Consider the following 114,209-nt stretch of genomic DNA (forward strand, 5'->3'; position numbering starts at 1 on the left):
TAAATCGAAATTTGAATGCCTCTACGGGGAGGGATTCCACATAACCTTGAGATCCTTCAACAAACTCCGGGATAAGAAGGCTCAACTAATCGAGTCTCTCTTAAAATACGCTGCCAAGCTTAGCAGTGTTCATTGGAGTGCTGTCTTTCCGACAGTTCTGTTTCTTCACCTGAGGACGGCTGCTTGTGTTGCGGCCGAAACGTCGAGAGAATTTTATTTTATTATGTTTTATTTTTATTATTTTATTATTTTCCTTCTACGTGACTTTACCGAAACAACCAAGAAGATGAATCCCTGCAGTCACGAAAGCTTTAAATCGTTTCGGCATGCGGTGGCTGGGCATGCGGGCTACATGACCCAGCCAACGCAGCCTTGCCTGCCAGAGGAGCTCACCGATGAGTTCATATCCAGATCTTTCAAGGATTTGTGAGCTCCTCACACAATCCAGCCTGGTTAAACCCAGGATGGATCGTAGGCAGGCCAGCCTAAATGTTTTCAATCGGCGAAGATGCTCCATTAGGGGGGGGGGTCCACGTTTCGCAAGTATAGAGAAGGGAGGCAATGACTGTGGCCGAGAAGACTTGAAGCTTCGTGCGGAGCGACAGACCAGGTCGCTTCCACACAGCGTTACGCAACCGATGAAAAGATAATGCCGCTCGACTGATTCTGAGTGAGACCTCTGCTGTTAAACCGGAGCCGGTCATGAGCACACTGCCAAGGTATGGGAAACTCTACACTCTCTCCACAACTGCCCCATCACCGATTGGGAGTTATGGAGGTGGGGCTGATGGTAAGGCCCCACCTCTTAGTGGCACGCTCCAGTTTCAGCAGCAGCCCCTCTAACTCCTCCTCTGAGTGAGCGGAAATTACCAGATCATTGGCATACATAACGTGGTTGACCAATAGGGAGCCATCCCTTGATCGCACCCGGGCATCGATCAGCCTCCCATTGTATCTGTACCAGATGGAAATTCCTCTGGTACAGCCATCAAAGGCTTCACTAACTACGTGGTCGGAAAATATGTTAAATAATGTAGGAGCCAGACGACATCCCTGTCGCACCCCAAGGTGAACAGGGAATGGCTTCGACTCCCGGCCACGTAGTTTTACCCAGGCCCACTCACCATCATGATGGTCCTTAATGATCGTGAGCAGAGGGTCATGGACCCCTAAAGCATGAAGAACAACCGAGATCCCAGGCCTACTGATGGTATCATAGGCCTTGACCAGGTCAATAAAGCAGAGATGTAGGTCTTGTTGGAATTCCCTCCACCTCTGCTGTAGCAAACGGACAGAAAATATGGCATCTGTGCAGAACCGCCCTTTCCGGAAACCACATAGCCTCTCCTCAGCGTGCCTGGCAAGGCGATGGTGAATAATCCTTGCTAGGACCTTTCCCGGCACACTGAGGAGTGAGATGCCCCTGTAGTTGTTACAGTCTGTGTGGTCCCCCGTCCAGTGGTCCAAACTGTTGTTATGATGTCATATAGGGCAGTCTGTGCGCAAACGCCACCCTCCGTCAGCATTTCACTTGGGAGATCATCTCTGCCGGTGCCTTTCCTGGTCTCAGACTCTGGATCGCCTTCAGTACTTCCTCAACAGATGGCACTTCAGCCAGCCACTCACAGGGGTGACGTTTTCCAAAATTTGAGGCACCGCAGTCATGGCAGGGTCATCCCCACTTTGTCCCACGTTATTATGCAGGCTGAGGGATGTCCCCTCCCCCAGGACCTCACAGAAATGCTCAGCAAATCTGCAAACCTGTTCCTGGGGGTCGGAGATTGGATCACCGTTCTTTCCCCGAATGATGGTAATAGGTGTGGCGTTGCAGGTTACTTTTTTGATGGAATTAAAGAGCGATTTGTGATCGCGGGCCATTGAGGCAGACTCCATCTCCTCAGCAACCCGCGACCACCACCCATCCTTGCAGCGCCTCACGGCTCTCCGAACCTCCGAGCGAAGGCTGCGGTAAGCCTCCTCATTCTCCGACATGGGATGCTGTAGCCGATGAGAGTGGGCCTGTCGCTTTTTCTCAGCCAGCTTGAACACCTCCTCTGTCAGTCAGGGTCTCTGGGGAGGTCTGGACCGTGTACCCAAAGCAGCCATTGCAGCTGCATGAGCCACAGTCCTAAACCTCGCCCATTTCCCCTCAACATCAGGATGAGTGGGGGACGATGCCAACCCCAGCCGCAAGCGATGATTAAATTCTCGCTTGCAACTTTAATCAGCTAGCTGAGACCATGCCACTAAGGGTTTGAATGGGGTCCTGGGTGTACACCCACCACTGGAGTGGAAGAATGGCAAGCACATCTTACAGATGACAAGTCGATGGTCAGTGGGCAGATCAGCGCCACGGTAGGTCCTGGTGTCAAGGACATGGGCCCGCATCCGCTGTTCTGTCACTATGTAGTCCAGCAGATGTTCTTGCTTTGACTCGGCATGCATCTATGATGTTGTGTGGATGCGCCAATGCCGGAACAGCGTGTTTGTAATTACAAGCCCATGGGCTTAACAAAAATCTAGCAGCCTCCTGCCGTTGTTATTGAGCTGATCTGGCCCATGCCTTCCAATCACTCCAGACCAGGTGCCAGCATCATGACCAACTCGGGCATTGAAGTCACCCAACAAGATGACTCTATCCCGAGGGGCCACTTTAGCTAGCACCTATGACAGGAGGTCATAGAAGGCATCTGACTCATCGGCCTTGCCTGCATCCCTCCACGGATGTTCGTCTTCAGTGGGGGCATAAGTAACCACGACCACCACTCCTCACCTCCGGTTGGATAGGAAGGCGAGCCCAAAGTAGCCTGGGGCTTACAGCTTCCCACACCTCACCGCCACGCTCCCATGCCCCCTTCAATCTTTTGTTCAGAAAAGAGCCACTCCCTGTTGTTTGGCAGTCTCCTACCCCGAGAAGAGGACTGTCCACCCCTCATGGTGGCAGGAGCTAGAGCCGGTCCACCGGACCTCCTGAATACCACAGAAATCCAGGCAGTACCAGTCCAGCTCCCGACAGAGGAGTGGCAGCCTCTCCTCCGCAGTGAGCATTCGAACATTCCACATGGCCACATGTAGTGGTTTTTGTTGTTTCTGGAGGAGCCCCGAGGGTAAGGATTCAGTCTCCTGGCTCTGTCAAATGGGGTTTGGCCAGGAGACGTCATAGACGCCTGTCCTCCCGGGGCCTTCGGCACAAGCTTAGTGGTAATTAATTGAAGGTGGAGGGGTTACCAGCCCCTCGCATCCATCCAGAGCCCCCTTTTGGCTGCTGTGGTGGTCACAAACGCCATGGGGGGAAAGCCCAATCGGAATTGGCCTTCCCCCCACAGCACTGCCTGCGACAGCGTTGCCCGTCCGGCACCACGAGGAGGTAGGGCGTTGTTTTGCTGGACTGCTACACTACCGCTTGGACACACACACGCGCGCACACACATGCTGGAGGAATCGGATTCCTCCAGTACAAATACATATTCTGATTCTGAACTAGAGAACCTGAAGATACCCCATGCTTACGAGGGGGGTGGTGACACTCAGCACTGCCGTCCCCTCACAGCGCCGCGCTTGCAACACCTGGAAAGACCTGGTGGTCGCCGCAGCGTGCGCTAACCGGGCTGCTCCCTGATTGGCTGCCACGATCTGCCGATTTAGCCACAGATCCATTGGATGCCATTTACTACGAATGGTTTACATCACCAGGGATCAATGCCAGGTCGCTATGGGGCCGTCCATAAATGACGTCACGCGATTCTGGACGATTTCCCCTCCCCCCCCCCGCCCTCGTCACACGGCGTCACAAAAAGTCAGACCCCCCCTCAAATATGACGTCACAAAGCTCTGCCCCCCCTAAAAAAAACATGCTTCAAATCGCTTTAAACTATTGTCATTGTAGTGCGTATTTAATGTGGCGCTGCACTCTGATGTTGTAGGAGAATACATTTATTTTAAAAAAGTGTAGTTAATTAGGTAGAACGTGTTGTCTATATTTATTTAAAGTTGCGCATTTTGATTTGACGTCACATTTCTCAAACCTCCCCCCCCCTCGTCACACATCGTCACAAATGTCTGACCCCTCCTCCCCAGGTGCGTGACGTCATTTATGGACGGCCCCCATGGTCTTAGTGCAGTGCACGAACCACGATGCACCCACACACCACAAATACGAAGATCCCCCGTGTAGCCTTAGCAAACTGTTGGGGCAAGTGCTGTTAGTGAGCACCTCTGAAGGCCGGCACGACGCACGAGGGGGTGGGTGGTCAGCACCACGGCCGGTCGCCTTTGTCTCCCCCATTGGCGATGTTTACACACCGCAACTAGGTACTCATTTGAGGCCGAGTCGTACTAGGGGATGAGGCCCAGGCCCGGTTCAGATAATCGTCACCGGTGTTGGCCCGTGAGCGGGAATCGAGCGCGGGCGCCGGGTTCAGAGTGCACCGCGCTATCTGCTACACCACCGCTCCACACTAACATACACTCGTACACACACAGATTGTTGCACATTGTATTCACGTAAACGCACACTCACACACACAAGAACACGTTAATGCAAACCGAGGCCGTAGCCACGGAGTCAACATTGGGGGGGACCAAATCTTCCAGGGTGTCTGGGGGTCCCAACCCAGAAAAATATCTAAATTTGAAAACTAATTTCCTGCCTAAAATATAAAAAAAAATCACTAACACATGGGATGGACTTTATATTTATTTTTTACAATAATGTCTAATAGTGTATTGTATTTACATTGCTCTGTTTTTACTGTTTTACCATTTCTTGTTTCATTGTATGTAATGGCAGAGATTAGGGATTAATAAAGTACAACCATAACCACAATCATATAAACAGAAATCTATGCATTGATTTATATGAAGACAAGTCCAGATATTGTGGCCAAGGCTTATCAAATAGTTGTTTTTACTTACATAGCATAGCAATCTTTTTATAGCAATATATTGGGGGTGGACATTTTGAGCATATTTGAATATTGAGGAGGAATATGTGCCCCCAATATACATTAAAATTACGGCCTTGATGCAAACATATGGACGAGCGTGGACGGACACGCGGCGGGAGCCCGGAATGTCCATTTGACTGTCTGGGTGGCAATACGCAACGTGTTCTCAGTGTTGCTTCATCCAGTCTCCAAGGGTCTTTGCAGAGCCCCAGCACATGTTGACTGTGGAACTTTTTGTTTGTATGGACATTGGCAGCAAATGCTACAATAGTTCACCGCATCTGTCAATTGCGCTGCCTTACTGCAGAAAAAAATGTAGGAGGCTGGCGTTTTGAGGAATGACCTATTTCACCTATTCTTCAGAGCAGAGAGAGAAAGAGAGAGGTTAAGCAGGTTGCCGCTGTCTCCCCGGTGTTGGCTCTTGTTGACACGCAACACAAGAAGCTCATTTACCCGGTGGTCGCGTAACCCTGGGCAAAATTTACATTAACAGAGCACTGAACCAGCATCGCTGAGATCGAACACTTGAATCTGAGCAGTATAAACAAAAAACTAAACTTATTTATTTTTATTTTAGCAGGTAAGGCCAACTGAGCTGTATAGCTCTTTTTTCAGAAGCAACCTGGCCACAAATGACAGCTATAACGCTATAGGAAACAGCGCTATAAGAGGTCACTATAACATGGTTCCAATGCAGATGCGTTACCGACAGCGCTATTTCTTACCAATGATCGATATGAGGGCTTCATTGGGGAATCGGTAATTTCCTTAATAATGATACCGTGCATATGCTAAATGTATGAAATCATTAAGAATACAAATTCTAAGTTTCAATGACGACATAAAAAAAGAGAATAAGTTACGTACTCAACAGTGCATTCGGTTGGAGCTTGCGTAAGATTAACCACGCACATTTTCATATATCCACACCGATGCCTTTCCTTGACTACTTAGCCACATTACCAGCACTGTCACTCGCAGGCCTTCTATCCGCACATTGCAGGTCAAGAATTGTAACGCAATGAAGCAAAAAAAACAGTCGAGAGTCAAAGGCCACGTTCCACGGGAAGCAATTCAAGACTGGCGGGCGGAGGCAGTGGGCACCGATTGGCTCGGTGCCACTCAGCGTGCACCTCTCTCGCCGGGTGGCTCGGAGAGGAGAGGGAGCGTCGCGTGTTCTGGTGTCCAGGAATAAAAAAAAAGCGAACGCGCAGGAACCCTCGCGTTCAGGAATTTTTCTCCGGCACGAAGAGCGTTGTGGGAAAACAGCGCCGTAAAGAGGCAGTGCTAGACAAGAGGTGTGTGTGTGTGTGCCTACAGTCACCATCTTGAAAGTGGTGGTTGCGGGTGCGGCTGCTGTAGTGGGAGGGCGTAGCTCAGGCAGCCACCAGCGACGGAGCTCCGCGGCTGATATCGATCGGCTCCTCCGTCCCTCTGTTGACGGTCGCGGCACGCTGAGCACTGTCGATTTCCTGCCGTCCAACGATGGAAGCGACGCGCACCCTCTACCACGTCACGGCTGATTAGGGTCTGCCGAGTGCTCGCGATTACTTTGCGACTGATGACTAACACTGTGGCGGCGGCCGTAGTTGGCTGGAGAGTTCTTGAGCGAAAGTGCTCCAAGATTATGACGAGCTCCTGGGCCGTACGAAATACCCTCCCCTTTGACGGCCAAATCCTGTTTAACAAGGATTTGTCAGAACGTCTTAAGGTGGATGATGCAACAACAAAAAAAACAAGACCCCAAGGAACCCTTTTCGGTCCATTCGTTCCTCAGGCCATTCTGCCCAATAGTGTACGGCCACAGGAGCAGTGTCATCCGCCTCAAGAACAAGCCCAAGTCCAAAGGCTCCATCGACAAGCCAAGCAGTGCTAAAGGTGCTTGGGAGAGTGTGTACGTTGAAATTCTTTCGCACCGTATGTAGCCAACCGTGCTAAGCGGAGATGCGGGGAAGGGTCCCACGCTCCATCTCTTTTTGAACATCGCTAGGTCACACCTCCTCCTTCCTGGACTCCTGGAGGCTCACCACAACAGACGTATGGGTGCTGATGGAGCCGATAACTAAATCACTATTCATAGGGTTCTGTATGTCTCAAACCACCTCCTGTGGAACTGCTCAGGACGCTCAGTCTGTCTGTCACAGGCGGTAACTCGCCTCCTCAACATTCAGGAAATTCAGCCGGTACCCGTTCACCATCAAGTGACAGGATTTTATTTTTTTCCCCTCCCTCCACAGGCAAGGTTCATTCCAACCAAGGGGGGAGCCGGTGCGTCAGACGAGGTCACAACCCATTTGTCGTGCAACCTTTCCGACAATCATGGGCGTGACGAAATCATCTACAACAACGTGGGCGTGACAAAATCATCTACGACAACGTGGGCGTGACAGAATCATCTACGTCAACGTGGGCGTGACGAAATCATCTACAACAATGTGGGCGTGACGAAATCATCTACGTCAACGTGGGCGTGACAGAATCATCTACAACAACGTGGGCTGGACGAAATCATCTACAACAACGTGGGCGTGCCGAAATCATCTGCAACAACGTGGGCGTGCCGAAATCATCTGCAACAACGTGGGCGTGCCGGAATCATCTACAACGTGGGCGTGATGAAATCATCCACGACAACGTGGGCATGCCGAAATCATCTACGACAACGTGGGCATGCCGAAATAATCTACGACAACGTGGGCGTGATGAAATCATCTACAACAACGTGGGCGTGACAGAATCATCTACGTCAACGTGGGCGTGACGAAATCATCTACAACAATGTGGGCGTGACGAAATCATCTACGTCAACGTGGGCGTGACAGAATCATCTACAACAACGTGGGCTGGACGAAATCATCTACAACAACGTGGGCGTGCCGAAATCATCTGCAACAACGTGGGCGTGCCGAAATCATCTGCAACAACGTGGGCGTGCCGGAATCATCTACAACGTGGGCGTGATGAAATCATCCACGACAACGTGGGCATGCCGAAATCATCTACGACAACGTGGGCATGCCGAAATAATCTACGACAACGTGGGCGTGATGAAATCATCTACAACAACGTGGGCGTGCCGAAATAATCTACAACAACGTGGCCACTGAGGCGAGCCTCCATACCCCTCGGGGTTGCCGAGGGGCGGTCTCTTGGAGAGGCCACGTCGCCCTGCTGCTGCCTCCATCGCCCCTCGAGGGCTTGCGGCTGGCACTGCGTACACTCGCGCGTCCCTCCGATTCAGCCGAAGGCCACTTCAATGGACCATTTCTTTAGCCGTAATATGCTTCGTGTGGTCGGTCCGCACTGACCCCCCCTCCCCCCCACCTCTCCTCTCCTCCCGTCTTGAATCCTTACGAGGTGGGGGACAGGTCGGCTAAATAGACAGCAACAAGAAGAATAAAAAAAATATCTAAAGTTCGGAGACGATGAGTCGTGACTCTGCATTGTGTTCTGTCTGGGCGACTTCGCGACGGCTGAGCTGCACCAGGGGGTTTCTGAAATGGGAAAAGTTCATTTCAAAAGTCCTCTTCAGAAGGGCAATTGTGTATCTGCAATAGCGATCAGAAACAACCCTCCACATCACAACACCGCAGCTGAATTCCTCGGTCCAGAAGTTAGCCCCCAACATCTCAATTTGGGGCGTTCCTCGTACTCGACTGTGCACGTGGGGGCTTGAGGTGAAATCCCTGATCACAATTCTTTGTTTCTCTTCGTTCGTTTCTCAATCTGCTTGTCCTGTTGAGGGTCGCGGCGACAGCGTGTTGAGTGGGGCGGTCCAAACCTCCCTTTCCCTCGCGACAGACTCCTCGCTCTACACTAATATACACTACTACACTACACTATAGACTACACTACACTATACACTACAATATACACTACACTATACACTATTACACTATACACTACTACACTATACACTACTACACTATAGACTACACTACACTATACACTAAGCTATACACTTCAATATACACTACTACACTATACACCACGCTACTATACACTACTACACTACACTATAGACTACAATATACACTACACTATACACTACTACACTATACACTACTACACTATACACTACACTACTATACACTACTACACTACACTATAGACTACACTACACTATACACTAAGCTATACACTACAATATACACTACACTATACACTGCTACACTATACACTACGCTACTATACACTACTACACTACACTATAGACTACACCACACTATACACTAAGCTATGCACTACTACACTATACACTACACTAATATACACTACTACACTACACTATAGACTACACTACACTATACACTAAGCTATACACTACAATATACACTACACTATACACTACTACACTATACACTACGCTACTATACACTACTAGACCAGGCATGGGCAAAGTGCGGCCTCCGGGCCGTATACGGCCCGTTGGGCTTTTTAATCCGGCCCGCCGAACTTGTACAAATAATATTATTATTAAATTAAATTTTACCTTTCTCCTGTAATGCCCCCATTTCCCCATTAGATGGCGCACTTTGACCGCGAGTTACGATATGTTTTTGTATGGTTCATGTTCGTGCAATTTGTTAAATTGCCTTGCAAATAAATGCTTTGCCACCTGTTAAAGGCCAAATCCTTTCATGTAATGATTTTTAACACATCATTTATATTAGTTCACACAAACACTCCAGCCATCTGTTCCTGGCCCGGCCCCTCTGTCAAATTTTATAACCCCTTGTGGCCTGCGAGTCAAAACATTTGCCCACCCCTGCACTACACTATACACTACACTAGTATACACCACACTACACACTACTATACACCACACTATACACTACACTATAGACTACACTACACTATACACTACACTATACACTACTACACTATACACTACGTTACTATACACTACACTATACACTACACTATACACTACACTAGTATACACCACACTATACACTACTACACTACACTATACACGACACTACTATACACTACACTATACACGACTATACACTACACTATACACGACTATACACTACACTATACACGACACTACTATACACTACACTATACACTACACTACTATACACTACACTATACACTACTATACACAGACTCTAGCTCATCCTGGGGACTTCGCAGTAGCCGTCATGAAATGTGCCAAAAAAAAAGATGTACACGCTTCAGCTTGCTAATGTTGTTTTTGCCAGACGTCCCGTAGAGTCGCGAGTTGCAAGAATCGAGCCTTGGCGATACTACGCTACGCGCCACTATGCTGGCTATGCCACGACTCAATAGTGGTCGAATGTGTCGTATAGCCCTGAAGTGAAAACTGTAGGACCTGTGTCCCTTTAAAAAGCTTCATAACCATCCAAGTTGAATTGAGAGCAGTGGTACACGATCATCAGTGTGGCCAATTATAGTGATAGGTGAGAGACTGTTCCCTTGTATTGGCATAGCGTTTGTTTTTGTTATGCATGTTGAGTAATGGGGGGGGGGGGGGGTGGTATACGTTGGCTGATTTGAGTGGACAGAACCAAAACACATCGGCATATGCCAAGTGGTAATTGCCCGAGCTCAAAATATGTTTTTTTGTGCTACCGTGGGCGGTTCTCACATTTGCACATTGTTAATCTTTAATATGAGAAAGGCTTGTTGATGCTTGTATTAAAATATGTCAAAACAAGGCCATTTCAGGATAGCACGTGGGACCCTGGGGGGTCTGAAACCTGCGGCTCCGGAGCCGCTCGCGGTGACTCTTCAAGGGCCACTTCGTGACGGTTACGCCACACCGTAGTCACCACCACGTGGCACTGCGCCTCTTGAAATATTGACTTGTTTTTACCGACTTCGAAAATAAAATAGCTCTTCTTGTTATGTTTAACTGTCGACCCCTGCACGAGGCTAATGAGACCACCCCCGCGCCGTTTCAGTTGTACTCGTGTCTCTTCAAAGTCAAGCTTTTGAAGGGCGTTAGTGCTCAACGCACGTTCTTGTCGATGGAAATTTAACATCGCGATGGCAGGGTTGGCAATAGTCCAAATAATGCAAAGTATAGACATGGAATTCAATATAGTCCGTGTCGATCGTGGGGGTTGTCTGACCGTACATCGCCACGCTGGTCAGTGTGACGAAGGTGGGAGGGGGGGGCAGTTGAGTCCAGAACCGCTTCAATTATCGTTCACCACTCGTCTTTTGGCTGAAAATCAAAACTCAGGGCACTGGATTTAAAGCGCAATGCTCTCACGGCCACAACACCGCTCCACTGTTAATTGATTGTGAAGGTCAGGCTAAGGCTGCAGGAGCGGAGAGTACTCTAGAAAGAGAGGAATCGGAGAGGATACCCAGAGGCAGGCGACTAACGGGGAAGACCCGAAGCCAAATGTGGCGCATTGCAGGAGTAGAGGTCTGAGGTTGGCCGTCAACTCTGCAGCAATGGCAAGATCTGGGTGAAGGAAGCGATGGTCTTGGTGCGACACATACTGTTGGCAACGTTGTTATTCTTCAGAAGTGGTTTTGGCCTGCTCGTTGACCACATGTCCCGAAGCTGGTGAAAATGGTCCCAAATTCTCAGCCAGTCAATTAAGTGCACACCGATTAACAGGCTGATGCCTCGTCAGGCCACGGAACACAGGCTGCGAAGAGGGCCCATTCCTTGGGCTCTCCCTCCGACATCTGCACCAGCCTGCTGCGCCACGATGACTTGACAGTTTCATGATCCCCTGACACCTCACGTGGTGAACGGACTGGCTTCATGTTCACTGGCACTCATCACCATGTCACTGTTAACGAAGTTAGTGCGTCTCACAATTGAATTCCCTCGGCTGAGATTTTTTGTAACCAAATACCGTGCCTGGCACAAGACTTTCACGGTAACAATATAAAAGCGCAGCGAGGCTGTATAAACAGCCTCGCCGCATGAGAACTGGGTACAAAATGCCATTTTAAAGGTAATATTAAAATCAGGTGGTCGGGTGGATTAAGGGTCAGAGCCGGCACTACCTGAGAGCCTGGGTTCAGATCCGGGCAACGGTTCGCGGTTTAAACCGGTTTCTGAAATGTAGCGAGCTCATGGGTCTCGGGCTGGTCATTAATAAATACACACACACACAAAAAATCGTATAAAAATTTGTTTCGTACTTTAACTTGGCTTAACTCCAGCTCTTGAGAACGTTAAGTAAAATAAATATGATTGGCATGCCCGTCGCGCGAAAACCTCTTGAAATTTCGGTGAATATTTCACCGGCCGTCCGCCGCCAGATGGGGGAACACTCTCTGGTCTTGTGCGACGTTCAGAGGACATTGGGAGCATTCCGGGAGAAATAAGACCGAAACTTGTTTGACACAAATGGATGCGGATTTATGCTGTGATGTTTTCCATGAGAGGGATCACAATTGGCGCACGTTTCTCGTGCAGCACTGGGGTTTTAGTTGGCAGCTGCAGTTAAGTGTTCGGTCGAGTTATGGTCAGATGTAGGTATAGCGCCAGGGTTAGTGTTATTTACGGTTAAATTGCTCGGATAATAATAATTTACATTTATAAGGCGCAATTCATCTCGGGATCTCAGTGCGCCATGCATGAAGGACATCTACATCCTACTGAATTAAGGTTGGTCTAGCACTTTTAGTGTGCCCATCGCTGCAATATTTTTTCCGAGCGAAACTCGAGCACAGTACAGGGCTGTAATTTCTTTTTTTTTGTTTACACGGAGTGGCATCGTATTCTTGTGGTGACGCGAATGACGTGGGCGCGTGAACTAAGCTGAACTCGCACGTGACACACACGTCCAGTGTCTCAACCGCAAGCTTCACAAGTGCAAGTGTTGTATGGCAGCGTGGTAGGTATGAGACTCGATGGGCTTGGACGTCTGTTGCCAGTTAAGACATCGGCACAAAGAACATCAAAATCACATGTGCCGAATGTGTCTGCAGTGCCAGTGCAATGGTTTTAGTCCAGCGATGAGTGGCAGCCAAGCCTCATTAAATCTGTCTCGAATTTCCGAATGTCCCGCTCCTCTTAGCCTGCTCGCAAATACCAGCGACTGCTGTTTGAATTTGTACACTTTCTTACAATACCGTGTCGAATTACGAAGTCATCTATGGCCAAATCACCCTAAATATGCCCAGTCTTCAATCCCATCCACACACGCCGACTTCAAAACAACTCGCAACAGCTGTGGAAAGTCAATGGTTGTTCTATTTGACCACAGTTGCTATCAAAGGTAAAGGCGCGGGCCCTGCAACTGCTAGCTCACGGCACTGCTGGCAGAAGGGTTCCCCACAAGAGACCTCTGGAGGGCAACTCGACAGGATATTTTGTCCTTCTCTTCCACAATGGCCACACGTCTTGGGAGAAGTGGGAGTACACTCACTTTACCACACGTCTTGGGAGACGTGGGAGTACACTCACTTTACCACACGTCTTGGGAGACGTGGGAGTACATTCACTTTACCACACGTCTTGGGAGACGTGAAAGTACATTCACTTTACCACGCGTCTTGGGAGACGTGAAAGTACACTCACTTTACCACGTCTTGGGAGACGTGGGAGTACACTCACTTTACCACACGTCTTGGGAGACGTGGGAGTACACTCACTTTACCACACGTCTTGGGAGACGTGGGAGTACACTCACTTTACCACACGTCTTGGGAGACGTGGGAGTACACTCACTTTACCACACGTCTTGGGAGACGTGGGAGTACACTCACTTTACCACACCAGACGCAACCTGCCGATGTACTGCTTGAGTGGACAGAGGCGGAATTTTGATCACCTGTGTCGCCAACGAATCGGAGCACTGCCCAACACGGGTTTAAGCATATGGACACGGACATGCGATATATAAAACTTACCAGCGCTTCTACGTTCAAAGCAAATGTGGTAGAGCAGACCAAGGTTCAGTCCCATTTTAGCCGTGTTACAGCCACACACAAATCCAACGGAGGAGCATGAAGGAGCACGCCGCAGTGGCGATATGTTAACCACCTCGCCTGGTTGACCTGTGCTTGTGGGCTCAATGCGACCCTGACGATGCCTGCTGCTGCTCTATATTTGGAGTGCGCGGTGTCTTTCTCCCTGTGGTCGCGTTCACTTTTCTCCGGGTCCTCCGGGGTTTTCCCTCCACATTTAGAAACGCGTTTTGGAGTAGTTGGTTGCTACGAATTTCCACGCAGTAAGCCACTTTACTGAGCTATCACTTGTGGCCAGGCAATTTCGGAAAAATAACTATATAGCTCAGTGGGCCTTAGTAAAATAACAAGTTTAGTTGAGAGTAGGCTAGCTTCACCAAATCGGCAAGGTCACCACTCATCCCGTTTGCACGCAGTTCAATGCTGTAACATATAACCAAAGTCCTCACTGGATGTCGAGACGTCCTTATCGGTTCAAATGTCGAGTTATATCTTTAGTGGAAATGGGCAAGTCTCTTCAATTTCCAACCTCCCGTCCAGTGAGCAGTCCAAATGTGAACACCAGTCGATGCGTAGGTCACGTGTGGTGGGGTCAAATGCTGGTCCTTCGCACCACTTCCGAGACGTCTGGCCAGTGTGGAAGAGTAGGCCAAATACCCTCCTCCAGAGGGGGGGGGGGTGCTCTCGAGCTTCCACTCGTGGAGGCTAGTGGCGCACGCCAGACATTGCAGGGCTGCACCTTTAATGATTACTTCGCTCTGGTTTTCCCCCGTCTTTTTGCAAGTCAATTTCAAGTAAACTAAAAGTAAACGAAAAAAAACCCAAATGAAACGCATTTAACTTGCGATATTTTATTACAACTTCTCATACGCTTTTCACAGGCTACATGCACACTGGAGCCTTGCAGTTTTCCAAAATTTACAAAACGGCTACATTCAAATGTTGGCATAGGACCCGTTTCCGAATCCTTGCGGAGCAAACTGCGCAGGGTTTTTGCGGCGGATGCGCTGCTGCTGCTGCGCGACTCTTCCGGCGCGTTTTCAGGCGGTACCCGCGACGCTGATGCAGCACCTCCGATTCGCACGGCTGGCTACGCACGGCTCGGAAGAAGTTCAGCACACACATACAGGCCAGCTCCCAGGACGTGGAGCGAAAACGTCAGACATTGTGCCGAACAGCAAGCGGCAACACCCTGGAAAAAAACAAAACACGTTGGAGACAAGGTTTTGTTTGGACGACTAATCTGTGACTGGCCATGCCGACTGCAATTATTGTATTTCGAATTTCACAAATGATTGTGATTTCTGCACAATAGTGGAATAATCATCAGTTAGACAGTCAAAGAAAGCAGAGGCTCACGTCATTGGGGAATGTAGAAGAGACGGCGTGAAACTAATCCTGGTCATCTCCGACCCATCTCTCATCACGTACGCTCGAAAAATGCTCCTTCGATATTGTGAACGGAGCAGTCATTTCCTGTCCATCTGCCAAAGTACATTACGCCATCAGAGCTGGCACAAGATTACTGTGTCGAAATATAGTGACCACTATCAAACCCTGCCACACGCAAAAACCCGGTTTAATTTGCATTCCAAACTCGGGGTCAAACTCATGACCTCAGCGTCCTGATCATGGTGCCTTTCAAACACCCAAAGTGACTCGGGCATCTTTGAAGATTCACTTCCAAAAATGTGCCGATGTGAATTCCGCAATGCCCACCACTTGCAAAATGGCCCTTTTATAAGCAGCGTCAATTGTAACCACCGCTCTGGTGTGCACGTAGTATCATTACAAAATAAAATAAACATGACCAGACGTTGTTTTCCAGCGAACAGATTAACGTAATTGATGTTGTGGTTTAGAATCAATCATTCAAATAATCGTAGTAATGAACACAGCTTATTTTATGCATACTTGCTTTGCGAGTCACTGTACAGAAATAACCCATTCACCTACACAACGGCCACGGTGCTTGCAGCGCACATCTCTCGCTGGAGACGGTGCTTCAAGGAGTATCATTTACGCTTTAGGCTGCGGGGCGCTCAAGAGCCTAAACCCACGACGTCGCAAAGCCGCGTCAAAAAAAATCAATCTTGCAGTGAAAAGCACACGGGGGAGAACACCATTTCTTTGTCATGAAAACACTCAGGGATGCCCGCAGGCTCCGGGGGGCCTGCAGGTGAAAGGGTTACCCACGGCAAGCAGACAGCTCATCGGCGGACAAATTATTACATCACAATCTTGCGTATGATGCGAATTTGGCAGTCGATAAAACACAATTTCTTAGGTTCACATTCGTAAAATAATTTCTTTACTGCAACTGCCTTTCCTCCCACAATTATGCTCCCAACCACCCACTTCATCCTCTTCCCTTTCATCACCATCCATACCCCCCCACCCACCACCAAGCCTCTCAATAAGCGATGGTATTAGCAATCACTCAGCTCATCTCGGATGGCTTTTATTTACTCGGCCACATCTCTTTATGCTTGACCTCAAACGTTTCGCTTGTTTTTCAGTTGTTAATGAGCAACGCATACGACCGCCACCTAGATACAAAACGTGATTCTCATTTCTGGATTGCGTTACAGACAGCCGGGCCAGGGCCGGCCTCTTTGTGTTAAGACGAGGCGCCACAGGCCGCCAAGCGAAATCGTTCCGACGGACCTACGTCACCAGGATGTCGAGACTGTGGCTCTTTTCAGATGAACGAGTAGTTCACTGTGCGCGTCCTCGATTTTGACCGAAGCCCCCTCAGGAGTTGAGCTCGACCGAATTGCGAGCAAATCCAAAAACGTATGCGACGGTATTCTCTTGTATGTAATCTCACAGGTGACCAGGCAAATATGACACAACGTGAGAACGTGTTTTTTAATCTCGGCTGGGAAGCTTTGTACTTCATCAACCCAGTGGTGTTGGTTCAGTGCTCCTGAACACGGCCGTTGGCATTTAGCTCTCCTCTCACTCCACAAAACCACCCGGTTGACCCCCCGCCCCCCACCCCCCCCACGTGATTTTAAAGGGCAAAGATTTTAAAGGGCAAAGAGCGAATCTTCCATCTTGTCCATCTTCTTTTTGCCTTGGACGGACGAGCGAGCTGGCCCTTCGCTCAGCGGGGGCATCGGGAGGTCAGGCAGCTTCTCTGCAACGTTAGCTCTCGAAGCCAGAAACGAGTCGAACGCTGATGGGAGGGAAACAAGGAGACGGAGGGGAGAATTATTCAAGAACGCAGATTCCTCCATGGGGTGGTTACAAATCCATATTAGAAGGCTACATCCAAAGTAACCTCGCCCGAGACTTACATTTTATTCAAAGTGCCGTGGGGTAAGTTTTATATCCTGTGGGAAAGTCTGGCCTGGTGCGACGGAGAAATTGTGGATAACAATACGGCGCTATCGAGCAGGCATCAGCAGGATATGGGGAATAAGAAAAAAAAAGCACGATTGAAATTTAAAACCGTTAACAATAAATTCCAGCGCGCGTTTGACACATCTTGCCCACATTGGACATCTGACCGACACCGCGTATAATGGGGGAACAACAGCAGAATCCAAAATCAACCAGCACGTGCAAATAACAGATCTGTGGGATGCGTTGGGGAGGGGTTGAAGGTTAAAGCACATGCAAATATCATTGGGCATTTAACTCGATTGCTCCCAAATGTTCCAGCTGTGACGGGCTGTGACGAGCAGAGAGGCTTGGTTTTATTAAGTGCCCTCTCACATGCATGCCCCTCCATGTGGAACGTGGGTGTGCCATCCAGGGAAACTAGCCGTATTAACTATTTTTATTTTACCAGCTTAAGGCCCACTGAGCTGCATGGCTCTTTTTCAGAAGCGACTTGACCACAAATGATAACTCAGTGAAGTGGCTTATCGCGTGGATAGTTAAGCAGCCAAATACTCTAAACGCACGTTGATTCTAAATGTGGAGGACCCGGAGAAAAATCCACGCAACTACGAAGAGAACGCGCAAACTCCAAATACACAGGCATCAGGGTCAGGATGGAACCCACGACCTCCTGCATACCCAGCGAGGGAATTAACACCGCGGCGGCAAGGCAACACTGAGAGCATGTGTCACACGAGGTAATTTGATGAAATGCAGGACGCTGAATAATAAGCAATCTCAAGGCGGCCTCTTCTCGGTTAAAACAAAACGGCAAGTGATGGATGAAACCCAATGGGCACTCAAGTTGCGAGAAGCAACCATTTGACTGAATAAAATGTAACTCTCAAAAAATGGGCTCTCACTTGGCTTGATCATAAATTCACTGCAACTGATGACCAATAACACAACGGGCTTGAAGAATAAAAAGTCAGCAAAATAATTAGAGAGACGAGGTTCTGAATTGTATCAGGTACAAAATCTTCGCAGCGCCTTTTTGGCTAACCATCCAACAAAGACGGTCTTCACTGCATCGCACGCTTCCAGAAGAGCTTCTGCGGCCGTCTGGAACGCTCTTCCTTGCGATATTAGGAAGCCACTGGAGCTATGCACTTTCAAATAATCTAAATTGAAAAATAATGTATTTAGAACTGCGTTTAGTGTTTAGATTGTTGTCCTTCCCCCGCACCTCATATTAAGTACGGTTGGCTATGTATGGTGCAAAAAAAGTTCAACATAGATACAACCCAACGCTGTGAGATGCCACACGAGATGAGCGATGATGTGAACTACCTTCAGTCGTCCCAGAAGTGGCCACTTCTGCCGTCTCATCTCCTTTCCCCTGAAAAATACAATCAATAAATTTCAATAAAAACTAACAAGACAAATATCACCTGTATAGCTGTTAGCGAGCACCGATTAAGGCCGGCACGGCACACAAGGGGGTGGATGGCCAGCACCACGCCCAACCACCTTCGTCTGCCCACTGGCGATGTTTAAACACTGCACCAGGTACTTCTGAGGGTCAGTCGATCTAGGGCAGGCTCAGGACCGGTTCAGATAATTGTCACTGGTGTTGGCCTCGAGTGGGAATTGAACTTGCGTCACCGGATTTGCAGCGCAGTGCCCTAACTGCTGCACCACCGCACCCCACTCACAGGCACTCGCACAGCATGTGTAGATTCATACAGGGTTACATAGAACAATCTATTCATTATATCAACACAGTTACAGCATCTCACATTTCAATTATTATTATTTGCAATAGCCAGAGAACTGTGATCCGTTCCATGTCTATTAGCGGAAGGACACATGTTGGAGAATGTGCGATTCTGGATAGTCTCCAGAAGTTAATCAGTGTGTTCATTCATTCATATGAAAATGTAGACTAGCAGTGGTGCGAATCTGTAGAAACTGCATGAATGTGAATGCAGCAACCCGCAACTAATGTTAGAGGGCTTTAAATGAGTTTAGACGCTCTGCTCACGTGACAAAAAGAAACACATTATTCCCGTTAAATGTGAACGGTGAGAAAAGATAAATAATTCCAACACACGGTTTACTTTTTGAGTTTCCCCAACAGCATGCGTTTCGAATTAAGTGAAGATGTTCAACTCGTTGCAAAGGCTATTTCCTTATCGCACGTCAACGCATGCATTTTCTGACACATTCGATGGGCCGGTAAGCGGAACTACTTTCGGCGTGATTTTACAGGCGAAATCAAACTACAATCCCAGTTGTTGTTGTTGTTGTAATATCAGCAAATAATAAGCCAAAAATAAGCTCTGCCATGAAAAAAAAAGCGACACGAGTAATCTTTATGGTGCACAGTTAGTTACAAATTGAGCACACATGGGATTTTCCATCAGTCGGGAACATCACTGCAAGATGTACAATGCGCGGGTCATGTGCCCACAGAACTGTCCGTGGCGTGGAAACGAATTAAGGACAGAAAGCAGTGAACGCTGCGGATCCACTGACAAGAGGAAAGTTTGGGAAGCTCTCATTGAAACAAAAACACAACGTGTGCATTAAAACTTGTAAAGCATGATTCTGGTGTTGACAGTTAAACGTTGAACTGTTATTAGAATTTGAAACCGGCTATGGTAACAACACTGCTCTCCTCTCACAATGTGGGATGAGAGAAGTTGGATCTTACAAGGTTGGCAATTAAGGCAACTGATAAAATAGGAGGGCTGACCAATTAATCCACAGTCTAATATGAAAGTGGTACTGCTGCAACATCAAGTGAGAAAGTTCAGTGACATGATGCACGCGTTACTTTCACAGATGACAAAACGTCACCGGCGATGGTCTAATTCCGTCATTATTTACAGGTGTTTGAAATCATCTTGTTTTGTGTGTTAACTGAAAAACAGAGAAATCCGAGCTATGAGCGGCCGTAAATTATCTTCTAAGGACATGACCCCATAAGAAACACAAACACTCAATTAATAAGAAGCCGTGTGTGTGTGTGCAGAATTTAAACGTGGAATATGTTGCACGGCAAACCTATCTCAATGCAGTTTATTATCTTATGAGGAAGCCACCGGGAAAGCTACGCGGTTTTTAATCTAGACTGAAAACTCATTGATCTGTAACTGCTTTTTTTGATTAGTTTGTTGTCCTTCCCCGCACGCCCGATTAGCGCGGTTGGCTACGTACGGTGTGAAAGAAGTTCAACGTACATACACGGAATACCCATCGTCTGACCAGATTTCTGAGACTGCTTGGTATTTTTGTTGTTGTTGTTGTAAATATGATTGCACACAGGCTGAAATGACCGGCAATGTGAGAGTTGAACAAAAGGCGTCTGCGGGATGGGGCGAATCAAGATGCTGACCATCGACCAGAGACGGCCAACAGACTCCTCTCGATTGGTACACACAAAATCTAGGACAGTTTGACACCACGTGAGGCTTTCGCTTACCAATATTATCCATAAGAGGTTTTTTTTTTTTGGGTTAGATCGCTTAAATATAAATGTGATGTTAAAGCCGCCACCACCCGACACAGCACATGGCAATTCGTTACTAGTACAGCACAACGGTTGTGTGTTGGAGAGTAAATCCACAACGATCTGAGTACGACGTTTCGCCAGTAATTACAACCAGCATCATCAGGCGACAGCCAGATTGGTGGAGAAATCCTCCTCCTGTTTCGTTCTTAAATAGGGGGATAGATGTGATGTCGTCACTTGCGAGCCCCTCACGTGTGAAGGCCAGAAAAGGGGGGGGGCCGGGGTGGAATCTAACTGGATGTATGAGTGGTTAAAAACGTGGGTCCAATCTTTTTCCGTGGACCACTCGTGCAAGCACAGCGCGAGAGCGTCCAGTGTAATCCCCGCAGATCACTCCCATCAACAATTGTTTCCTTAGCTAGAGAGAGCCCACTTCAGTTGAGACTTGAAACTGTTCACCGAATGATGGCTCACATTTTTAAAAAATATGCAAATACACACCAATCGTGCTGTTCACAAGTTCTGAGTCTCAGTGGGCTGCCAGTCATGATTCCAGATTTCATCTGGGCAATCAACACCCCACAGACACCAAACCTGGCTCTCAAGTGACCTCCGTGCGTCAACACTGACGACCATCGCTTGCGGGGAAAGAACATTTCTCGTGAAAATGAGGGGGTGTGTGCCATTGAACGAGTAATGCGAGGAGCAAAGTCCTTTCTAGATTTTAAGCTTTCGTGACTGCAAGGATCCATACTCTTTGGTTCTATTGGGTAAAGTCACGTAGGTAAAAAATAAAATAACAAAAATCACGACGTTTCGGCCACAACACAAGCGGCCTTCATCAGGTGAAGGGACCTGATGAAGGGACCTGATGAAGGCCGCTTGTGTTGTGGTCGAAACGTCGTGATTTTTGTTATTTTATTTTTTACCTACGTGACTTTACCCAATAGAACCAAAGAGTATGAGCAAAGTCCTCCTTGTAGACGGGGATTAAAACTTTAAAGCATATTGACAGCACACTTCAGAGAGGCCTTCTTTAAATACAACACTTTTTTCTTGGTTGCTCGTAATTTATTTCTGTCGTATTTTAAGGAATGTTTTATGTTCCCGAGGAAGCTACATGTGGGGGGGGGGGGGGGGGGTAACCGTGACGTTCCAGGAGATAATGAATACATTAAAAGCATGAGGCACAATTAGATACATTGCAATTGTTCGGGGTAGCGGTTACAAAAGGTTAGAGTTCACGTTGAGAGAATTGTTGATAACCAGCATGCGACTCAAAGCAAGAGAAAGGATCGTACAGATTAGGCGATTAGTCGTATTCAAGGAAATTTAAAAAAGACAAACAAAAACGAATAAATAAACTAAAACTATAAAAACTATTTCTATTTTACCAGGTAAGGCCCACTGAGCCATGTAGCTCTTTTTCAGAAGCGACCTGGCCACAAATGATAGCTCAACGAAGTGGCTTATCACGTGGACATTTTAAGCAGCCAAATGATCTCAACGCGTCTCTCAAAATGTAGAGGGGAAAAACTGGTCAAAATCCACGCGACCACGGGGAGATATTCAAACTCCAAATATATACAGGCGTAAGGGTTGGGATCGAACCCACGACGACCTCCTTTATACCAGGCGAGGTAGTCAACATCTTGCCACCGTGGCGAGTTGTATGCATGTCAAATATGGTAGCGGTGATGGCAGAGACAGACTACATTGAAACAAGGAATAAGCAAGACAGGTGGCTTGGTGGCTCGACGAACAGCGAAGCAAGCACATATTTCCCAAATTCAAATGAATCCCCCAGAAGCAAAAGCTTTTTTTTTTAGACGACTCGTGTCAACTTTTACTTGCAGAAACTTTACTCGGTGGTCCGTTCTCCGATGTGGATGCGAAGCGGGCCAATTACAAATACCCGCCAGAGCAAACTAGGAAAGAGAAATGTGTGTTTTTAAGAAGGTTTGTTCAAACTTTTAATAGATAGACAAGTTGAGAGACATAAGTGTATTACATATAGAAGGTACACACTTAAAATTAATAAGAATAGTTAAAGGAGAGTTATATTTCTTGGAAATGCTAATGAGAAAACAACAGACCGAATGTGATGTTTTGACTGGGAAATTATAGGCACGGCTAATTAAGTCACGTGAGCTATTTGAACGACTGGACGGAACTGGGAGGAGTATCCAATGCAGAGTTCCTGAGTAAATATCATGGGCAGGGGTAGATGGAAGAAAGAAGGCCATGATCGCCGACGTCTCTGACAAAGGACAAGGCCTCTCTCTTCTCCAATCAGGGGCGGAGTCAGGGTTTTGACTTTGGGGGGGCTGACTTTAATATTGTGTATGTGTTCTAATGGGCGCCACAAATGTATAAGAAGGCCATGGCGGACGTGCGGAGTTTATTAATAGGTCGGAGCCGCTGATGTGGCTAATAAGTTCGATAAGTTGGAAAGGCTGCCACTCAAGCAGCCTGCAGGGCAGCACAAGGTCGCAGCCTGCAGAATTTTGCAGCAGCCGGATATCCGGTTATCCCGATTACCGACTTAACAAAATTTTTAGGGGGGGCTGAGCCCCCCCTATGGCTCCACCCCTGTCTCCAATCACTACCCCAAACCACCGGCTTCACCGATGCAATTAAATAAAGATTTCCCTCCGTCTCGCCACGTAAACATGTTTCAGTCCCAACGGCCTTTGGACTCCTTGACACGAAGGATCAGTTCCAACATATGAACCTATTTCAAACTTCTGGATCTCATCAGCGGTCGGGCTTGATAAACAAATAATGCTCGGGTAACCAGATGTTACAGCTTATCTTATATAGGTTTATATAGGGCCTTATTCCAAGCCGCTTAAACCCATTCTAAAATTGTACAACAGATGACAGTGATTGAGATAAAGAGTGGGGTAAATAAAAGTGGTGGTGGGAGTTCTGGTGACAGTTAGGAGAACTGGCGGGCGAGGTTGAGGAGGGGTTGATCTAGAGAGCCGATGGGCCGAAAATAATTTGTTTTGTTACGTGGCGAGGCTGACGGAAGTGTGCTTATTTATATCATTGCCCTCGCAGTGTCCACAACACCGCGCGAGCCTCTTTCCACAGCTGCAGTGTGAGGCCACGTCATAGCTCAGTGCAACCAACGCAACTGAAAATTCCGTTCAGTGACTGCGTACAACTTTCAGTCACCAGACATTTGGAATTGTCACGGGCGGCAAAACCGGTGATCGCGAGACGTGTCCGTCCATCAAAGTATGCATCTTTTTACTTAATGTTTTACTCATCAAATAAATGTGCCAGTTTTTCCCCCACAGTTTTACTCCCGACTTGTGCTCGTAGCATTATGCCATGCGACGGCGAATCCACGCGGAACTCTCACAGCATTGGCAGCCTTCGTGTTTAGACAACAGCCAGTAGAAGAAGCGGATACCGCAGAGTTACCTCTGAGAACCCTTCTCGTGACCCCCCCCCGGTCGCTTTTGCCACCTCCTCTTCACTTGACAGTCTAAACAATGTTTAACTCTCAGAGCTAGCATTTAGCCAACTTGTATGCATGCTCAAGTTCTTCTGCACCGTATGTCGCCCACTGAAGTGCAGAACCAAATTCTACGTGATCGTTTGTGCATCCATCGTTGATCGGGCTGACATCATCAACTTACGACGCTTGAGAACCCGGTTTTGAAGCCGAGACGGCCGCCTAAATTCGGACCCACGACCTCAGCGGTGCCAGCTGAACGGTCTGACCACAAGAGGCACCAGGGGACACGTAAAATATTCCGTCTTTACAATGGAGATGTCTACTACGACTACTACGACTAATAATCATTTACAATTATTTGTAAGGCGCCTTCCACTAAGGTCTCAGGGCGCCTACTACGTACGGTAAGCATTGCCCCGAGAAGCCGACTTCACCAAGATGCGGGTGCGCGTGCGTTCAGCTGCAGCGTTTGAACTGCGCAGACTCGGCTCTGTGGCGCTGCGGGCACGAGCCCGCGGTGCCGCGTGCGAGATGTGGCAGGTTTAAAGAGCGTTTGGCACGGTGGATGGAAAAAAAAAGTATCAAGAAAATAATCAGAAGGGGGGGGGGGGAAGGGGGAAACCAAGGTCCTCTCACCGAATCGGCCAAAAGCCATGCATCGACCTCGTCTTTTGAGGACACATGCGCGACCGGGATCTGTGTGAAACACAACAGAAAGAATAACAGTGACCAACAACATAAAACACCGCGCAAACAAATAGTATATGCAAATTAAACCAACCATGCAGTGAACAGAAACCAAAACAAATCCACTGGGTGTTGTGTTTGAAATAAATAGTTCCGTATGGTGTCTACGAGTGGCCAGCGTGAATGGGCCATTGTTTTCTGTGCAGCTCCGTGACTATCAGATGAAACACAAAACCAGACCGTTTTTAATCTTTAAGTACGTCGAGGCAATTTTTTTCCACGGCCGTGGCTTTGAACTCCATTCCATAGGGACCTGTTTTTGAATTCGCTTCAAATCGATTAACAGACGGTCATTTTAGTTTTTAATCCAACGACCCGCAACGTCGATGCTAGTCTCCCTGACCATGACGGGGGGGGGGGGGGGAGCATGTATATATTTTGATGTTATGAAAATAAAATGAAAAGTCTAAAATGTTAAAATGCTAATTGTGAAATGACATCCAAAGCGACAATATTAGGTTGTAAAGAAACATTTTGGAGAGGCATATATGCAGCATGATGTAGTTTTCAACGCACCTAAAACGAGATGTACTTTGGCATTTTAGACAGATTTATTTGCTGAAGAAGATCTCAAAGGGCTATGACTGGGGCGTCAACAACTTCCCCGACCCTCGCAAATCAATCAACTGTCACATTTATGGGGGGGGAGGGGGGGGTGTGCAAATCGATTCAAGAAACTAAAAAAATATATTTAAAAATGTAATGGTCTCCCCCCTGTGACTCGTATGGGTCATTTGATCCCACTACATACAATACCAGTGGAAAAATCATAGAGGATGACACATGCGATGCAATGCTTGTATCACAGGAATCAATAGTTATCCATGGATCGACGAATCGCGACACCCCAAGCAAGCGAGCAACCTCTGGGCGACGTGCTTGCAGCCACCAACAAGTTTGCCTGATGTCGACAGCTGAACTATAACGTGGCCTACCCAGTAATTTTCGCACGGACAATTAGCAAAGCATCCCGTCTGCCGTGACAATAAAGCACAAGAGTGAAGCCAATGTGGGCTGACGATGGATGGTGGAAAAACCCAGCAAAGTGAAATCACGACGTTATTAATGATTCTCCTGACCGATCAACAAATTCCAGATATATATTTTTTTCTTTTGCAAAGGACACCACGAATTTCAACGTCGCTTTTATCTTGTAAAACAAAACTAAAAAAAGGGGCCCATGTCATCTATTGATTAAGAGCCGATAACGGTTCTGGTGTTCCGCCCCGGCGTCCACGCAGCACACACGGCATTGCGCGCAACATGCGCACGCGCGAGCGGCGTGCATCGACAAGCTATAGCAACGGCACGATACAAACACAAGCACACAGGGCAACGATGCAACACGACCGCGACAGCCTCTGAACACACCGGACCAATGACCGAGCACAGGAAACGTACCAGCGGCAGCGCTCATGCTACGGAATCCTCGCGTAAGCAGCAATGTTTTTTTTTAAATCTTGTAGAGCCGAAACCTAACGGACCGATTTCGTAAGCGTTCACCGAAAAGCGGCAACGCGCTGTCGTCGACTAACAATGATGCGTCAGGAGCGCGAGACGTTTGCACGTTATGCAAGGTGATACTTGAAGCTGGCAGTGGAACGTATTGGCGGTACACCGGTGGCGCGCGGGATAAAAATACAAGAAACATTTTCACGATAATTATTTACTTCCCCGCAATTCGCAACCCCGCTCAGAACATCTTGCAGGGTGGTGGATGCGTCAAAATCAGTTCTCGTGATGTCGAAGCTGTCAGAAGACGAATGTCAGTTGAATTTTTGAATATAGACTTTTAAGAGGACCGGTGTGTTACGCTGCACCGGTGTACTGCCAATACGTCAAGTTATTTAAAGACATGTATTAACGTTGGCAACGGTGGATTGTGGGTAAATCATGAATTAGCAATGACAGGCATGGGGATTGATGACCAATAATGCTGCGGTCAACTTTTTCACTGGCACTCAAAGAGCGTGACCACATCTTCAAATACCTCCAAAATGGTGCCCTGTCCATTCAAGACCAGACTACAACACTTCCATCGTATTTCAATTCTGTCATGGACTTTCCCCTTCACACCCCCCCCCCTACCCTCGAGTTCACTCGAACGTCCTCCCTCATCCTCCAGTAACCAAAAAGTGTTTGAATGACACCACCAGTCAATTTCAGACAAACCGGGAGGTCACTTCTTCTGCTCTGTTGCCCCTAAGGCTTCAGAAGTCCCTCCCACTAATTGTTCGCACCGCTGAGCTCCCCCCTACACAAGACCTTGCCCAAGATCCACCTTTCTCCTCTGCACACGATTAACTGCCTACCGGTACAGATCATCTTCTCTGCCGACCCTTGAAATAATCGTTAATAATTGTTAACATTGCATCAACCTTCTTTACGCTCATCGACTCTCGCTTTCATTTGCTGCTTTTCCACAATAATAATCTGTCCCGCTGCGGTGAAGCTTTCGCGGGAAGCTGCCGCATTAGACGCTACATTCATTAGATTTTTACAGGGAATATTTTTTTGTTAGGGTCTCTCACTTTGTCCATCCGTACTCGTTTCGGTAAAGTCACGTACGTATAAAATAAAATATATCACGTTTCGGGCGCAACACACAAGCGCCCGAAAAGTCGCGATTTATTTTATTTTCTACCCACGTGACTTTACCGAAAGAACCAAAAAGAGTACGGATTCCTGCAGTCACGGGAGCTTCAAATCAAATTTGTGCTTTAACCCTAAGACAATATATTTATTGTGGCCGTCACTCGTCCAACATAGCTTGTATCTCGTCCTTCTATTCCTCAGCAGCGGTCCTGAGCATCGTGTGAATACCCAGACTTTAAATGACAGCTTCCATTAGTTTGACTACTCTCCCATCTGCCCCGCCTAACATAGAAACCACTGTGCCCGTCTCAGCCACAGATCTTTTAAGTCCTTCCAGGAGTGAGATTCCTTGCTCCGATTTACCTTTCTCTGCAAGGCATTAGAAGCCAGCAGATGTGCTTTCAACGCTTATCTGAAAATGCCATCACACTTTATCAATCTTTGCTAAGGCCGTCCAACTGTACACATGCTCATCTATCTCCCAAGCTTCACTCTTTATCTCTACGACAACTCGAAGTTAAGATCTGAACCTATTTTTATGTCATCCTGCACCCTGTAATCTTATCCGGTTTTAATCTTTAGACATCTCAGTCTTAACACCGGTTGATATCTGTTTAGTTTTGTGTGCGAGTTATCACTCCCCACCACCACTTCCCATATTCCCCCTTTCAGAAGCATTTCATGGTCTTCTAGCACCTCTAGCGGCTGCTGGGGCGACATGAACTCATTACATACCAACTCGTACCGTGCGAAAAGCTTTATTACAACTGTGATTCAACGCCAGTTATCACGAGATTAAGGACCGATAGCCATCGATGCATCATTCCTACCTCGGTGGGCACTGTAACAAAAATATTCACGCACTGCGTTTGCTCGCAAAACTCCCCTTCACTTCGTCGTCTGTATCTTCCGTCAGCGCACCGTCTTGTATGTACTGTACGTTGAACTTCTTTTGCACCGTATGGAGCCAACCGCGCTAGACGGTGGAGGGTCTCCAACTGGTGTCACATCACAGTGCTTATACAGCTCTGCCTGGAAGCAGCAGCTCTGGCAGAAGTTTCGCAACACTTTGCCACCTTTTCACCGGTGTGACCGCAAATCACTTTGCAATGTCACGACCAACACAGGAGGATATATTTCAATGTGGTCTATGTAAGGTGGGGGGGGGGGGGATTTGAGATGAAATAACAAAGCATACAGTACAATTTCAACATGTATTCCAATAAAACATTATACATTTCATTGTTTTTCCTACATTGCCTTGCAAGGGCAGCTCTCTGATGCATTTTCTGCTTGTACCGTGTGATGATATCTGTGTTGTTTGGCATGACACGAGTGCTGTGCCCGACATAACCGTGAAAGCCTACGCAACCTAAACACGAGCGCAACAATATTATAAAACAGGCGAACATTTTTGGCAACGGCCCTTGTTTACGGCGGTATATTTTGCTGTTACAAAGCGGTGCCGATGATGAATGTGTCACGGGTTCTATTTTTGTCTGCCTCTAATCACTTGCGCTTGCGAACCACCGTCAACAATCTCTTAAATTTCCACCGTCCCGACAAAAAATAAATACAACGTGCAGAGGCCGTGTAAACATTGCACTTGCAATGCCTGGCAAACGACAAAAAAACATATATCGGCGTGGGGGTGGGAAAAGTTTTGGACGCGAGTCAATGAACGCGACACTGGAAGAACGCAGCAGTGTCTACAGTGCTCCACGAGGTGTTGACTCTGGCAGTGATACAAGGCATGGTCGACTGTTACAGCAGATGAGCTACATTGATCAAGTCACTGGCTCTACGCTCCCCGTCCACCCACCCCCCCCCCCATTGGTGTGTGCCGAGTAATCAATGGGCAATCGAGTAGCAACACGTTAAATACAGCGCACCAGGCGAATGATGCGCAACCGTACATTTTAATATTTAAAAATATTCTTTTTAAACCGGGGCTGCCAAAGTTAAACGGTTTGACCTATGAGCACACTGGTGGAAATGTTACGAGAAAACACCTCCCACGTACAATAATATTGGTGGACCCGCTTGTAAACCTGACACCCGAAAGTAGTAGAACTCGACACTGTGCCTAGCTACTGTGAACGTTCATTTTTTCGAAACCTATAATGCTGATATAATTATGGAGATGCAGATGTTATAGATAATTCAACATTTTGTGCTTAACAGCAGATTTGTCAATCCACTGCTAGATCAAGGCTTCATCAATGCCTCTATGACCTCCCCTGACAATAAAGTACAAGCCGACCATATATTACCACATTTTCACACCTGATGATGATTGCTTGTGTTGCAGTCGAAACGTCGTGAAAATTGTATTGTTTTATATATTTTTTTGTTTCCCTTCTACATGACTTTACCGAAAGAACCAAGAATATGAATCCCTGCAGTCACTAAAGCTTTAAATCAAAACATATATTACCAAAATTCAGTTATTCGCAAATCTGTGAAATCGAGCAAACCATTCATGCCACGGATATTTGTGAGACAATCGGAGGCTCCACGGTAATGTTTAAATACTATTTGTTATAAGCAAGTCTCCCAATTGTATTTCCGGAGTTAAAAACAACAGACGGCCTAGGCTGCACATCAGGTCAAAGGAATGAGCCCAAACACAGCCCAGAAAAGAGAACTTGTGACTGGCCTGCACTCTTCTTCTTCATCTTCAGCAAAATACAGAAACGGAATCAAAGCCACAATCAATGTCGAAATCATTTCCTCCACTCTCTGTGCTTTTGTTCGAGTCTGTGCTATTCTTAGCCCGCTACTCCTCTGCTGACCGGCAGTGTCTGTTATGCTATCCTCAAACCACTTGACCTACTTGCTAATACTGCTTTCCCGCATGCTGGTGTTCCCATGCACGGTATGCCATCTGGGAAAATTACCGTGGTTTTAATTTTCGACCTTTATATATCGGTATTAAGCTATTAAATTATTTTTATTTTAACAGATATAGCACACCGAGTTATATAGCTATTTTTCAGAAGCGACTTGGGCACAAATAAAGTGGATTATCACGTGGACATTTATAGAATCCAAATACTCTAAACGCATGTTTCTACGTGTGGAGGGAAAAAAACCAGAGGACCTGGAGAAAAATCCACACGGCCACGAGCAGAACATCCAAACTACAAATATACAGCAGCAGCAGGCATCGGGGTCAGAGATCGGACCCACGCACTCCTCCATACCAGGCGAGGGAGTTGAAGGGTGTAATGATTCACTGCCCACCCCGCCGCATCACATGGATTCCATACCCGCGATTCAATCAATCAATCAATCATTATTTTAGGTGCCATTAACGCCCTCAATAAAGTGGCCATCAGTGCACCATTTACGGCAGAACGGGAGTGGTACAGGGGGGGCAGAGCAACAGGAATGAAAAAAGTGCCACCGTTACGTCCTCGGCGGCTAACACCGACTGAGCAAGTCAAATTTCAACCGAGCGTAAACTAAAGCGCTGCCGTGCGCAACAAATAGCATGAGAAAGGTAAGTAGTGAAGTAAAAGAAAATGATAAGTAAAGACAGCTTTTTTTACACGCTTTTATTTAACTCACTCTGTCTGTTGTTGTTGTATCCTCAAATCTTGTAACTCAATGTTAACCCACTTCCCAATGTGGTATCGAATGCCAACTTCCTATACTTATGTCATACTGATGACAATACTATATTCCATCATTAAAAAAAAAAATAACATTCTTTTTTTATAGGTTAATGTTTCCCCTTGGGTCTAACTGTCCACGGTAACCTGACGTTGGCTGTAAATCACCACGGTCCCTTACGTTGTGGCAAGCTTCGGGGCCACTTCCTGGAGTCGTGGAGTTTTGCCATTACTAGTACGGTACATTTCATTAAAGCGTGTTTAAAAAAAAAAAGTATTTTAAAATATTACTTTTTACTTCTGATTTTATGGGAAGGCGAGTTTGAAGAGGTGTGTCTTGCACTGACCACGGAAATGAGAGATTGAGCGATTCAGGGCTGCGATTCGATTCGTGAATCAAATCACTTTGTAACATCGCAGCATGATGGCGCCTGATGAGGCTGCACGGATCACATGAACCCCCACACATGAACATAGTCCACATGAACTTATTCGCAGCACGTGGGTAAGCTGCATGTATCGCGTGGCTAAGAATCAATATGAAACATTTCATCAGCGCATTGTCGCACCTGTAGAACATTGTCAACTGGCTAGTTAACGGAGTGTAAAAGCAGTCGAGATTCCAAAGGTCTTGATTTAAAGCTTTCGTGACTGCAGTAATTCATATCTTAGTTCTTTCGGTAAAGTCACGTTGAAGGGAAACAACAAAATAATAATATATATATAAAACAATACAAATTCTCACGACGTTTCGACCATAACACGGTCGTCTTCAGGTGTGTTGGTTTGCATAAATTTATTTTTAAACGGCGCATTTATTTATTTAATTAAAAAAAACGTTAGCGCCACGCGCAGCGATTTGGCAGTTTATTTAGGACTAGTCCATCTATATTCTGAAAAGAGGAGGGGGGAGACGAAATTTTTTTTTTTAATAATGTATGCTGTCTGAAAGCCACTGTAAGCGTGATCAATTAAGACCTGAAATGGTTTATCAAATCTTTCCAATGATTGCTAAGATAGAATCCATCTTCTCGGTTGAAATAGTCTCTGTGCTTGCATATGTGGATAGCCTCATGAACGAATCTCTCATAGTAGCCAGATGGCTTACAAAGAACCTCTGTCTTGGAAAAGTCAATGGCATGTGAGCCTACTGAATTATAACAATGATCTGCCACGGCCGAGGTGTTGGTCCTACCGTGTTTAAGGTCTGCTTTGTGTTCACGAATGCGGTCCGAGACATGGCGTTTGGTTTCTCCAATGTAACTACTACCACAGAGGCAACTTAGTTTGTAGACACCAGGGTATTGTATGTCCGGAATCACATCTTTTACAGACGGAACCAGATCACGGATTTTATGTAATGTGTTGAAACGGACCTGGATCTTGTGTTTATTCAAGATTTTGGAGATCTTTTCTGTGATCCCCGCAATGTAGGGGCAAGTGATGGTTTTGAAAGGCTCCTCAAGAGGGTTCTTATTCATGGTTTGAGTGATAGCTTTGCGGATTGTATAGTCGGAGTAACCATTAGCCCTAAGAGCTTGGTGTACGTGCTTGAGTTCACTGCCTATGTGTTCCTGGTCGGATATGCATTGGGCTCTATGATACAGAGTCTTGATGAGAGAATTCTTCTGTGATGGATGGTGGTGGGAATCCGGTTTCAGATAAGCATCCGTATGGGTAGCTTTCCTGTAGACAGAGTGGCTCATTGAACCATCAGGACTCTTTTTAATTAGGACATCCAAAAAAGGTATCTTGCCATCTATTTCGACTTCCATGGTAAATCTGATGGCTGGGTGTATGGAATTGATGTGGTCGAAGAATTGGTCTAGAGCAGGCCGGCCATGTGGCCAGATGACAAAAGTGGCATCCACGTACCTCTTCCATAAGGTTGGGCGCAGAGTGGCAGTCTGGATAGCGTCAGTCTCAAATTTCTCCATGAAAATGTTAGCTATAACCGGAGAAAGGGGGGAGCCCATTGGGGTGCCCTCAGTTTGTTTGTAGAAAGTTCCATTCCAAGTGAAGTATGTATTGGTTAAACAGTGTCTCACCAGGGGGGGGTACCTCAGTATTTAGTCCTTGATGAACCAAGTCTTCAATGATTGCAATGGTGTCAGGTACAGGAACCTTGGTGAATAAGGAACCTTGGTGAATAAGGAAACTACATCAAAACTGACAAGCAGGTCGTCTGGGGACAGGGAAATACCCTTGATTGTCGATACCAGGTGAGTAGAATTTTGTACCGCAGAGGTGGTTTTTCCAGTGAAAGGACGCAGGATTTCAGACAAAAAACGAGCTAGTTTGTAGGTGGGGGAGTTGATAGTAGAGACGATGGGACGAAGGGGTGTATCTACTTTATGTATTTTTGGTAAGCCGTATAATCTTGGTGGCCTGGCAGCAGAAGGTTTCAACGAAAACTGTTTAGATTGATCAATTAATGCGGTTGAATCAGAAATTATTTTGTTGGTTTGTGTGACGAGGCTGTTGGTGGGATCTCTTTTTATTTTTGTATATCTACCATCGTCGAGTAATTCTTTAATTTTGTTGTTGTATTCTATTTTATCCATGATGACTGTAGCATTGCCTTTGTCAGCTGAGAGGACTACAATATCATTCCTCTTTTTTAATTTATATAATTCAAAACGCTCATCTTTGCTGAGGTTGCTAGCTGGCATCTTAGCGTTTTTGAGGGTTGCAGCGATTTCAGATCTTGCTACGTCTGCAGCGATGTGACCCAGGCCCCTGAGAGCAACGTCTACTTGGGCAATTATATCATTAACTGGTATGTGTTTAGGTGTGACAGCAAAGTTTAGACCTTTAGCTAAAACGGATTTCAGACCATCGGAAATAGAACTGTTACTGCGATTAATTACGACTTTGTTAACGTCTAACTTTTTGGTGTGGGTCCAGTCTTTTGTTGAAGAGGAGGTTAAATTTGGAAATCAGGTTTTCCTTACATTTGGTCGACATAGTAGCAGCTGAAGAGGAAGTCATATTGTCTACATGTTCTCTTTTCAGAATATAGATGGACTAGTCCTAAATAAACTGCCAAATCGCTGCACGTGGCGCTAACATTTTTTATAAATAAATAAATGCACCGTTTAATAATAAATGTATGCAAACCAACACACCTGAAGACGACCGTTTGTGTTATGGTCGAAACGTCGTGAGAATTTTTATTGTTTTATATGTATTTTATTATTTTGTTGTTTCCCTTCAACGTGACTTTACCGAAAGAACTAAGAATATTCCAAAGGTCGTTATGGAGAGGTACTCACTGCGCCTGTGTTGTGTTGGCGGGCGTCCAGAGCTCCTGCCAGACCCGTGACCGCCTGCGGATCCTCGTACACGATGCTGCAACACAACACCAGTTTCATTTAAACACAGCGTCAAGTCTCTGCGAAAATCACCTGTTCACCTCCTGGGACAAGACCGAGATCCAGGCTAAGGTACATTTACAATTCGTCATAAACCATCATGCGAACTCCGGTCACCCTCGCAGCGGCTTTTGGCTGGCCATCGAACAAAGGCGGTCACCGCATCGCCGCGCTTTCAGATGCGCTTCTGCGGCCGTCTGGAACGCTCTTCCTTCCGATATTAGGAAGCCAATGAAGCTATGCACTTTTAAATCATCTCGATTGAGAGCGAATATCTTTAGAACTGCTTTGTGCGTTTAGTGTATTCCTCCTCCGCACCTCCGATTAGCACGGTTGGCTACGTACGGTGCGAAAGAAGTTCAACATACATCATGCCTCGATTATTTTTTTGATAATTTGAGCGCGGCATAGCAATACAATAGCCATACATTGTGCAATTAAAGTATTGAATAGATATGGTAAAAGGTCATTTGTGAAAAAATGGTAAGTACAGATGGCAATCGAACATGCCAGTTAGCCGAGTTATACATATGGTCGACCAAATTTTGTAAGTGCATGGAACTTTTCAAGACAGAAACTCAGCCTACTTTTGAACTCGTTTACAGAAGTCTGTGGAGCATTCTAAGTTGATTGTACAGACGCAGTGGGGCCGTTTAGAGTACAGTATGCAGTAGTAGAGTACTGTATGTCCAGACTGTCACGAGTGCCACCACTCGGCAGTGTCCTGAAGCTCCCGTAAACAACAGATCTAAGATCAGCGCGCACAGCAAGATGCCGGATAGTCGTAGGAATGTTTCCGGATACTGAAAGAACATTTGTTTCTGCCGTCTATGACAGATGCCGGCTAATTGAGCAGTCAATTAACCGGCATAACAGAGCTTCTGATGTACAGATTTTAAAAATTTTCGTTTTACAGTAGCGTTATTGACGAATGTGTTGAGTTTTTGTAATTTAAAAAATAATCCATGATAGATATAAAAACGTAATGCCAATTATATTCTTGGTTCTTTCGGTAAAGTCACGTAGAAGGGAAACAATAAAATAATAAAAATATTTTATAATAATAAAAATATTTTATTGTTTCCCTTCTACGTGACTTTACCGAAAGAACCAAGAATATGAATCCCTGCAGTCACGAAAGCTTTAAATCAAAATGTAATGCCAATTATTTACTTAGATGTGCTTTACAATAATAACATGCCAAGGGGGGGTGCAATTTCACAGTGTGACACATGCGACAATAAAAAAAGCAGACTAAATGCATTTAAGGTGCAATTCTTGGGAATGTGCAGTGTAAAACGTTAACATCTACCCAACAACGCCAAGCAAAACCCATTGAAATCAAATCCAGAATTCTCCGGAGACCTCGTAATGTTCAAAAACAAGCCCGTGTCCGCACACACATGTGCAGCCTTTGTAGATTGCATCAGAGGTAAATTCCTCTGAAGATCGGTGGATATTTGATGCCGTTTTGTGTGTGCGCTTTTTCACAACTGCCACACGCAACCGACCATTATATCTTGGGGTTTCCAGATAAAATCTCGAAACATTACTTGCGACAATACATACACAGAGGATTCCTCATATCTGAGATGATGTTGGTGGGGGGGGGGGGGGGCCCATCACAGATAATTTACAGATGTGTAAAACTTTCTTCCTAATTTCCATGTTTAAACACCCTATTTATCCACACACATATCAATGCAAAATGCAGTGTACGCATGCATATAAATGCAAGTTATATTTACTTATGTTGCTTCCAATTGCCAATCAAAACAATTCCCCACACCTTTTGGTCACAAGTACTTCACCAGGATGGTCAGTGCAGGTTGGTGAGACAGGTGCCAGGGACTGGTTTGGATATTGCTCGCCGATGACCTTTAGCCGTGGCCGGGAATCAAGCTCGGGTTGGCATGTTCCTATACCGCAGTGCCTTGGGGCACTGTGACCACCGCTCCTCTCAAGTAACGCGTCACGCACGCATATGGGTGCGTCTGCATGCTTGTGGCATCTCGTTATGATGCCGCTCGCGACTATTGAGCTACAAAAACATAACAAGAACGAGAGAGATGTGAGATAAATAAAACAATAGACGAATACAGTGCTCATGTAGTAGTTCAATACTGGAGCTTCATTAACACGGTGATATGGGTCTCAAAATAAGGTGACATTGCCTCCAAGTTCAAACCAGCACCGGGCAGTGCTGATCTCTGTTGGGTAGACTTGAACCAGTGGTGGTAAATTCCACATTCACATGACAATAATCTATCGACATAGAACAAATGTGACTTCACACAAAGTGCTACCAGGTTAAATTGATTTTCAATTGAGTGCAGCTAACTTTTTAGTGTGCGATTTGTTAATGTGAGACTGGCAGGCATAGGCATACTAGGTAAATGATAACAGATAAATGATAATGTAACACAGGGTCTTAGATGTCCTCTTTACAGCAGATGCCACACTTGGGCAATTTCCGGAAAATGTCCTGAGCAGCTGTGGGAATTGAATGGAATGATTTGCTGGTAAGCATGTTGACTGGTTAGCCATCAGGCGAACAATTACTTTTTTTATGCATTGCCCTCTAAATCACCCTTATAGCTATGGAGTCAAAGATCAGCAAAGTTATGGTGTCCTGGCATAAATACAGTTTAAGGTTTTTTCAGTTTCATTTATTAGGCATAACCCTGTGAGCCATGCGGCTCTTGACTCGGGTGCAACCGCAACAAAACAAAAACATGAACAAGAAAACATCTTAAAGTGACTACACGCAACAGAAAAATCCTGGAAAAAACAGCAAAGTCTTCCAGAAAAAAAACACCGTATTTCAACGGTGTGCAAAAAATCCCAGTGGGATGCAAGTCAAACAATAACAACCATAAGGGTACATACAATACCCATGAATAAAAGAGCATTCACGTTTTATTTAAACGAAATTACATATAACGGGCACTTTCAACCAAAATGGAAATAAAATAAATGGACACGTTCAAGCAAGCCTTTGTCCAAGCCTCGGGATGTTACGATGACACCAGCGTAGGTCATCCCAGCCTCTTCGTAAGAGCGGGCTTGTGCCAGAACTGCCGGCAGGTAAACAAAAGCATGCAAAAGCGCACTTGCAGCTGTTTCAACATGCTGGCCATTCAAATCGTAATAATAAAGTGGCAATTAACCATGTAACTGTTTTGTGTATCCTTACCCCAATTACATCTCTCGGTTACGGTGACAATAAACAGAAAAGGCAACACACGATTCCCTTCGTGGTTTCTGTCAAGTGTCAACACGGTTATTCCATTCGGACCTCTTACAGAGAAGAAAACCTAGCTTCTTCTTTGGTTCTTTCGGTAAAGTCACGTAGAATGAGAATAAAATAATAAAATAACACAATAAAATTCTCACGTTTCGGCCACAACACTTGATGAAGGCCACTTCTGTTGTGGCCGAAACGTCGTGAGAATTTTATTGTTTTATTTTATTTTATTAATTTATTATTTTATTCTCACTCTACGTGACTTTACCGAAAGAACCAAAGAAGATGAATCCTTGCAGTCACGAAAGCTTTAAATCGAAAACCTAGCTTGATCGGGGTGTCCCTTAACCGTGGCGAGCTGAGAGCCCGGTGTTTCATTGAATGAACGCAAAGCGGCGGGACAGCAATGCGCCATTAAGAGATGCTATTCGCGTGATTTTGCATTTCTTAAATGACTAATTGCATGAGATTACATTGACTCACGGGCAGCCACTCCGTTTGCAACCAGGATCTCAGCGGTGCCTGCGCAGCGCTCTGCCTCTCGGGTCACTCTCGGCATCTCCGTAGAATACAATACCTTAGAAATAATCGGTGGTGAAATAATGTTGATGCCGCCTTCTATTGCCCTTGCACGCCGACACTATTTACGCTGTTTATTAGTTTTATTGTGAGCGCGTAGGCATTGCACCATACTCTATCCCACTTGTATATTATCCGAGATCTCAACTTTTGTAAATAGATTTACGTGACATTGAGCTCTCTCACCTGATGCTAAATAACAAAAAAACATGACTTAAAACAAAAATTAAGGTTAGTTAAGGGGCGGCACAGAGATTAGTGCACGGTACTACAATCCTGACACAATTTTAATTCTCGGCCGTGCCTAACATCGCAATTGAGCGATAACCGAGCCGTTACTCGGCCCCCCACCCCATAATCTATCCATGAATAATATTAATTTTTTTTTAGGATTCTGACCACCAATCGGCATGAAGGGCCAATCTGGTAGCAAGGGCACTTGAACTGCCCTGGCGGGTCAAGTTGCCCCGGGTGCCCCGGGTTTACCAGCGCAGATGAATGACTCCGGCAGTCCTTTTGTAAATGGCACCTGCGACAAAGAGGCAAGCACGTGATCCTTGTGGAAGTCAACGTGACTTTATTAGGAGGGGGGTGGATTTATTTTCCGCTGCTGTCATGTAAATTGCAGAGCATGGGCGGTCGGTCGTGGCGTTGTGCAGGGATGATTGTGCGCGCGAGGGCCAGGCAACTGTTTGTGCAGCTTTCCATGCCGATCCACAATTCCTTTGGGTTCAGCGGGTTTTTTTTCGTCTCACGCAGAAAGCTTGGCTCTTGAAGAAATTGCTACGAGATTATATTTACATGCAGTGCCCGTGAATGCATTCTATTGCAAGTAAACACATTCCAGCCAAAGTGTTGTCTTCACATGACATGTAGTTTTTCAAGGTATACAATTACATGACGAAAGCAGAAACCTTGGTGGGAATTTACTCAGGAAGAGCAGATTTCCCCATCCCAACAACTTTAACTCAATGGAGGTTTTTTTGAGTTAGATCGCGTAAATATAAATGTGTTGTTAAACCCGCCACCACCCGACACAGCCAATTAAGTAAGGTTCGTCACGAGTAAGGAAATGTGCATAGACTCAGCATCAATAAATCTCACAAAGAAAAAAACAAATGTTGTTACTTCTACAATAAAACAAACTTGTTGACATAGATTTTCGCAGCTGTGCTGTATGTTGTTCGTATGTATGTTGAACTTCTTTCGCACCGCACGTTGCCAACCGTGATAATCGGAGGTTCGGGGGAAGGAAAACGAACTAAACACAAAGCAGTTCTAAAGAAATGAATTTTCAGTTTAGATTTAAGAGTGCATAGCTCCAGTGGCTTCCTAATATCTGAAGGAAGAGCATTCCGGATGGCCACAGAAGTGCATCTGAAAGCACGCGTTGTAAAGACCATCTTTGTTCGATAGTTATCCAAAAGCCGCTGCGAGGATGACCAGAGTTCACGTGCTTGGTTATGTTCCTTGAAGAGATAAGCAAGGTATTGTGGTTCATTTGTGGCAAGCACTTTGTGTGTAATGAGCGCGACCTTCTGATGTATTCGTTCGGCAACCGGAAGCCAATGCAGCTTGGTGAACACCGGACAGACACAGTCCGATCTTGCAGTGCCCGTCACGACACGTGCCAAATAATTTTGTACACGCTGCAGCTTTGCTCATGTTTTTGCCAGACGTCCCGTAGACTTACTGTTTCCTCTGGTCAGCCAGGGAGCTGCCGCGGCTCTGGGCGAACATGTCGAACGTGTCGGCCTTGGCGGGGACAGCGCTCGACACGCCCAGCGCACTCAGGGTTCCCGTTACGCTGTCTCCGGCCACACCTGCGACGACAGGGCAACCACAAACTTGCAAACGTTCCACAATCAGCCCGTGGTTCTGTCGGGGCAACGGCTGCTCTAAGTCAATTTGCGTTCATGCTCACATGAGCAGGGCAATGATTATGCACGGATTTTAATTGAAAAAATTACAATGCTCACGTATGCACACGTCTAAAAATCCATAATTTATTATTTTATTGCATGCATAACACAACACTAAACCAAATGAAAGGCCACGGAAGCGAATAAGATCGACAATACATGAGTGGCTGTACACAAAGGGGACCGACAAATATTTAATTTTACCTTTTAAAAATCCGCACGGGGTCCATTTTTTACTCCCATGCCTTTCTTTCCCGAGGACTATGCGAATGCATGGTTAAATTGTGCAATCTAAGTGACCAAACAAACATACATTTCCCTCGTGTCAAAGAAAATCATTCCCCAATTCAGTTGATATAAGCGGCATGAATCCTGGTCTACCAGACTTCATAGAGCCCAAATTCCATTCACAAAGTCTGACAAAGCGAGTGGGCCATGCACTCCCCAAGGACATCATCAGAATGCAGTAGCAACTTCTTTTCCTGAAACATACAGACAAAAACACATTTCACACTCAACATGCTCGCCTTCACTGCCATGGCCACCACAGAGGCAGCTCACGTGCAGCCCAGGCGATAAGACAGGTGCTTAGAAGCGCCCCCCCCCCCTGCCGTGAGCGAGGCTTTGCTGCGGCGGACGTACCGATGCTGGCCAGCTGGCTGGCTAAGGAGTTGCTCGCCACATCCGGCGGGTTGGTGGCCAACGAGCCGGGTCCCGGGTTTTTTAGGCCCCCGTCTGGAAAGGTGTTCGCCTGATGGTGACGGACACGCAGAGCACACAGCGAGCCCGGATCGACTCGACACGTGGAGCAATGTACAATATATGCACGAAAATAATCGGTATGGTTAGTCCTTAAGACAAATATATACATGGTATTCTATCGTGCTTGATGATAAACACAGCAGGCTTCACTACCCTTAATTTAAAACAAAATAAATGAACAATTTCAGAATAAGTACTATTTTAAAATAATAAAAATGTTTTTTTGTGCTACTGATATTTTTTTTCCACAGCCTCAGCGAGGATGTTTTTTGTTTGCATTGTGGTCAGAATGCAGACATGATTCCTTGTAAAAGGTTTCAGTTTGGTGTTATTCTTGGTTCATTCGGTAAAGTCACGTAGAAGGGAAAAAATAAAATAAGAAAAATATGAAATAATAAAATTCTCACGACGTTTCGACTGCAACACAAGCAATCATCATCAGGTGTGAAACCCACAGCAAAAAAGAGCTCCAAAATCTTGAATAAACACAAGATCCAGGTCCGTTTCAACACATTACATAAAATCCGTGATCTGGTTTCGTCTATAAAAGATGTGATTCCAGACATACAGTACACTGGCGTCTACAAACTAAGGTGCCTCTGTGGTAGTAGTTACATTGGAGAAACCAAACGACATGTCTCGGACCGCATTCGTGAACACAAAGCAGACCTAAAACACGGTAGGACCAACACCTCAGCCGTGGCAGATCACTGTTATAATTCAGTAGGCTCACATGACATTGACTTCTCCAAGACAGAGGTTCTCTGCTTGGCATCTGCCTACCATAAGAGATTCGTTCATGAGGCTATCCACATATACAAACAGAGACAATTTCCACCGAGAAGATGGATTCTGGCTTAGAAATCATTGGAAGGATTTGATAAACCATTTCGGCTCTTAATTGTTCACGCTTACGGTGGCTTTCAGACCGCATCCATTATTTTCGTCTCCCCCCTCCTCTTTTCCAAACATAGATGGACTCGTCCATCTGAATAAATGGCAAATCTCTCTCCGTGGTGCTAACGTTAAAAATAACCGCCACTTTTTTCAAATTTTCTTGCTGTGGTTTTCACACCTAATGATGATTGCTTGTGTTGCAGTCGAAACGTCGTGAGAATTTTATTGTTTTATATTTTTTTATTATTTTATTGTTTCCCTTCTACGTGGTGACTTTACCGAAAGAAGCAATAATATGAATCCCTGCAGTCGCGAAAGCTTTAAATCAAAACCTGTTTTGTTGCCAGAAAAAAGGGTAAAAACCTATTATCAGCCTCGCAGAGTTTAATAATTAATTTTCATGAGAGTCTCCGGCTTGGGATGTTTCGTCATTTTTTCTGTGTTTTTTTTCATTTCAGGGAGATCAGAGTAACGGGAGAGAATTCTCACGATAATGAGATAACACTCAAAACTCCAGAGTCAGCCATCAATGTCCACGTTGTACAGCCACCGAAAGACTACGAAAACCCCATAGCCAAGCTGGGTATCAGTGAGCCAACAACACACTGAGCAGCTCAATCTTGTCAGTGTTTATTATGAATGCAGAGTATAAAAAAAGTGATTTACTGCTCAAATGAGCATCGAGGCAAAAGTGCATCTCCTGTTTACAGTTCTGAGCCAATGGTGGAAACTTCACATTCTCATGGCTGGGATGAGCCTATCCATGGGACAATGCCTGACAATATCCCAACACAAGTGGGGTACTCATTTTATTTATTTACCCCAGAAAGATGAAAAGCCAAGTCAACCCCCACAACTGCTGTTATCTCAGACCGATCGATTTGATGTACAGCCCCACGAATTTAACCTGCCCTGATAATCACACGCCGACTCGATGGAAGGCCCACTTCAACAGAGTGTACCAGTGGATTTTTATCGGGACGTTCCAAATGACACAGCCAAGTGCACGATCCTACAGTGCCCCCTGTCTATCCACCGCAGGCCATGCAGATGCAAATCTGTGCGCTAACGTACACCGACTTCACTCGTGCGTACGTCGAAACCCCCGGCTAGCCGGATCAATAGGTGATGATAGCCCTGGGTCCGGTGAGCTGAAAAGTCCAGCTAGCTGCTAAACTCATAATTGAAATCTATTATCAAGAAACAATAACAATGTATTAATGTACACATGTATTGCTGTGAATGTATTCGTGTGTGTGTGGGGAGCGGTAGTGTAGTGGTTAGCGTGCGGCGCTACGAACCCGGCGACCCGAGTTCAATTCCCACTCACGGTCAACACCGGTGACGATTATCTGAACCGGTCCTGAGCCTCCCCTAGGTCGACTCAGCCTCAAAAGAGCACTTGGTGCGGTGTGTTAAACATCGCCACTGGGGAGACAAAGGCGGCTGGGCACGGTGCTGGCCACCCACCTCCCTCGTGTGCTGTGCCGGGCATCATATGTGCTTGCTAACAGCACTTGCCCTAACAGCCTGTTACAGACTAACAAATAACAAGGACTCAGGTACATTATGTGCTGGTGTGTACTGTGCTCTATGGTATTTATGTCCATCAGTCGGAGGTCACGACCCCCCCCCATCCCCCTCCCTTCGCACTCCACCTGCTCGCTATCCCTAACAAGAAACGAATCACAGCAAGCCCGGCAGCAGGATGTTCATCTGGCACCCGCTCCTCATGTCCCTTGGGGTAAGACGCCCCCCTCCCCCGCTAAGTCATCATTGCCGATCTCGCCATTAAGCATAAACCGTCACGTGAACTCCGGCCACCCTCGCGGTGGCTTTTGTCTAGCCATCGAACAACGTCCGATATTAGGAAGGCACTGGAGCCATGCATTTAAATCTAGATGGAAAACCCATTTCTTTAGAACTGCTATTTGTGTTTAGTTTGTTGTCCTTCCCCCGCACCTACGATTAGCACGGTTGGTTAAGTACGGTACGAAAGAGGTTCAACATCACATACGTATCTCCCTCAGTACATGCATGACAGTTGAACTACATATTTAACGTTTTACACAAGATCGCATGTTCTAGCGCATTTTAATTATGCATTATATGTAAATTACATTACATTTACTTTGGTTTGCATTATATTAACATTTTTTTATTTAATTTAAATTAGCCAACCTGGTCTCGCTAAATGTAATATTCGGCTAGCCAGAGTTTCACTGTACTCTACATTTTACCAATTAGCGAGCCATAATTATAATATTCTTTGGGTCTTTCTGTAAAGTCACGTAGATAGGTACAAATTCATAAAAATAATAAGTAAAATAAACAAAAAACTCCGACGTTTCGATCACAACACAAGCGGTCATCATCAGGAGTAAAGAGGGGGAAAGCGGCTGAATGCAGACTTTTTATAGGGCCTAGTCCTAGGGTCATAAACGAAGTGGGCGGGGCTAGTGATGTTAATGTGAGAAATTAGCATAATGTTAATGTTAACACAGTACATAAAATTCGTGATCTGATCCCATCTGTGAAGGACAGGATCCCTGATATGCAATACCCTGGCATCTACAAACTAAGCTGTGTCTGCGGCAGTAGTTACATTGGGGAAACTAAGCGACATGTCACTGACCGTGTTCGTGAACACAAGGCAGATCTGAAACACGGTAGGACCAATACCTCGGCCGTGGCTGATCATTGATTTAATGCGGTGGGCTCACATGAAATTGATTTCTCCAAGACGAAGGTACTTTGCAAGCCCACTGGCTATTAACAAAGATTTGTTCATGAAGCCACCCATATATACAGACACAGGCACAATTTCAATAATTGAAAAGACGTCATCAACCAGTTTAAGTCATAACTGGCTGTGATGTTCCCATCCCGCCACCTTCCGATGTTAGTTTTTTTTATTTTTTCCCCGTGGCTTCGGCTCTCCGATTACACATTAACAGGTTGAATTTCTCGCGCCAACGTGGCCACCTCTGGTGGCTCTCCGATCTCACATTAACACGCTAATCTCTCACATTAACACGCTAATCTTTCACATTAACACGCTAATCTCACATTAACACCCTAATCTCTCAAATTAACACGCTAATATCTCACATTAACAGGCTAATCTCTCACATTAACATGCTAATCTCTCACATTAACACGCTAATCTCTCACATTAACACGCTACTCTCTCACATTAACACCCTAATCTCTCACATTAACATAGCCACCCGCACACTCGTTGTGGAGGCCGCTCACCGATCTCACATTAACATTATGCTAATTTCTCACATTAACATCACTAGCCCCGCCCACTTCGTTTATGACCCTAGGACTACACCCGATTAAAAACACGTCTGCATTCAGCTTCCCCCCTTTCCTGCCGATGACGATCGCTTGTGTTGTGATCGAAACGTCGTAGCTTTTTTTGTTCATTTTAGATTGATTATTTTGATTAATTTGAACCAACCTACGTGACTTTACCGAAAAGACCCCAAAAAATATTAATTCCTGCAGTCGCGAAAGCTTTACGTAAACATAAAGAATATAGTTAAACACATAATGTAACACGTAGGCTTTTGTGACCAATATTATCCACAAGAGGTTTTTTTTTTACGTTAGATCACACCTGATTGGTTCACAGGTGACGACATCACATTTATCCCTCTATTTAAAAACGAAACAGGAGGATTTCTCGACAAATCTGGCTGTCACCTGATGAGGCTGGTTGTAATTACTGGTGAAACGTCGTAGTCGAATTGTAAATGTTGTGGATGTACTCTCAAACACACCGGTGTGCTGTACTAGTAATGAATGGAAACGTTTTGTTTACGTGACAAACCTTATTAATCAGCTGTCGGGTGGTGGCAGGTTAACGACACATTTATACATTTATGCGATGTAACCCAAAAAAAACTCTTATGGAAACACAATTATTTTATTTGCTGAACGTATTTGCACAAACATGGATCTAACCCGGCATGCAAAAAAACATACTACCACGGTTTGTGGTAGTGGGTAATAGATAATAATTATCATTTAAACATACAATATTATATACATTCAGAACATTATGGTTACTATTCAAGTGTAATTTCATGAGCTTTTATTAATGTGATCCATGAGGTTATTAACACATTTTGGGTTATAAGTCTGCAGGGTCCGTGTATATTATATTAAATAATTAAGAGTGGGTCTTTAGTGCCTATTGAGGTTTGGGATACATGTTGTTACGCGAAGTGGATAATCGTTCTTGCAGATGGCATTATGCAAACAGCTACACTTTGAGCTTTTTATGACTTACGGCTAGGCGAAGCCGTCACACGAATATAAAATCAGACGAATGCCAAGAGACGTTATATCAGTGTCCAGTGCGGCAACAAAAGTGTGTAAAAACAGTACAGCTGCCTCTGTGCATCGTCGGCTGTCACACTGCCGCACCCACGCAGTGCCACTCGTAGTTACGAGGAGGCGCATCCTGCAGGCTGAAAAGCTATCCTCTCTCTCTCCGCAGTCCCGTGGAATTCTTTTTTCCCTCCGGGTCCTCCGGTCGTTTCCCTCCACATTTAGAAACGTGCGTTTACATGGGATTATTTTGCTGCCATAAATGTCCACGTGAGAAGCCACTTCTCGTTGAGCCATCCTTTGTAGCCAGGTCGTTTCTGAAAAAGAAGCTGTATAGTTGAGTGGTCTTTACTTGATAAAGTAATAAATATTTGAGTTGTATTTGTATTTTTTTTAAAGTGATTTGTTTACATACTCTTTGGTTCTTTCGGTAAAGTCACGTAGGTATAAAATAAAATAAATTATTGCTGTGGTTTTCCCACCTGATGATGATTGCTTGTGTTGCAATCGAAACATCGTGATTTAATTTATTTTGTTTTCTACCTACGTGACTTTTCCTGAAATAACCAAAGAGTATGGATCCCTGCAGTCACGAAAACTTCAAATCAAGATTGATTTGTTTACCTTTCCTATACTTTGCACTCCGATCGTGTTTTTGTAATGTTTGTTGTAACGTTCTGACCTGTCCCTACTGGATGGACATCTGTGAAAAAGAGCTTGATAGCTCACCGGATTCCTCCAGTATATTCTGATTCTGATATGAAAAGGTGAGATTCAGAACCCGTTGCGTTCCGTGTACTCTGCGGGGCAGCCGTTCGTTCGAAAGGAATGTCGGGAAGTGAGCGACTCGATTCGGTGACGGCAAAACACGCACTCTCTGCTGATCAGCGCCAGCGGAGAGACAAATTCATAAGAGCAGCAACTTCCGATAAATGCACAGAAATGGTACAGGTCGACCGGCGAATTACAGTTCGGAACGTCGTGGGAGGATAGCTGTTATTGCACCATGCCAAAAAACCTGACCTGGTTTCTACACATACACAGACGAGGGGGAGGGGGGGTGGGGCGATGTTCGATTTAGCTGGGAAGTATTTGAGCGCTTCTGTCCGCCTTGCACAGTGAATACCACCACCACACCACCACACCATCACACCATCACGCCATCACGCCATCACGCCATCACCCCATCACGCCATCACCCCATCACCCCATCACCCCATCACGCCATCACACCATCACCCCATCACGCCATCACACCATCACGCCATCACGCCATCACCCCATCACGCCATCACGCCATCACGCCATCACGCCATCACGCCATCACGCCATCACGCCATCACCCCATCACCCCATCACGCCATCACGCCATCACGCCATCACGCCATCACACCATCACACCATCACGCCATCACGCCATCACGCCATCACCCCATCACCCCATCACGCCATCACGCCATCACGCCATCACGCCATCACGCCATCACGCCATCACGCCATCACGCCATCACGATCGGCCGGTCGGCAAAAACCCGCAGAGGAGCAACAACACTCACGGCCTGGGAGCTCGGAGCCGCCGGTTGCCTGGAGGTGGCGGCGGGGGCGAGCGCGCCGGGCTCGGCGGCGAGCCCGGCGCCCTCCATGGGGTCCTGCTGCGCCGCCCGGCTCGCCCGGTATCTCTCGAACCTGCGGCAAAGACAAATGCCTCGTCGCTGCCGGGATAGAATGTCACGGCAGAGTGCCTGCCGTTCGTGAGTTATCAACTGACAGAGACGAAAGATCCCCCCCCACCCCCACCCAGCGCCCTCCCCACCAGACTGTTGGGGCGAGTGCCGCTGGCGAGCAGCACCTACGAAGGCCGGCACGGCACACGACGGGGTGGGTGGTCAGCACCACGCCCGGCCACCTCTGTGTCTCAAGGGGCGATGTGTTTACACGCCTGGTACTCACGTGTTGAGGCCGAGTCACCCTAGGGGAAGGCCCAGGACTGGTTCACATCATCGTCACTGTTGTTGGCCGTGAGCGGGAATCAAAACCCGTATCAAACGGCTCGCAGCGCAGCGCGCTGCTACGCAACCGCTCCTCACCTACCGAGGCCACCGTGGCACAAGCGCGCTTGACGAGGTCAACGTCGCACGCGGATTTCATTGCATCAAACAAAGGGCTCACTTATGGCAATGGACTACACCAAGTGCTCATTTTAATGACGGCTATAGGTAGGAAATTTAATTCAAACTGGGTAAAAATGTGCACGCTACTATCGAGGTCTGCGAGCAAAACTACACAAAACTTTCTCCTGAAGCTCCCTCGTGGCTAGCAGACCCCGGCGTTGGCATTCAGCTCCTGAACCACATTGCTGCCATGCGAAAGAATAGAATGTGCATGTATGGCAAGTCCTCAATGAACTCATGTTCACACAACACGCTTTCACGATAACACGGTTCCTTCCATTAGGGAATAAACAACGTGGGATGTACCCGTTATAACGCTGAACGTTCACCGTTATAACGCTGAACGCGCACTGTTATGATACGGTTCCTGAGCGGTCGACGACGAACTACTCTTCCTTGAGCTGCGCGGCTGAGCGGCGTGATACAGTACGCAGAATGATAAAAGTAACGCAGCGGCGTACCCTCAGGCATTTGTTCCGCGAGCTCAGTGCGTGGTGTGCACAGTACATCGTTTCTCGCCAAACTTTATCGTTACATTATTTATGGGCAAACTGCTTTCGCCTAAAGTGGCACTTTTCAGGAACGCACCGACCGCGTTAAACGAGGACCTAATGTATCGCGCTTTGTTAAAGCACTTCACCGTTTGTGGTCGGCGCGGGTTAAATGCAGGCACCATAAACGTGAGCGCAATAGTGCACAAAGGAGTTCAACATGCAGTACAACGGCGGATTTTTCCTCACTGCCTTCGGCTGCCCGCCAAGTAGAGCAGCACCACAAGCGGGCATTTGTTCAAACGAGCCGTCGAGTGCGAACGCAACTATGGGGGGGTTGCAAGGACGGTGGTACGAGCCCGAGGCGTTGCCCCGGTGGTGCCCTCTACCGGTCGTATCGGAGGAAGATGTTGAGGAGATCGTCGTTGACCCGCAGGAGTTCGGCCGTCACCTCGTCGCTGGAGACGCGCGGGACCAGCTCGATGACCCTTTGCTGCATGGTGCGGCACGTCTGATGCAGGGCCTGACGAGCACACGGCGCGGCGAGGAAACGGGCGAAGATGTTCGCTGAAAATGTTCACAAGCTTTTGTGGACACTGCGTTGTGGCTGGCAGTGGTGCACACAAAAACACAAATGACAACAACTCGCATTCATCAAGAGCACGGACTTATTGGTCAATGTTTCAGACAATCGGCATTCTTTATATGTGCTACGTAGAAGGGCTATTGTAAGGCAGTGTGATTTGCAAAGACCAGTTCACTGCTCTGCATGTTAACGCTCTTTAAGTGCTGGCTCAGCCTTTGCATATTTGGTTTATCTGTCAACAGTAAACTGTTGTTACTTTTACGAAGGAGACCAAAACTCTACTGCGATGTCATTAAATGTAAAACTTGTGCAGAGGAATATTTCTGACTTTGCAATATCTCCCCTTCAAAAAAAAATCTGCTTATCTAAGGATTTGTAATGATATCATTATACTGGTAGGAACCTCCTGGTTACACCACCGGCCCACAGGGGATTGTGTCCGTCCGTCGTGCATCCAAAAATGGGAGGGGTGGGGCTGGGTGGAGAGGGGAGGGTGGGGAGGGGAGGGTGGAGAGGGGCTGGGTGGGGAGGGGAGGGTGGGGAGGGTGGGGAGGGTGGGGAGGGGCTGGGTGGGAAGGGGCTGGGTGGGGAGGGTGGGGCTGGGTGGGGGGTGGGAGGGGTGGGGCTGGGTGGGGAGGGGCTGGTCACCCCGTGGTGCCCTTATAAAACTCAACGTTTAACCTACTCACGCCGGCTTGTGCCCGCCCTCACAGTCGGGCATATTTGCGGAATACACCACGTGGTGCCGCCGTTGACCCTGGCCATTGACCGAGCAACCAACGTTCCTACCAGCTCCTCCCTCCGCAGGAGAATGTGTTTTACTTACCTTTTTTGAGAGGAATAAATTAACATGCTCCAAATTAAATGATCTCACCACATTAACATTCACCAGTTGAGTGACTGTGCATTTCATTATTCTATTCTATTTCAGATTCATACATCGCCCTTTAATATTCCACTATTATCACATGTGAATGTGATAATAGTGGAATATTCTAGGATATCACTTTTTATTTTTGCCGATTTACTATTATCTGGTATGCTTCAACTTTAAGAAAAAAACTACAAATACAAGTGGCCATTGTTTTTGTCGAGACACGAAGATAACAATGTCTTGGTGGTGTCCCAACACCAAATATGATGTTTTGTTGACACCGAGAAGGAGAATCGCTTTCTTTAATGAAATCTGGGAGTGAGAGGGCACCAAAACGTCTTCCAAATTTTCACAACATTACTCGGGCCCGAATGATTTCAGCGACCAAGGCAAGGCATCTGGAATTCTAAAATGAAACCTTCGGACAGCTTTACTATGGATCACTGCTCCAGTTACTGCACTCTGCCGCTGAATACCTCAAAAAGGCAATCCACACCACTACAATCTTCCACGGGACTTGCTGCTATCTGTATACCTTCAAGCAGAAAGCCAGAGTATCACAAAACACGGGTTCTTAAGGGATCTGTAATGCATTTAAAATGAACTAATAAGTAAAGATTGATGGTTTGCATTTATTCCAGCTCAACATTGACAGCTAAAATAGTTTTATATTAATATAAATGTATTTTCTATGCCGCATTAGTAGCTTGACGCATATTTTATTACATTACAATGTTGTGATGTGCACTTATTCATTGGGCTAACTCAATCTTTACACGTCAATTGGAAAGGTAGGCTCCTCATTATTAGTATTTATTTTTTACCAGCTAAGTCCCACTGAGCTATATAGCTCTGTTTCAGAAGCGACCTGACCACAAATGATAGCTCAACGAAGTGGAGAAAAATTCACACAACCACAGGGGGAGAGAGACATGCAAATTCAAAATATACATGAGTCAGGGTCGGGATCAAACCCACGACCGCATGTATACCAGGTGAGGTAGTCAACAGCTCACCACTGCGGCGCCCTCATGCCTTCAACTGCACACATTAGTCTGAACAGCAGGGAACGGCAATGCTCCGAGCGATCGGCACCTGCAGCAGCTGCAGGTCCGAAGCCTCCACCTGCCCTGGCACCAGCTCCGTCAGCATCTGGGACATCACCTTGACGTTACACTCGACAATGTCCAGCTCGCTCCGCAGCTTTGCAACCTGGAACACAACAGGGCAGCAGTGTGTCTGGGAGAACCACGTCCGCACACAAAACCAGGAACCGTTTACAAAGCTCAAGTGCAGTCCCAAGCTGGGAAAAGTTGTTACGTCTTTCCAGGGTGATGGTGCAGGTACTGTGCTCTTGAGCAAAATGTTCTATTTTAAAGCAACCGCATGTGGGCAATTTGAACTTCTTTCGCAGCGTACGTAGCCAACCACGCTTAAATCGGAGGTTCTGGGCAGGGACAACAATTAATTGAATCGTGACGGGAAAGAATCATCGCACGTCTTGACAAAAAAAAAAAAAAAGAGACAAACTGAGCACGGAGAACGAGGTGGGAACAGCAAGACGCAGACAAGCCGTGTGATGCCGTTGCCTCCGTGTGCCGACCTGTTCCGGAGTGGGAGAGATGGGTCCAGCGGCCACGGACGCCGCGTGGGCGTGAGCGGGGGGCAGTGGGTGCGGGGGCGCAGAAGCCGACATTGCCGCGGCGCCCGGGGCAGGCCGCCCCCCCTGGGAAGAGTTCCTCACTGCAGGGTCCGCCTCCGGCGTGCTCTGCAGCGTCGGCACACAGACGGCACGGGGACGCCAGGCGGCACGGTTGAAACACTTTCCCCGTTCCGAGATGGCTGCAAGTTACTCAATGGGTTTTTTTGGTTAAAGTCACCCGTGTGTAGAAATACAATAAAATTATATTCAAACAAAAAAACAATCACGTGACTTTACCAAAAAAAAAAACAATGAGTAATTTTATGCAGTCACGAAAGCTTTAAATGCTTTATTATGACTGCGAGTTGCTAGGCAGGGCCCGTTCACCACCGAATCTCGGAACGCACAAGCAGTTCAGCGTTCATTTGATTGAAGAGCCATAGCACCATTGCACTCACCGCAGAGAATTGCAGAGACAAGACCGCACTCTATGATAGCTGGTGCCAAACTGTGGCAGACGCCCTCCCGCATGGCCTTGTGGGAGCCTCAGTACCGATAACATTATTTTATTTTATTTTTTATTCCGGTTCCAGAATGGGAAAGGGTTAATACGCTTGTCACAATATTCTGCCTCGGCCATTCTATTGATAGTGACGATTCAGGGTCACCATTCATATTTTTTTCCTCAAATTTTTACCACCTTTGATTTGTAGACAGAATTTTCCATAAATGCTGCATTAGCATAACAATCACGTTTCAATTCACCCACAGTGCCGCTGAGCCGGTTTTCAAAGTGCGCCGGTGACATGAGGCGCAGGCCTGGAATGTGCCCTCAGCACGCCGCGACATCATGAGATCATCAGTGCAACAAAACGTTTGCCACTGTGACATCACTCACCACTCACCCACTCGGCTCGGTTAAGTTTGTGGACTACGCGGTTAAACACACACAAAAAAGCTACTAAATTCAAAACAGCATCAATAATATTGGCAAGGTAAAGGTACGGCCCTGAAATGACTCGCTCGCGCGACTGTTGGCGGAAGGGCCGGAACTAGAAGGAGTTCGAGAGGGCATTTGGTCCACTCTCCTAGCATGGGCAGACATCTTGGGAAGTGGTGGTAATACTCAACACCTTAGCCCACTGCACGCAACCTGCTGATCGACTAATTGTGTTGTGGCCGAAACGTCGTGAGAATTTTATTTTATTACGTTTTATTATTTTATTATTATTTCCCTTCTACGTGACTTTACCGAAAGAATCAAGACGATGTGGTGTACCCGTTTATGCTGCTGGGTGGGCAGAGGTAGGGCGATTTCAGAATCTCGCCCATTGTTTCTACTGCCGTGCCAGGAGACTGAACCGGCGACCTCTGGATCGGTCACTGCATCGCGCGCTTTCAGATGTGCTGACGGCCGTTTAGAACGCTCTTCCTTCCGATATTAGGAAGACACCGGCGCAATGCACTTTTAAATTATCTAGATCATTTATTTAGAAGCCATTGCTGTGTTTAGTTTGTTGTCCTTTCCCCACACCATATGTGGTCAGTGTGGGTTGAATGTAGGGAACAAATGTGAGAGCATAGTCCAGTACCTCCGGTTAGCGCGGCTGGCTACGTACGGTTTTAAAGGAGTTCAAACACACAAGTACAATGAATTACACCACGACAGGAACCCCATGTACGCTATTAGTCATACGAGTTGTTGCCAAACATCACGTCCCAACCACAGCTCCCCTCGCCTAGATTCCTGCCAGTGAAGATTTGCTCCCGCAGGGTCGAACATGAGGTCACGGGGAGAGAGAGAGAGGGCGAGAATGGAGAGAGCGAGGGGCGGAGGGAGCAGAATGGGACAGTGAGGACACAGGGGTTCATGCAGATGCAATTTAATCCAAGCTGGAATAGCTTCAATAGGATTCAGACATCGGCATGGCTTTGACCTAAATATTTTAGCCGCAGAAAGAACACAGGTCCCTTAAGATGCGTGTGCTCACGGCATTGCCTAAAACTCGGTTGCCTAAAACTAAGTGCCGAAACAAAAACAGTGGCCCTATAATTAAATACGTTAATATAATTAAATACGTTAATATAATTAAATACGTTAATATAATTAAATACGTTAATATAATTAAATAAGTTTATATAATTCAATAAGTTAATATAATTAAATACGTTAATATAATTAAATACGTTAATACGTTAATATAATTCAATATGCTTGCTTGTGTTGCAGTCGAAACGTCGTGAGAATTTTATTGTTTTATATTTGTATTATTTTATTGTTTCCCTTCTACGTGACTTTACCAAAAGAACCAAGAATATATAATTAAATACGTTAATATAATTCAATACGTTAATATAATTCAATACGTTAATATAATAAAATACGTTAATATCAAGGGCCACAAGATGCCTGCAGGAGATAGAACGGACACGTTCGATATCAATCCATAGTTTGAGTTCTCCACTGTAGGTGTGGGTTCTCACCAATCCAGTTGTGACCTACCTACAATGTGGTGCAAAAGTTATTTTACCACAATAAAGTGCAACTCATTATTTTACTTATTATCTTGGTAAATTAACTCTAGTGTATTCTATGCATGCACACATATCCTGGTGAAAACCGTCTTGAAAATGAGTCTTGGAAATTCAGAAAGGCTTCCCCAGGAAGAGAATTAAATTGCATAATCGGTGGTCACCATGCTTAAGCACAAGCGAAGTAACCTGGTGGAGTTGCTAATGGCGCCATGGTGGTAAGATGTTAACTACCTCGCCTGGTATACACAGAGGTCGTGCGTTCGATCCCGACATTGACGCCTGTTGTATATTTGGAGTTTGTATGTGTCTCTCCCCGTGGTCGCGTGGATTTTTTCTCCGGGTCCTCCAGTTTTTCCCTCCGTTTAAAAACATGCATTCTAGAGTATTTAGCTGCTATAAATGTCCACATAAGCCACTTCGTTGAGCTATCATTTGTGACCAGTTCGCTGCATAAAAAGAGCTTCATAGCTCAGTGGGCCTTACCTAGGCAAAATAGAAATAGTAGTAGTAGGGATGAAGACAGTCCACAATCAGAGTGAGGCAATAAAGAAGTGAGCATCAGGGTGGCGGTGGTCACACTTGAGCCTCAGAGTAGCAAGGTCCAGGCATGCATAATACTAATAAGAGTTGGAGTGCTTTTGAAAGACTTAGCAATGAAACACTGTATGGAAAAAATATATACATTCGATAGTTGCAGGCCGTTCGATTGCTGAGTATTCACCTTCACTCAGACTCGCTCACGTGTCTGAGCTCATGGTCAAGTTTACAAACTCTGACCCTATCTGCCCTGATAGCGGTTGCGAGAACATTTCACGACATCCACTCCACCAGCTTGCGCCCTCGCCCGAGTCAAAGGTCAGTGCATTGTTTACTCTCAGACTGCGGCGTTTCGCTATCGTGCGTCAAAGGGGGCTTACAATGTACACCGGCGCAATGAGCAAAAAAAAAGGTGGTGTCTGATCAAATCTATACAAATGTATTTTTTATTTAATATTTCCTTTAGCAATAGCTTTTTCTTTATTTTTGCGGAATTTTTGTTTCATATACAGGACTGAATTGTTGTGCTGTGCAGTTTTCCTATCTGTTATTGTTAGGTCATCTTTGTGAGACACTTTGATCACAATGATACGGGTGAAAAAATGCTTCTTTAGTTTAAGCTTATACGTGAGATTTTCTACAATAGATGAATCAAACATATATTGCATATGAATGCCATCAATAGTTTACAAGAGTAACTTGAAGCACAAGATTTCCCTTAAAATGTACCTATAGTAATGATGCCGATTAATCAGACGTGTTCATCGGTCCAAGTACATTACCTAAACCATTTCCATGACCCGCTTACGCATATATATAAAAAAATATATATAAACACTAACCTTTCGGCAATGCAAACTGAAAGGTGGAACATTATGACCACGTGCTTCCAAGAAAGTCTAGCTATTAGTAAATGTTTTTTTTTTCAAGATAAATAGGTTATGTATAAAGTTCTCCCTGGAAGTCAAAAAAAAAGGGACTGCCCGCCGACCGATAAGCCGTTCCCTGCCGCCGTTCATGTCTGGACGATACCGAAGGCCTGCTGGTCAGCAGCTCGACATGCAGAACACGCATGGCAGCCGCACGCTCACGCGCTTCTTATCGGCCGTTCAAGCACATGCGCACTTTAACAGATTCCCCCACAGCCTCGCATCCGCAACGAACCAATGCTCGTGAAACCAGCGGCATTGCTATCGAGCGGGCGGGCGCTGCAACTGCACCGGGGGGCCCCATGGTACAAAGGCGACCCCCCCCCCCCCTTTAATTCCTGGCACCGACGGCTGACCGATACCAGCCAAGGCTGTGCCCACTGTCATTACGACTCTCAAACAGCTGAAAAACAAATTGCATTGCCGACCCGCATCGTCAAATGATGCACACAGTGTGCCTATAGCAGCAAGGCAACGGCAAATTCCATCTCCTCCAATGCCAGAGCTGAGAAGAGTTGTCTGGATCTGCCGAAGGGGAGTTTGGCACTTAGAAATGGCATTTCGGCAAATCGTACCGCAACGTTAACTCTGCAACAATAAAAGGTGGCAAACGTCAACATTTTTTTTGATCTCTCGCACTACCTTGTAATCCTGCGCACTTGCAATTTTCAGCCAAATAAAGTATTTGGCCAAATCATAGCAAAGAACAGCGTCGTATGATTACTGTGCAAGGTAGCCACTTGCATGATAAGAGACAAGGCCCATTTGGGGTACAATTAGAAGGGAAATGTCAACAGTAACAATGTGTGTAAACCATTAAAAGAGCTGGGTGGTGGTCACGGACCCGCTGTGGAGTGTGGATAGGGGAGAGCGCGTCAAGGTCGGTCATGGGAAACTCCACGCCCTTCCTCTTGAGGTCCTCGTACACGTGGACCACTCCGGTCAGGTCCGGAGCACTCCGGAACGCATCCGCCCATGTCTGAAAAGCGAATAACGACAACGACGACGACGATTTAAATTCGCATCCAAACGTAATCACATCTCGGGATGCGTTCCTAAAAATAAAACATCGACGGTCGGTAGAATGGGGCGGTGGAGGTGGTTAGAGCAGAGAAACAAGGTGGGGGGAGAGAGAGGAGAGAGTGCAACTCTCCGGCACCAATAAAAACACAAATAACAACAAAACAACGACTACAAATTATACAACAACCGCCATTCCCCACGAAGTGGCTAAGTGCCCCTCTAAGGCCACGTGAAGTGTCGAACGTCCACTTTCCGGAAGGGGGTCATGGGACAGATCCAGGTGCCATGGGTTGACCGACTGAGATACCTGGCAGATGCGCCAGCGGTGCCCTCTGCTACTGTGTCAAATATACAACCATATGGCAGCACCAACGAGTTCCCCGGGGGCGAACAATGGGTCCCGTCGTCAACGAGTCAGAGGGCAGCCCCCGTGATGGACAAAGATAAACAGTTCTTATTTGACCTCGTGTATTAGTGGCAAGTATTGTTCGAGAGCAATTAATGAAGAGATGGAGCAGACAGTGTGACACTCCCCACTGTCGATGCGGAGAGATTTGAGGCAATGTCAATCAGATGAGGCGCAGACCAGGCTCTGATCCCATCTGCCAATGCCAGATAACAGGCCCCAGTTGCGGCGATCGTAATAGATTGTAACAAATATTACGTAATGTTTGTGCTATCGGCGATGATCATGAGCGACATAAATAGATAAAAAAAAAACATCTCCCTATGCACACACACACAAAAAAAATTTCTGTATGCTTACTCCGAATCATTCTCGACAGTTTTGTTGTATTTTTATAACGCAGTTTTATTGGACTTGCCTTGTTGTCCGTTTATTCTCTTTCAAATGTTTGACGATTAATATCTTCGGAAAGCCTAACAAGATGAAATGTTCTACACACTCGCCTCGTGCGACAATTCAAGATTTCATTTGAAAAAAATCTAACCCCCCCCCCGCCCATTTTTGAAATCACGAATGGTCGCGCCCAGCTACGAGGGCAAACGTCTAGTCCAATCAGAGCTGCTGTTGCTGGGCAGCCCATGACCAATGAAAACGCGGGCTTATATCGCTGCTTGTCATGGCGCCGGAACAGCCGCTGTGGTTCCCTCGCCCTTAGCGCAAGACCAACAAGTACAATATTAATAATAATTACTACTCTTACTATTCTTAACAGAATACTTAGAAATAGCATTATTTGATTTTGCAATGCCCGTTATGATGCGCCGGGGGCGGCATGGTTATGCTGAAATTGCACGAGCAGGCGAGAACCGTGATCGTGATTTCCATTTGAATATCATCATGTTATCGCCATTGCAATTGACAACATTTTCTAATTACATGAACAATTTTTTTTGTTCCTGGGTAGTAAGTGTTATTTCCTAATTGCTTATGCCTCAAAAGTACCTAAAATGGCTATTATTCCCCACAAACTTTGCTTTTGTGACCAGGACAGCGATATTTTGAAATTTACCCATTTTCAATGAGACAACGGACGAATTTGTGTCCTTTCGTTCACATGAAGTCAGAAAAAAACAACATATTAATCAAAATGACCATGTATTTATACTAAAATAATAAAAAAATTACTACAATAGATTTAGAAGCGCCCTGTACAATGTACGTGCCACTACACAATGGCAGCATCCCAAAGTATGCTATTATAGTCATACGAGTTGTCGCTAAGTCCAGGTGCTCTGTGCTAGCCAATATACCGCAGGAGCAGCAACATTGGCATCATCTCTCACTATTCGTGAGCCATGTATTCAGTGTTCCCTCGTTCTGGACATGATCTTATATTGCAAATTTCACGGATAATGATATTGGCCTACCAAATCGTTTTAATTAATAATCTTAAATAAATACGTAAAATAAGCTATTAAATACATGAAAATTATCAAAACAAATAAGTAATTATAATAAACATGTCAATAAACATTAAAGTATTAAATAATAGTTTATAAATGAACTTGCCTGAAATAATGATGAAGCTACGGATCATCACTTTATCTCATCACTTTCTTGCATGACCTCTCGCATCACTTTATCTCTCATCACTTTATCTCTCATCACTTTATCTCTCATCACCTTCTCTCTCATCACCTTCTCTCTCATCACCTTCTCTCTCATCACCTTCTCTCTCATCACCTTCTCTCTCATCACCTTCTCTCTCATCACCTTCTCTCTCATCACCTTCTCTCTCATCACCTTCTCTCTCATCACCTTCTCTCTCATCACCTTCTCTCTCATCACCTTCTCTCTCATCACCTTCTCTCTCATCACCTTCTCTCTCATCACCTTCTCTCTCATCACCTTCTCTCTCATCACCTTCTCTCTCATCACCTTCTCTCTCATCACCTTCTCTCTCATCACCTTCTCTCTCATCACCTTCTCTCTCATCACCTTCTCTCTCATCACCTTCTCTCTCATCACCTCCTCTCTCATCACCTCCTCTCTCATCACCTTCTCTCTCATCACTTTGTCTCGCTCTCTTCCCGCAGTCGTGTAGAGCTCCAGATGCGATTTGCGCATCGCCAAAAATCGCGCAAGTTCGTGTGAATAACGAGAGAATACCGTAACGTGCAACGCGACCCGAGTGTACAAACGCACGTACGTACGTGTTTTAACTTCTTTCGCACCGTACGTAGCCAACCGCGCTAATCGAAGGTGTGGGTGAACACGCTGACCTGCACCAGGCTGAGCACCTTCTCCTGCACGATGGTGGGGGGGTTGTTCTTGGGCTGGATGATCCGCACCAGGACCCCGTCCACAAAGTCCTGGCTGGCGATGAGCACGTGAAAGCGGTGGCCGCAGTTTTTCACACACGTCTCCAGCACCTGGCCCAGGATGGACAGGTGACCATAATGGGATAAGCCTTTTCACGTCAGATGCATCTGCACTGCAGTGTTAATAATAATAATAATTTACGTTTATTTGTAAGGCGCCTTCCACTAACGTCTCAAGGCGCCTGTTCGTTAGATTTTAGCACGGACTAGGGAGTAATGGATTCGCAGTATACGGCGAGACGACGGCAGAGATGGAGCGATAAAATCAACTCGTGTGTGCAGGAGCGAGACGGGTTGGCACTACGCAGGGCTGCGAGTGGTGGCTACGGCTCGGGAAGTGGATTGAGCATTCCCGACAATGAACGCTCCTGCATAGGTGACGGGAGTTTGAAAGACTCTTCTGCCCTGCATCCACGGCCGCGACAGATGGCGCCACAGCGCCTCACCCTGGCAGGTGAATGAAACATCCGTCGACGCTTAGAAGGTGGGACATGACACACGGCATGCGGCGTGCGCGGCAGTAGGAGCAGGGCGCGTACCGTCAGCGCCAACATGACCTCCTTAAAATTCTTGTTTCCACCGATGCGCTTCTTCAAGGCCTTCACGGCATCTTTAGGCCTGAGGACAGAAACGTCAAACAGAGATATTTCACAACGAAGCAGGGTCTTGGCGACTTTAATGCTTGTTGTGCCTGGACAATGATCCAGTTCACCCAATCGCCTCCAACTCTGTCTCTAGATTTTGTATTTTTAACAAAGTACAGCGGAAGCTGGATACGCAAGCACCACTCCCTTGGGAGCCAGGCCAGCTGTGCTTACATTCGTAGCATGCTCAGATGAAAAAGTGTCCCTTTGAATTCCACACCACCAATGTAATCATCAAGAAATTGTTACTTATATGAGGACAATGCTTATACAAGGCACGCTTGTATCCAGCTGCTACTGATTAACCCATTTGTGCTATCGTTGTGATGTTTATATGAGTCTGAAAAACACAACAAAATAAAAACTGTATAGTAATAATAGTAATAAGGTACATGACAGTATAATGGTGGTCGAGTTAAAATCTGATTGCAATCTGCTCCCTTGGCAGGACTCACCCTTCATCCGTCTCGTTGATGATGTCGCAGATCTCGATGTTGAGGTTCCAGTCTTCGGACGGCAAGGAGCCATCTGTGGCCTTCTCTGCAGAGCCACACGAAACAAAGCAACAGAGCACAGCTGCATATTTGACAACAAAAACCACTGATTGTATGTAGAAGTCTTTCGCGCCGCACGTAGCCAACCGTGCTCATCGAAGCTGCAGAGGAAGGACAACAAACGAAACACAAAAAGCCGTTCTAAAGAAATTAGTTTCCAATCTCGATTTAAAAGTGCATCGCTCCAGTGGCTCCCTAACATCGGAAGGAAGAGCGTTCTAGATGGCCGCAGAAATGAATCTGAAAGGTCCTTGTTCAACTGCGGGCCAAAAGCCGCTGCGAAGATGAAAGGGATGCAATGCAACCGTAACTACATCAAAACCGGCCCACTTTTAAACTTGTGAAATGATGGACGTTACACGCAGTCGGCCTGTAATCAAATCACCCAGAATGCCCCCCCCCCCCACCCACCCTCCCAATCTCATAACATCTCAAAAGCTAAGTCGGCATCGAGCAGGGACGGTGCTTTGATAGGCAACCATCATGCATGACAGGTGTTATAGGCTACCGTGCTACGTTGTGGGCAACTGAGAGCAGGCCAGCAAAATGCATTGCAATGTTCTTCAATGCTCCCATATCTATGTTCCCCACCTTCACCAACTTGCATCGATCAGCATGGTGAAGTATGGTCAAATATCCCCCACGTCCTGCACAGTATGGGGAGGCCCTCATCCAGCTGTAGACTGACACATGGCCACACATGTACTTGTTGTTACCGGTTGTAATTTGACTGGACGCATAATGTGGCATGTCAGAGCCTTTTCTCATTGTTGATAACCAGACAGGATCCTAACTGGTGACGTGAAGTGTTCAGTTAAGGTTCTGAAGTGGCAATAACCTGGCAGAGCTACCAGCTGCCTCTGAACGGCCGGCCCACACCAGAGCGATTCAGTTTCATGCAAATGAGTTGCAACTTAGTTGCATGGAACTTAGCTCCATGCAACTTAGTTGCTTGCAACCAAACCGCTTGTGTGGACGTCTATGCCACCAGATGCACAACCGGATGCTTGCAGTAGAGGACAGGGGACTTCCAAGCGATCTGCCCAATCGCGTTTGTTGTGCGACTGGCCGCACAAGTGTGGACCCCGGGACAAAGAAAAATCCGTATCAACGAGTACAGCTCGGGCGACATCTCTCTCACGTCTCGCCTGTTTTTACAAAAGCCCTATAAGTAGCAATGGCAATGCGTAACTTGCACCGTCATCGCCATCACTTTGCACTGTTTATCGCGTTGAGCCGACGACCGTAACAAGCACCCTACCAAAATACCACGGCGACGGGAACAAATATATTCGATGGCTTTATTCAAACAAGCGCAATTCTGTGAGTGAGCATGGACAATGTGCTGTGTACTACGTTACCATCCATTGCAGTCAGTTGCAGGCCATTCGGGTTAAGCATCGACATGGTTGGATATAAATTATGCATTATCCTTTTCAGTTATGGTCTTTAGCGAGGGTAATGTGACCATCGCTGTAGCTGGATATGTACAGGTGGGTTCAATTTCCCGTGTGAATGATGTGTTGAGTGCATCGGTATGCACGCACTACGAATGCATTTTTTAAAATCATCCTGTCAATTGTGGTAGAAAACATTCCGCCCAACGGTGTCCGTCCATACGACTGTCATCTCTTCTGGCGACGTGTTCTGCCCAAGCCCACGTGCATTTCTGAACAGTCGCGGTGCTGCGACGGCACAATCTGTCTCACCGTTCTGTGTCCGGTGTGTTCCCTCCTTCGGCTGCCATGCCTTCACCCGTCTCGGCCGTCTGCTATCGTCGCATTCAAGCGACGTTTGCTGCCCATTCATTTTTCCCCAAAAAGTCAAACAAGATGCGAAAATACGCAAAAAAGCAGACGGCCACTGCGCGTCTGCAAAAAGCCACCAATCATTTCCCGAAGAAGTGCATTGTGGGCCCCTTGTCTAAAGTTCCACATCAAAATTAATTTGAGCTGTGACCCACTGACAGCAACACTGATGCAGTGACAAACAACGGCGGAACAGTTTCATGCAATTCTAGATTTGAGGCTTTCATGCAAATTCGGACTCCTCAGTATAGTAGTCGCCAATGCCGAGTTAATGATGTTGAATTTGCATTTACTCTTTGATGCACATGTTCCTATTTCTGTTTCTCTGTGCTAATCCCACAATGCATCTCTTCATGCTTCTGTTTATACTTTTCAGCTTTTGTTCCGGATTCTGCATCATATGTTCATGATTATACGATTCAAATATAATGGCAGGTAATAATCAATGATTGAAAAAAATATTCTGTAGTACACACGTCATCATTTTGATCCTGATCCACTCCAAATGCACAGTCTTATATTCATTACAATCTTCATGAACAGATGACAATAACTTCCAACTTGTAACATGCACAGCATTCACTCGCTCACAAAGAGAATGACTCAGGGGCGCGAGGAACCAGCGAAAAGCCATGTGGTGAGCCGGCAATTGTTGAGGTTCTACAGTCCTCTATATATTTAGGTGTCCAGCCAACCAATGAGAGTTTACATTCGAGAGGAAATCAGAGCACCCGGAGAAATCCAACCGTGTGCGAAGGGGGCAACACTATCCCCATATAGATAGGACAGATGGAGATTCGTCCACACTTGGCTGCATCCCCTTCTCCTGGCAGACAAGGGCACGGCTCCTCAATGCCCAAGGGAAGGGAGTTTCACTTTGTGCGATCCATCAACCGGCGCCTCCGTGGTGCTGGATTAAGGGGCGTGTGTGCGCCACCACCGCCCGATTCAGAATGTGACTGTGGAATTCTACGATTGAGATATTTCACGTCGATCATAAAAGCAATCCAATTTGATTTCATATAGCGTCTTTCATACTAAAATCATCACACAGCGCTTCAGGCGTAAAAATATTACATCGCATCGTTAACATTTGGGAAGCACAAACAAGTAAAAAGTATAGACGGTTCAAAATATGAGATTATCAAACACATAAATTTTGATTTAAAGCTTTCGTGACTGCAGTAATTCATATTCTTAGCTCTTTCGGTAAAGTCACATTGAAGGGAAACAATAAAATAATATATTATATATTATATTTTATTGTTTCCCTTCGGTAAAGTTACATTGAAGGGAAACAATAAAATAATATATATTATATATATTATATTTTATTGTTTCCCTTCAATGTGACTTTACCGAAAGAGCTAAGAATATCAAACACATAATTAGCCATTTTTGTCGGTCCACAAATGTCCGTTAATTTTTAAACGGCAGATGGGTCCCTACTTCGATGATTTGTAAAGTTTTTCCATCTGCTCTGGGCAGTGGTTTCCACTTCCGGTTTAGTGCTTTCATGTTCCCACTGCTGGTTATGGCATCTTCAACCATATTTGTGTTGTGTTCTCCAATTCATTTCCTCATTGTGGTCGCCACGGTGGCTGGGGGATGTGAATTCCCTCGCCTGGTCTACAGGAGGTCGTGGGTTCGACTCCGACCCCAAATGCCTGCTGTATATTTGGAGTTTGCGTTTCTCTCTCTCTCATCATCACGGTGGCTATGAGATGTTAACTACCTCGCCTGGTGTACAGGAGGTCGTGGGTTCGATACCGAACCCTGACGCATGCTGCTGTATATTTGGAGTTTGCGTATATCTCTCTCTCTCTCCCTGTCATCGTGTGGATTTGTCTCCGGGTCCTCTGGTTCCCTCCCACATTTTTAAAAATGAATAATTACTTACAATTAACGAAATTATAATTCGACATAGCTACATTGCCCCCTACTAAGAAAATACTGATAAACTCAAACGATGTCTTTGAAACATACATCCTTCGTGATAACCTTGTACTCTAAAAAAAAATTGCACCAATACCAAAATGCATTATACAGTCATATTATGAATACTTCGACTAATTATCTGTATGCAACCAGCTGAACACATGACAGCCTGTAGCACTGAAATTAAGAGCTTGTCTTGTTGGTAGATGTCAATAACGGAAATGAAAAAAACATTGGAATTAAAGGATATACATAACCGTGGCTTTGAGTGACCACAGAGGAAGTGTCATACTTCCTGGAGATGTCACAACAGCAACATAATAAAAAGCTGGCGATGTCAAGCCCCTAGGGCTTCAAGAAACAGACAACACTCACTCGTGTCTGCACGATCGACACGAGGCATGTCAAACCAATGGACTCATCGATAAAAATCCATCCTTAGGTTCCAGATAGAGAAATGAAAGCGTGCACGAGAATCGGATTATTTACTGCGAATTATATGCCACGATATTCACAATCTGCATCGAGCACAAAAACATCAGTTGCTAAAACGCATACCCATTTGATGCATGCATTGTGATACCAAATTAACTTTCAGCACTATTATCATCACGCTATAATTATTACCAGTATCAACAGCAACAAAATTACATCATTATCGTCACATTTGTCAATCAGCCTAGTTAATTAACCATAGCATCCAGTAGTCCTGCCAGTAATCGCTTTCCACATACAGGTAGTCCTCTACTTACGATGGAGGTGCGTTACAACGACCCCATCGTAAGTCAAAAATATCGTAAGTCGAAGATGGCCAAGCCTACCCAGGAGTCTTAAAGAATGGTGATAAGCTAGCAAAACAGAGCAATTTACAGTACCGTACTGTATAAACTATATACTGTATGTATTTATTAATTACAATACTGTATTGCACAATAAAATGTAAAGTAAAAAAAACAAGGTAAATTCTTCGCCTACCTATATGAACTGCAATTTAATAGAAAGTTTTTTTCAGGAAACAATCCTATCTGCAATAAAAACTTTTAACATACATTGAACGTATGTATCGTGGCAACCCTAAAATGAATTCGCTAAAGCTATGTATCATACATGCATTGAACGTATCATAACGTATCATATTGTACTGTTACTCACCAAGATCCTGTCCGTAGTCTGCATACTTTAACGATGTTAGGTTGTTGATGGCAATTGTGTCGTATCGCTATCGCCATCGTAAGATCGAAATATCGTAAGTCGGACCATCGTAACTCGGGGACTACCTGTATATTTATAAATTCCACGTGTAACGAGCACACTGCTCGTTCACTCCCCTAGAGAGAATGACTCAGGAGGAGTAAGTAACCACAGGCACGCAAAAAGTTTGCCACGTGATGAGCCAGTGCCAACAATTTCCCTCGCTCTGCAGTCCTATACATATTAAGGTGTTACCTTAATAAAACAATATCCCTTTGCTGACGGAATGGGTGGAAGATCGTGAGCATTTTTTTTGCTGTACTGCCTCCTCCTGGCGAGCCGGGGTATGACACCTCAACGCCCATGGGAAGGGAGTTTCGCAACAAGCGTGGATCTACCCATCCTCGTCTCCACTGTGCTGGCTGGATACAGGCGTGCGCCATCACGTTCCTGTTAATGGGTTCTTGTCTGTGCATCTGTGTGTGTGTACAAGTGGGGGTGGTAGGGTAGCGGTTAGTGCGCTGCGCTACGAACCTGGCGATCCAAGTTCGATTCCTGTTCATGGCCAACATCAGAGACGATTATCTGAACCGGTCCTTGGCAACCCCTAGGTAGACTCAGCCTCAAATGAATACCTGGTGCGGTGCGTAAAAACACTGCCACTAAGGAGACAAAGGTGGCTGAGCGTGGTGCTGGCCACCCACCCCCTCGTGTGCCGTGCCGGCCTTCATAGGTGCTCGCTAACAGCACTTGCCCCAAGTCTGTTAAGGCTATACGGGGGATCTTTATCGTTGTATATATATATCTTGGGTGTGTATGTGTTATGTGGTTTATGTGTACGTGTTGTGTACGTCTGTGGCTTTGTATGTACGCATCAAAGTTTGATTTGCACGAATTTAAATGCTGCTCAACCCAACATCAGAGCCTCGGCACCATACTCGACCAAAATACAGTAAAACCTTGGATTGCGAGCATAATTCGTTCCGGAAACGTGTTTGGTAATCCAAAGCACTCGTATATCAAAGCACTCGTATATCAGTTGTGATCACGTGACGCTCGGCAGACAATGCGTATACGTACTACTCGTATTGCAAGACCTCGTGTATGTCGTTTGATCACCACGTGCAAAATATAGTCGGGTCCAGCTAATTTTCACATCAGGGCCCTAAGACACATTCGACCACGATTGAGTCGTGACGGTGGCTTGTAGCATAGTATCGACAATGCTCGATTATTGCAACTCACAACTCTATGGGACATCTGCCAAAAACATCACAAAACTGCAAAATGTACAACATTCTCGTCTGGCACGTGTCGTGACGGGTACTGCAAGATCAGACCATGTCCGTCCAAACGAAGTATAAGGTTGTACACTCATTACACACGAAGTACTTGCCACAAATGAACCACAACACCTTGCTGATCTCATCAAGAAGCATAAACCATGATGCGAACTCTGGTCACCCTCGCGGCGGCTTGTGGCTGGCCATCGAACAAAGACGGTCACCGCATCGCGCACTTTCAGATGCGCTTTAGCGGCCATCCGGAACGCTCTTCCTTCTGATATTAGGAAGCCACTTGAACGATGCACTTTTAAATCGATATTGGAAATTCAGTTGTTTAGAACTGCTTTTTGTGCTAAGTTTGTTGTCCTTTCCCCCGCACCTCCGATCAGCACGGTTGGCTACGTACGGTGCGGAAGAGTGTTTGACATATACACACATTTCGATTTAAAGCTTTCGTGACTGCAGGGATTCATCGTCTTGGTTCTTTCGGTAAAGTCACCACGTAGAATGGAAATAAAATAATACAAATAAAACATAATAAAATAAAATTCTCACGACGTTTCGGCCACAACACAAGTAGCCTTCTTCAGGCGAAGAAACAGAACTGTCGGGAAGACAGCGCTGTCTTCCATCCTACGCGACTTTACCGAAAGAACCAGGAAGAAGGTACACGCACACACGTTTTGACGCTGGTTACAAAAATAAATTCGTTCAGGCTAAGAGCTGGTTGAAAAGTCAGTTTGGCCCGGGCAGAATAACTCTGGCTTTCTTCCAATCAACAATCAAAACAAGAACTACAGCAGTGAGAGCTCCGCTTTAAAAGGCAGGCATCACGAGAGGCCCCGTGGAAACTCAGCCCGTAAATATTGTATGCAAAAACATGAACAAATCATCCAGTATGCATAAACAAGGTTGGATTTATGCTTCCGTTAAGGTTTTAACAAATATGGCAAAACTGCTGAGCCTAAAGAAAAATAATTGGCGGGTTATCGGGAGTCTTAAAGACGTAAGTTTGTTTACAAAAAAAAGTCCGTCAATAACTGTGTCATTCAAAGAAAATAAATCGTCGACATTTTGGCCCATATCCTTTCTTCATAGTCCATTAAGTTCCGCTGTCCGAAACGTCCGCCGATTATTCTATTTTCATTTCAAGCAGAGTTGGTTGACAAGCTTTCCGGGGTTTTTTTTTGTGTGCGTTATTCGTCCTTGTGCTCCTGCTGCCAACATCAGCAGCAGCTCTAGATTTGAAGCTTTCGTGACTGCAAGGATCCATACTCTTTGGTTCTATTCGGTAAAGTCGCGTCGGTAATTACCTACGCGACTTTACCGAATAGAACCAAAGAGCATCAGCAGCAGCATCACCAAACGGTTTGTTCAAATGTGGTGACATCATCACGTGGCCTAACCCATATAGCGATTACGAATCGACGACCGCGGGCCTATTTTTAAACTTGCTCACGTCACGCGTCATAACCGAATGGAGAAAATACTGCCAAGGATCCGGAAGCATTTTACAATGTACTGCAGAGTCCTACGCGGGGTGTGAAATGGCAAAGATGACCCAGTGCGTACTACCGGAGCTGAATATAGAAAACGCTCGAGAGAGGACCAAAGAGAGCTCAACCGTGTGGATGTGGGTGGGTGGGGTGCACAGAAGCACAGTACAACAGCAATTTTTGTTTCTGCACTAACCCCCTCTTGCTACCCGCTACGTAGCCCACTTCATACGAAACATTTACTTTGTTCATCAGCTGTTCGCAGCTGATGAACAAAGTAAATGGTGGTCGCCTAAACTTACGAACCAGCTGCGCCTCGTGATGTAAGGTGAACTCGCAGCGTCGTCTCCCGATGGTTGGGAGCGTGGCACCGCACCTGATTAAAGCATGAGGCTTTAAACCGAAGGTCGTTTATTTGACAAAAGTACAATACTTAACGGAGGCTTGCCACAGGCTTGGGTAAGGACTATTATCGGATTTATTTTAACAATTCTCGAGTAATACTGCACATTTTCTCCACCTGCTTTTGGTTTAGTGCCCTTTGTGCCTCCGAAGTTAGAGCGCATGCTTTGCTAAGATATTCGGTATTCATCAACGAATTTAAAAAAATTCCGTTTTCCACAGCTGCCCCATGTTTGACGGCAATTCTCTCGAGTCATGCGCCCGCGAACTCAGAAGCCGACTAGTCTGGCACCAACAAAGACAAAGAACCCCCGTGTAGCCTTAACAGGCTGTTGGGGCAAGTGCTGTTAGCGAGCACCTATGAAGGCCGGCACGGCACACGAGGGTGTGGGTGGCCAGCACCACACCCGGCCGCCTTTGTCTCCCTAGTGGCGATGTTTACACACCGCACCAGGTACTCATTTGAGGCCGAGTCGACCTAGGGGAGGCCCAGGACCGGTTCAGATAATCATCACTGGTGTTGGCCGTGAGCGGGAATCAAACCCGGGTCGCCAGGTTGGTAGCGCAGCGCGCTAATCCCTACACTACCGCTCCATCACGCACACACACACACACGTAGCGCAGCACGCTAACCGCGTGTGTGCGTGAGAGAACAGGGGTTTCCAATCGAGGGTCAGACTGACGACAACGTTGACAAGTCTCGGGCAGCTACTAATACTGTGGTCCCTCGGTTAACGATATCACGGATAATGGTTCCACAAAAAACATCGTTAATTGAAATTATCGTTGATCGAATGTAACAAATACATGATTAAGGCTGAATTCTTTTCTAAGACGATCGGAAGTTGACCTTTTTGACCTTAAAGACACGTAAGTTTCGTAAATAAACGTTATAAGAACATAAAGTAATGACCAATGACATTAACAGAAATATGGATAAATAATTAAGAGCAAAAAAAGGTGCCTAAATAGAGCATAAAACACAAATGATTACCTTAGGCTAAGAAGATGAATGGCCAGTTCCTCTCAAAATGCTCATAAAAGGACGGGTCACCGATTGGCTGAGGTCTGCTGAGTCCACTTCGGAAGCGCTCCGATTGGCCGAAATTTGCAGCCCACGTGATATCCTAAAACATCGTTTCTCCAAAATGTATTGCTAATAGAAACAATGGGGACCCTATGGGAGGCGGATCATTAATTGAAATATCGTCAATCGATGGCATCGTAACCCGAAGGACCACTGTATGTAAAAGCCAACAATAACCTCTATAACTGATATTCGTAACAGATGTAATGCGATAGGAAATGAATTTATATGACACATAAGATGAGAAATGAGAATGTATTCAAGCTAAGTCAATGTATTTTTTTCTGAACACGTTGGTGGCCTTTCTGGCACGGACGTGCCACCTCAAGTGCGCCATCACGTCAACATTAAAAATAAACAATTTCATACAGTGAGACAGGGTGACGGAAAATAAAAGGAAGTTGTGGCTGCGAGTTAGTTGTTGAACGCAAGCGTACAGAGATGCGTTATCGAGTCATGAATGTGGTGATGACGGAGTCGACTGTGCACATTCGCTTCGGGAAGGTCGTCCCAGGCAGTGTGGACGCTGCTGCAAATGAGACAGATCGTCTCCCCATGGCTTTTGTTTGGTTGTTGGTGGTGGTGGTTGGAGGAGTGTTTGGGTTGAGAAGCGAAGTGATCTGTTGTTTTGCTTGGATCTGTACAAGGTATCTGATGATACAAGGTGGAGCTTGGCCGTTAATAGGATGCTTGATGATTTTGAAGTGTATGCCGGATTTGACTGGTAGCCAGAGAAAGTATTTTTTTGAGTTTGTGTGATGTGGGATAATTTCTCATAAATTGAAAATGAGTCGAGCTCCACAATTATTCTAAATGATTTGAAGACTTTGTAGCGGTATTTGAGGTTTGCTGTGTTTAATAATAATTGGTAATGACCCCGTGGGCTGGATTAACGGAACCTGTCTGCCTCCATTTGTCAAGTGGTGGTGCGGTAAGCGGCTTTGTCTTTGTGTGTGAATACCTGGTTATTTCCGCATGCAATCACCAAAGCACAATTTTATTTGGATGTAAAAGATTCCATGACATTCACAAGTAAGCCATTATAAACTAGAGTTGTGGCTGAAATTACATTTTATAAATCTGACCATTATGTACTTAATCTTATATATAAATTTCTGAGTGTTGCTCCTTACACCGGAATTTTCTAAATAATTTTTTTATTGTATCTGACTGTAACCTGCAAGTAATAGGTGTGAATATTCCAGGTTGTGATTGGGGATACTAAATAGGAAATGTAAAATTAGCCTTTCCATTCGACAAAATAAAACATCCTGTTTACCTTAGTTGCTATCAAGCTTTTGACCAATGATTCAGAAACGTTAATCCCTCCAGAGCTGCTGTAGACTGCTACATGAAAAACACGGGCCGTTGGTCGCTCGCATCTTCATTAAGCCCCTGGATAATGCCACTTGAGTCAATTCTTAGATGGATTCATCATGTCATTTAGGTTTGGGCATGCATGTAGTGTATTAGGTGTGGGCAGGAAGGGATTTTACATTCTTGGCCACAGTAAACAAGGTCACAGCCACCCTACATGCCCGTGTACTGATACATCAATAAGTCATTGATAGTGGGACAAGGCATACACTCTATAAAATGTCGATAGATTCTAAGATAACAAAAAACACATACAAACTTGCCTTAAAGAACGTCTTCTCCAGTCACTGTGGGGGGTTGCCTAGCCCTACTTCTTTCTCATTGCCTCGTGTTACCCCTCTGCAGGCTTGTGTTTCAGGACAGCGGCGAGGGCACGTGGGCCACTTGGCTCTCACCAAGTGAGAATTACAAATAGTGGCCAAAAAGAGCAACGTTGGGGGCATGGGGGGGCGGGCCGGGAAGGGCGTGATGAGCAGAGGATGCCCACAAAGCATGAGAACGTGTCTTGACTGATACCTGATCAGTGACCCTGGATTGTCTGATGTGTCAGGTGATGCCGGATGAACTGAGCAAGCCATACACCCTAAGCAATGACCCCTGGCAAATACATAATTACAGATGAGCACATCACAAGATACCCTTCAGCACCTGTGTTAACGTCTGAGAAAAGGCACGCACCTCGAATGGAAATTCAACAATTATCAAACTCAACGATGCAGGAACATGTTTTTTTTTTTGTTTTATCATGGCGCTGCACACAATCAATGGAAAACTGTAATTCAAAAATTCCAGTTGACTGCAAGGGAGCAACAATCAGCCTTAAGAACATCCCTTATTCCAATGCCTCGCTCTGTGACCACGTGTCTTCTGGCCATTTGAAAACTCTGCATGCAAAGTGAAAGAGCACTTTCTTCAAAGCCTCTCTCTTGCCGGTTTGAAGCCTCAAGGTTGCCAGTGATCTCCTAAGTACAAACAGGCAGCAGCAGAGAAGCAGAATGGTCGGCACTCCCCCCAACCGGGCCAATTTGCACAAAGTCGATGACTGGATTACTGTAGCCTGCCAACACAATTTCTGGGTCATTACCAATGTGCTTGTTCTGCTGAAAATTCTACAATTTAGCATACGCTTAGGTGTGTATTAAACTAATGATCAATTACCATCAAATTCACTGCTTGCAAAGGAACTATGGAAGAGCCAGGATTCTCTGCAAAGGCTAGGATACCAAGCTTGGACATCAACCCATTGAGTCAACAAGCAATCCCTGATATTTTTTCAAAACACTAATATAATCTTTGACAGCTCTTCATATATTGTTTTGTATAAAATGCTCAAACCAACAAATGTAAGTTTAGCTGTAGTGTTGTCCAATAAGCTCAAGCCTGTGCTTATTCAGCATGCGGTTCAATATAATCACAGCTGGCATCCACGTATAAGCAGATAAGGTGTGCCCATTCGGCGCATTTATGAATTTAAAACCATAAAATATTGTTTCTTGACACCAAGTTCTCGGTTGAACAGAGCGTCCGATTTGTAAAACGTGTGAGATAGAATTTGTATTTCATAATGTTAAATGTTCTTTGGTGTGAAATACAGCAGATAAAATATAGCATGACTTGTCGGCATTACAAGCCAGGCATCTAGAATAATGCAGGGCACGCACAGCGCACACCTGTTTAAGGAAGTAGAAAAGATCCCTTTTTCAGCCTGAAATGGGGATCGGTTGGTCGTGCTGCTTGCGAACACTTTATAGGCCCCATAGAGCAGGCATTAAGAGGCGGTAGAAAGTGTACCAAATCCATCCAGCTTCATTGTCTCACCAGTCTTGATGCATCATCATATCAACCATGCTTATCCAATGCTGGATGAAGGCCTCCCATGTCACAATCACTCCTCCAATGTCCTGCTATACCACAGTCCATCTCGCACATGCGGATTCACGAATTGCTCCATCTCCACAGTGGTTATTCTCTTAGCAGGACATTTAAAAAAATGTGTCCCTAGTGTGGATAAAGAAGCCTATTGAAATGACGGAGTCTTTTCTTATCTCCATATATATAAAAGTTAAAGTTGTGAATGTGTGTCTGTTCAAAATGTTTAGCGTACTTCCCCACATGCAACAAACTTGAAATTTGCCATGTGGGTACTTTCCAGACTGTACACCATGGAAAAATGATAAGAATACTTATTTTTTAGGGGGGGGGGGTGGAGCTCAATAATGTATATATCTTTTGCACGGCAAGTGAGCTGTGACGTCAAATCTGTCACATGACCCTCGCATGTGGAAGCGTAACACATTGTAGTGTAGCGGTTAGCGCGCCGTGCTACGAACCCGGCGACCTGAGTTCGATTCCAACTCACGGCCACCACCGGTGACGATTATTTTAACCGGTCCTGGACCTCCCCTAGGTCGACTCAGCCTCAAACGAGTAACTGCTGTGGTGTGTCAACATCACCACTGGGGAGACAAAGGCGGCCGGGCGTGCTGCTGGCCACCCACCCCCTCGTCTGTATATATCCTGGAGAAATCTGATGAGTTATTAAGCTCTTTTTCACAGATATCCAGACCTCCGAAGCAGTCCTGTAACATCACCTTGCGGGACTTATTATTAATAATAATAGCACAAGTGGAATATAAAACTGGAGGGGAAACAGAGAAACCAATAAAAAATAACAATTAGCTTCAGGAATTGTTGTGGCACGCACGACGCTTACGCCACAAAACAATGCAACGATGACGGGACACGAGTGTAAGGGGTGAGGCACCAATGGGCATCTTCAAGTAAACTGACCACAGAGGGGAACAAAGGAAAAACCGTTCCATTTATATAACCCAGATAACACAACGGATTTTCAAACAGGAACGCGAAGATACAAATCCACCAATGTAATGGGGCCTTGCCTGGTGGGCACCAGGCACCGTTTTCAGGGCACCCATTTGGGTGATGGTTAAAAAGCACTCCCCCCGTTTGCCACTGGCCCACCCTCTTTCTTGTAAGGTCATTAAACTGCCACAGCCAACAAAGGGTGTGGTTGTCCATAACAGGGGGTCCCCCTGTTCATTACTGAAAATCGATTACAACATAGTTAGAAGCTCGGTAAATAACATGATGCGGGACTTTACAAAGACAAATATCCCAAGGATGATGATAGCCTTGACAGACTGTTTGGGGCAAGTGCCGTTAGCAAGTAGCACCTAAGAATGCCGGCACGGCACACGAGGGGGGGTGGGGTGGCCAGCAACACGTCCGGCCGCCTTTGTCTCCCCAGTGGCGATGTTTTTCCACACCGCACCAGCTACTGATTTGAGGCCGAGTCGACCTAGGGGAGGGTTCAGGACTGCGAGCGGGAATCGAACTCTGGTCGCCGGGTCCGTAGCGCAGCGCGCCCACCGCTTACACTTCCACTCTCGTAGACTTGGGAGTCTTATTTGGTCACGAATCATAGCTCCAAACCTCCAAGTATCTGCTCTGGTGACACACATCGCATTGAGATGCGCGAGGCCCAGGGTGTTCGTCAACATCTTGGCCGTGAATGAAGCAACAATCACAAAATAATAAACACAATTATTTCAGCCAAATTGTCATGCGTTGCTGAAGATCAACGAAGGGTTTTTTGTTTGTTTGTTGTTGTTGTAACCGCATAAGACGTTTCCAAAATTTCACTCACGCAAATGACGGATGCGGTAATTAGAATTGTTTATTCACGGATGATAACAGACGACACCTTAGTTTGCATGCGTTAGATCGCAGGACGGCGACGTGCCTGACAGCTTGTGGAGAGAGGTCATCATTAACCCACTGGGTGGATCATGATCGATAATGATATCTTTACCGACACGCTGTAGTACAATGCAGTGTTGGGTGTACCCATACACGTGGGGAGACAACATTCACCCTTAATACAGCTAATTAGTAAGGTTTGTCACGTAAACAGAACGTGCCAATTCGTTACTAGTACAGCACACCGGTTGTATGTTGGAGAGTAAATCCACGACATTTACAATCCGAGTCCGACGTTTCATGGCCGTGTCTCCACGACACTTGATCATCGTCGCACTGAAGCAAAACGAGCAACCCGACACATTTTCGGCCGAGTCAACCTGCTGGGAGTCCCCCGGTCTCACCCAGCGTGGGACCAGCACACACCACGCCGCAGCCATTGCCAAGCACGCCGCACACACACACACCACCACACCCAAACACCACACACACACACCATCACACACCACACCCAAACACCACACACACACACCACCACTCACACACCATCACACACACCACACACACCACCACACCACCACACACACACCACACACACCACCACCACACACACCGCACACACACACCACACCACACACCACCACACACACCGCACACAACCACCACACACACACATACATACCGCACACACACCGCACACAACCACCACACACACATACCGCACACACACCACACACACACACACTCAACACCACACACAACCACCCCACACACACCACACACACACCGCACACACACACCACCACACCACACACCACCACACACACACCACACACACCACCACACACACACCGCACACACACACCACACACACACACCACACACTCAACACCACACACACACTCACCACACACTCAACACCACACACAACCACCACACACACACTGCACACACACACCGCACACACACACCGCACACACACACCACTCCACACACACAATACACCCACCACACACACACCGCACACTCACACCACTCCACACACACAATACACCCACCACACACACACCGCACACACACCACACTCGCCACACACCGCACACAACCACCACACACACAACCACCACACACACACACCGCACACAACCACCACACACACCCCGCACACACACCACACTCACCGCACACACACACAACCACCACACACACCACACACAACCACCACACACACACCCCACACACACACAACACCACACACCCCACACACACACAACACCACACACACACTCACTTCTTACTTACAAGGGGCGCCTTTCTAATTGCGGCCACGGCAAAGTGCCGCAAGGTGCGCGCAGCACACACGCAGGGAGCCGCCATTCGCCATCAGGAGGAGGCGGCGACGTCCCCACGACGTCCGTGGCAGGCGAGGTGTACCTAGCCTGGTACACCAGGCTACCTAGCCTGGTACACCAGGCTACCTAGCCTGGTACACCAGGCTACCTAGCCTGGTACACCAGGCTACCTAGCCTGGTACACCAGGCTACCTAGCCTGGTACACCTGGCTAGTGTACACGCGAAAGGGCCGGGTCGGGTCAGGCGACGGGGCGACAGAGCCGCCAGGGGAGTGATGATGGTGATGACGATGATGATGGTGATGATGATGGTGCTGGTGATGATGATGGTGATGATGGTGCTGGTGATGATGATGGTGCTGGTGATGATGGTGATGATGACGATGATGGTGCTGGTGATGATGATGGTGCTGGTGATGATGATGACGATGGTGATGATGACGGTGATGATGGTGGTGATGACGATGATGATGACGACGATGGTGATGATGTTTTTTGTTTAACGGCTTGACCCAGACGGGACGCGCAGCAATCCCAGCAGGAGAAATAGGCGTTACAGTGTTGTGCGTGCGATTGACGTGGAACACAACAGCAGGGGGGTAATAACGTTACACAGTCAATCCCGCCATGTCGGTCAAGGGGGCCGCTTGACCATACTTCACCACACAAGTGTGGCTGAGAGAGGAGAGAGGAGGAACTCCGATCACTCGCCACTGACGTTGACCGTAGCCGGAAATCGTCGGGCCCGCACCGCGTCAACCACTGCGCCACCGCTCCCCCCCCCATCCACCCTAGCAGCGATTCACCATCACCACCCAGCCATTGATCAATCCACCGCTGGATGGTTAGGCCTACCAAAACCGCTCTCGCTTTTCCGCGACGTTAACAATAACAATCACAACCCCGGCACGTGCACACGAAGCCGCGTGTCCCTTCGGACAGACAGCAGATACAAGCGACGTACACGGACAGAGGTAGACCAGAAGGACAACGCCTCCAACGCGGTGTACCGGGGCGAGGCGAGTCAGCGAGTGACTATTAGACGCAGTGCCACTCGAATGTTCTCACTCACACAGCAGCAGCAACAGCAGCAGCAGCCATAGGCGGTGGCAATCCCTTGGACACACATGGCTCTCGCTGTGGCTTCCTATCTGCAAAACCACGGCCGCGAGCGGCAGTGCCACGACTGACTGACGTCGCTAAACGCTTTCCCGCCACGTCGCCGTATTGTTGTTGTTGTTGTGCTGCTGTTTTGTTGTTATTGTTAGTGTAGTGAAGCGAGGGCTCGGGTTGTCGCTCTCACCAATGCGTTGCCCGACGGGAGAGCTGAACGCGTTGAGCAGCAGGAACGCCATGGTGGATCACGTGACCCGGTCACGCGCGCGCGAGCAGCCCCCGCCTCCACCACCAGCACCACCCACTCTTCAACAGCAGCCCCCACCCACTCCACCACCACCCACTCTTATTCAGCCCCCACCCCTCCACCACCCACTCCACAGTAGCCCCCACCCCCTCCACCACCCACTCTCCAGTAGCCCCCACCCCTCCACCACCCCCTCCACAGTAGCCTCCACCCCCTCCACCACCCACTCTTCTTCAGCCCCCACCCCTCCACCACCCACTCTTCTTCAGCCCCCACCCCTCCACCACCACCCACTCTTCTTTAGCCCCCACCCCTCCACCACCACTCTTCTTCAGCCCCCACCCCTCCACCACCCACTCTTCTTCAGCCCCCACCCCTCCACCACCCACTCTTCTTCAGCCCCCACCCCTCCACCACCACCCACTCTTCTTCAGCCCCCACCCCTCCACCACCACCCACTCTTCTTCAGCCCCCACCCCTCCACCACCACCCACTCTTCTTCAGCCCCCACCCCTCCACCACCACCCACTCTTCTTCAGCCCCCACCCCCTCCACCACCACCCACTCTTCTTCAGCCCCCACCCCCTCCACCACCACCCACTCTTATTCAGCCCCCACCACCCACTCTTCTTCAGCCCCCACTGCGACTGTGATGACGTCAACACGGCCTGCCCTTCCCCACTCGTGACGTCTTCACGCACTTTAACTAATTCACTACTTTACCACTGAACGAATCAGATCAGAATATTTATTTAGACTGCAGGAGGAATCCAATGAGCTAAAAAGCTCTTTTTTCACAGATGTCCAGTAGGGGCGGGTAAGAACGTTACAACGACAAATAGAACAAAAATACGATAGTAATGCAAAGTACAAGAAAGTTAAACAAATAACCCAAACACATATAAATATAATTTAACTTATTTTTCACAAGCGACCTAGCCACAAATTACAGCTCAACAAAGTGGCTTATCAATATCATGGGGACATTTATAGCAGTAAAGTATTAAACGACTAAACTCTTTTTTTATTTTACCAGGTAATGCGCATTGAGCTAAAATAGCTCTTTTTCAGAAGTTACCTGGTCATTGGAAGGATTTGACAAACCATTTCGGGTCTTAATTGATTGTTCACGCTTACGGTGGCTTTCAGACCGCATCCATTATTTTCCTCTCCCCCCTCCTCTTTTCCAAACATAGATGGACTCATATTCTTGGTTCTTTCGGTAAAGTCACGTTGAAGGGAAACAATAAAATAATATATATATAAAACAATACAATTATCACGATGTTTCGACTGCAACACAAACTGCAACACAAACAGTTTGTGTTGCAGTCGAAACGTCGTGATAATTTTATTGTTTGATATATTATTGTTTCCCTTCAACGTGACTTTACTGAAATAACCAAGAATATGAATCACTGCAGTCACGAAAGCTTTAAATCAAAATAGATGGACTCGTCCATCTGAATAAATGTCAAATCGCTCTTCGTGGTGCTAACGTTAAAAATAACCGCCACTTTTTTCAATTTTTCTTGTTGTGGTTTTCACACCTGATGATGATTGCTTGTGTTGCAGTCGAAACGTCGTGAGAATTTTATTGTTTTATATTTTTATTATTTTATTGTTTCCCTTCTACGTGACTTTACCGAAAGAACCAAAAATATAAGCTCAAAGAAGTTTCCTATCTTTCTAAGGAAGCAGCAGTATTAAGGCCACAGCGTTACTTGACAAACATGTTGCGTTTTAGTTGTTACCATTTGTGCTTGTGCACCACTGCCAACACAAGCAGCATCACCAAATAATTATTTGACCTGGTATATGCTTTGAAAGTTTTAATGTTAGGGGTTTGTTTACGTATGATGTCATCGCGCAAGCACATAGCATGATGTCATCACCGCCAGAAGGGGTGACGTGCACGGAGCCACGTTCCTGGGCTGTTTGCGCGTGTCGTCATCACGCACGCTCGTTCCGTCACCACGCATGCCCGCATCGTCATCACGCACGCCCGTGTCGTCATCACGCACGTCCGTGCCCTGCATCGCGGACGATGTAAGAACCGCGATTACCGTATCGTCCGTTTTGACTAAACATCGTCATATCGCGACTATCGTCAGTCAATAATTGTATGTATTCCTGAAATATATAGTTTCTTGACAGAAATGCCTCATTGAATGCCTTCAATTAAAGTATGACGATCACTTAAGGTGATAAACAATTGATATATTTACACATTTTTTTCGCGCCTTGTAACACATTTCCCTGATAAAGTAACTGCATAGTGGTTGCGTCTTACAATTCGACGACCCGAGTTCTATTCTATTCCAGCTTCACGGTCAACACAAGTGGCGAATGATCTGAACCGTTGCTGGGCCTCCCCTAGGTCGACTCAGCCTCAAATTAGTACCAAATTGCGGTGTGTAAACATCGCCACTTGGGGGAGACAAAGGCGGCCGGGCGTGGTGCTGGCCACCCACCCCCTCGTGTGCCACAGCCTTCATAGGCACTGCTACTCGCTAACAGCACTTGCCCAAACCCACCCGCCTACAGGTTGTTACAGAGGGGATCTTTAACTTTGCAGAATTTGTGTAACTTTATTGACAAGTTTTAAGAGTCCGTCTTAACTTTCCGGAGCGTCTTATAATCGGCAGAACACGCTATTAAGTCTTCTTTGGTTCTTTCGGTAAAGTCACGTAGAATGAGAATAAAATAATAAATTGATAAAATAAAATAACACAATAATATTCTCACGACGTTTCGGCCACAACACAAGCGGCTTTCATCAGGTGTGTTGTGGCCGAAACGTCGTGAGAATATTATTGTGTTATTTTATTTTATCAATTTATTATTTTATTATCATTCTACGTGACTTTACCGAAAGAACCAAAGAAGATGAATCCTTGCAGTCACGAAAGCTTTAAAACAGCTATTAAGTTTTACTTAGTGTTAAATATTGTACGCGATACTGTATCTAGTGTGCCACACTTATGCGGCAAATCATGGGTAGTTAATGCGCATTAAACTTTACAATGTAACGCTTGAGTGCGCGCGCGTGTACACGCATTCTCACTCGTATCGCTGACGAACGTAATATCCATGACGCGTATAAGAGTTATTGATTGTAAAGTTACGATCATTAGGATTCATGTTCGTAATTGAACTGTGGCAATGCAACACGAACAATACAAACGGGCATTACCAATTACAAAGTTAGGGGGGAGCTGATATCGCGATAATCGTCATATCACGAAAATTAACATCTTATCGTAAAGACGATATCGCAGTAATTCCATAGAGTACTTGGCAAATGCATGATCAAAAGCTTGGGCAAAACTCGCGGAGATCATTCGTTTTCAAGTCCAATCGAATGACAATCGTGTGTGGATAATAAGTTTGCACCGATTAAACATCGCACAGGTGGATCATTGTTTGTGTTTACAGCAGGGAAACTATAGAACGATTTCGACTGCATGGGTCTCATCAGCAGCGCGTGCTTCGTGTCGAGTTTGCGATGAGATATCCCAGTCGCGAGCAGGAATGGGGAGACTGATGAACAAACGCGTTACGCTTTCTGACAATAAACGGGTGTTAAGATATACTCTTTGATTCTTTCGGTAGAGTCACGTAGGTATAAAATAAAATGCCTACGTGACTTTTACCGAAAGAATCAAAGAGTGTGGATTCCTGCAGTCACGAAAGCTTCAAATCAAGGGTGTTAAAATGTTCAAACGCCATAAAGTTACCGATTTCAAGGCATCAAGTTTGTATTGAATAAATATGCAAACACACATGCTCTGATAATATATACATTGTCTATGCAACTTATTGCCCTACACCAATCAGTTAATATATTATCGGAGAATGTTTGTTTTGCATGTTTTGTTCCCAAGTATGTGTGGTTTAATGCAGACTTGATGCCTGGAAATCGGATTTATGGGTGGACTGTTCCCCATCGCAGGAATTTGGAATCGCCTTCTCAATGAGTTTAGCGCCACCGAGTGGTGGTTTAATCACACAGGAGGTTGAGTTGCTGGGTGAGTGGTGGGGGTTGTCTCACACTAGCTGAGTGGTGGGGGTTGTGTCATAGCTGGGTGAGTGGTGGGGGTTGTGTCATAGCTAGGTGAGTGGTGGGGGTTGTCTCACACTAGCTGAGTGGTGGGGGTTGTGTCATAGCTAGGTGAGTGGTGGGGGTTGTCTCACACTAGGTGAGTGGTGGGGGTTGTCTCACACTAGCTGAGTGGTGGGGGTTGTGTCATAGCTAGGTGAGTGGTGGGGGTTGTGTCATAGCTAGGTGAGTGGTGGGGGATGTGTCATAGCTAGGTGAGTGGTGGGGGTTATGTCATAGCTAGGTGAGTGGTGGGGGTTGTCTCACACTAGCTGAGTGGTGGGGGTTGTGTCATAGCTAGGTGAGTGGTGGGGGTTGTGTCATAGCTAGGTGAGTGGTGGGAGTTGTGTCATAGCTAGGTGAGTGGTGGGGGATGTGTCATAGCTAGGTGAGTGGTGGGGGTTGTGTCACACTAGGTGAGTGGTGGGTGTTGTCTCACACTAAGTGAGTGGTGGGGGTTGTGTCACACCAGCTGAGTGGTGGGGGTTGTGTCATAGCTAGGTGAGTGGTGGGGGTTGTCTCACACCAGCTGAGTGGTGGGGGTTGTGTCATAGCTAGGTGAGTGGTGGGGGTTGTCTCACACCAGCTGAGTGGTGGGGGTTGTGTCATAGCTAGCTGAGTGGTGGGGGTTGTGTCATAGCTAGGTGAGTGGTGGGGGTTGTCTCACACCAGCTGAGTGGTGGGGGTTGTGTCATAGCTGGGTGAGTGGTGGGGGTTGTCTCACACTAGCTGAGTGGTGGGGGTTGTGTCATAGCCAGGTGAGTGGTGGGGGTTGTGTCATAGCTAGGTGAGTGGTGGGGGTTGTGTCATAGCTAGGTGAGTGGTGGGGGTTGTGTCATTGCCAGGTGAGTGGTGGGGGTTGTGTCATAGCTAGGTGAGTGGTGGGGGTTGTGTCATAGCTAGGTGAGTGGTGGGGGTTGTGTCATAGCTAGGTGAGTGGTGGGGGTTGTGTCATAGCTAGGTGAGTGGTGGGGGTTGTGTCATAGCTAGGTGAGTGGTGGGGGTTGTGTCACACTAGGTGAGTGGTGGGTGTTGTCTCACACTAGGTGAGTGGTGGGGGTTGTGTCATAGCCAGGTGAGTGGTGGGGGTTATGTCATAGCTAGGTGAGTGGTGGGGGTTGTGTCATAGCTAGGTGAATGGTGGGGGTTGTGTCATAGCTAGGTGAGTGGTGGGGGTTGTCTCACACTAGGTGAGTGGTGGGGGTTGTGTCATAGCTAAGTGAGTGGTGGGGGTTGTGTCACACTAGGTGAGTGGTGGGGGTTGTGTCATAGCTAGGTGAGTGGTGGGGGTTGTCTCACACTAGGTGAGTGGTGGGGGTTGTGTCATAGCTAGGTGAGTGGTGGGGGTTGTGTCACACTAGGTGAGTGGTGGGGGTTGTGTCACACTAGGTGAGTGGTGGGGGTCGTGTCATAGCTAGGTGAGTGGTGGGGGTTGTCTCACACTAGGTGAGTGGTGGGGGTTGTGTCATAGCTAAGTGAGTGGTGGGGGTTGTGTCATAGCTAGGTGAGTGGTGGGGGTTGTGTCATAGCCAGGTGAGTGGTGGGGGTTGTGTCATAGCTAGGTGAGTGGTGGGGGTTGTGTCATAGCTAGGTGAGTGGTGGGGGTTGTGGCATAGCTAGGTGAGTGGTGGGGGTTGTGTCATAGCTAGGTGAGTGGTGGGGGTTATGTCATAGCTAGGTGAGTGGTGGGGGTTGTGTCATAGCTAGGTGAGTGGTGGGGGTTGTGTCATAGCTGGGTGAATGGTGGGGGTTGTGTCATAGCTAGGTGAGTGGTGGGGGTTGTGTCATAGCTAGGTGAGTGGTGGGGGTTGTGTCATAGCTAGGTGAGTGGTGAGGGTTGTGTCATAGCTAGGTGAGTGGTAGGGGTTGTGTCACACTAGGTGAGTGGTGGGGGTTGTGTCATAGCTAGGTGAGTGGTGGGGGTTGTTTCATAGCTAGGTGAGTGGTGGGGGTTGTCTCACACTAGCTGAGTGGTGGGGGTTGTGTCATAGCTAGGTGAGTGGTGGGGGTTGTCTCACACTAGGTGAGTGGTGGGGGTTGTCTCACACTAGCTGAGTGGTGGGGGTTGTGTCATAGCTAGGTGAGTGGTGGGGGTTGTGTCATAGCTAGGTGAGTGGTGGGGGATGTGTCATAGCTAGGTGAGTGGTGGGGGTTATGTCATAGCTAGGTGAGTGGTGGGGGTTGTCTCACACTAGCTGAGTGGTGGGGGTTGTGTCATAGCTAGGTGAGTGGTGGGAGTTGTGTCATAGCTAGGTGAGTGGTGGGGGATGTGTCATAGCTAGGTGAGTGGTGGGGGTTGTGTCACACTAGGTGAGTGGTGGGTGTTGTCTCACACTAAGTGAGTGGTGGGGGTTGTGTCATAGCTAGGTGAGTGGTGGGGGTTGTGTCATAGCTAGGTGAGTGGTGGGGGTTGTGGCATAGCTAGGTGAGTGGTGGGGGTTGTGTCATAGCTAGGTGAGTGGTGGGGGTTATGTCATAGCTAGGTGAGTGGTGGGGGTTGTGTCATAGCTAGGTGAGTGGTGGGGGTTGTGTCATAGCTGGGTGAATGGTGGGGGTTGTGTCATAGCTAGGTGAGTGGTGGGGGTTGTGTCATAGCTAGGTGAGTGGTGGGGGTTGTGTCATAGCTAGGTGAGTGGTGAGGGTTGTGTCATAGCTAGGTGAGTGGTAGGGGTTGTGTCACACTAGGTGAGTGGTGGGGGTTGTGTCATAGCTAGGTGAGTGGTGGGGGTTGTTTCATAGCTAGGTGAGTGGTGGGGGTTGTCTCACACTAGCTGAGTGGTGGGGGTTGTGTCATAGCTAGGTGAGTGGTGGGGGTTGTCTCACACTAGGTGAGTGGTGGGGGTTGTCTCACACTAGCTGAGTGGTGGGGGTTGTGTCATAGCTAGGTGAGTGGTGGGGGTTGTGTCATAGCTAGGTGAGTGGTGGGGGATGTGTCATAGCTAGGTGAGTGGTGGGGGTTATGTCATAGCTAGGTGAGTGGTGGGGGTTGTCTCACACTAGCTGAGTGGTGGGGGTTGTGTCATAGCTAGGTGAGTGGTGGGAGTTGTGTCATAGCTAGGTGAGTGGTGGGGGATGTGTCATAGCTAGGTGAGTGGTGGGGGTTGTGTCACACTAGGTGAGTGGTGGGTGTTGTCTCACACTAAGTGAGTGGTGGGGGTTGTGTCACACCAGCTGAGTGGTGGGGGTTGTGTCATAGCTAGGTGAGTGGTGGGGGTTGTCTCACACCAGCTGAGTGGTGGGGGTTGTGTCATAGCTAGGTGAGTGGTGGGGGTTGTCTCACACCAGCTGAGTGGTGGGGGTTGTGTCATAGCTAGCTGAGTGGTGGGGGTTGTGTCATAGCTAGGTGAGTGGTGGGGGTTGTCTCACACCAGCTGAGTGGTGGGGGTTGTGTCATAGCTGGGTGAGTGGTGGGGGTTGTCTCACACTAGCTGAGTGGTGGGGGTTGTGTCATAGCCAGGTGAGTGGTGGGGGTTGTGTCATAGCTAGGTGAGTGGTAGGGGTTGTGTCATAGCTAGGTGAGTGGTGGGGGTTGTGTCATAGCTAGGTGAGTGGTGGGGGTTGTGTCATAGCTAGGTGAGTGGTGAGGGTTGTGTCATAGCTAGGTGAGTGGTAGGGGTTGTGTCACACTAGGTGAGTGGTGGGGGTTGTGTCATAGCTAGTGTGAGTGGTGGGGGTTGTTTCATAGCTAGGTGAGTGGTGGGGGTTGTGTCATAGCTAGGTGAGTGGTGGGGGTTGTGTCATAGCTAGGTGAGTGGTGGGGGTTGTGTCATAGCAAGGTGAGTGGTGGGGGTTGTGTCACACTGCGTGAGTGGTGGGGGTTGTGTCATAGCTAGGTGAGTGGTGGGGGTTGTGTCACACTAGGTGAGTGGTGGGGGTTGTGTCACACTAAGTGAGTGGGGGGGGGTTGTGTCACACTAGGTGAGTGGTGGGGGTTGTGTCATAGCTAGGTGAGTGGTGGGGGTTGTGTCATAGCTAGGTGAGTGGTGGGGGTTGTGTCACACTAGGTGAGTGGGGGGGGTTGTGTCATAGCTAGGTGAGTGGTGGGGGTTGTGTCACACTAACTAGGTGAGTGGTGGGGGTTGTGTCACACTAGGTGAGTGGTGGGGGTTGTGTCATAGCTAGGTGAGTGGTGGGGGTTGTGTCATAGCTAGGTGAGTGGTGGGGGTTGTGTCATAGCTAGGTGAGTGGTGGGGGTTGTGTCATAGCTAGGTGAGTGGTGGGGGTTGTGTCACACTAAGTGAGTGGTGGGGGTTGTGTCACACTAGGTGAGTGGTGGGGGTTGTGTCATAGCCAGGTGAGTGGTGGGGGTTGCGTCATAGCTAGGTGAGTGGTGGGGGTTGTGTCATAGCTAGGTGAGTGGTGGGGGTTGTGTCATAGCTAGGTGAGTGGTGGGGGTTGTGTCATAGCTAGGTGAGTGGTGGGGGTTGTGTCACACTAGGTGAGTGGTTGGGGTTGTGTCATAGCTAGGTGAGTGGTGGGGGTTGTGTCATAGCTAGGTGAGTGGTGGGGGTTGAGTCATAGCTAGGTGAGTGGTGGGGTTGTGTCACACGGGAGTTATTTTTCTCACCACTTTGGTACCAAAGCGCAGTGCCCATTGTTGAATGACAGGAAATGACACATCTAACTATGTGAACAGGAATACTCAAGACAATAAAACAATGCCAATGTCAATACAATGACATATACATGTTAAAAGAGTGGGAGATCTGAGAGACTTGTTGGCTGTCCGAGAGACAAGTTACAGATGTTACCACTAAATACATCGAAATACTATAGACTATACATTATTCTCGAGACTCACAACTACCAAAGGTCCTATACATTTCACAAATGGCTGGTGAAGGAGTATTATTGTGTGAAGTGATGGGGGGAAGGGTAGTTGTTAAAAGGGGTTGAAGAGTATAGAGGGTGTGTGAGAGGGGGGAGATGTGATGGGTGGTGGAGGAGTGATGGTGTGAGTTGTTTGGAAGAGGGATGCGTGCGATGGGCGGTGAGGGGAGGAAGCGATGGCTTGAGGTGATGGGGCACAGCGCAGTTGTTGCGGGGGGCATGGCTCGACAGGGTGTTGATGGCAGGGCACTCAAGGCTGGATGAATTGCAAGTGCTTGCGATTGGTCGCTTGGTATCGCCAGCGGCCACGAGGGGGCACTAATGAGACCACACGTTCGTTTCACTCGTCGGCAATCGCGACCAATATCCTTAATCCAGTTTTTTTTGGGTTTGAACGCGTAAATATAACAGGTCCCTGCAGGGTGGGCTGGTAGGAACATTGGAATTTTGCGCAATTTTATTTTTACACCCCAACAGCACGAGATTTCACTTCGTTAAAGTATTGAAAGGGGACGGACGGACACATTAATCTATTGCAGGCTGGTACACTCAGTTTACAACTTCGTTCCTACCAGTACAAATGTGTCGTTAGTCTATTGCAGGCTGGTACACTCAGTTTACAACTTCGTTCCTACCAGTATAAATGTGTCGTTAAACCCGCCACCACCCGACACAGCCAATTAGTAAGGTTTGTCACGTAAACAGAACATGCCAATTCGTTACGAGTACAGCACACCGGTGTATTTGAGAACAGCACACGGGTGTACTGTATTAGTAACGTACTTGTAACGAAATGGCATGTTCTGTTTACGTGACAATCCTCACTAATTGGCTGTGTCGGATGTTGGCGGGTTTAACGACACTTTTATATACTTACGCGATATAACCCCAAAAAAACCGCCTGTATTTTGGAGACATACGTTAGTCGTAGAGTTAGCTGACGCGGGCTGGTGGGTATTTTTTAGGGGGGCATTGCTTGCGAGGTGTGATGCAATGCGTGAGATTTTTCGCGTGTGAATGCGTGAAAGAGCGCATTCCCGTGTATGTCTCATACACAACGCGGTGGCTACGGGGTATAGAGTCGTTGGAGGTATGTGATGGGTGATGGAGAGAGGGATGCTGTGGGTGATGAGGGAAGGGAGTGATGGCGGAAGCGATGTGAGACAGGTACAAGCATTGTTAGGTAGAATGGATGTAAAGGTGGTGATAGGGTTAGAGGTACGTGGTGGGAAGGGTTTTTAGGATGATGGTGGTGGAGTGCACCTGGCCTGGCATGCCGGCTCGTTGTTGTTGGTAGTAACGAGGAGAGTCGTGATTGGAGGTGAGCGCTGCTAAAGGTGGTTGAGAAAGGGTGAGGAGAGGTGATGGGGCATGGGGGGGAATGAGTTCTGGGGATGAAGAAGGGGTGGGGTGTTCGTGCTGTTTTAATATTTGTCTGCTATACATTTCCACACGATAATCCACTTCGTTGGGCTATCGTTTGTGGTCAGGTCGCTTCTGAAAAAGAGATATATGGCTCAGTGGGCCTTACCTGGTAAAATGGGATTTTTTTAATGTAAGTTCTCTAAGTATGAAAATGAGTCGTTCATGTACTTTTCAGCTGTGGTGACGCACGGTTATCAGTATGGAGGCAGACGCACCCGTCATTGTCAGCTCCTCGCTGAAGGTGAACTCTAAAGCAAAAGCATGATCGACATCATCAAGCAACCTCATTATTATTAACCTTTTGTTCCTTATAGTTGTGCAGATGTTTTTGCACATTTGGCATGATGCCCATTCGTAAAGATAAAGTGGTGTCCTGTAGCTACAGCACCGGCACTTTGACAACCAACGCGAATCACAATACCCAAAGCACCGCAAGTGAATCATCACATGTTCACATATATGCGCGTGTGTAAACGAATCTGGTTTATTGCATCGACTGCAGATATCGTTGGCTCCGTTAAGCTGAGAAGATCGCTCCTTGTCCTCTGCTGCTTCTAACTCTAGCACAAGGAGTCGCCAACCTGTAGGCTCCGGAGCCGCATGCGGTGGCTCTTTGGCTTCCTCTCTTGCGGCTCTCTGGCTGTCCCCCTTGCGGGCAGCCGTTTTTTTTGGTTAAAAAAAAAATCTAAAATATTTTTTTTACCGGAAACATAATTTATTAAATATGGCAAGGAATGTGTCACTATGGAATGTCTTGGTGACGACAAAATGTACAATAATCAAACTATATTGTTAAAGAATAACTAAACGGGATAAAAACCTAAATATATGCAGTTTATTCCATCACCTATTTTGTTTTTTGAAGTCAGAATGTGTTTGACATCTGCTGTATACTTGCTATGTTTGTGTATTTGTAGAAGTAGCTCTTCGTGTGATGAGGCTCTCGAAATATTTTGGCCAAAAACAAAAAAAATGGCTCTTCTTCTTTGAAAAGTTGCCGACCACTGTTCTAGAATGACTCCCCTGGTCATCCGCCAGGCTGTACCCCCTGTTCAAGATCTACCTGTGGTTATTGCTCCATCGTACCCAAACCTTCCTGATACTCTTCATCATCCATTGCCTTTCCTCCCAACATGTGCCCCTCACTTTTGTACAGCATCTTGATGTGGTCTCACATTCATAAACTTTTCCGTTCCGAATGAAAGCTGGCTTGTTGCGTCCCTCATGTTTCAAGGAACACGAACTCATCCGGAAGTTAGTGGAGTGCAAGATGAAGGTGCGCTACTCTGATTCCGTTGGACCAGGCGTCGTTATTTTGTCACGTTCAGGTAGAGTTCATGGCATCTTCTCTCTCTCACTCACTCACCTGTGTGCCACTTACGGCATTGTCTCGTGACAAGTTGGCCGGCAAGGGTGACTCATCGGCTCAAAGTCAGAAGGTTTGCGACTTCAAATCCTGTTTGACTCAGGATTTCGTGGGGATTTCAAGTGGTTGTCCTTTGAAGACCACCCCCATCCCCCGTCATAGGAATGTGGAATTTTTGGTACTGGGCCAGACTGTAAACTGGGGATGAGCACTGCCTCATTGCTCATTTGAGCAGGAAATCACTACGAGTAGTGAATGACAAGTTGACTAACACGCAAAGGGCCATTTGTCTCACTGCAGCGAGTATGGCTGTAATGGTGCATCGATTCATATTGATCTTGCGACACGTGTATCGAGTCACGTCACCTCTCTGTTGGGGTACAAAAGCAGCACGGCTGATACCAATAGTTAGCCAGGTTATCCTATGTACTGTGACAGGTGTTATGGTCTCAGCCCGTTCGCAAATAAGTGCATTTAAAATTTTGGCATTGCGTTTTTTGTTGCATTAAGCCAGCCTTGAAAACAGAAAAGTTCGTAACCCACAGCTCACTCGCCTACTCTGTGGAAGACGGCAAAGCGTAGGGGTTGTGGTGCGATAGACTCGCCAAGAATACCAGCGCACCACATACATTTTGGCCTCAATACAGCATATAATCTGGCATTGTTGAGGATTCCAGCAGTGAAGGATGACTCATAGATAGCAGAGTCTTGGTGTTGATGATGAAATATGAACGAAGCCTAAATATTATAAAATTAACACGTGTTGATTGATACTGCACGACATATTCTTAGTTTTTTCGGTAAAGTCACGTTAAAGGGAAACAACAAAATAATAAAATTATATAAAACAATAAAAAAATTCTCACGACGTTTCGACCATAACTCAAACGGTCGTCAAAACTGCACGACATGTTAACAATAGTGCTCTGTGAGACGTTGATTCCAACGCCTCACAGATGTAATATTGTAAATTAACTTGTTTACTCTGTATTGCTTTGGCAAATACGTACTACTCTATTGATCAAATCATTGGCCTGCAAGACATTATTACTAAGCATTTTGTTGCCGCAGACTATATTATAATCTGACATTACTGCAATGTTTTAAATTTGTCACGCGTAACATTAAAAGCAAAATATAAAATAATGTGAATCAGCATGAACGGTGTTTTTGTTGTTGCAAAAAACTGGATGGAAATCAGCGTAAAAATAATACAATTTCACGCTTTGTGAAAAAAATAACATTACAGTTCACATTTTCTTTTAAAAATAAAGCAATATCCCAATTATATTACTGGTAAACGTAACGGATAATACTTTCTAATGCTGAAGTTACAACTGCGCACGTTTGCAACACGTGAAGTCCTTCGCAGCGTCGAAGGCTGCCCCGCTCTGGAATACGCAACTTTCCCACCACCGAGCAAAGTCTCCAGTTCTGTTATTTTGCGGCTGAGTGCAGGTGTGGCCTTTAAGCTTGTCACGGTGGAGGAAATGTCTGAGGGAATGAAGAGCCCCGTCCTGCTGGAGATTAAAAAGTTCTCATCGGTGCATCGCAACAGCTTTCTCTTACTCATCGCCAGCTTCCACGGACAGAAGGAAATGCAGAGTATGCACCACCTGCAGCTGAGGTATGGGAAGAAAACACGTTTTTCACTTATTCACGTGAGCGTGATGCCACCTGCACGAGAGATCTAAAACGTCAAGCCTTTGGTTTCTTCGAATTAGTGGACACTTTCGCAGTGTTCTTCAAGCAAAGCTTTATCGAGCGCGCGTCGTGCGGATAGTGTGTGACACCTTTGTGTTGCGAGTGTGTTGCATAACGCGCGCAGGTGTGAGTATTGATTGTGGGGGAATTTCAGTCGTACGGGAAGCGAGCCCATCATCATCATCATCTCTCTCTGCCCACATCGCGTGCCGTCCGCTCGCCCTCTCGCTGCCGCGTGCTGTCTTCGTATTGCTGGTTTTTTTTTTTACCACACACGAATTGCTAGAGCTCACGTAATTGCCGATAGCTATGTAACGATTCCACTATAGCTTAGTCCACGGGGTTTTTTGTTACGTTTCATTTACGCACACACACACTATATGTTTTAGAGTGAGGGAAAAAAAGTATTTGATTCCCTGCTGATTTTGTACGTTTGCCCACTGACAAAGAAATGATCAGTCTATAATTTTAATGGTAGGTTTATTTGAACAGTGAGAGACAGAATAACAACAAAATCCAGAAAAACGCATGTCAAAAATGTTATAAATTGATTTGCATTTTAATGAAGGAAATGAGTATTTGACCTCCTCTCAATCAGAAAGATTTCTGGCTCCCAGGTGTCTTTTATACAGGTAACGAGCTGAGATTAGCAGCACACTCTTAAAGGGAGTGCTCCTAATCTCAGCTTGTACCAGTATAAAAGACACCTGTCCACAGAAGCAATCAATCAATCAGATTCCAAACTCTCCACCATCTCCAAGACCAAAGAGCTCTCCAAGGATGTCAGGGACAAGATTGTGGACCTACAGAAGGCTGGAATGGGCTACAAGACCATTGCCAAGCAGCTTGGTGAGAAGGTGACAACAGTTGGTGCGATTATTCGCAAATGGAAGAAACACAAAATAACTGTCAATCTCCCTCGGCCTGGGACTTCATGCAAGATCTCACCTCGTGGAGTTGCAATGATCATGAGAACGGTGAGGAATCAGCCCAGAACTACACGGGAGGATCTTGTCAATGATCTCAAGGCAGCTGGGACCATAGTCACCAAGAAAACAATTGGTAACACACTACGCCGTGAAGGACTGAAATCCTGTAGCGCCCGCAAGGTCCCCCTGCTCAAGAAAGCACTAATAATGCCCGTCTGAAGTTTGCCAATGAACATCTGAATGATTCAGAGGACAACTGGGTGAAAGTGTTGTGGTCAGATGAGACCAAAATTGAGCTCTTTGGCATCAACTCAACTCGCCGTGTTTGGAGGAGGAGGATTGCTGCCTATGACCCCAAGAACGCCATCCCCACCGTCAAACATGGAGGTGGAAACATTATGCTTTGGGGGTGTTTTTCTGCTAAGGGGACAGGACAACTTCACCGCATCAAAGGGACGATGGACGGGGCCATGCACCGTCAAATCTTGGGTGAGAACCTCCTTCCCTCAGCCAGGGCATTGAAAATGGGTCGTGGATGGGTATTCCAGCATAACAATGACCCAAAACACACGGCCATGGCAACAAAGGAGTGCCTCAAGAAGAAGCACATTAAGGTCCTGGAGTGGTCTAGCCAGTCTCCAGACCTTAATCCCATAGAAAATCTGTGGAGGGAGCTGAAGGTTCGAGTTGCCAAACGTCAGTCTCGAAACCTTAATGACTTGGAGAAGATCTGCAAAGAGGAGTGGGACAAAATCCCTCCTGAGATGTGTGCAAACCTGGTGGCCAACTACAAGAAACGTCTGACCTCTGTGATTGCCAACAAGGGTTTTGCCACCAAGTTTTGCAGAGGGGTCAAATACTTATTTCCCTCATTAAAATGCAAAACAATTTATAACATTTTGACATGCGTTTTTCTGGATTTTTGTTGTTGTTATTCTGTCTCTCACTGTTCAAATAAACCTACCATTAAAATTATAGACTGATAATTTCTTCGTCAGTGGGCAAACGTACAAAATCAGCAGGGGATCAAATACTTTTTTCCCTCACTGTACTTGCAACAAAATACACTGCGTTTGTTTCCACCGCATTATTTGAAATCAAGCCGACTCGGTAGAAATGTATGACCAAAGCAAGCAATGTAATTGTTTCAATTGCTCATGAATATAAAGTGAGAGAAAGACACACGCATCCTGAGAAATATACTCAGGCACGGAAAGAGGAACACTTGAATCATGAAACAAAATGCAATTAAAGACATTGCACTGAGTGCCAATAAAAGTCAGTGGGCTTTGGCAGGACACGTGGCGAGAATGGACGAGGTTCGGTTGTCGAACCTTACAATGTCAGAATCAGAATATTTATTTTTACTGTATGTTGAACTTCTTTCGCACCGTACATAGCCAACCGTGCTAATCGGAGATGCTGGGGAAAGGACAACAAACTAAACACAAAAAGCAGTTTTGAAGAAATTCGTTTTCAATTTAGATTTAAAAGTGCATGGCTCCAGTGGCTTTCTGATAACAACAGAGAGGCAGCCGAGAGATAAAACACACCTCGGAGTACGTCCAGTGTGGAGATGAAGCAATGATATCAGCTCGTGTGCGAGGGCTATATGGATTAAGCATCATCGCAGGACCGTGAGATATGATGACAGCTTTATCCAACAGTAGATGGATCATGGCTGATGATAATTTGTTTGGAAAACCTAAAATGGTAAATTCACTGTACAGAATTCAGTTTTCAACAATACAATATGCATGATTGCATGTGCCTCTGAATGTCCTTTTAAGTTCAATGTGTGCACGTTATAGAATTCAATAATGAATGAATATGCGGTTTGATTGTCTATTATGGTAAAAACTAAAATATCACAAGGCATAAAATTGCTCTTTGCAGCCTACGAGTGCTCACCCCTCAAGATCATTCTTTCCAGGAAGCACCCGTTCCCACAAATACAGATAACTTTGAAGAACTGAAGTTTTTAAACATTGCGGAAAACCTCATTCGTGTTTTACAATGTCGGATTAACAAACAGCGATACATTTCAGAAATTATGGATTTACTTAAGTGATGTATTGGGTATTGTGAGAAGGAGATCAGTGTCAACGTTGCATTGCACATTTTTTCTGAACTTTATAAAGATGTCACGTAAGGTACAGATGTCACGTTCGTGTTAGGAAATGGATTACTGTGTTTAAGGTAATGCCCGTGTGGTGATTCAGAGAGCTAGACTTTAACAAAAGCAACTTGCAACGAAAGTGTTATGCCCTCTGCATATTCGTGAATGCGGAAGATGTCGGTACAAGAACAAAAATGTATGAAACTATACAATTCTGAGCAGAAAAACTTAAACTGAACAAACAGCATGCACGTAGATGCAGTGCAATGCCATGCAAGCATACGCAATTGATAGTGTGTAACTCATAAACGATTCACCGCTCGATTTATACACGTATTTTACAGATTCTTAACGACGAATCTGAAAATCATGCCAGTGCACAACATTAAGGAAGTGATGTCAGTCATGTTCACCATCACGAAGGTATGCGCGCACATCTCACCGAAAAAAATAAATCCACGTATAGCTTTTAGTTTGAACCGTTAAGATGCCCTCCGAACAGTGGACTCCCAATCATGAGCAACACTTTTCCCATTTCCACGTAGGCCGTCAAATGCGATGTGAAGGGAATTCAAGCATTGCTGTTCTCCCCAATCAAGCCGCAGGTGTACTCTGCAGAAGGTTGACCGGCACGTTCATAGTGGTGATGAGATAAAAAAAAAAAGTAGGCACTGTAATATATCAGAATCATCCTTCAGGCAGCCAGCAAAACGTTTTTCAACATATAATCGTAAGATTTAATAGCATGATAGCCTATCACACGCGTTTGCGTGCTATACACGGCCGGGGTTAAGGGTGAGTGGTGGGGTTGGAGGCGTGATGATGTGGGATGCAGGTGATGTCATCGCCGCACACGTGCCAGCCAGCCAGGAATCCATTCAGAAAATTGTTGTCGAATATAGTATGATGGGAACCACTGTTTCATCTGCTTTGCTACATATATTATAGTTTAAATGTGTATGTAGGACAGACCACTGAAGGATATTGTGTGAAGGCCTTCATGTCGCTTGAGGCCCAATGTCACACCACAGTGACATATTCACATTATTCATTTCAAGAAACTTGTCAACTCTATTACAAACTTAGGAGTGCTAATGTTGCTGGTTGTTTGGCATTTCGGACCTTTGGATCTGTGCACAGAAACTGGATTTTTCCAAAAAAATGTTTGTTTTATCACCAGGAGTTAAAAATGTAAATTTAAAATGTCTTTATTGTTCTATTAACGGTTTAAATATTGCACATTCGGGTCACCTGTACGGTGCTTCCTGATCTACTTGTGTATCATTAAACATGGCATAAATTACACATGATGATTAAATACAACAAAAATACAGGTTGTAATATCAGTGTTCGTCTAAAAGATAAGATTGGTCACCTGAGCAGCATCAAGACCTGTATCGTAGGCACATTGACTTTCGCACCGTACGTAAGCCAACCGTGTTGATCGTAGCCGGCCGTGGCTTTCGCCGCGCATTGCCGTGTGCCAACGTGCATTAACCATGCGCCGTTGCCTCTGCAGATGATGAGCAAACCCGAAGCGGATGTCATGAAGAAGAAGATGGCCATGGTTTCCGCCATGGTCGTGAACAAGAGCCCCGTTTGGCATCTTCTGCAGCACATAGACATCCCACCTGAGAGTTCACCCCCTTGCCCCGCCACAAGCTCTTTGATGAACAGGGATGCTAGGGGAACAGACTGATGCGTGAAACCCCCATTGTTGGTATTGTCTCACGTAGTGGCTGTTATATCGAGAGACCTGCGTTGCATATGGGGAGTCCAAGTGCCTTAAAACGTTCGACATCAATTCCTGCATTCATTGTTATTTCACTCAAGGACCATTGTGTCTTGTTTCGCAACTGGAAGTGTATTTTATTGTGTTAGCATGTTTCGTACGTTACATCTTTAGCTATAGCATAAATGTGCATGGATCCGATCTTTTTTTTACTCACATTTTTTTTGTAACTGCTTGATGAATGCCTCACTACTGTGACACTGCAGTTTTGCTTGCTTAATGTTAATTTATGTATGCAATATTTTCGCTTCCTCGTTTGATGCAGTGTTTTGGTTTGATTTTTTATTGTTGTTGTTTCCGATTGCTTTGCTTAATTGCTGTGAAATGTTTTTTTTTCCTTTTGTCATTGTCTTGGCTCAGCGAATTTATTATTGAACGTTCAGTTATGTTGTGAAATATTTTCGATTCTTCACGTGACACCGTTGGTTTTTTTGCTCTGATTTATATTCGCTTCATCGCTGAACCTCGCGTTATTTGTTTGGCTTTTGATAGTTTAGGCACCCAGGTCATTCTTGCAAATGAGACTCGTCCTTGGTGTCTTCCTGTTAAACAAAATAAACTTGGACTTGTGGTTTCCTGTAGAGGCGTACGTTATGCTTTGTCCACGTGAACACCGATCTTAGACATTGTGTTTAAACGATTCAACTAAGAATTTTAGCTCTTTACCCAGCTATCTTAACTGCCCAACCATTTTTCATTGGTAGAAATGTATGTCTTGTGAGCCATGTGTTCTGTCTCTTTCAATAACCTAAGGCATTTCTTTTTGCCAAAGGTCCTTGGCACAGATTTCATGTAATTATTTTTTTTGTAAAAAAAAAAAACCCCTCCCTTTTCGGTATGCGTCATCATTGTGTATTTCACACAGCCCCGCAGTAGAGCGAGCAGCTCGCAATGAGAATACCAGTTCCAATCTAGACTGGAGGTTTTACCACAGTGAGAGTTTGACTTCTATAATTGGCGGTAGGGGGGGGGGCGGCTGGAGTTCGCTTTGTCCCTCACATTAGGAATCGAGGGTGCATGTAATTGATTCATTAATGCTCTTAATTGTAAATTACTAAAAAATAAATTAATAAAGGTGCCCAGTTTGGGAGGGGCGTTGCCCACCCTCCCCTTGCCCTCCCCCCGCAAACTCCACCCATGGGTTTTACTTAATTCATCATCTCTCCAAGCTTCCACAGGGGTTACGATACGACTTAATACCATCGATTATACACTCACGTTGCAAATCTCACCTTGCCATACGAAAGAAGATCTTCTGAAGGGTCGATTAAAATGAGTACCACTTTGTTGGGGGGGGGGGGGTCAACAGGGATTTCCTAACGGAGAGACTGCCCCTCCCCGCCCCGCCACTGGAACGTGGAATTTCCTGCGACTGGCTCAGGGCGGTAAAAAATAGATGAGCACCGCTACAGCAAATGCTCATCCGAGTTGTAAATCAATCACCGATATGACAAAAATGTTCAGCGTTTACATTAAGTTAAACTTTAAAGTCAATTATTGCACCATATGATGTATTGCATTTTGGCCCCGTGTGGCCTTGAGAATTGTCCTAGTTTTGATTCAGTCAGTCTTGCCGTAGGTGCTATGCGCTTGGCACCGCCATGAATGGAGCTTTGACAAAAACTTCCACCAATAATCCTGACTAATTTTTCCCAACTACAACAACGGTGTAGTTCACTCAAACGCATCTTTTGTGTGCCGCGTAAAACATACAACCGCGTGAAATCGAGAGAGGGCAGGAGGAGCAGAGGAAAACGGTGGGAGGGATGGCAGTAGTGAGATGAAATCAAATGTTTCGGAGGCCACTTAAATCGACAGGAGCAACTATGTATGTTGAACTTCTTTCGCACCGCACGTAGCCAACCGTGCTAAGCAAGAGGTGCCTAAAGGGGAGTAGAGTGGGTAAGGGGACGAAGGATATGAAACATATCCGAGGCCCTTGCCCAGGTGTGGAGGATTACAGACTGACAACAACAAACAACAACGAACCATCTGAAAGCTGCACGCAGTTTGACCAAAAGTACAAACCTCAAAATCTTTATATATATGTTGACAGATACTTTAATTGAATGAAACCTTTGAATGTTGTATGTTACGACACATAGAAAACAATGTTTAGACTAAATCTTGACTTAAAGCTTTCGTGATTGCAGGAATTCATATTCTTTGGGTGTTTCGGTAAAGTCACGTAGATAGGTTCAAAGAAAATAACAAAATAACAAAAACTACGACGTTTCGATCGCTTGTGTTGCGATCGAAACTTGGTAGTTTTTTTGTTATTTTCTTTGAACCTATCTACATGACTTTACCGAAAGACCCAAAGAAAATGTTCAGACTGTAAAACAGATTATTGGGGAAATCAACCGTCCGGGTGCTTTTGATACTCGCGCCTTCTTTTGTTTATTAACCGTGGTTTAAAAAACAGGTTTGCTCCGTGTTTTGTGTTGTAGAGTGCGTTGTGTATTTATATCCAGTCCTGCTTACGGGAACACCCAGACTCTTACCGCCGCCAGCGCACGTGGCGATGGGAATGGCGCGCAAACCAAAAAACTTTAAGGAAGCTGGAGGAAAAAACAACAACGGTTTGGAGGAACTTCGCTGCCCGTGCCGTTATATCCACCACATGCGCACCACGCGCATTTATAGAGAGGCAGTTTTTCATGTGTGACAAGTGCGTTTTCAGGCTACCGGGAAATGGGACAGGCCAAACTGGCACTTTGCGGAACCCAAGGCAGCTGAGATTCTCTAGCGATGGAAGAGATATCTGCTCGCGGCCTGGCAGATATCTCTTGCATTGTTTGCGTTATCAAATTTAAAAGCAAAAAAGGAGAAAAGCAAGCAAACTAAAACATCCTTGGCCAAGTTCTTGGGGGTCTTTCGGTCAAGTCACGGAGATAGGTTGAAAGAAAATAACAAAAAAAACATTGGACGTTTCGGATCACAACACATGCGATCGTCATCAGTCAAGACAAAAAGTGGTTTTGATTTTTTTTATTGCAACTTCAAACGTTTATTTTTCGTAGGGTGCACACAAAAATTATGAAACGCAAAAGATGTTCTCGTGCGTGCACGCATGTGTCTGTGTGTGTGCGTGGAGCGGTATAGCATAGCGCACTCCGCTACGAATCCGGCCACCAGAGTTCGATTCCTGCTCACGGTCAACACCAGCAACGATTATCTGAACCGGTCCTGGGCCTCCTCTAGATCGACTCAGCCTCAAATGAGTACCTGGTACGGTGTGTAAACATCGCCACTGGAGAGACAAAGGCGGACAGGCGTGGTGTTGGCCACCCACCCCCTCGCGTGCCGTGCCAGCCTTTATAGGTGCTCGCTAACAGCACTTTCCCCAACAGTCTGTTAAGGCTACATGGGGGACCTTTGTCTTTGTGTGTGAGCGTGTGTGCCACAATTACCATAGTTGGCAGCACTTTGCAGGATATAAACAAAACTATTGCTTCTACTGCATTGGCGGTCATGCACAAGCATAATCACTTTATATATGTCAACACCCGCTATGAACACTGCGCTAAAATAGACTCTCTCTGTGATGAAGAAAGGTCATTCCGACTTATAACTTTAGTCACTGCAGGAATTCATATTCTTGGTTCTTTCCGTAAAGTCACATAGATAGAAAATAAAAATTAAATTAAAAATAAAAGCATAAAACCACGACGTTTTCGATTGAAACGTCGTGGTTTCAATTGAAACGTCGTGGAATTTTGCTTTTAATTTTAAAAAAATTGGCTTTTCTTTTTAATCATAATTTAGCTATTATTTTTATTTTCTATCTACGTGACTTTATCGAAAGAACCAAGAATGAGGGTCATTCCCTGAAACAACTGTCGCTGTAGGGAACAATGTAGGCGGAGGTTGGAGTTAGGAGATGTCCACGTTTTTCATGTTTGTGCCTGCCACGTGCTTTACGGGATCATCAGATGGTTTCAACATTCGTGCTGCCCTTCTGGTGGCGCGTGAGATTAAGATTCGCTCGGCGTGCTTGTTCCTCAATAGTAAATACTGTTACACGAGCAAAATCACTGTGGTGAGCATCAAGCGGGTTCATGTTGTGGCTTTTCTGGTTTCTCTATGGAAAGTCCAAAAATGGCAACACAAACAATGAAAACCAATAATAAGTATTTCCCATTTCAAATCGCATTCCACGTCAGATGTTGTATATGACGTCGATTACAATAAATGGTTACGGTTATTTCATTATTTTATGATGACGCTCCAATGTGTTTTTGGGGTTTTACCGTGTGTGTTTGTTGTTCGCTTTAACTTGCTGACTCGCCCATACTAGACACCCCCGTGAAAAAGAGCGTTATAGCTCATCGGATTCCACCAGGATAAAAACAACTTCAGATTCTGATGATGTCCGATGTTTCAGACATCACGCCTCTAGGAAAAAAAAGTTTAGTTTCTGAAAAAGGTCCCAGCACGTGGTGCGAAACGTCGGACACCTTTCCTGAACACCCACGGTGCAATCCCAAGACGCGTCGGAGAGAGCTGTGCGACACAACCGAGCCAACACTTGCGGCCGTGTTTTAATGATGAATTCTGTGGCTGGAAGTTCACGCAGGGGCGGGGAACCTTTTTTTTCTGCCAAGGGCCATTTGGATATTTATAACATCATCATTCGCGGGCCACACAAAATTATCAACTTCAAAATTAGCCTGTTATATTTGGTCAAACGTTTCATGAACTCACCCCTAATGTGATGGGGCTGGAACTGCTTCTCTTTGGTGATGCGTGTGATGATGTTAGCTGGCACAAGCGTCGTGGTGACGTCACCGCCACTTAGTGGCGCATGGCGGTTGTTGTTGTTGGTATTGACGATGTTGCTACTCGCAACTGCTTTTCCAGGTTTGCTCCGAGATTTATTGAATTTCGAGTCCCGCCTGCGGTTGCCTTGGCAGGGCCAGAGACCAAATTATCCCGCGGGCCCTATAGAGCAATAGGCTCATGATCACAAGGTCATGACACACTGCCCGATGTTTCAAACAGCTTCTGGACACCATAACCATTTCACTTATATTTTGACTTAAAGCTTTCGTGACTGCAGGAATTCATATTCTTTGGTTCTGTCGGTAAAGTCACGTCGATAGAAAAATAAGAATACAAAAGAAAGTGAATAAAAAACACTAATGTAGACTACAGCCTGGTTCTTAATTGGAGTGAGTGTACTGGAAATATATAATGTAGACTGTAGCCTGGTTATTAAGTTTTAAAAGTTTAATTTATATTTTTCTTCACTTTATTTTTAATTATTATTTTTCTTCTTCTATCTACGTTACTTTACCGAAAGAACCAAAGAATACCATTTAACTTATTAAAACAAGTTCTAGTCGCACTTTAGAAACGGTCCCATTATCAAAGCCAATCTTTTCCTCCAGGCATGATGTCTGAAACATCGGACATCATGCCAAACAACACGTGGTGCAATCTAAAAACACGTTAGAATGGTCTTCATTAAAAAATGAAAAAAGCGGGACCCTTTATTGTAATTGATGTCATTTACAACATGTGACGTGGAAGACGCTTTGAAATGCGAACTACTTTGTTATTGGTTATGTTGTCCGACTGTCACACAATGCCATGATGATTGATGTGGGTGTACGATTCTCCACTCTCTCTTTGCCTTTGTTCAAACGTTCAATTGTTTCACTCTCTAACCCAGGTCTGCCCTTGCCAAAAAAGGTAAAACTATTTTTTTATTTTGCCATGAAAGGCCCACTAAGCTATTTAGCTATTTTCAGAAGCGACCTGGGCCCAAATAACAGCTCAACTAAGTGGCTTATCATGTGGACATTTATAACCTGGTATAGAGGAAGTCGTGGGTTCGATCCAGACCCTGACGCCTGCCTGCTGTATATTTGGAGTTTGCGTTGTATCTCTCCCCTGCGGTCGCGTGGATTTTTCTCCGGGTCCTCCGGTTTTTCCCACCACATTTAGAAACACTCGTGTTTGGCTGCTATACATTTCCACATCATAAGCCACGTGCCAAGTCGTTGAGCTGTCAATTGTGGCCAGGTCACTGCTGAAACAAAGAGCTGTATAGCTCAGTGAACCTTACGTGGTCAAATAAAAAAAAGTTAGTTTTTTTTAGTTTAACCTCAAACAAATATACAAACAGGGTAGAGCTATATATTCTTGGTTCGTTCGGTAAAGTCACGGAGAAGAGAAACAATAAAATAATAAAAATATAAAAACAATAAAATTCTCATGACGTTTCGACTGCAACACAAGCAATAATCATCAGGTGTGAAAACCGCAGCACGAAAATTTGAAAAAATTGGCGGTTTTTTAACGTTAGCACCACGGAGAGCGATTTGACAGTTTGTTCAGATGGACGAGTCCATCTATGTTCGGAAAAAAGGAGGGGGGAGACGAAAATAATGGATGCGGTCTGAAAGCCACCTTAAGCGTGATCAATCAATTAAGACCCGAAATGGTTAATCAAATCCTTCCAATGATTGCTAAGCCAGAATCCATATTCTCGGATGAAATTGTCTCCGTGTTTGTATATGTGGATATCCTCATGAACGAATCTCTCATGAATATGAATCCCTGCAGTCACGAAAGCTTTAAATCAGGGTAGAGCTAGTTCAGGATATTTACATTAGGACGCGGTGGTGCCCAGTAGACACGCAGCGTTGCAACAATTGTGGCATGTGCTTGGACCAGCGTTGACCCAGGGTTGGCCCCGACGTTCCACGTTGACTGGGCACTTCCCTGGCTTGCATCAAATAAACATTTTCCACCTCGTGAGCAAAAAACACTGAGATATGAGAACGGCCAAGAGGTATACAGGAGCCTAACACAACTCAAACCCCACCGGGCAAGAGCTGACACGCGCGAGGAGAATGCTGATGAGAAGGCGTTTCGAGGATTATATCAGCGCAGAGTTGAATTGCCAGTCCCGCTTTGCTGTCCCACGTGTCTGGAATACCGTTGCCGCTCATCTACAGCTTCACTACCACCCCCCCATGTCCCAACTAAACCAAAACACAGAGCTTACTTGCACATGTACCTAGATATATTTTTCTGACGCCTCATGCTACCGCGTGTTTTGCACCATCATGCTTTTGTTTTCCATTTGCGCGTGTGTTTCATTTACGACCGTTCAATACACATCGTTGGTCAGTTGTGCGATATTCCTGCAGGACGCCTGTACTCATGCTCTGCAATATTGGCGACATTGTCTTTTGGTTGCTGCTGCGCTGTTGCACCATGCAACTCTCTACGACGTAAAATAGCCAAGAAACTGGATAGACGGGGGCCATCCGTGGAACATAAATGAGCTCAAAACTCAGAGCTTGCCCGTGCCTGTGGGCTGCACGTTTAAGTCGTCCCTGGGAATGTGGCGGTCACGCCAACTCCTTATCCGACCAGCGCCTCCATCTGCCCGCTTCATGCTCCTTACCTCCTGGAGTTTTGCGCGGCTCAGTGTCTCCCCCCCCCCCCACCCCCGACCATCTTGCCTACACTTCTCCAGCCCTGCCGGGGTCAACCTCGAGTGGCCCGGCGCCTTCCCGCCTCTGGCTTCCTACGTCGACCTGCAGTTTGTGCCCCCGCGGTCTCGGCCCGCCTGCTCCGGCCTCGCCTGGACCTCCGCAGCCAGGGTTGGCCCGCGCGCCTCTGCGTCTTATGGTGCTCTGCGAACTGCGACCGGTGGCGCCTGCATCTCGAACTGCCCTTTTGTGGTGTCGGGCAGCCCCCACGCCTGCGTTGGCTTTGCCTGGCAGTTGAGCCCACGTCTAAATGTCAACTCAAGTCACTCGGCACATCTCTGCGGTGTACGACAGCGGCCACCCAGATCAGACCGTACAACGTATAACGACGCAATGCCCGATCCACACATAAAGAAGGAGACATCACAGCGATACACTCCTCTGCTCCTGTCGCGGCTGTCCGGCTTGACCATCTGAATGTGAAGTTGTCGTTGTTGCTCTGTATCTGCATAATTAGACTTGCGACAAAAGAGAACATTCTTAGCTGGTCTCGAATTCGGACCTCAACCTTGCAGTTGTCGAGATGCCACCTGTGTCACCCAGTCACCCCGGAAAATCACCGCTCTCGTAACTTTGGCTGCTTCAACTATTCCGCGTTGAATAAGTTACTAACCACCACCCGTCAAACACTTAACCAGCCGGTTCCTCTCGCGTGATACCCGGAGGCTCTCGGTAGCAGCGGTTGCATCAAAGTTACAGCAGACGCTGCCTGAGAACCATCGACTTGCGCTCCAGACTTGAAACTGATCGCATCGCCTAATGTCTTTCCTGTCGGGTCACCAACAAGCTCATCACGGCCTCAAGCGCCTCGTACAAAAGCGAACACATACACTCTGCAGCTCACCCCGCGTATCAAATCTGGTTCTCACTGAATGCCCGTGTCCATCACATCCACGTATGTTGAACTTCTAGCGCACCGTACGTAGCCAACCATGCTAATTGGATGTGCGGGGGAAGGACAACAAACTAAAGACAAATGTTAGTAAATGCGATACATTTACTAACATTGCCTCCACCACGAGGAAGTAAAATTGTGGCCTGCCGTGCTCAATCTACCGTCATTCCTTCGTTCACTCCTCATTTTACACTCTCCTGCCTCCCACCTCATTGAGCCCAAGTGCTTCCCAATCTCATCCTCAGTTCCATCATTTAAAATAACCTCTCCCCTGTGTTTCCTGCCAGCCAGCGCAATTCAAGAATTGTGCCGTTGAATTGGCAGTACGAGTTGGCTCACGTTGCTTACGCCTCTTCAGTATCGTCTTTACCCTGCGTCACTAAATTTGGGTCAGGTAACTCCTCTAATGAAGAAACCTGGCGATGACCCCGAGGACTGTGCAAACAGCCACCCTCTTACCAAACCCATCGACCATCTCCTAACTCCTGGAGCACTTCGCTCTTATCCGAATCAAAGATAACGTGACTTCACCCGCCAATGTTTGCCCTATTCAGTCTGCCTACCACCCAGCCCACTCAGCCGAGACCGCACTTGCAAAGACCGTTGCCCACATCCTACCCTGTATGGACTCCTGTTCCCTTGTTGCTCAACTTGACCTCGACATATCTGTGACCTACGACACTTGAGAACCGCAAGATGTTGATTGTGCGCCTAGAATCCAATTTCCAAATCAGCGGGACAGCTCTGCAGTGCCTCTCATCGTATATCTCTCTGGCAGAAGTTCTGATGTCAAGGTCCGCGAATCATAAACCCCAGTCATCACATCCACTGCAAAACACATGCGTTTAGATTACTTCGATTATTTGGCAGTAATCTCCAAATGTTAAGCCAGTTCGGTTAGTTATCATTTGTGGCCAGGTCGCTTCTGGAAAATAAGCTCATAGCCCAGTCGGTTTTACCTGGTAAAATTAAAAAAGCTTTAGTCTTATTTGTATATTTTCTTATTGATTTGTTTACCTTTCCTATACTTTGCATCTCTATCGTGTTGTTTGTTATTATAACGTTTTGACCCGGCCCTACTGGACATCTGTGAAAAAGAGCTTTATAGCTCATCAGATTCCTCCTGCAGCCTAAATTCTGAGGTGTCACCCGGGCAATGGCGGAGCCAGGATTTTCAGGTAGGGGGGGACAACCCCTCCAGAAATGATAAATTATAGAGGAGTTGTTAGTAAGTAAGGAGTTGTTAGTGAGTAAGGAGTTGTTAGTAAGTAAGGAGTTGTTAGTAAGTAAAGAGTTAGTAAATAAGAAGTTGTTAGTAAGTAAGGAATTGTTAGTAAGTAAGGAGTTGTTAGTAAGTAAGGACTTGTTAGTAAGTAAGGAGTTGTTAGTAAGTAAGAGTTGTTAGCAAGTAAGGACTTGTTAGTAAGTAAGGAGTTGTCAGTAAGTAAGGAGTTGTTAGTGAGTAAGGAGTTGTTAGTAAGTAAGGAGTTGTTAGTAAGGAGTTGTTAGTAAGTAAGGAGTTGTTAGTAAGTAAGGAGTTGTTAGTGAGTAAGGAGTTGTTAGTGAGTAAGGAGTTGTTAGTAAGTAAGGAGTTGTTAGTAAGGAGTTGTTAGTAAGTAAAGAGTTAGTAAGTAAGAAGTTGTTAGTAAGTAAGGAATTGTTAGTAAGTAAGGAGTTGTTAGTAAGTAAGGACTTGTTAGTAAGTAAGGAGTTGTTAGTAAGTAAGAGTTGTTAGCAATTAAGGACTTGTTAGTAAGTAAGGAGTTGTCAGTAAGTAAGGAGTTGTTAGTGAGTAAGGAGTTGTTAGTAAGTAAGGAGTTGTTAGTAAGGAGTTGTTAGTAAGTAAGGAGTTGTTAGTGAGTAAGTAGTTGTTAGTAAGTAAGGAGTTGTTAGTAAGTAAGGAGTTGTTAGTAAGTAAGGAGTTGTTAGTGAGTAAGGAGTTGTTAGTAAGTAAGGAGTTGTTAGTAAGGAGTTGTTAGTAAGTAAAGAGTTGTTAGTGAGTAAGGAGTTGTTAGTAAGTAAGGAGTTGTTAGTAAGTAAGGAGTTGTTAGTAAGTAAGGAGTTGTTAGTAAGTAAGGAGTTGTTAGTAAGGAGTTGTTAGTAAGTAAGGAGTTGTTAGTAAGGAGTTGTTAGTAAGTAAAGAGTTGTTAGTGAGTAAGGAGTTGTTAGTAAGTAAGGAGTTGTTAGTAAGGAGTTGTTAGTAAGTAAGGAGTTGTTAGTAAGTAAGGAGTTTTTGGTAAGTAAGGAGTTGTTAGTAAGTAAGGAGTTGTTAGTAAGGACGTGTCCCTTGCTTGTTACTCACCGCGTGTGCGGCGATGGCTCAGCCATCGATCGAGGGTCGAATTGGAACCGCGTTGTGTGATCGGCATCGCGATCGCTGAAGGTGTTGATGCCTTCAGGGAAGTCGTGGACTCTGTAGACGCAACTGCGCACAATTCTGTGAGTCACTTATAACTGCTTTGCCGTTACTTATTGCCAATTATGGACTATTGTCCTATCATTTCATAGAGTCCCTGGCACGTAATAATATGGTACACAGTGGCAGTGGGGGTCGCAAAATACCGATTTATTACTAATAAACCCCAATGATCCGATCGAAATGAGGGATTTCGATCGGATCATTGCCAGTGCACCCGGGGATTTGTCGCGGGTCCCTGACTCTTCTCAGCCCACATCTCCCCAATAGGTCGCCTCACCGATGGTAACGACACATACACTTTCACACCAAAGCCATCGACACTCAATTATCACCTCTACTCAGTGCCCACTCCGCCTGACCAACTGCACCTCGGCCTTGCAGCGTTGGCTTCGGTCAATTCGCCTCCTCATGAACAAGACAGCGGCTCGCCATCGGCGTCGCTGCTTCAAACTTCTACTCATAACTGGTGCCACCATCAATCTCTCAAATAAGCAGAAAATCCTCGGCATGTCCTTGGACTCTCACTCGACGAAGCACGTCCTCAGCACAACGAAACCCCATGGCGATCGCCAACTCAGGCGCCTCGTGACACACGGGGCCACCAGTTTGTTTTTACTGCAGCCACAGCGAAAACCTCCCCAGCCCTGCCGGGGCCTCAGCCACCCCTCGTGGACAGCGCCTTAAAGTAGCGCATCTCTGACAGATGTTCAGTCCCTCGACTTTTCAGGCTCTCTCACGTGTTCAGGCACTCTCACGTGTTCAGACTCTCCCACCTGTTCAGGCTCTCTCACGTGTTCAGGCTTTCTCACGTGGTCAAGCTCTCCCACCTGTTCAGGCTCTCTCACCTGTTCAGGCAATCTCACCTGTTCAGCCTCTTTCACGTGTTCAGGCTCTCTCACGTGTTCAGGCTCTCTCACGTGTTCAGGCTCTCCCACGTGTTCAGACTCTCCCACCTGTTCAGGCTCTCCCACGTGTTCAGACTCACCCACCTGTTCAGGCTCTCTCACGTGTTCAAGCTCTCTCACCTATTCAGGCAATCTCACCTGTTCAGCCTCTCTCACGTGTTCAGGCTCTCTCACGTGTGCAGGCTCTATCACCTGTTCAGGCTCTCTCAGGTGTTCAGGCTCTCTCACGTGTTCAGGCTCTCTCATGTGTTCAGGCTCTCTCACGTGTTCAGGCTCTCTCACGTGTTCAGTCCCTCGACTTTTCAGCCTCTCTCACCTGTTCAGGCTCTCTCACGTGTTCAGGCTATCTCACGTATTCAGACTGTCTCACGTGTTCAGGCTCTGTCACCTGTTCTGACTCTCCCACCTGTTCAGGCTCTCTCACGTGTTCAGGCTGTCTCACCTGTTTAGGCTCTCTCACCTGTTCAGGCTCTCTCACCTGTTCAGGCTCTCCCACCTGTTCAGACTCTCTCACCTGTTCAGGCTCTCTCACATGTTAAGGCTCTCTCACGTGTTCAGGCTCTCCCACCTGTTCAGCCCCTCTCACGTGCTCAGGCTCTCTTACTTGTTCAAGCTCTCCCACCTGTTCAGACTCTCTCACCTGTTCAGGCTATCCCACCTGTTCAGGCTCTCTCACGTGTTCAGGCTCTCTCACGTGTTCAGGCTCTCTCACGTGTTCAGTCTCTTTAACGTGTTCAGTCTCTCTCACCTGTTCAGGCTCCCTTACGTGTTCAGGCTGTCTCACCTGTTCAGGCACTCTCACGTGTTCTGACTCTCCCACCTGTTCAGGCTCTTTCACCTGTTCAGGCTATCTCACGTGTTCAGGCTCTCCCACGTGTTCAGGCTATCTCACGTGTTCAGGCTCTCTCACGTGTTCAGGCTCTCTCACGTGTTCAGTCTCTTTAACGTGTTCAGTCTCTCTCACCTGTTCAGGCTCCCTTAAGTGTTCAGGCTGTCTCACCTGTTCAGGCACTCTCACGTGTTCAGGCTCTCCCACGTGTTCAGGCTCTCTCACCTGTTCAGGCTATCTCACGTGTTCAGGCTCTATCACCTGTTTAGGCTCTCTCACGTGTTCAGGCTCTCCCACCTGTTCAGGCTCTCTCACGTGTTCTGACTCTCCCACCTGTTCAGGCTCTTTCACCTGGTCAGGCTATCTCACGTGTTCAGGCTCTCCCACGTGTTCAGGCTCTCTCACCTGTTCAGGCTATCTCACGTGTTCAGGCTCTCTCACCTGTTTAGGCTCTCTCACGTGTTCAGGCTCTCCCACCTGTTCAGGCTCTCTCACGTGTTCAGGCTCTCCCACCTGTTCAGACTCTCTCACCTGTTCAGGCTCTCTCACCTGTTCAGGCTCTCCCACCTGTTCAGGCTCTCTCACCTGTTCTGACTCTCTCACCTGTTCAGGCTCTCTCACCTGTTCAGGCTGTCTCACGTGTTCAGGCTCTCTCACGTGTTCTGACTCTCCCACCTGTTCAGGCTCTCTCACGTGTTCAGGCTCTCTCACGTGTTCAGGCTATCTCACGTGTTCAGGCTCTCTCAGCTGTTCAGGCTGTCTAACGTGTTCAGGCTCTCTCACCTCTTCAGGCTCGCTCACCTGTTCAGGCTGTCTCACGTGTTCAGGCTCTCTCACCTGTTCATGCTCTCTCACCTGTTCAGGCCCTGTCACCTGTTCAGGCTCTCTCACGTGTTCAGGCTCTCTCACGTGTTCAGGCTCTCCCACCTGTTCAGGCTCTCTCACCTGTTCAGGCTCTCTCACGTGCTGTTGGCACTCGCCTTGATTATTTGCAATGCCATCCTTCCTCGGAAATCAGAAAGAGTTTGCGGCAGCTCCAAAAGGGCCTGTCTCGATGTTTGCCTTGTGGCATCAGGCGGAGCCATGTGACATGCAAAGCTTCACCGATAACGTGGAACTGCCTCCCCCATCAGACCGCAGACACAGCGCACCGTCGCTGTCCTGTGCCACCGAGAGCTCTCGGTGTAGTCGGAACTTTGCTTCGTTTTTTATTATTTTTCAATGCTTTGCTTTATGTGCCCCCCCCCCCCTTTTTAAATGAACGATTTCACAGAACACTTCACGTTCTGCTCTTATCCTTCTTACCCCTTCCCTCTCTCTCTCTCTACCCCCTCTCTCTCTACCCCCTCTCTCTCTCTACCCCCTCTCTCTCTACGCTCTCTCTCAACCCCCTCTCTCTACCCCCTCTCTCTCTATCCCCTCTCTCTCTACCTCCTCTCTCTCTCTACCCCCTCTCTCTCAACCCCCTCTCTCTACCCCCTCTCTCTCTACCCCCTCTCTCTCTCTACCCCCTCTCTCTCTACCCCCTCTCTCTCTCTACCCCCTCTCTCTCTCTACCCCCTCTCTCTTTCTACCCCCTCTCTTTCTCTACCCCCTCTCTCTCTCTCTACCCCCTCTCTCTCTCTACCTCCTCTCTCTCTCTCTACGCTCTCTCTACCCCCTCTCTCTACACCCTCTCTCTCTACCCCCTCACTCTCTACCTCCTCTCTCTCTCTACGCTCTCTCTCAACCCCCTCTCTCTACCCCCCCTCTCTCTCTCTCTCTACCCCCTCTCTCTCTACCCCCTCTCTTTCTCTACCCCCTCTCTCTCTCTCTCTACCCCCTCTCTCTCTCTACCTCCTCTCCCTCTCTCTACGCTCTCTCTCTACCCCCTCTCTCTACCCCCTCTCTCTCTACCCCCCATCTCTCTACCCTCTCTCTCTCTACCCCCTCTCTCTCTCTACCCCCTCTCTCTTTACGCTCTCCCTCAACCCCCTCTCTCTACCTCCTCTCTCTCTACCCCCTCTCTCTCTCTACCCCTCTCTTTCTCTACCCCCTCTCTCTCTCTCTACCCCCTCTCTCTCTCTACCCCCTCTCTCTCTACCCCCTCTCTCTCTCTACGCTCTCTCTCAACCCCCTCTCTCTACCTCCTCTCTCTACCTCCTCTCTCTACCCCCTCTCTCTCTACCCCCTCTCTATACCCCCTCTCTCTCTACCCCCTCTCTCTCTCTACCCCCTCTCTCTACCCCCTCTCTCCCTACTCTATGTCTCGCTCTCTCTCCATACCTCTCTCCCACCCTTTTCACTTCCACTGACCACAGTAAAATTGTCGCCCGCTACGGAGAAAATCAAATAATCCACTCGGTGTACCCAGAACCGGCGTTTGTCCGAGGCCGCTCCGATCATCCGCACACACGCAGCATCCAATTACCATCCACACACGCAGCATCAAATTACCATCCACACACGCAGCATCCAATTACCATCCACCTATAGTCACGCTCTCACCTGTTCAGGCTGGCACCCGTTCAGGCTATAACCCGTGCATACTCTCACCTAGTCATGCTCTCACCTATTCAGCCTCTCAATCGTTCAGGCTACCACAAGTTGAGGCTCTCACCAGTTCAGGTTTTTACCTGTTCAGGCCTAAGCAGTTCAGGTTCTCACCTGTTCATGCTGCCATATGAGGGACTGTGAGATTTGACTCCGCGCCTGCGAGTTTTCGATCAAGCAATGCATCCGATTTGTGAAATGTGCGCGCGTTATAACTTGTATTTATTGTTAATATCCTGCTCAAGAAGCGACGTTTATTTTTACGGACTGCATAAACCACTTGGCCAGAGGAATAAAGATATACAAGTTCGTGCAAAGAGATGGGTGTTTTAGGAAGCAAGGTCTTGAAATGCAGTTGCATTTGGATGTTATAGAAATACAAATGCAATAATCTACGGCTTCGAATCCTGAACTTTTACAAAGCAACAAGCAAATAAGCGTGCAGCTGTTGAATCTGGGTGCATGCAGAGGATTTTTTTTTTAGGAATTTCTTAGCAGAGTAGGACGATGAACTTGCAGGTAGGCATTGTAGGCGTAATCTAGAAGGGGTGGCCGGGGGGGGGGGTTATCGGTAGGTGGGGTGTGTTTCCAGATGATGGACAAAGGGCACCTTCTTAAGATGTGCATTGGCATGGCACCAAGAGGTCAAACAACTGTAAGTGGCAAACCTTCAAGGTGGACAACAACAACAACGCCTTTGACTCGTGCGACGTCTGGAGGCCCTATAGCGGAAGGACGTCAGCACAAGCGCCGTGTATTTGTACGGGCGGCGTGCGGTGACGCGGTCCGAGCTGTAGCGGTCATTCGCCGCTCGTCGCAGGGTTCGCGGTTCGGACCCAGCAGCCGCCCCGGTTAGTACTGCGAGTGCGCGAAGCGTACATGTACACTCGCAGCCCGCTTCTGACAATGGACGTGAGAAAAAGATCCCCTGACGTAATTCGAAATGAGTAGTGCCGTTGCGTACCGAGCAGCATCATGGTCCAAACCGAACAAATATTAATGTTTACCTGCAAATTGCTGGCTTGGGGGTTACACGTGGCAACGTCGTGTCTGCTGCGAAACTGCTGCAGATTAAAAGCGTGTGGAACGTACGCCGTGGCGAGAGCCCCGCACTGTAAGGACGGGGCAGATACTAAAAGGTAATGGTCGATGTTCCAACACAGGGGTCCCCAAACCCCCGGGCCGCGGACCGGTACCGGTCCGTGGCCTGTTAGGAACCGGGCCGCACAGCAGGAGGTGAGAGCGGTGAGTCCGCACGTGGCCCGCCGCCATTTTTTTTTTATTATTCACCACTTCCGTCCGCGCTTCTTTCCCGCACTGCGCGCTTGTCTCTGTCACGTGGTGTTGGTATAAAGCCCACAAGCGCTAACCCCCTAGTAGCCACAATGAGTAAAAAAAACAAAGCGTCGCTGGAGAGCTTCTTTGGAAAGGGGGAAAGACCCAATGATGACCCCCCCCCCACCCCGGTCCGTGAATAAAAAATTGTCTTCCACGAAACCGGACCCTGGTGTCAAAAAGGTTGGGGAGCGCTGCTCTAACAGATTAGCTGCTTTGCGTTTCGTTGTCAACGTTTTATTTTTATATCGGCTAAACAAAATTTTGCCGCAAAGAATTTCACAAACTCGTTGTGGTCCGGTGTTGTATTCTTTTTCCACGTAATTATTAGCATTTTTTTATGTAAATACGAAATTAGTCACTTCTCCTCCCCAAAATCTAGGAATTCTTAATGAACAATAAATATTGAGAACACAAACGAACGGCCTTTGGACGTAATTTGGGGGGGGGGGGGAATTTGGGCATTGTGGATGGTATGTTTCTTTGTATGAAAAGTGTACACGTTATGAGCCGCCATGGGATCAAGTTCAGTCGTGTACACGTGAAAAGTGTACACGTTATGAGCTGCCACGAGTTCAAGTTCAGTAGTGTACACGTGAAAAGTGTACACGTTATGAGCTGTCATGAGGTCAAGTTCAGTAGTGTACACGTGAAAAGTGTACACGTTATGAGCCGCCATGAGTTCAAGTTCAGTAGTGTACACGTGAAAAGTGTACACGTTATGTCCTGCCATGAGTTCAAGTTCAGTAGTGTACACGTGAAAAGTGTACACGTTATGAGCTGCCACGAGTTCAAGTTCAGTAGTGTACACGTGAAAAGTGTACACGTTATGAGCTGCCATGAGGTCAAGTTCAGTAGTGTACACGTGAAAAGTGTACACGTTATGAGCTGCCACGAGTTCAAGTTCAGTAGTGTACACGTGAAAAGTGTACACGTTATGAGGTGCCATGAGTTCAAGTTCAGTAGTGTACACGTGAAAAGTGTACACGTTATGAGCCGCCATGAGTTCAAGTTCAGTAGTGTACACGTGAAAAGTGTACACGTTATGTCCTGCCATGAGTTCAAGTTCAGTAGTGTACACGTGAAAAGTGTACACGTTATGAGCTGCCACGAGTTCAAGTTCAGTAGTGTACACGTGAAAAGTGTACACGTTATGAGCTGCCATGAGGTCAAGTTCAGTAGTGTACACGTGAAAAGTGTACACGTTATGAGCCGCCACGAGTTCAAGTTCAGTAGTGTACACGTGAAAAGTGTACACGTTATGAGCCGCAATGAGTTCAAGTTCAGTAGTGTAGACGTGAAAAGTGTACACGTTATGTCCTGCCATGAGTTCAAGTTCAGTAGTGTACACGTGAAAAGTGTACACGTTATGAGCCGCCACGAGTTCAAGTTCAGTAGTGTACACGTGAAAAGTGTACACGTTATGAGCCGCAATGAGTTCAAGTTCAGTAGTGTACACGT

The 114,209-nt window shown here is 46.5% G+C and overlaps 2 protein-coding genes and 1 long non-coding RNA gene across 9 annotated transcripts; 1 reads left to right on the forward strand and 2 right to left on the reverse strand.

The window, feature by feature from the left end:
- Window positions 1-14,694: 14,694 nt before the first annotated feature.
- On the reverse strand, window positions 14,695-78,133 carry LOC116949485 (TOM1-like protein 2). 2 transcript variants are annotated; one of them, XM_032966861.2, is made up of 15 exons: window positions 77,996-78,133; window positions 60,937-61,021; window positions 60,377-60,455; window positions 59,739-59,888; window positions 56,872-57,006; window positions 51,988-52,152; window positions 51,480-51,596; window positions 49,314-49,447; window positions 47,819-47,948; window positions 40,902-41,010; window positions 40,031-40,160; window positions 34,413-34,488; window positions 24,815-24,874; window positions 18,540-18,588; window positions 14,695-17,040 (listed from the first exon to the last, which is right to left on the reverse strand). In XM_032966861.2, the coding sequence occupies exons 1-15, from the start codon at window positions 78,045-78,047 to the stop codon at window positions 16,892-16,894; spliced, it is 1,620 nt and encodes a 539-aa protein (XP_032822752.2). In that variant the 5' UTR covers window positions 78,048-78,133; the 3' UTR covers window positions 14,695-16,891. The 2 variants fall into 2 exon arrangements, with proteins under 2 accessions (XP_032822752.2, XP_032822753.2); XM_032966862.2 differs by lacking the exon at window positions 24,815-24,874.
- LOC142930164 (uncharacterized) lies at window positions 73,818-77,989 on the reverse strand. The gene is made up of 2 exons (XR_012946223.1): window positions 76,841-77,989; window positions 73,818-76,774 (listed from the first exon to the last, which is right to left on the reverse strand). It is a non-coding gene; the product is annotated as an uncharacterized LOC142930164 (long non-coding RNA).
- Window positions 78,134-80,018: 1,885 nt separating the features above from the next.
- C37H1orf146 (chromosome 37 C1orf146 homolog) lies at window positions 80,019-96,901 on the forward strand. Of its 6 annotated transcripts, none has more exons than XM_032966858.2 (6): window positions 80,028-80,104; window positions 88,588-88,653; window positions 89,647-89,740; window positions 91,237-91,405; window positions 94,875-94,953; window positions 96,050-96,901. In XM_032966858.2, exons 2-6 carry the CDS (start codon window positions 88,612-88,614, stop codon window positions 96,227-96,229), a joined length of 564 nt encoding a protein of 187 aa, XP_032822749.2. In that variant the 5' UTR covers window positions 80,028-80,104; window positions 88,588-88,611; the 3' UTR covers window positions 96,230-96,901. The 6 variants fall into 6 exon arrangements, with proteins under 6 accessions (XP_032822748.2, XP_032822749.2, XP_075928402.1 ...); XM_076072287.1 differs by lacking the exon at window positions 80,028-80,104 and adding an exon at window positions 80,108-80,178; XM_032966859.2 differs by lacking the exon at window positions 80,028-80,104 and adding an exon at window positions 80,111-80,259.
- Window positions 96,902-114,209: the final 17,308 nt, after the last annotated feature.

The sequence above is a fragment of the Petromyzon marinus genome, chromosome 37 (genome assembly GCF_048934315.1).
Source record: "Petromyzon marinus isolate PM22_M1 ecotype Great Lakes invasive population chromosome 37, UKy_Petmar_22M1.pri1.0, whole genome shotgun sequence".
Taxonomy (NCBI): domain Eukaryota; kingdom Metazoa; phylum Chordata; class Hyperoartia; order Petromyzontiformes; family Petromyzontidae; genus Petromyzon; species Petromyzon marinus.

What these genes read in the sequence shown, in the direction of transcription:
- LOC116949485 (XM_032966861.2), bottom strand. Translation starts at nt 78,047, where the DNA reads ATGGCGTTCCTGCTGCTCAACGCGTTCAGCTCTCCCGTCGGGCAACGC. An exon ending in GCCAACACAACACAGGCGCA is followed by an intron (nt 24,875 to 34,412) that starts GTGAGTACCTCT and finishes TGTTTCACACAG; the next exon opens with ATCCCGGTCGCGCATGTGTC. An exon ending in CACTTCTGGGACGACTGAAG is followed by an intron (nt 17,041 to 18,539) that starts GTAGTTCACATC and finishes CCCTCCCATCAG; the next exon opens with CGTTCGACTCGTTTCTGGCT.
- C37H1orf146 (XM_032966857.2), top strand. Translation starts at nt 80,036, where the DNA reads ATGCCCGCATCGTCATCACGCACGCCCGTGTCGTCATCACGCACGTCC. An exon ending in ATGCACCACCTGCAGCTGAG is followed by an intron (nt 91,406 to 94,874) that starts GTATGGGAAGAA and finishes CGTATTTTACAG; the next exon opens with ATTCTTAACGACGAATCTGA. An exon ending in TCATGTTCACCATCACGAAG is followed by an intron (nt 94,954 to 96,049) that starts GTATGCGCGCAC and finishes TTGCCTCTGCAG; the next exon opens with ATGATGAGCAAACCCGAAGC.